General features: G+C 32.7%; 3 protein-coding genes across 4 annotated transcripts; 1 reads left to right on the plus strand and 2 right to left on the minus strand.

Moving 5' to 3' along the window:
* Nucleotides 1-12182: 12182 nt before the first annotated feature.
* Nucleotides 12183-40433, minus strand: LOC129219719 (WD repeat-containing protein 82-like). Its single transcript, XM_054854005.1, has 9 exons — nucleotides 39980-40433; nucleotides 38377-38474; nucleotides 36285-36351; nucleotides 30796-30895; nucleotides 29121-29240; nucleotides 28443-28598; nucleotides 24122-24191; nucleotides 22506-22648; nucleotides 12183-12461 (listed from the first exon to the last, which is right to left on the minus strand). The coding sequence occupies exons 1-9, from the start codon at nucleotides 40147-40149 to the stop codon at nucleotides 12426-12428; spliced, it is 960 nt and encodes a 319-aa protein (XP_054709980.1). The 5' UTR covers nucleotides 40150-40433; the 3' UTR covers nucleotides 12183-12425.
* LOC129219716 (glycerate kinase-like) lies at nucleotides 39884-76346 on the plus strand. 2 transcript variants are annotated; one of them, XM_054854003.1, is made up of 6 exons: nucleotides 39884-39918; nucleotides 51689-52053; nucleotides 55167-55315; nucleotides 55721-55896; nucleotides 62003-62698; nucleotides 76190-76346. In XM_054854003.1, exons 2-6 carry the CDS (start codon nucleotides 51704-51706, stop codon nucleotides 76268-76270), a joined length of 1452 nt encoding a protein of 483 aa, XP_054709978.1. In that variant the 5' UTR covers nucleotides 39884-39918; nucleotides 51689-51703; the 3' UTR covers nucleotides 76271-76346. The 2 variants fall into 2 exon arrangements, with proteins under 2 accessions (XP_054709978.1, XP_054709977.1); XM_054854002.1 differs by lacking the exon at nucleotides 76190-76346 and having other exon boundaries at nucleotides 62003-62991.
* LOC129219717 (serine/Arginine-related protein 53-like) lies at nucleotides 62902-92020 on the minus strand. Its single transcript, XM_054854004.1, has 7 exons — nucleotides 91819-92020; nucleotides 85285-85944; nucleotides 80908-80950; nucleotides 78291-78339; nucleotides 76441-76631; nucleotides 63726-63830; nucleotides 62902-63084 (listed from the first exon to the last, which is right to left on the minus strand). The coding sequence occupies exons 1-7, from the start codon at nucleotides 91899-91901 to the stop codon at nucleotides 63004-63006; spliced, it is 1212 nt and encodes a 403-aa protein (XP_054709979.1). The 5' UTR covers nucleotides 91902-92020; the 3' UTR covers nucleotides 62902-63003.
* Between the last annotated feature and the right edge of the window lie 10253 nt (nucleotides 92021-102273).

A 102273-nucleotide genomic window follows, 5' to 3' on the forward strand; every position in this document is an offset into this window, starting at 1 on the left:
ACGCTTGAAGGACAACTACCATCTTTTACGGCAAGACAGATTCTATACAAATATTGTTGTTCAGTACTTAAATTTTTTTATATCTTCCATATCCAAAACCAGAAGATTGCAGTCAATTTTATCAAATTTGACCACCGGATTTTTTTCACAATCTCTAAGAAGTTGTTCGATAGCTCCAGAATATGAATGTGGCCACTTAGTGCAACCGTCCAATTCCAGTATAAGATGCCTCAGTGGCAACTTATTGTGCACATTGGACAATAGAGAGGACCCCTTTAATTGCTTAATTCCCAGCTGTGGAGGTGTAGAAATACAGCATTTCTTGTCGGGGGGTTTTGTCTCTTAAGTGGGTCATAAAGTCGAGAGGAAGAAATGGCTTGAGAAAAAGAATACTAGCGTTCAATTCATTAATCAGTTTAAAGAACTTCAGAGGATTCACATTTTTTTAATACTCAAGGGCTCTATTTGTCAAATATATATAAAATAGTTATAAAATAATCTTAGGAATAATAAAAGTAGTTGAGCGCCGTTTATTATCCAGGAGAAACAATTGGAACCAAACATTAAAAAATTAGCATCTTATGTAACTATTTTTTATTTGACTGTGTGCATTTTTTTAAATTGGCGGGCAAATGTCGCATGAAATTGATTGCATTTTCACTGTTTTTTCTAAGTAACGTATTGCGTAACATTTCAGTATTTACTTATTTGGAAACTACTTTTAATTTTTTTTTTTTTTTTTTTTCATTTTTCCCATGTGTCAGTCTTAAAGGAGCGTAGCTAAATATTCTACCAAATGTATAAAAGTCTTTGAGGATTTCAACTAATTCACTGACAGATACTTCTAATGTTTGCTAAAACTAGCTTCAAACTTTTATTTTTGACCCCCCCCCCCCTTTTTTTGAAAAAAGTGCATTTTTGCCCTTTTTTTCAGTTTTTCAAGGTCAAATAGCGCCGGCTAAATATTAAACAAATTTAGCGAAATTTTTTATGGGTAATAACGGGCCCATATAGCAACTTTTCCGCACTATCCAAAAACAGATTTCGAAAAAAAGTTTTTTCGGCCCACCCTACGGCATATCCAACACATCTAATGTGGATATCATATTAGATTGTTAAATTGTTTCACACAATTGTTCTTTAAATATGTGATCAAAATACAACTTTTGAGCAAAAATTTATTGTTTTGTATATGGTTGTTCATATATATACATAGTGGAATACATACAGAAAAGTATTTTAGTTGAATATAAATTTTTGAAATAAATACCCGGGTAAATACCCATTTTGGGTATTTACCCGGGTATATACCCTGGGTATTTACCCCTAAAAATAAATACCCGGGTATTTTACATCACTACTCATGACCCAAGTACTAATTCCACTGTTCTTTGATTTTATATCTAAGCTGAACCCTTTAACACTTGTATTAAGAACAAACAGAGCTTGAGAAGGATCCTCTTGACGTTTTTCAGAGTCTTCTTCATGCTTGAATGTTTTAGCACGCTGCCTCAATTGCGAAAATCCACTATTGCTTATGGGCACTGAACAGTTGCAAAAACGGCAAAAAGCGGTAAAATCATCTTTTCCTTTAGTGCACCATGCACCAAAATTTGTAGAATTAATGTTCTCCTGGTTCAGCAACAACAAACAAGAAGTTCTGTCTAGAACTAGACGACCCTACTTTCCCGTATACCCATACTACTTTCTAGTACCTGATCAATATTCTCAAAAATAGCTAAAATCACAAATGTTTTCACACATATTTTTAAAATACTTTCAGCTGATTTCTAGGAATAAAATATTCCTCACTCATCTAAAAAAATTAGATGCGTAAAAAAAAACGAACAAACAAATAAAATAAAAGCAATTTTTAAACAAAGCAGCCAGTACACTTTTTTCCATTAAAAAAATCTTTAACAGCTTTCAAAACGAAAAAATAATAATTAAAATTAATAAGCTCATTAAAATAAATACATCATATCAAAAAAAAAAAAAAAAAAAATCATTTCTTTTTCCCCTGTTGCCAAAAACAATTTTTTAAATGAATTAATGCACTTACCAAAATAAATAAAAACAATAAAATGTCAACTTAAATAATTTTCATTGTCAAAAGAAAAAAAAAATCGTCTGCGCATATCTTTATGTAGAAACATAAATTCGCAACTCCAACGAACTATAGGGGGCACTCCAGTCACTGTCTAATGGCGGACGAAAAAACTAAAACGCATGTGGTAACGAAGAAAATGCTAAAAGTGTTGTGATTTTTGTTCGTATGTATGACTTTTTCGCTTTATTCTTTTTAAATTAATTTTCAAAGTCTTGTGGATATTCTGGCCCACATAGAAAGAAATGAGAATTCAAGAAGCATTACTAAACGTCAAAGATTAATGCAAACTACGTAGTTTGTAGTTCTAAGCAGCTATTTTCACAATGTTGAATTCGATATTTATCAATTCTTGATAAAACTAAATAATAATTGTGGCCTGACAAGAATAACAATTAATGCTAGAAAATTCAATATGACATAACAAATTATTATCGAAAGAAGATACTTTTTTGCCTTGCTTGGCTAGCGCTTATTATTTTGCATTTGTAGCTGAGTTATTTCTCTCGAATTCCTGAATCGGTTAATTTAAAATTTTTCTGTTTCGATTTTTCTAATTTCTGAGTTACGATTTAACTATGTCATGTTATGCAAATCATCAACAAAATTCTCACGGAAATATGGTAGTAGTTTTCTTTTCAGTTGAATGACCATTATTTCTTTTAACTTATCGAATTCTGTAATCTTACTACCATTTTATTCCACTCATGATAAAAATTAAAAATGGTTTAACTAAAAACGTGAAATCTCGCCAAGGCTACTTTGCTCGCACAATACTAAAACTATAACCCTAAACAAATTTGGCGAAACCTTTCAGCTGAGAATAAAAGGAATAAAATAAATTCTTTCTCGGTTAAACATTTTTCATTTTGTTCTACGATAATATATTCAAGAAAATATTTTGCATACTGTCCATTCCAACTAAATGCTGCTGTAAAATATGGTTAGTTTAACTAATTTAAGATTAAAAAAAAAAACCCATATTCTTACAAATTCATACAAAACAATAAAATTTTTTACCTTGTATAACGTTATCCAAGTTTGTTAATCCAGAGTTTTCGCTTTCACCATTTCTCAACAACTCATATTTTCGAAGGAAATAAGGAAAACTAACATTATTTTGAGAAGCTCGAGAATACTACTAAGGGACGAATTAATTTCTGTAGCTGAAAGCAAACTAAGACACATCGATTGCGTTAATAAATACTCAGAACAAACTGCCTGTGCTTACGTCAACAGACACACGTGGAACGCAACCTGGCAATGTTTTAGTTTCTTTGGCAGTTTTGTAAATCACCGCAAGGTAGCGTATTCGAGCTCTGGAGTTGCGAATGACTTGGAATTTATTCGGCGAAAACGGAATACCTAAATTAAAACTTTAGCGTAAAAATAAAAACAAGTCAGATCAACAATAATTATTTCACAGTCAAAATCATAACTGCGGAGTCAATCTCATTTTGAAGTAAAGGAGTCGAATATTTAAGAATCAGAGTCAGTCATTTGTCCTCCGTGTATAAATTTTTGTCAAAGCTACGAAGTTGAAGTCGGGGAGTCAGAGTCCAATTAATTGTCGGGCACAGGATTCGGAGTCAAGTGCCCCTAAATTCTCAGAGTCGAAGTCTGGAGTTTGGCGTCAAGAGCTATTTCCAACAAAATTTGTTTGAAGTAAATCCGCCTTCAAGTACAGAATCTACATTGACTTTCAGTTTCCCCGTAGGCGCTGTTAAGGGATTTGAACTGTTCAAAATTGAACCGAAAATTGTTCAAATCATAAAGATATTTTATATACAAGTTTTTCATCAAAAGCTTTTTCCTCAAAGTTTGTTTGCAGCAAATTCGCCTCACAGTTAGGAATTGTCTTGAATTTCCCCGTAGGTGCTAATGTAAAGTTTTTTTGAACTGTTCAAAATTCAACAAAAAATAGTTCAAATCTAAAAATGAAATATGGGAATGAGGTGTCCTCGCTGAGATCTTTCGAACAAAAACAAAGTTTTTTCGAATCGGACTATTCATTCAAAAGTTATTAGGGGGGACAGACAGTCAGACCGACAGACATTTCCCCCCATCTCAATACCCTACTTTTCCAATTTTTAATTTTTCAATATTTATTTAATTATTTTATTTATTTTTGACTTTTTGTTTTCCGCGATATTTTTAAGATGCATTAAGCCTTCTTTCATGCTTTTTTCTTCTTTTTCTGACTTTTACTGGGAAAGTAGGCTGAAAACGGGAATATAGGAAATATAAGACATTTTTCAAAAATATAGGAAATATAGGACGATTTTGATGCTTTTCTTGAAAATATAGGATATATAGGACTACTTTGACCCCTGAAAGTGTAAAAAATATTTATGGTGAATCTTAAATGGTTTAGGCTATACAGCCTGTTAAAAGTTTTGATTTTTCATGATTAAATGAGGCAGCTGCAAGTTGTTCTTTTGATTCCGAAATTGTATTAGGAAGTTTTAAAAAACAAATTTTGGGTTCCAATGCAAGGAAAAAAATAGCCAATCGTTTCTATACATATATATTTATTTATTTTTAATTCTTACTATGAAAGGTATGTTCTACCACATAAAGAAATTTTAGATTTTTATCTCAGTTGTAAATTTTTACTTTACAAACAGATCTAATTTTAAAATTTATGTTCTCACTCATTTAACACTATAAACTCAAATGTTTTTAATGAAAAAAATGTATTTTTCTCTAAAATATATGAAAAGTTGACACTATTGTGTGATGCAGCCAAGATTGACTTCTGACTCCCCCCAACCCTTTGTGCAAGGACTCAGGGGTTAGAAATTGTTGCCTCTTTTTCAAAATTTAGATTTATTTAGGTATAAATACTGTTGCAAAAAATGGTATAATGCAGCAAATTGTACAAAATTATTACTTATGCTTAATTAAATACGTATTACCTTTAAAACTGGTAAATTAGCCATCTTTTGTTGAATTTTTGAATATCATGGCTTCCAGGTTCTATTTAATGTAGTTTTGGGTATCATCCCTTTCACGAAATTTTTTTGGATATCATCCCTTTTGCTTTTTTTTTTTTTTTTTGATTTCCTCCTTTTTGCTCTCTGACCACTCAAATCCCTGAGGATGGTTAAAGTGTATTTTGTAATGATACGAAGTTAAAACAGTAAGGGCACACAAGTATCGAGGAAGTATAGAACTAAAAAAGCCATCCTTTTTATGGATATTAGCTATGAAGAACATTCTATATGATTCATCAAATTGAATTATGAGTAATATTGCAAAATTAAAAATCTGGAAGCAGTTTTAGTTGGCTAGTTGCGGTTTATTTAAAAGAAAATCATGTTTATGATGGTTGCTTAAAGGAGGACACGTTAGCCTTGAACTTACTGAAGAGATTCTATTCTACAAAATTATGGCCAGTTGGGGAGAGGTGATTAATTTGTAGAGGGTATCATACATTTATACAACTTCAGTTATCTCAATGTACATTTAATACAGTCAAAATCATTTATAATGAGTGCAAAGGATTGCGCTATTTGCTCCTTATGACTGAATGCTTGTAAAAAGAGAGTTTGCGAAAAAAATCATATAAGTTCACTCTAGTTGCTATTTTTATTCTTTTTAATCACTGTATAACGAAATGAGTTGGTTACTTTGCTTTGAACTGTCTCTGTTTCTTATGTCATTGTTTTTGAAGAATACACACATATAACTTTGAATGTTTCTTTACTCCACTACTTAAAAAAAGTTCTGTCATTGTTGTTCTCAGGATTTATGATTGACTTTGGAATGTTAAAGAAAATTAACCAAAAAAGTACAAGTCAAGCTGAAAGTCAATATAAATTATGATCTATAAATATATAACTACTAGCCGCCTGCGGCGACCAGCTGGTCCGCCTTTTTACGCAACTCGCCTTTTTGCGCCAGGGTTGCCGCCTTCGGCAGCTGCTTAGACAATTTAGCGACGGTATTAATCAATGTTTTTCTTTATATATCAATATTATCATTCGCCTTTTTACGCCAATGTTGGCTTCTTCGGCGGCTGCTTAAAAAATTTTGTCGATGGTATTAGTCAATCTTTTTCTTTATACATCAATATTATCATTCGCCTTTTTACGCCAAGGTTGCCACCATCGGCGGCTGCTTAAATAAATTTTGTGTTGAATAAAGTATTTTCTAGATCTATCTCCAGTTATATGTCCTTTGGAATATTTTTAAAGGGGGGGGGGGAGGCACAAAGGGCATACTCTTCATGCAAATTTTGTCGGAAAATAACAAAAAGCACTTCAACTTTTATGTGAAAGCATTGTTTTTTGAAAGTCATGGTATGTGTTTGTGTGTGGGGGTGGGGCGGCTATTGATCCCCCGTTGAAGTTCCTCTATTTCTTACGGTCTATCTACTGTATCCACCTCTATATTTGTCCACCCTTCTTTCTCTCTATCTATCTATCTATACGATCCATGCATATCTATCTCTGATAGTAATTAACAATCCTTTTCTTTGTAAAAAAAAAAAACATTTTTTGCCCACTTAATATCATCTCTCTATCCACCAAACCTAACTACCAATCCCTACAAAAATCATGCAGAAAACCGCGGGCTTTAATTATTTACTTAAAACTGCACACAAAAAAAAGGCCATGTGTTCTCCGTAGTGTGCAAAAAGCAGCGCTTGCAAAAGATAAAAAAAAAAAAAAACACCGCTTTTATTGAATGAAAATGCGCACAAATATTTGATCAAAAATAAATATAGCAAAACGTCCAGAAAAAAAAGTTGGAAAAATAATGATATGAAATGTCTGAAAGTTAAGGGAAAAAAAAGTGAAGAGAAAGCAAACGATTTCAATTAGGTCACGTGATGAGGAAGTGCGGAACTCAACCGCAATGCTTACAGGTCGCGTTGCGTTCTGCATTTAAAAAATTGTAAAAAAAAAAAACTTTTGCGTATTTTTAAAAAGTTTTTTCTTCTGAAGGGGGCGGAATGTTTTTACTATTACCAACTAAAATTTTGGAATCGAGAGCTCAATACTTTTTGCAGGATGGGTTTCGAAAAAAACTAAACCCAGAAAAAAATGCAAAATAAAGGTTTTTTAAAAAATTTATAAAAAATACAAAAATTGCAATATCTTCAAAAATTTTTCAATCATCATATTTAAAACTAAATTTCCTACATTATAGTACAAAAAATATTTGTGTGGTGCGATTGGTTCGGGGTCTGTGAGGTAAAAAATACTAAAAAGTGCAAAAAAAGCATAAAACATTAAATAACTTTTTTTCTAATAATAATATCAAAAATCGAAGCCCGAGGTGCACTTTTTCAGCAAAAACTGCACCAGTATACCAAATTTCATGTTTCTAGGCCTTACCGTTTTCCTGGGATGCGCGCCACAAACACACACACACAAACATCTTATTTTATTATATGTATAGATGATAATAGCAAGGGCGCCCATATGCAAAATTTTAAGGGGGGGGGGCTCATATATTTCCCCCATGGTTTAGCAGGATATTTTCTGCATAGAAACAGATTTCAGTACAGATTAGAGTTATTAAAATTTGACATTTTTAATAACTTATTTATTAATTGCTGGAGAAGAAATGTTTTTACATTTTTGCAAAGAAAAAAGTACTAAAAGCAAGGAAGTTCTAATTTCAAAAAAGGGAGGGGGGTTGAGCCCCCCCCCCCCATATGGGCGCCTTTGGATAATAGTCAACAAATCAAAAAAATATTGCTCGCTTTAAGCGGGGTTCGCTTGTTGAAAGCAGGTTATGCTACCATACAAGGGCGCCCATATGCAAAATTGCAAGGGCTCATATATTTTCCCCATGGGTTAGGAGGGTATTTTCTCCATGGAAATCGATTTCAAGACAGATTCGAGTCATTAAAATATTTCATTTTTAATAACTTATTAATGACTGGAGAATAAATGTTTTCACATTTTTGCAAAAAAAAAAGTACCAAAAGCAAGGAAATTCTAATTTCAAAGGGGAGGGGGGGGGCTTGAACCCCCCCCCCCCCTTTGCCCCCTATATGGGTGCCCTTGCTACCAGTCTTAACATTGTAATAACCAAGTATTTCTAATTTTCTCAGCGAGTTCAACTGTACCTTCATTTCAATTTAAACAGTCGAATTTTTGTTTCAATGCAAAAAAAGTATTTGTTTTAAACTCTATGAATGTAACATTTATTTTGTAACAAGTTTTTATTCACAAATCTTATGACAGTAGACTAGCTGCATTACACACCTTTGCATAGGTTATCTGACTTGTGTACAGCAGTGGACCTCAAATTTTTTTTACCCGTAAGCCACAATTCACCATAAGAGGGAGCTTGCGGAACTGAAGGCAGGGAACATTTAAAAATATTCATTTTTTTTATAAATAACATGGGGAAAAGGAAAGAAATTTAATGAAGAATTGGTGTTGTCGTTACTTGATGCAGAAGTAGGAGTTGTCCAAAAATTTATAATATTTTGAACTTGGTCTTAAAAATCCTAAAATTTCCCCTGCGTTTTTACGCTTCTTGAAATTTGTATTTACAGTTGTTGCCAATGCCCCAGTTGGCTTTTAAACTATCTTGCTATAATTAATAGTAGCCATTTCATCCAGGACTCTTTTTAATGAAAACAGTAAATCAATCCAAGTCTAAAATCTTCGGCACTAAAACATATGGTGTGGAGAAAAGTATGGCATATGGGGACTTGTTACTACATTGTATGCATAATTAAAAAGGAAGTTTATTTCTACCATCAACACTTGTAAAAAAAAAATGAAATTTGTACAATATATTTAAAATAAGTTTGTTTCATAATAAACTACAGTATAACCCCAATTTAACGATTGTCAAGGGACTGAAAAAAGTTATCGTTAAATCAAAGATGTTAACTTGAAGAGTACATTCAATGCAGTCAAATCCGGACGTGTGAAATGTATCATTAAATTGAGGAAATCGTCAAATTGGGTATCCATAAATCGAAGTTATACTGTACTACTGTAATACTTTACAAATAGTTTCCTGCATTTCTCTTTTCATAAGATTGAGTGAGGATAAGGGTCTTGCTTTATGAAATATGAATTCTTGAGCATAAGACTAACTTCTAGCTTTGAACTCAAACTGCTGTACTTTCCCTTTAAACATTCGTGTATTTTTAGGACTCAAAATTCATTTAAAATCGGACAGTTGTTTGCTTTGATTAGCCCCTTTTCCAATTTCCATAAAACATAGGCATATTATTGGTATTATTGTGTGAAAATAAATCTAAAATAAGTAGAAATAAAATATAAATAGGACAAGTAATTACAATAAAAAAAATTTAAATTTTTTTTTGTAAGCAGATGGTTATGAAATGGGGAGATGTGTCTGCCCTACCCCCATCACCTAATTTTAAGCAAATACCCTGAATTTGACAAAAGATTTATTTTCCACTCCATATATATTTGCCGATTAGGGGAAAAGGGGGCACATGTGAACAATTTTTTTCATTTCTTTTTTTTTTCAGAAAATATCAATTTCTCAATGCAAAAGTGTCCCCATAATTGAATAAACTTTTCTTTGTGTCATGGATTTTTTTTAAAATTTTTTAAAAAAATATTTTTATTTTATGGTATTTCTAAAAAACGTCTGCAGTTCACATGTGTCCCTAGAGAGGGGCACATGTGAACACGGTTTAAAATGCAGGAGAAGCGTCAAATTTTTAAGGAAAACTCTTCAATATGAAACATATACCTAATTAACAAATACGTTGAAAGGGTTGTAACCTACACTGTGTTTCAATTGTACAGTAATTAATCCACTAAGAAAATATTTTTTCAAATATACAACTGCTCTTTGTCAAATTCTAAAGTCTCGTAGCCTGTTCTGATCACTGAATAAACGAGAGAAAAAAATATGACTACATAATGCAAAGAATTTATTATATAAGGGTTATTCTTTATATATTTTGCTTTAGAGCTTCATACAGTGCTTGATAATGTATTTTAAAATGATTTTGAAATTTAGTTTTTAATTAGATGAAAATATTTTGTATCTTATTCTTATTATTACCTGTAAGTATTAGAAAACACTAAATTATTGATTAACTATTTAGCAACAAAAAAATTAAAAAATAAAAATTATAAACATAAAAAAATAAATGTTGAATAATATTATTTAATAACAATTAACAATAAATTTAAACTGATTACAGGAAAATAATAATTATAAATATTTACACACTTTTTAACATTTATAATATCCTACTACATTAATAATAATATAGTCGGACCTCCATATATCGAAGTAGCAAATTATCGGAAAATAATTCGATATACAGAAATTTCGATTTATAGAAACGATCTTATTTTATCCTAAAATCTCCTAAAACATTAAAATTAAAGCTAATTTACAAGTATGAAACTCAATTTCAAATTTATACGAGCATCGGATTAAATAAAAGTTAATAATTTAAAAAAATAACATAAATTACACATTTTTGCTCTTTCATACATCTTCCTTCTTCTTCAATTCAACTTGATCTGCAACATTAGGGAATTTCCATTTTGACAATGTAATCGAAAAAAAAAGTAAAAAATCAATCAATTTAATTTAAATGATTTTTACTGCAGCTAAAATTACAAGGAATGATAATCAACAGACAAAAGGGAGAACTTGAAACTGATTTTACAATGTTACTGAAAACAACTAAGATTTGAAATAAAGTTGAGGGAATTTAAGAACTCCAGAACGAAACAACAACCTATCTACACACCCCTCAACTCCAGATTCCTTATGAGTTTTGTAGCAACCGTATGTGAACATAATTTTCTCCCCTAACCTTTATTTTTCACGAGACAGTCTAAAGTGGGAAAAAAATCTATGAATGTCTTGAAAAAAAATGCGATATATAGAGATTTTTTCGATACATAGAAACAATTTTTCTATGTAATGAACATAGAAATTTCCTGGGGTTTTGATATATAGAAAATTTCGATATGTGGAAGTTCGATATATGGAGGTTCGACTGTATTACGGAGAGAGGCTATGATGGAAATGTTCACTTGTGCCCCTAGATGTTGTATTCTCAAGTGCCTCATCGTCTACTTTAGAGCTAACTTGTAAAAATAAAGAATTTTTAATTTAAGAAAAAGTTAAAACTTAGTCATAAATTTACTTGAATGTTCATACAATGGTTCGTAATACTTAGATTTTCAAGTGATTCTTTGTGAAGAAGACAGTGATAACATTTTTTTAACACCAGCTAAAACTAAGATGTTTCCATCACAGAAACATAAAATGGCTCATTGCTCTAAATGTTTGTCCCAGAGGTACAACTAGCCTTATTCCTTATTTGAGAATTTTTCGAGATGTTTTGCTTGAAGTGATCTAAGCATAGTATCCATTTGACAATTTGCATGTAAATTTGTAACTTTTCCATTGATCAATTTTTTTGGGGGGAAGAGGAAGGCGGTGCGGTCTTTGCCAAAATCATGTCATCAATCCTAATTTTTAAAAAATCCCCACTCTGACTTTTGCTTGATAATTATTTCATCAGTGCTAAGTTTGCATCAGTTTTCAAGAATTCCAATTTCTGAATATTTGGCTTGATATTTGTAAGATTGTGGTCTGTATCTAAGAAATCTAAATTGCAAGAAAGAAAAATAAAGTTTGGCAAAGGTAAAGTGCAGAAAAGACTTATTTGGCTGGGATTCAGCACCATGATTTTCGGTTTGTAATTCACGGGTCAGCTTTGTGAGTGCAGATTGGGCATCACTGGTATACAACACCTGATATCCAAAAAATGTTTGGTTTTAATAACATCTATAACTTTCCACATAAGTAAAAGAGAAAAGATTTCCTCTTTTTTTCACGAAAAATTTTTGAAGTCTTGGTGTCTTGAAAAGTGTGCTAGACTGTTTCCATAATGGACAAGCTGTGAAACTTCAGCATCACAATCTGAATTTTTGAACCTGTAAATATATACATTTGTTCCTTCTCATATTTCAATGGTGTAGATACTTTTCTTTTTCCTTTCAAGTATCTCCTCCCACGAACTTGGATTAGGACAAAAGAGACAACTTCATAAAAAAATAAGAAAAACAATTACAAAAGCAAAGAACAATTTACTTGCTAAATAACAATATCTACAAGATAAATAAACATAAAGAATGGCAATAAAAGAGCTTTCAAGTAGAGCAAGCAATATTAAAAACCATGAATGATTTTGAGGATGAAGCTATGAGAAATGAAATAGTATACAAGCTAAAGATGGTAATATTACAGTTCGAAAATGAAAGTTAAAAACACATCAGATAGAACATGCTTGAGAAGACATATCGTTCCAAAATTAACTGATGCATTAAGTTCATATGTTATCTTCCACAGTTGGAAGCCAGAATGCCTGTAAGGAAAAACCAGAAGTTAAAATATCTATCTGAAATTACAAATATTTAAGCATCAAATGCAATATTTTACAATTAAAACAAACATTTAGATTAGCACAACAAAATTCATCTTTTCACAAAAGATTAGCTTCAAACAGAACTAAGAACACACAAATTTATAGACTCTAAGCAATGATTCCTACTCTTACTAAAAACATTTAAAAATGGTATTAATTTCACTGATATCCATGATATCTTATAATACAGACAGAGAAAACATTTAAGGTTTTTGAGCATAAAAAACTGTTATACATTTGCAAGTAATGTAAGTGCCATCATAAACCCCCACCACACACATATTAAGAAATATATTTCAAAATTTCACTTAGTCAATTTTTTCTGCTCCTACATTTAACTTTTTTAGACATGGTTTATACTTCTGCAATCTCCTTTTTAAGTTCCTATGAAATGTAGGCTACTTGCCTTCCAGTAGAGTTTCAAATGCATTAGGCTATATGATTGTTTTTTTTTTTTTTTTTGAACTCACCAAAAAAGATTTTCATTAAAATCTGAAGGGAAAAAAAGCTACTGTTAAACATATTTAATTGATTATAGCAAATTTTAAAAAATGAATTCAGAGGTTGTAGGCCAGTGCCAATAGCTTTGAAAATGGTAAAAAGTCAAAAAAATTTAGGACAGGATAAAACCAGTTAGAAAGGTAAGAAAATCTAAGAACATTAGTAGGAAAAATAAATTACGGGCGAGCTGAGTTTGGGAAGGGGGGTGTACGGGGGGTTTAAGGGGGAAAAACGGTTTATCACCCCCCCCCCATAAGGGACAGGCGCATTTTCGTGGGACGGGACAAATGCCACACCCCTTTTTCTCGTAACCTTGGAGAAGGGGTCCGAAGTGCCACACCCCTTTTTTTCTTGTCCTCTTGTATGAGGGTTCTGTCTAAACTTTTTCTCTGTTGGCAACACCTAGTGCTTCCCTCCTAAATTTGTAGTTCGACTTTGATTGATTTTTCGCTTATTAATCATAACTTAAATTTTTTTTAAAGGTGTCATCAATTTAATATCATGTTCACTCAAATAAGGCCCCCGGGGATCGAACCCTGGACGTTTGGACGGGGGCCCAAGGCACTGTCCTCTCGGCCATCGGTTGCTTGTAAGAGCGGGCTTCTATGTTTAATTTAAATTTAACATAAATTTCAGTGGCGCCATCTATCGAGTAAAAATAGCATTATTTCCAATTCAATATATTTTTTCCGAAAGATTAAAATATTTCTAATATAAATTTTACAATAGTTGATACGGGAATTGAACCCGCATCGACATAAAGGAACCATAAATGATTGGCAAGCGCTTTTACCAACCATGCTACGGCGACTTCGTGATTTTCACCTTATTTACAAATGAGTTAAATGTTTTTTACAAAGCTTAATGACTAATGGAGTGTACAGGGAAGGGATAATTGACAAACAAAACCATGATTGGACATGTATTTTCAGAGTATCAAGTGTAGAGGGCGCTGTGAAAAGTCTTTGTTCAGACATGTTGATTCTTGTCTGAACTTGTATTGTCAGGTGACAAATCTGGTTTGTACAGAGGGCGCTGTGATTGAATCTTGTCTACGCATGTTTTTTTGAGAATCAGGAATAGAAGGTGCTGTAAAATAGAGGGCGCTGTTGAATAGAAGATTGAAAAATCCTACTTTACAAGTGCTCAGTCGTTGTTGTCGTTGGTTCGAGTACAGAACTATAGCAAAAGGATGAAACGTGCTAGTGAGTCAGTTATGGATTTTCCAAGGAAAAAAATAGTTCCTTTAAAAAAGGTTGCCGAAGAAAGTGATATTTCTCTACCAAAGGATTGCATTCATCTGGGAGGAGATATCTATGCTACTGTGAACTATTTCGCAGGACAAAGTCGTGTTCATATCAGAAAATATGTCTTTGACGCTAACGGTTGTTTACAGCCTACTAAAGAAGGAGTTTCTTTATCGCCTCTCGTATGGGATAATTTGACGTTTCAACTAAACAAAAGCAAAGTGTTTGAGCCCGCAGGATTTGCCATGATTGTGTTGAAAGATGTCCTCATTTCCGAGCAAGTTGTAAATGATGAGGAGCAACTAAGCTTCCAGAGAATGTTTCAGCGGAAAGACCTCTCCTACCAGTTCGTACCTAACCATGTTGTCCTGAACAAAACACAAGTGCAGAATTTTTTGAAGAGTACAGATGCAATATACGAGGTAGTCAAGGAAAAGCTTATAAAGTGCACTCTCCGACACTTTTTGCGTCTGCAGTTACTTAAAAAGCCCGTTAACAACCAAATAGAAAGTACTGCAGTTTCAGAGAAACCAGAAGGAGTGTCTGACTTTGTTTCTGCTTTGTGTGTTTCTATAAAGAACTGTATTTCCGAAGGCATTTCAAACTTAATGACTTGTCTTGAATGTGATATTGGGTACGAGCCTATTCATGCTCATAGATGTTTAACCATGAGTTACCAACAGAGACTGGATAAGCATTTTGATGATGCTCTTTTCAACATAAAGTGGAACACTTTTGCTGAAAACTTTGTAAATAACAATATTTCACTGAAAAACTTTCGCTTTTTAATATTTAATTTTGATTTTTTTGAAACAGCAGACACAAACAGTATTTACGATAAGGTAAAAAGTTTGTATTGCAATGATGATCCCAATTATATGTTGTAAAAAAAAAAAAAAAAACTTGAAATATGTATACTTTACTAGCGTGTAGAAATAAATGTTTTTTTTTAAATGAATAAAATATCTTCGTTTTAACAAAAGTCTCATTTTTGTGTTAAACATTTTTCTCTATGCACATACATAATTATAATAATGATAATAACAACAAGATATTTTTTTTTCAAAAAAAAAAGGTAAAAAGATTGATTTTACTAAAAGTTCTATATAACATAGTGTTTAAATATTTTGTTCTCAGTAGATCCTTGTATGTCGAAATGTCAGCTAAGCTTTCTAAAACGTACCAAAACCCTGAAGTTCCAGGGAGCTTCGGAGGAGTAAACACATTGTATAGGGCATTAAAAGGTCGAGTGAAAATTAAAGACGTGAAAAAGTTTTTGCAGTCCAAAGATTCATATACTTTGCACAAACCCGTTAAAAGAAAATTTCCAAAGCGTAAAGTTATTGTTGGAGGCCCATTGCAGCAGTTTCAAATTGACTTGGCCGACTTACAATCATTAGCTTCTCATAATGACAATTATAAATATTTACTTACGTGTATTGATGTATTTTCGAAATATGCGTGGGCTATACCTTTAAAAGATAAAAAATCGGTAACTGTTTTATCAGCGCTCAAAAATATATTTTCCGAATGCACTCCAGAGTCTCTTCAATCAGATTCAGGAAAAGAATTTACAAATAAACTTGTACAAGATTTTCTCAAAAGCAAAAACATCAATTTTTTCTCAACACATAATGATACGAAAGCCTCAGTTGTTGAACGTTTAATCGAACATTCACAGAAAAGAATACACGGCGATATATTGATGTTATTGATAAATTGATCTACAGTTATAACCACACCTGGCATCGTTCTATTAAAATAGAACCAGTTTCAGTGACATTAGAAAATCAAAAAAAAGTATAGCATGAGTTGTACGGACAAACTTCCGCACAAAAACATGTGAATTTTAGTGTTGACGATACAGTACGTATCAGTAGAGAAAAATGAGTTTTGAAAAAGGTTAAGAGCAGAATTGGACAAGAGAAATTTTTACCATTTACAAAATTTTACCTGGATTCCCCACAGTGTTTAAACTAAAAGATTTAGCAGGTGAACCGATCCAAGGAACTTTCTATGGAGAAGAACTACAAAAAATCTCTGACTCTGGATATTATCCAGTAGAGAAAATTTTACAAAACCGCAAGCGTCGTGGAAAATTTGAGTATTTCGTAAAATTTCTGGGTTATCCCGAAAAGTTTAATGCTTGGGTTTCTGATGTGCGAATGGTATAAAACTAGCTACCCTTCTGCATTTCTGTCATTCGGATAAAAATGTCCTTTTATTTGACATTGATCAGCGACAGCTCGTTGAATTTTTTCCCAGACAACAAGATTTCACAATTTACTACTGAGCTCCCTTCAACTATTAATTTAAGTGGGAAATGGGAAATTGCTATGATTGACCTCATTTATCCTCACACCTGGTACAATGTACGAAAAGATAACCTATTCGTCTTCGATTTTGGTGAAGGAAAGCTAGAAGGAAGAAGAATTCCTCCTGGATGTTATGAAACAATTCCTGATTTACTTAGAGCTATGAATGTTGCATCTCATAAAAATAAAATTGAATTCAGTTTTCACCCAGTCACAAAAAGAGTTAAAATAAAAACTGATGAAACATCAAAAGTAATACTACATGAAGGATTGGCAGAGCTTCTAGGATTTGAACCGGGAGAATACACAGGGACTGAACTAAGTCCTTTTGTAGCTGATCCAAAGGCATCGTTTCCCGTCATGTATGTTTATTGTGACATAGTAGAGCCTCAAATCGTAGGCGATGTGCAAGCACCTCTTCTGAAAATTGTTACAGTTAAAGGACAAGATGGTGAAATTGTAAGTGCTCACTATACACGACCGCTTTATCTGCCAGTTATTCGTCAGCACATTCAAACTATACACATCGATATCAGACTTCACTCCGGTCTACCAGTTCCTTTTGAACGTGGTAAAGTCATAGTTGTTCTACACTTTCGTTTGCGACAAATCATATAAAAGAGGGAATTTATTTCAAAACTTTATCATTTCCATGTTACATTGACACAAACTGAAGTTACAAATATACTACTATAATTAAAAATTAAGCTACAGCATGCGTTTTACCCTCCTCATTCACCATTAGACGGTGACTGCAGTGCCCCCTACAGTTTTTTGGAGTTACGAATAGCAAGCTACACTGTAGGATGGGATAAATGAGCAATTTTGAACTGTGTTACCTTGAATATTATGAAAAATAATAAGTTTTCCAATTGTGTTTGCTGTTAACTTAATAAATAGCTTAAAATTTTACAGTGATGATTTTTTTTTCAAATTCGAGTTTCTTTGATTTTCTTCATTTTTTGCGAAAAGCTTCCATAGTATTGTATATTGTTTCTTATACCATCAAAAAGTACGGATTCCAACGAAAAAAACTTGCTCCGACTTTTTAAAAAAATCAGATACTTTGACGTGAGATTTTTTGATTGAAAATTCTGATGCTTTTTTACTACTGAATCAAAATAAGGAGAAAAAATAAATATTTTAAATCCAAAAAATTACAGTGTATTTGGGACATAATAAGGTAACTTTTCGAAAAATTTAGTGAATTTTTTTTTTTTGTGAGAAATAAAAAACCAAAAAGTCGGTTTTTTGAATTTTTCGCATATATTTTGAGGTTATAGAAAAAAGTGCAAATACAAAAGTGTAGATCTTTTTAATACTAACAACTTTGTAATTTAGTTCTTTTCGATAGGACTCTTAGTTTTTCCGGAAATCGTGATAAACCGTTTTCCCCCCTTTAACACCCCCTACACCCCCCTTCCCGAACTCAGCTCGCCCGTAATTTATTTTTCCTATTAATGTTATTAGATTTTCTTACCTTTCGAACTGGTTTGATCCTGTTCTAAATTTTTTTGGTCTCAAACATTATTGGCACTGGCCTATTGGTGCCAACAACACTCCCTAAGTGACACCTAATATTCATCGACTGCAAAATATGATTAAGAGATGCCTTGGAGATAATTACTTGACATGTAAAATTTATATTAATGTGACAGATAGAACGTGTAAAAATATCTTTTGAAAAAACTGATTGGAGTCAAAACAGAAGGTGCACAACTTGGCATCTGGGAAGTCGTCAACACCTTGTGCAACTCACTGTTTTTGTGTTATGCAAGTTACATACGCTCGCAAGTACATAGATACTGATGAAATGACAAAACTCATGGTCTTGGGTACCGTCAAAATACATGTTTGGTTGCCTACAAATTAACACACATGAATATGTACATGTACCAGGGTTGCCACGCATCGGGAAAACCTGGAATTGTCAGGGAAAATGAAAATGGCCGAAAATCAGGGAAATGTCAGGGAAAATGAAAAATTGCATATTTCCGATTGTTTTTAGCGCGGCCCGCGGTCTATGACGTCAAAAAAAAAAAAACTTTCAGCCTTGTTTTTTCGCCGCCATTCCCTTCCCATGCCATTCCCTTCCTATTCGTCGTTTTGTCATTCCCCTCTTTCTTCTTCCCCCTGCAGTTCTTTTTATCAACTCTCTGCCATTGCCGCGTGCGTGCGCCATAGCATAGCAGTTGGCAGCGGACATGCGCGGAAGGTACTTCTTTTCTTCCTCCTTTGAGCTGGCTCTGTTTAATCGCTGCTTGTTTACGTCAGCAGTTCTGAAGTTGTTATGATGCACAGCACATTATTTTGTCTGCGAGTGCGACTGAATTTTTTAATGAGCTGCAACAATCTTTTAATATTTTATATTATTTCTTTAAAATAATTAATGAAATTGCATTATTCTAAACAATTTTGTTCTGTAAATTTAGTTCATTAGACAATTTTAAACTTAGAAAATTTCTTTTTTACAGAAGTATCGCTAATCTTTTAGTATTTTGGTAGTGATCTTTAAAGACTTCCAATGCACTTCTTTCTTTCAAAATAAAAGTAATCCGATTAAAAAACAATTTGCACATCAGAGAAGTTTCTGATCAATGCTCAAAATTTAACTTTATGACAGGGTGCCCACAGGAGTGATTATGGTGCAAGTTGCTCCATCAAAATTTTTGAGGGGGATTTTTTAATTATTTATTTTCTTTATTTTTATTCAAATTATTAACTCATATTATTTTACTTTATTATTTTCATCTGTGTGTGTGTATTTTATTGGGGAGTGAGCACGCTTTTCTTTCAAAACAATAATAATTAAAAATAAATAAATAGGTAAAAAAAATAAATAAAAAAGAGGGTAAAAAATAAAAAATAGCACTAAGGCGTTCAGAAATATTGCGGGGGGGGGGGGGGGGGGGGTGCCTTTTTTTTTTGTGCCTGTTTTATGAGCAACAAACAGGGGAAATATGTGAAGCTAAAAGATGCATGATTTTTTTACAGGTCAAAGTCTAAAAGTGCTTTGAGTTCAATGGATTGGAGGGGTAGAAGGCAATAATTGAAAAAGTTTAGGTTTCATAAGTTTTTAGTTCAGATTATTTTAGCAATTAACTTTATTTTTGTGATACAGATGTCACAATTGTTAATTTTGCAGTTCTTTCCCTTGATGTAAGGCAGTGGCTCCTCGCTATTGAAAATTAGATATGCTACATTTACATTAATTGTTTATTACAATGATTTGCTTCACTTGTGTTAGTACATTAGGGTAGTTCAAAAATACACTTAAAAAAAAAGGTTTCTCCTAGAAAACAGGACACCACTCAATGTTTTTAGACTTGTGGATAGTAAAATACTGGAAGAATTTTAACTTCCTATTCCAACTGAAAGAGGGTGCTCGACCCCCTCCCTCAAACTTCATAAGTATGAGGAGGGGGTTAAAAAAATACATTGAACTGAAAAAACAATGTTACATCTACACGAGTTATATGCATATTCATTGCAATAAAATAATTACTTACATAAAAAAAACAGTTGGGGAAATTAAATGTTTCTAAATTTGTGACTTTTTCTATGCTAGAGCTAATGTTAAATTAAGGGGTCATTGAGCAGCCTCTTAAAATTTGAGTAAGAAGCTAAAACTTTTACAGCACAATACTATTAGTAAGTCTAAAAAAAATAAGGGGTGTCTTGTACTCGAGTTAAGAGAAAAAAAAAAATTGAACCACTCTTAGTACATATTTTTGATTATTTCAGCTTGAGTAAATAAATTTGGTAACCATTGTGTGTAAAGTTTGAAAATGAGGTAAGTTTTATCAAAAGTTGAGATGTATATATTAATGTTGCAAAATGAAGGTGGAGATCGATAACCTGGAATTTTTCTCAAAACCACCAGGAAAACTTGGAAATGTCAGGGAATTTCATTCTTGAACTTCCGTTGCAACCTTGATGTACATACGTCTTGATAAAAAAAGGTTAAATTTTGTTTAGAGGTAATTGAAAAGTGAAATTTCAGTGAAGATAATACTTATTTTTCTTTAAGCAAGGACATAAAAAGTGCTCTTACTTATGCCATCTGAAAGGACTCAAATTTTAAACTGTAAGAATTTTAAGGAGAGTCCCAATTTTCAATAATCTCAGGTGGCATGAGCCCCAATTACCTCAGATTTTCGAGACTTTACTGTAGTTCATTAAAGTATTTTACTTGATACAATGCACAATATCATTTTAATATAAATTTTAAGCGATATTTTAATTTTAGGTCTATTTGCACTATTTTGTCAAAAGTTATTAAGAGGGGAGGAGGATTGACAGACATTTTTTAAAAATTTTTTAATTATGTATTGCATTAACATTATTTTTCTTATTTTCAGAGAAATTATTATGTGTGTGATATTACACCTCCTTTCAAACTTTTATCCTTTTTTTTAATCTTTAGGCTAAAAATGGCAGCAAATTTAAGTGATGTGACTTTTTAGTTTAAAATAAAAATAAGTGAAAAAATACAAAATTTAACTTTTTATACGGATCTCAGATTCCCTAACTAATGTTTAGAGAAATAATCTCCATTGAAAACTATTACTGACACAAAAAATTTGACATTTGTGCGATCAAAACTTAGGGAGATTTTCCATTTCAAAGTTTTAAGGGACCGTATAGAAGATGACACTGGAACTTATCGTCCTTTCAGAAGAATGACATGTCGTCAAAGTAAGAAGAACAAGGTATTTATGTTCATTGCTATTCAAAAATAAATGCAAATGTTATGCTGTGATACGCAAAAACACACTACAAAACTGCTGGCAAGTTAAAAAAAAAAGTGCTTTTTAACGAATTTCAAAACTTAATCAAAATATAATTAATTATGAATGATAGATTTTAAATATATACTGTCAGCCCCGTTTAATCGAATATCGTTGATTCCAAGAAATATTATTCGATTAAGTGGAGTATTTGATAAAGCGAGGAAATTTTCTTCACCTTTCTAAATTGACAATATTTGTCTTAAAACATAACAATTATAAATCAATAGCTATTTTAAAGGAAATAACTAATGTTATTTTAAAAAGTTTCTTAAATAAGCTAATTAAATAACAAACTAGTTTTAAAAATTGTACATATATTATAGGTACCTATGAAAGGAACCTCAACTTGAGTTATGAAATATTTGTTTTGGCACCTTATTTCAGTACAATATTTTTTGAAACAATTCTGTAATAGTGGATTGCTTGCTCCAAAGTCTTTTGAGAACGCTTTTCAAGTCCTTTTCTCCCCTTTTCGTCTGCTGTGTTTTACATTTTCTACTTACCAATTTAATTTATTATCATCTGAAATGTGTGTTATTTTATTTCATTATCGACTGCACTGTTTATTTATTGATTTTTTGTAATGGCAAAGACAAAATTAGATAGAACAAAGGAAGTGTTTTGATGAAAATTAGATTTTTTTTCTTGCCCGTTGAGGGCGAAAAATATTGTTTTATATTTTACATCAGCAAATTGTTCTGACTCAACTGATTTCTAATTTTTTCAAAAAAATGTCAACAAAAATACTTGCAAAAGCCGATAAATATAATTTGATTATTCGCGGAAATTATTCAATTAAGGGGGGATCTTTAACATTGTGTCTATGGGGAAATATTCGGTTACGGGAGGTTTTATTCGTAAAGGAAAGGTATTCGTTTATCCCTTACCTGATTAAGCGGGTCTGGCAGTATATATATATAAATTTACGATGTCAAAGAGTAAGATTTCATGAAAATCTGAGATGGTCGGGTTGAATGCCTTGTTGATTTTACATGGAATGATCCTAACTAATCGAAACTAGCACATTAGAAATTGGAGAAAAAAAAGAGCCAATAGGTTTCCTCCCTAATTCAGGTAATTTGTAAACAAACTCCTGGGATGGTCAATAAAAAGCAAAAAGTTTGTTACCATATTTGTGCAAGCAGAAGCAAGCATCATATACTTTGGATTGAACTGAACACACTGCACTGGGCCAGTGTGATCACAGCAGAGCTCAGCAGTCTTATTGCCTGATTCAGCACTCCAAACATGAACTCTTCCATCAGTTGAACCTAAATTGAAATAAATAAAGACTAAATTTTATAATGTGATGGAAAACTTTTGGATACTACAATTGATATGACATATCTGATAGCTAACTATAGTTAGCAAAAATTGTTAAAATTTGAAACATATTAAAACTATCAAATTAGAGCATGCACACAGATTGCGTATTGGATTTTAGGGAAATTTTGCTTTCAGTTTTCCAAAACATCACAAAGGGTCAATATTTATAAGATTGTATTCCATGACAGTGCAATGGCAAACAACATAGATTAAGTTGAAAATATGTGAAACAATTATGAATGGTGCAATTGCATATCAACTTGGGAAGCAATTGGATTAAAAATCTGGGGTGAGCAAAGCCAAAAATCCAAGAATTAAGGTTTTCTAGAAGAAAATAAATAAATAAAAGGATTTTGAAAATTAGAAGTTTCAGCAATTCTATAGAACAAGTAATACATGTTTTGAATCAAGTATAATTACAGTAATCAGAGTGTCAATGATTTATATCAATTGATTTGCTTGAACTAAGAAAAGTGATGGCAAATGAGGAAGGACCTCAGGTGTAATTGGCTGGAAATTTTGGAATGGGTGTAGCAAAAGAATGTGTGTGCCTCAAAAGAAGCTAAAATAGATGAAGGATTGAAAATCATTGTCAACACAAAGTTATTAATGCTTAAGTGGTAGAATCGCATTGTAGATAAAAATATGTGAATATTACAGAAATGCAATTGGATTCAAAAATGCATTAAAAAATGGGGCTATCGTGTAAAACACAGAAACAGCTAAAATGAAAATTTGGTGCCTAATGTGTACAAGCTGACAGGTATCCATAGTTACATGAAATAATAAAATGTTATTACTATTTTTAAATGTTCTGTTTTGGTTAGCTTGGTTTTATTTTTAAACCATATCTTGAAGCTGCCACTTTTACCAAAAAGTAGAACTTTGCTTCCATGAAACATTTTTTTTTTTAAATTATAAACTTCCAGAAACTGGACAAATACCATAAATAAATGAAGAAAAGTGGACCTCAACAAAAGCGGGGTTCGCAACAAAAGTGGAATTCAGGTAAAATCACAAAAAAAAAAAAAAAAGTGCAATTGTATTTATATTCATCTCATCTTGTATTGTCAAAAAATTTCTTTTTTAAATTCAGTTCAAAAAAAAATTTTTTTCCTTTGAATTATAAAAAAGAGCATTACACAAGTATTCAAAATTCAAACTTTTATGAAAGATTAAAAAAAGTTGATGAAAAAATGATATGCAAGACAAATTTCAAGTATTTTAAAAGTTAGCATTCAAATGAAAAATACATTTACAAAAGTTTTTTTTTTTCCTTGTATTAATATTTAAAAAAAAAGTCATCACATGTTGACAAACTGAGGCGCTTGTTTTACAATAAAGGGAAATATATCTCTGTTCATATAAGGGAAGCACACACAAAATTTAAATTTTTTAAACTATCACAATTAACTTACCACTAAATATGAATTGTGAATCAGGACTAAATGAAGCTTCTAATGGCAGTCCTTTGTTATTGATGTGACCCTGAAAGAACAAAATACATTAATAAATAATAAATATTGAGCTTAGCTATTGAGCTTGAGATATAGCTTTAATATCCATTATAAATTATTCAACAAGTTATAGTAATGTTACTAATGTTTTACATTGGTTATTTTTCTGCAATCTATTTATTTATTTTTTATTGCCTACAGAAGATAGTTAAGGATTTTAGTTGTTCTAATGGAGACTATTACTGTTAAGTTTAATCTAAATGGGACATTTGGTAATGAAGATTGATGTTATTTCAGAACGGTTGATGCTGATGTGGATTTTGAGGGACTGACATCGATACTCTAATGAAGACTTTTGGAGAACTTATTCAAAAAGGAATATTATGAAGCTGTTGTTCTAATTCTGATGGGGTTTAAGAAAAATAATGTCGATGTTATTCTGAAATTTTTTCACATTCTGAAAGGGTTTTTTGGAACTATTTTAGTTATCCAAATAGATAGTTTTAGAGGGATTGCTGACATTATTTTTAAATTGCAATCCTTATTTTGACAGGGAACTTTTGAAACTGTTGTCCTTATCCTACTAGGGAATATTAGGGATTTTTTTTTTTTTTTCTTACTGAGAGTTTTGAAGGACTATTGTCCTCATTCGAGAGGAAGCGATTTTGGATCTAGTTTTTTGTGACATAAGAAGTTTTGTTCAGGGGTTGTGTGTAGAGGAGCATATTGGAGATAGTGATCATAACAGCATTAGGTTCCAGATTAAATTTGAAGTGTGCAAAGATGATAATTTTAGGTTTGTGCCCAATTTCAGAAACACTGATTTTGTTGCACTTAGGCAGAGCTTGAAAGAGGTTTTTTCGTCAGGATTGGAAAATAGGGACGTAGATCAGCAGTGGACGGAATTTAAGGATAAACTTGCTAAAACGGTTGCAGATTATGTTCCATTTAGGAGAAAAGGTGTTAGTACCAAAACGTGGCCCATGTGGTTCTCCAGGGAGACTAAAGAAGCTCTTAATTATAAGCAAGTTACTTTTCGTCAGTTTAAAGAAACTGGTCAGAGTGCGGAGAAGCTCCAGTATGGTAAGGCAAGGCGAAATTTTAAGTATTTGGTATGGATTCAGAAAAGGGAATTGGAGCAAAGGCTGGCAGATGACTTTGATGGGAACCCTAAGAGGTTTTTTGCTTACACTAATTCTGGGAAAGCTCGAAACAATCAAATAGGGCCTTTGGTTGATGAGTATGGAAATTTAATCCAAAACGATAGGGATATTGCAAATGTTCTAAATAACTTTTTTTCCAGTGTGTTCAACGATAACTGTATCTCAACAGTTGACACTAACAGGACACAAGCTATTATACAGCTTGAGGATTTTGTATTTTCCAGGGAGGAGGTTTTATTTCATTTGAAAAAGATTAAAGCAACTAGAGCTCCGGGACTAGACAATATTTATCGAAAAATTTTAGTTGAATGTGCAGAGGAATTAGTGGATGTTATTTTGAATATTTTCAATGCTTCTTATAACTCGGGGACGGTGCCAGAAGACTGGAAGCTGGCTAACATAACGCCACTCTTCAAGAAGGGGTCTAAAGGTAATGCTGGGAATTATAGACCTGTAAGTTTAACTTCAGTGATTTGTAAGATTTTCAAAACTTCATGTACTACTAATTTATTGCATTTCTACGACAAGGTTACCTCAGCTTTTGATAACAAAAAATGTGTGGATGTTGTTTATATTGATTTTCAAAACGCTTTAGACAAGGTACAGCATGTTGCTCTTCTCAGCAAGTTAGCTGACATAGGAATAGGAGGAAAAACTTTACTTCGGGTTAGAAATTGGCTCACTGGTAGGAAGCAAAGAGTAGTTGTGAGAGGAAATCATTCTAATTGGAGTGATGTTTTAAGTGGGGTTCCTCAGGGATCAGTTTTAGGGCCTCTTTTGTTTATTATATTTATGAATGACATCAATGAAAATATTTCTGGAAGCATGAATTGTTTTGCTGATGATGTAAAAGTTATGGGGATTGTCGAAAATGAAGAACAAGTAAAACAGCTTCAAGAGGATTTAGATCATATTACTAAGTGGGCAGATAAATGGGGTATGGCAGTTAATGTAGGGAAATGTCAAGTGCTACACTTAGGTCATGGAAATAAGCGTATGAGATATCGTTTACAGGATTCAGTCATAAATCAGGCAGAAAATGTTATGGATCTGGGTATCCTAATAAATCAGGACTTCAAGTTTAGTCAACAGTGCAGTATTGCTAGTAACAAAGCCAACAAAATGCTTGGGTTTATCAATAGATCTATTTCAAACAAATCTAAGAAGGTTCTTCTGTCTTTATATAGGCATTTAGTAAGATCCCTATGCTGTACAGTTTTGGTCGTCTTACCTGAGGAATGATATTTCTGTATTGGAACTGGTTCAAAGAAGGGTAACTAGACTAGTAAGAGAACTTTCAGATTTAGATTATAATAATAGGCTTAATATGTATAGCCTGGAGCAAAGGAGGGTTAGAGGGGACATGATTCAGTTGTTTAAATTTATCAAAATGAATGATGTTAATGAATTAAATTTTTGTGGGGAAAGCAGGACAAGGGGTCATTGTTTTAAGCTATTTAAATCTCAGGCTAACTTGGAAATCAGGAAAAACTACTACTTTAGCAGGGTCGTGGGCACTTGGAATAGCTTACCGGAAGAGGCGGTAATGAGCAAGGGGGTGGATAGCTTTAAGAGGGCCATTGATCTTTATTGGGGACTAATTAATTGACTAGGACCAGCCTAGCTGGGCCCAGAGCCTGTTGCTGGTCGTCACATTTGTATTTGTATTCTAATGAAATTTTTAGGGACTGTTGTCCTTACTCTGATGGGAATATTTTAGACAGTTGTGCTTACTCAAATAAGGGCTTTTTGAGGGACTTATGTCGAGATTCTACTGGGGATTTTGGGGAACTGTTCTTATTTGAATAGGCATTTTTAAAGATAAATGTCCAAATTTATAAAAAGGGGTTTGTAGGGACTGTTCTTGTTTTACTGACCGGAAATTTTACTTTGTTTTATTTTAATTTTTATTTAAACCAGATTATTGCACTTGGGATAACTTTTCCCGGTAGACTTTGTCTAGTTGACGCAACTAGTTCATACGTAATGCAAATATGCTAGGGTGTTGTGAGAAAATTTTAATTCTTCAAAGAGAGCTGCAAATTGAAAAAGTTTGGGAACCTATGCTTTAAAAAAATTCTTTAAATACAATAATTAAATTTTAAACAGTCAAGTATGAAAGTAAAAAGAACACTAATAAAATAGTAACATTAGTCTTTAAACATTTTAAAAAGTTGCTATGAAATCATATTTACAAAAATGCAGGTGCATCAATTTCATATTTTACAGTAGATCCATGAATCCTAAGCTTATAAAAACTTAAGCAATGCAGCTTTAGTTTAATAATTAATTAAAATTTTTTACTAGTAAGAGCAATTATAAATATTTTTTTATATTTGTTATAATTTTAATGCATGCTTTTTACTTCCTTTTACGAAAAAGGAAGTATTGTATTCGCGAAAAAATTTTCACTCAAAAGTCGGCCTTAATTTCCACTTTTCTCACCCCCAAATGAATGTCGAGTTTTTTTTGAACCCGACCACATGTGGATATATGCCTAGGAACCTACAGACACCCGAAATATCCATTTTGACGACCCCCGAGTTAATTACAACGAATTTTCTCATGAAGTTTGTATGTATGTGCGTATGTATCTCGCATAACTAATTCAAAAACGGTATGTCCTAGAAAGTTGAAATTTGGTACGTAGACTCCTAGTGGGGCCTAGTTCTGCACCTTCCCTTTTCCTTGCATTTGGATGTTCCTAAGGGGGTCTTTTGCCCCTTTTTGTGGGGAAACCATTGTTAATTTCGATGTAAACTCAAGTGGTGTTATAATTTGTCGGACAATTGGCGATATATCACCTTTTTTTTTGGTCGCCAAGGTTTGATGCCAACTTGGCGGATTTTTTTTTTTATTTGGTTTTAATTTGGCCACTGTTGGTGACATTTAGAGAGTAAACAATTGAATCACATTAAAATTGCCAATAATAGGTAAATGACATTAAACTGGAGTAAAATGAAGTCATGTGATGCACACATCAGCTTGTTTTCTCAGGTTATAATTCAAGGTTGGAACTGCAAAATATTAAGAGCAGTAGCCTGATAGCTTGGTTGCAATAGGTTCACACAATATCTGATACATTCTTACTTTGAATGATTAATCAGTTTAAAACTCACCGTAAAAACTTGCAAAGGTGTTCCGTGAAAAGCATCTATGAGACGAATAACTTGCCCATTGGTGGAAATAAGGATTGTCTTACCATCGGGACTAAATTTTAAGCCTGTCCAATCACAATCTTTATCTTGAGGCAGTTTAAATGTATTGAATGGACCCTAAAAAAGAAAATATAAATACATACAGTCACACACTGCTATAATGAACCTGGCATATAGAGTACACTTGATTGTAGCAAACTTTTTTGCTCGTCCGTCTGAACTGCCATTTCCTCAATACTATTTTGTATGCTTATAGAGAACAGTGAAAAACCTGAAGTTTGTTTATAGTGGACTTAAAGTTCATTTCTATTTCCCTTTTCTTTCCCCCCCTACAACATTTAATTTGTTGGAGTTGTAACTAAATTAATGGCAGTCTGTCCAGTGTGCCAAATTTTATTCCCATACTCATCCCCTCGGACAAACAAGTTCTCGAGCAACAGATTCCTCTTTTTTTTTTTTACTTAGTAGGGGTTTGATGAACCAAAAAGGTTGAAGTATGTGTGCTCCCACACACATGCTAACAGTACTCCAAAAAAGATCGCAGCATAACATATGCAGCTGCTACAAAATTCAAATAAACTGCATAACTAACAACTTCTATTAATGAAGTAATAAGAAGAAATAAAAGACAACTCTTACTTTATCAAAAGATTTCAGGTCATACAATCGCACCAATTCAGAATTGATTCCAACAGCAAAAATTAACCCTTCAGGATCAAAGTTTACAACAGATCTACTTCCTGGTAAGTGCATGACACCCTAAAATTAAAAGAGCTATTAAGAAAATATACAACTTAAATGCAGCACTGACTTATAAGCTTTTTTTTTCAAAACATATTTTTAGGATTCTTTTACAAGGCATACAAAATCATCATTTTTAACTGCCCTCGACATTACAGCTCTGAGGTACAGATATCTGTACCTCAGAGCCAGATTAGCGTACGGATAAAAGTTGCGATTTTCAGTTTATTAGTGCATTGTATGTAGCCCGCATAGAGAAATAGGAACACAATAATAAAAAAAAACATTATAGTTATTACCAGCATTAAAAAAGCACAAAATCCATCCTTTGTCTGCACCAGGCAAACATTTTCCTTCTGTCCTGTAAAGTCATGTGACTTACGTTAGAGTCGGGCTCTGAGGTACACATTCTTACACAAGACTCTTTCCAAGAAATATTATAAATAAGATTTCTAGTCCAACTGTCCCGAAGGTCTTGATGTTGCAATTAACAGCACAGGTGAGTGTCTTAAATGTACTGCTAAGGCCATGCTAAGTGCAAAAGTGGTATCTGCAGCTGAGCTCAAAATGAGAAACTGCTATTTAAAGTTTCACGCCTCCATATATTTGATTGAAATTCCCTTTTACAAAAATTTTTTTATAAATATTTCTCATTCACAAATGACCCAAAACATTTACATTCTCATATATATAATAGCCAATTCACCAACTGAATAACGCTCTGTGGCGTTTTCAACAAACTCGTGCCATAGTATGATAATTCGATTATATTTTTTTGTTATGTCTAACATGCAGGGAAATGCTTTATTTTGACAAGGCTGAACTGGATCCGGTCACTTAACTGTTTTACTGGTAAGACTGAAATTTTAAGAGAATGAAAAAACTAAAAAGTGGTCAACAATAAATGCTATCTATCAGAGTTTAGGGGTAATCCATTGAAGTTAGGGTTAAAATTAACAGTTTTCACCCATCATACCTTGCCGGGTTATTTTCCAGTAGGTCAAAACAGCCACGTCATGTCAATATTTCAATTTTGATAAAAAGTGCAGATACGATTTTTGTGCCTAGCACAGCAGTGTAATGATTCCTCAACTCCATATAGTACAGCACTAGAAGACTTTCCTATTCCTTCAAGTGTGAAGTCATCCCATAAGAGAACATCATGGGATCCTAAGTGCCATCAAAGAAATCTGCACATGTACCCTTAAGGATGCTCAGGAATCTGTCGACCAGAGAACTTCCGAGTTGCGCAAAAGTGTGTGGGACATATAGTATAACTTTGATTTAACAATTTTCTCATTTTAATGAGATATTTCACTAGTCTGGATTAAACTCCAATGAATGTATATGCTCCTTGATTTAACAATAACTTTTTCCAGTCCCGTGACAATCACTAAATCGGAGTTATACTGTACTTTAAAGGTTTCTGAGGCATAAAAACAATATCTAAGATAAATTTATTTTCAAAACTTTCTCAGATACTCTTTGTACAAATCCTGTATTTGTATTAATACCTGTGTGAGAATAGAAACAAAATTACACTAAAAATATTAAGGCAGTATTATGGACGTACCTGACAGTTAGGAGATCTAAGGTCCCAAATTCTAATAGTTTTATCTAAAGAGCTTGACATGAAGGTATCATCCACTGGAGACATGCAAAGGGATGTAACTCTACAGACAAAAAATGTGTAATAGAATTTAAAAATTTACAAATGAAGGAAAATAGTTTTTACACAATGGAAGAATTTCAAATGAAATCCAATTTTCTTCCATTGAAAACTAAAAACTAGCACTTACTATTTAATTAAAGATTTAGGAATGATTCTTCTTGAACCATTTTGTTCCAAGAAAAAAACCGTTTTAGAGCTTTTATTGGTTAAAAGTTATTAAAAAAAAAGATTTTCTTTTTTAATTAAAATATTTGCAAATTATTGTTAGTAATGCACTTACCGTATTTTCTTACTGAATTGAAAGCTGAAAAGTCTAATTCAATATGATTCCATATATATAGAAATATTTTTTTTAAATACCAAGCCAGAACATAACATGATTTAGTACTCAATATAAAGCAGCAATACATCAAGGTTATTTAATAAAGATTTTTGTAATAGGACTTCTAGTATTATAGCTACCTATAAGCTCAATGTTTATTGAGAACAAATAAAAAATTGTTTTTTGTTTTGTGCTGCTAGGGGTTAATATTCCTTTCTATATAGAAATACTCCTGCCTTAATAATTAAAATGAACATGGGGGCTCTATACAAGGCTGCTTTAGGGACTCCATGCAGCCAACAGGCCACTGGCAGTGGTAAGCTATGTTAGGGGCCTATCAATGGAATATACCGGGTGGTTATAAAATGAGTATCTCTATTTGGAGCAGTCAGTAGTTTGAAGGAATCATCCGATAGCAACCAAAGTTGGAACACTTACTAATCTTGATGGAGGTAGAAGGATGGTGCAAGAAATTTAGTTGCTACAATCACCAATAGGTGACGCTGCAGTCTTCAAACATGTCGTTGACAGTGCAAACGCTGTAGTAATCATAAGAAAATTAAAGAAACAGCCATTTTTGCCAGTAACATGGTACAAGACGCCCCTCAGTTTGCCAGATCACGCTTTGATTTTAAAGCTATTCACACATGTTGGGAACATTTGGTGTTCGTCAACTGCAGCAAAGACAGTGTCTTTCCAAAACGGTTTTTATGCAAGATGGAGCTGCACTCCATATTGTGAGAGCAGTACAAAATTTCTCATGGCAACTTTTCACAGATGATAGGCGTTTTCAAATGGTGTGGTCTGCTCAGTCCTTTGATCTGACGCCACGCAATTTTTGGTTTTGGGAGTTCTTAAAGTCTAATGTGTACCATGGAGGTGTCACAAACCTCAGTGAACAAAAATATAACATTACTCAGCTACTTAGCATGACTCCAGATGCCCAACATTCCACAGTTGAAAACGTTGCACACCACCTGTATTGCGTCCTCCAGCTCAATGGTCAAGTCGTGGAAGCAGAACTTGATCGGCACCGCTATGCGCAAGCGTAATATACCTGTAACAATACTAAATAAACCACCCAACTTTACATGCTAGTTATTTCCTGTTGCATTATTTATTATAAATTCAAAAGCGTCACCCGTAGACAAAATTTACAACTAAATTTTTTTATATCATCATCCTTCTTCCCCCTTCAAAATTAAAAAGTGCTTCAATTTTGGTTACAATCGGATGATTCCTTCATGCTACTGACTGATCCAAATAGAGATACCTACTTTATAACCACCCGGTATTTTCAATCAACTGATTAGTTGATTAAAGAAACAGGTCCATGCAGCGTCTTGTTCTCTGAAACAAATCAAAGTGCAAACTTCAATATTAGGACAGTGTTGAAAAACTTAGAAAGTTTAGAAACATTAGGACAACTCTGACCACTAAGCTATTTAATCAGAGTGAAATTACTCTGAACACTCATTGAGCATACCCCATTGTTCAATTTCAGTTTTTTTTCAGCAAAGAAAGAAAGAAAGAAAAAGAAGAAAAGATACAATTACTAAGGTTATCAAATTTACTTTTAAATTTATATAATAAGCTCTATATAAGATTTGATAATTTAAGTAATTTGCTTTCCTAAAAAAAAGTGGTACCTTAATTTTTCCTAAAACAATCTCTTCATTTTAAGATCACACATTACTCATTAGGTTCACAATATACATCAAAATCTCTGAACAACGGTCTCCACTGGGGCTGGGAATACCTGACATCTTTTGAGGGGTGAAAAATAATTACTCAAAAAATCAACACACGTTAGTTTAATAATTAATGAAACAACCATTTTTTACTTAAACCATAACACTTCAAAAAATGTTATTGGTAGCCTGTTTTACAACATTCGATTTCAAAACCAGATTCAAGACACAAAAGTATTGCTCTTAAAAAAAAGTCATTTGAATACCTATAAAGATACATAGGATAGGGTAGCAGTTTTTGCTCACTCATTTTTATCGTTTTCAACAACTTTGTCATTATTCTTCATTGTTAGAAATTTTTCTAGCAATATTTTATATTCATTCAATGTTCACTAATGCTGCCATTGAAGCATTTCTTTTTAGTAAATAAGGTTTGAATTTGAGAATGGTTAGAACCAGTGGCTCACACAAGAGGAGGGTCCTATCCCGTCGCATTAACAGGGTTGTGCAGAAACTCGTCTTTGGAGCAATTTTGGGAGCAGGAAAATGGTGTATTTGGACGAGCTTGGGGCAGTAAAATGGTGTATTTGGAGCAGCTTGGGGCAGTAAAATGTTGAATTTGAAGCAACCTAGAGCAGTAAAATTGCAAATTTGGAGCAGATTGCAACAGCAAAAACTTAAGTTTGCATCAATTCGGATCAACTTATGTCTCACACACAGAAACATGTGCTAGACATGATACAATAACAAAAAAAAAAAAAAAGAGCAAGGGTGAAAAAACATCACAGTTCTAGCTAATAATTAAAGATCTCCTAATCTTACTTTTTTAAAACAAAAATATATAAAAAAAAGTAAATAAATAAATAAATAATAAAAAAATACAAATAAATCAGTAAAAAATAAAAAAAAGATTCATAATAAAATATTTTTTGATTTGGTGATGATGTATTTAATAAAATGACAATCAAATAATTGACACGATTGTCAACATTTTAAAAAGGCTAAAAATAAGGAAAAAAATGCCTGCATTTGAGAAACTTGTCATGTGTGCATATAAATTACCAGAGCTTTCAAACTTTTTCATGATTGCTATTATTACAGCTGGTCGATGATTAATCTTTGAAAATAGAAAGTTTTAAAAAATGTTAATAAACTGAATTGATCTATGATAATGGTTCTTTGGAACCATTTCTAAAACATTGGTGCAAAAATCATCTGCATCAGAAAAAAAAAGGTTTTGTTTATATCTTGATACAATTATAAATAGTACAAGACAAAATGGGCAGGTAAGAATATATAGAGAGAAATGACATCTTGAGCTGAACATGTATTTTTTTTCTTTTCATTTTTTTTGTTTCTTCCCAATATAAACTTTTAATATAGTCACAGCATGTGCATAAAAGAAACTTTCATTCTTGAATGTTTAACCAAAAAAAAAACAAAAACTTTAGTGAAAATATTACTGAATAAACTCGCATAATAAGTTGATCCCCATTTTTAGGGTGGAAATCTGGAAAAAAATCGAGAATCCATGTCTAAGTTGAGCCTCTGCTTTTTTATAGCAAAAGTATAGGTATACAAAAAAAAATTTATTTGGTCCCTTCGACTTTCCCGTAAATGGGCACAACTGTATACATAATTCAGCTCATAGTCAAAAACTAACTTTTTTGAATCATGCCTTTTTCTTTAGAATTTGGAGTTATCCGTAGGGCAGTTCTCAAAAGGTGGGAGCAAACACAGACCTCAACTTTGAAGCTTCAACACCAAATAATTTTCATTTTAATTGACTCAAAAATTTTTGAGTTAAATAATAATACTGTATAGAGACAAGAACTGACATAAATTATGGAAAAAATGCTCTTCAAATACCCTTTAAAAAAATATTTTCTTTGCTAAAAGGCACAATTTTGGACTTTCAAAACATTAACTAAGCAAATGTACCATCAAAAAAAAATTTTTTTTAAATTATTTCCAAACGTTTCAAAGCAAAATTAAGAGTATGAATCTCTAACTGAATATTTTTTTGATAATATTTTCTACAAATTAAAAAATTAAAGACGGATTATTTATTGTGTAAAAAATTTTAGAAAAAAAGGAAGTTGGAAGTTTCATGTATGTCCAAAAGTTACGATCTTGACAATGCTATTATTTGAGTACTAGATATATGATTTATATGTTTTAAAGGCATTTTTCGATCCTCAAAAGCAATTGTTAATCATTTTAAAGTGTTTTCGTGTTTTTATGCAGTATCTTTGAAGCAAAATCATTTTTCTTAAACATATATGTGAGATGTCCAAATTGCGGTACAATCTATACGCCGATAATTCTGTCCATTTATTCAATATTATAATATGATCTTCTGTTTTGTAATCTTAATACAAAAGGCTATTATAATGTTAATTTCTTTAGTCCATTGGTATTTTGCACAATTAATATGTTATGCATTAAACATTACATAAATAACATTAGAAACTCAAGTAATGCTCGTAACGAATAGCGGCAAAACGCCAAGCAAATCCCGATTGGCGTACGATAAGCAAAGGGCTACCAGAGAGGAATTCAGGTTTTCGCCAACAGCACCGGTTTTGGCAACTTTATCACCTGCACTGGCAAAATGGATGTTTTTTTTTTTTTTTCGGATTTTACGAAATCATAACAAAATTTTATTATTTTAAGACCAGTATATAAGGTCATTCATGTACATCAAAAATCCACTATTTTTCATTGCAGAATGTAGAAATAGATAAAATTTTCTTTGGAAAGTTCAAAAACTGTGAAACCTTTAGTATGATGATGTCCAAAATCTGTTACCTACATACTGATCATTAAATTTGCTATTTATTAATTTTTATGAATACCTGCTGTCTTTTTATGTTAGTATATGATGTTCTAGGTGTACATACTATGCAATAAAAGCAAAATTGATTTCAAATTCCAAAATTTTAAAAATGGCTCAAAAGCAACGTTTTTGTTCCCACCTTTTGAGAACTACCCCGTAAAGGAAGTCATTTTATCATATTTAGCTATGAGGGGGAAAAAGAGGCCCTAGAAAAATTACCATGAAAAAAAAAATATGATTTGAAACAAAATATGCATTGAATGGACAATGTTATGCAAAAATGAGTTAACAACAAACATTTGAAAACCAGTTAATAACATAGGTTGGCAGCCAAACTGAAATGCTAGGGGATGCAAAGATGATTTAAGCCAAATTCTGTATTTTATGCTATTTAATGAACAAAATACCAACCCACTTCAACAAAACTGGGCATTGGAGTTCAACTTTGAACTCAATTGACTCAAAAGTACTGCTTGGGTGTGTTGACGCATTTTTGCATAACACCGTCCAAATATCAGACAGAGGAAAATATGTTTACTTTTTTTGGTGTGCTTGATAATATCTGATGTACTTGTTGTCATGAAGTGATAAATACCGTATAGTGTCTAAAAAATAATAATGATAAATGTAATGCTATGCATAAAACAACAAAGAAAATTTGTTAGGAGTTTTAATTGAATTTTTAAAAAACATTTTTTTTTAACTTATAATTTGAAATGCTAATAACAAAAACTTTACAAAAGCTAATAAATGTATTGTGGTAAAATTTTTCAGTAAAAAGACATATTGTCACCTCAGAGTAATACTGAGACATCTAATCCCAGAAACAACATTAAGATATCCTACTGTTGCTTTGAGGCGACAATATCTTCATACATGAAACTCTTATAAGATGAAAACATTATGTTACAAATAAATAGTTCTGAGAAAAACAGGAAGAGAATGTGAGTTTAGATAGCAGGGTTGTTCCATTTAAACCGTGTTGATTTAAACCAGTTTAAACTAAATGTTTTTTTAAAAAACAGAATTGTTTTCCCTAAATGTTTTAATGAATTTTATATATTATTACAAAATGTAAAATCTAATAAATGCTAAGTAATCAGCAATACTTTTTTTAAACCATCACCCCTTTTTCAATTGGAACCGTTCGCGGCTGCTAGTTGCGGAGTTCGAGAACAGACAGCAAATCACTACATTTTGTTACTTCACTAGAGCGTTCTTTTTTGTTCTTTATTGTCTATTATTTTTGGCTCAGTTTGTAAATTAAAATTTTGTAATTGTATTAAATCTTTTTTTTTTTCATTTTTCATTACATGGTTCGACAAGTTTTTAACCATACTTACTAATTTTTAGATTATTATTTTATTATTATTATGACCTTGTTGTCTCGAAAACTGAATATCTGAATTTCGTTTCCCGTCCAATTTGACTCTGTGATACCTAGAGTATACTGTATATCAGACTTGTGATTCATTCTCAGGTACTGTAAACAGGGCCGGATTTGGAAGTGTGGAGGCCCTGGGGCAATGAAGGGGTGGAAACCCTTAATCAGGGTTCGAAAACATCATATTTTCAAAAATACCCGATACTTTGATATATATCTGAATATTTTGATATATAAATATATATTATATCCAATATTTTCGATCAGCACTTTAATGGTAAATACATCCTGAAGTTACTGCTATTTATTTTTTTTATATTAATATTATTATTATAATTTATAGGAGAGAAAAAACATAAAATTTGCTGACCCATCACAGGATATTTTGAAAATAAAAATTATTGTGGGGGCCCCTTTGTTGTGGAGGCCCCGGGACAGCAGCCCCGACTGCCCTCCCCTAAATCCGGCGCTGACTATAAAATACTTTCAAGTTTAAGAATAAATGGTTTTACTTTTATTATTTATCCTAGAAAGCTATTATCATGAAGAAATTAATGATAAAATTCTAGGTTATTTTTAATTCTTCAATAATCATGTCTTAACTCTCACAGTAAATTATTTCTTTGATTATTTATTTATGCCAAGGTCCATTTATTTGTAGTTAATTCTTTTAATAGTTATAGATTTTCAAACACTATTTCCCCTATATAGAAAGCTCTACTTATGAGAAAAAGAAATGACAAGATTTTATTCTTAATTATTTAATTAAACATCAAGAAATTAGGTAAAAATGTGAATCTCAGGCTAACATGGAAATTAGGAAAAAACGACTATTTTAGTAGGGTTGTGGGCACTTGGAACAGCTTACCAGAAGAGGTGGTAATGAGCAAGGGGGTGGATAGCTTTAAGGCCATTGATCTTCATTGGGAACTAATAAATTGACTAAGGACCAGCCTAGCTGAGCCCAGAGTCGGTTGCTGGTCGTCATATTTGTATATTAAACATTTATTAACAATTAATTCATAAAATCTTTTTGACTTTTCAAAAATAAAATTGTTCCTCTTACAAGAAATGTTTAAACAAAAAAAAAACAGGTTTTTTTAATTAAAAAAAAAAAAAAAAAACTTTTTACCAACCCTTGCATCTTACTGCTAAAGGTGTTTTTAAATTTGATTCACTTTATTATTTATACATTTAAAAACATCATGCATAGTATTTGAAAATAGCAAAAAAAAAAAAAAATTACCATCAATTTTAGTTGAACTGTGAACAGCTGTGTTTGCTGCATGGGTGTATCGAATTAAATCAACTCCATACTTCTTACTATGAAGTGTTCGCTTATGGCTAAAAAGACATCAGAAAAATTTTACTTCACAAGACGAATAAGAAATAAAACAGTTCACATCACAAAATAATAGAAACTTGCTATGTTGAAATCAGGTGCTTAAAATGCTTTCCTGCGTTTTTGGCTTGTTTACCTTCTTTTTCTCCAGATTATAGTTTCTTTGGTGACATTCGTCTTTTTTTTTTAAATGAAAAGTGAATTAATACAAAACCAGAAATGTAGGCAAAATAATGATCTAATACAGTGGTGCCTAACCCATTTTTTATCCAAGGCGGGTCCAAATCTATAAATTTTGGGCTCACTTTCAGCTTCCAAAAAATTGTGCTTTACACTTCAATAAGCTGAAGTCACTGCCACCGGGAAGGGGAAAGTAATTTGAGTTCTTCCCATTATCAGGGTCTGTCATTTCAAAATACTCCAGGGGGGGGGGTGGCAAAGGGTTTGTGTTCAATATGTTTTTCTAGAAAAAACAAGTACCTACAAAATGCCCTTTTCTAAAATCCAAGGGGGGGGGGATGGGGAGGTCAACTGACCACCCCTGATCACCCAAATAATAGACCTGACCGTTAGCATTTTTGTTGAAATTTGCCGACATGGAAAAAATTAATGACTAGATTTTATCTTGCCCACCTATTATGCAATTCCAATGCTTGATCAACTGTTGATGTGAGGAATTACGAACAATAATCTAATCAAATTTTAAAAAGCAAGCAAATACTCAGATTGTGCGAATAGTGATGAAAGCTTTTATGTATCCTCTTTTACAATTCACAAACAGCTTTTCTTTTCAATATTAGAGTGATTTTATTGTCCAACGTTCTACTAAATAATGTTCTTTACTCAGTTGAAAAAAAAAATTAAAAGGCCAATTTAAAGGTTGACCACCTGTTTCTTCCCACTCTAAATATCTGAAAATGCAAAGTTGAAAGTGGGAAGGAAATTTTGTGTGGGCGAAACGGCGGTGGCGGGGGACACCAAATTAAAAGGACATTTTTGTTAAACACAAATACTAAACTGTTGCTGAACTGCTCATTTCTTGAAATCAGGAGAGAATTTCAAAGAAATTGTAAATGAATATTACAATATTTTGACATTTTATCTGCAACAAAATTTTGACAAAAATTGAAAGATTAAAAACAATGCAGCTTCATCGAAATATGAATTTCACAAAGCAGGTACTTTTTATTACGAAACGTCGCGAACCTTCTTTTAAAATATCGACGATATTAATTAAAAGTAGAACTGCGAAAAGTAGAAAGTGTTTCTGCAAGAGGTGTGTTTGTTGTGTAATTTATGTGGCATAAAAAGTGTTAAAGACTTCAATATAAATTAATGTAAATAACTAAAAATTACTATCAAGGGCAATGTTCAATTTCAAGGTTAGATCTTTCAAACTGTTTGTAGTAACGCCATCTTGATCTATCCCGTACGCCGATAAATTTTGTAAGTACGGTTTTCAGTTTTATACAGTTTAATCATTCGTGTAAAAAGGTTAAGAACTTACGTTCCTCTTTCGCAATCATAAATAACGATAGATTCATCATCACTGCTGGATATTAATGTTTCCCCATTGTGAGAAAAATCTAAACTATTTATTCGATCTGAATTCTCTCTGAAAACTTTAGCTACTTTAAAGCTTCGGACTACGTAATCTATCAGCTTCATAATGTGCATCTGGAAATTTTCATGTATATTATGTGCGTAAAATTCGATAAATAAATGCACATAGTAAGCACGTTGAAGCTTGTTTACATTTTTACTACATCGTACACTTCAGCACGCGCTACTTGTAATTTGCCGACAATGGCGCGAAATTGTTTGTTGATACGCCTATATGCCTATTTAAACTTTTTTTTGACGAAAAACTGATACGAACAGCTTCAACTAAATCCAACTTTTATTTTCGCATCTTATACGTATAAAACGAATTTTAATTAGTTATTTTCCTAATGAAAATGGTTATTAAAAATTCATAAAATTATGTTGCCAATTACGATTTACGATTGAATGAATTAAATTAATATTAAAATAGTTGAAGTTGAAGTTTTTAAAGCCCTGGGAAATTTTTTTACCATAATTTTCGAGTAGTATCTGCAAGAATGGGTTATCGATATATTTTAAACGCGATTTGGATTCTATGCAAACTTTTAGGAAATGTTGGAAATAGACGCTATTTTTGTGCATTTTTTCACTTTAAACCAATTAAGTAGGCTTTTGCTATAAGGACAAATATAATTGCTATAATACGCGGTTGGACAGCTTATGGACCGCTATTCGGAACTCCAGCGCTCGAATACGCTACCTTGCGGTGATTTATAAAACTGCGAATGCAACTAAAACATTGCCACGTTGCGCTCCACGTGTGTCTGTTGACGTAAACACGGGCAGTTTGTTCTGAGTATTTATTAACGCAATCGATGTGTCTTAGTTTGCTTTCAGCTACAGAAATTAATTCGTCCCTTAGTAGTATTCTCGAGCTTCTCAAAATAATGTTAGTTTTCCTTATTTCTTTCAAAAAAGTATTAAATGGTGGAAGCATAAACAAGAAAACTCTGGATTAACAAAATTGGATAACGTTATACCAGGTAAAATTTTTTATTGTTTTGTATGAATTTGTAAGAATATAAGTTTTTTTTTTAATCTTAAATTAATTTAACTAATCATATTTTACAGCAGCATTTAGTTGGAATGGATAGTATGCAAAATATTTTCTTGAATTTATTATCGTAGAACAAAATGAATAACCGAGAAAGAATTTACTTTATTCCTTTTATTCTCAGCTGAAAGGTTTCACCAAATTTGTTTAGGGTTATAGTGTTAGTATTGTGCGAGCAAAGTAGCCTTGGCGAGATTTCGCGTTTTTAGTTAAACCATTTTTAATTTTTATCATGAGTGGAATAAAATGATAGTAAGATTACAGAATTCGATAAGTAAAAAGAAATAATGGTCAATCAACTGAAAAGAAAACTACCACCATGTATATAAACTGTGAGTACACATTTTATTTATTTTGTTCTGAGTGAATTTGAATAAATATCAGTTTTTCAATTCGATGAAAAAAAAACGAACTTAACAACATTGACTGGACACTTTTCCTTAACCTAATTCCACATAAATGATTTAAATAACCTTTGTTACTACACTATCCTACTGAAATAGACAGTATGCAAATAAATTTTCTTGAAAATATTTATCGCAGAACAGATTGAAAAATCCAGAAGGAACGTTAAGAATTTGAACAATAAAAAATAAAAGTTCGCCAAAAATCTGTTTATAGGGTTATGGTTTTAAAATTGTGTGAAAGAATAATGTATCTTGACAAGATTTCGCATATCAGGTTCCATGACGAATGAATTAATGCATGATTTCTTTGGATGTCCAATCATATAGTCATAGAAATAAATTATCTAGTGTTAAACGTTACTCTTGACAGTCTGCCACGTATGTGCACTATGTGACAAAAATGTCAACAAATGCCGGAAATGTCACGAAACTGAACTTAATATGTACTAATGTATAGAAAAAACGGTACAAAATGAAAATGCCGTTCGAAGCGAACCAAAAATTTATGAATTCCGAATTCAACATCGTGAAAATGGCTGCTTCAGAACAACTTACTGTGTGTTCTGCATTAATTGTTTACTTTCGTAATACTTTTTGGTTTCTAATCTCTTTCTATATGGGTCAGAATAACCAAAAGACTTTGAAAAATCTTTTCAAATGAATAAAGCGAAAAAATCATACATACGAACAAAAATCACAACACTTTTAGCATTTTCTTCGCTACCACATGCGTTTGTTTTAGTTTTCAATTCCGCCATTAAACAGTGACTGCAGTGCCCCCTATAGTTCGTTGGAGTTGCGAATAAGGCAGGGCTGTCCAACTGGCGGCTCGCCAACACATATTGGGCGCGTTTATAAACTCTTGATCTTCGGTTGCTCCGTACTCGACCGGTCGGGGCTCTGACGTCACGGTCGTCAACTGAATCGAAGGAGTTTATAAACAAACGCGCGGTCGTTCCGGTCGATTTCGCTTATTTGCGCAATGGAGTTTACATTTTGAAAGTCAGTGTTAAGTACTGTGAAACTGAAAGTTCGCTTTTAAAATTCAGGAATAATAATATCCTATTGTTGTTTTCGTGCTAGTCTAAAGAAGAAACATGTAAAAAGTCAATCGGATGAATTTTAAGTATTCTGTGGCTTTCTCTGAATGTTTCTGAGAAGATGACTTGGTTTAATCGTCAATTTATTATCACGGAAGCTTTGAAAAAAAAAAAAAAAAAAAAACAAGGCTGCAAGAGCAGCTTATTCATTAGCTCTTATTTGAATTTGATTGATATTTAGCTCTCATTACTAATTTTGTTGAGTATGCATATAGCCGTTAGAATCAAAGAAGGTTTTTTCAAAAAGCGTTTTGTTTCAGTCTTTATTTTGTTTTCAATGGAGCATCGTTTTTTTTTTTAAATATAAAGTTAGTCAATACTACGCTACTGCATCAAACGAGCTTTATTATGGAAATATCGATAACAAAATGGGCAGCAAAAGAGAGTGCTAGTGTACTTTAAAATCTAACATACTCTGTTGCTGACCTTTTTTGTTCTATATGCTTCCTTTTTTGGATTGTGACAGGTAAGTAAGAATAGTTCTTGTCCAATGTTATTTCAATTATGGTGTTTTGATGTTTGTTCTGTCTCATTTGCTTGCACAATGTAATAATCATGATACATTGATAATATTGTTTCGGTAAAAAGCTCAATTAACAAACAAAATTACTTGATTTTTCCCGCATGTTTTGGTGTTTCAAGTTGATAGGATTTCATTGAAATCAAAAATAACAAATTCAAGTACACAATAACCTCAACCAGAATCTTGATAAGATTTAAAACTCTGTGATTCAAATTATCTCTTAAAAAAATTCTGTAAAAAAAAAACACTGTACTTCTCCCGAGTCTCGAGTGCCATATTATGACGACAGCAAAAATGTCCATAGTCGAGTTCCACAATGATACCAGCATATTTTTTCAGTTATTCTTGTTGCTTTTTCAACATTGGGAGTACCTCAAAATTTGTGAACAACCTTTGTTGCTCACCCAGAGCCGACCATAGGCCATGTCAGGAAATGTTATAAGTTTTATAGGACTCGGGACACCCATCGACCAAACGGACAAGGGGCCCTCCTTGGCTGTCTGTGGCCCAGAGCTCGCCAAAATATATATCTAATTATACGGAATTGTTTGAAAAAATATAAGAACAGGGGTCGACCCAGACCTGAATTGGGTCCACTTTGCGGCTACTTCACAAAATTTCACATTGTAAATGCAGCTCATTCACAAAAATTTGCATCATGAAATAAAAGTCAAGATCCAGAGTCACCCCTCACCATGGGACACTACAGATTGAAAAAGTGGTGACCTGTAATAAAGACTTTTTGTGATTCTAAAGCTTGGACATTAACAATTTCCTTCTTACACCTAATTGAAAGGTTGCACAAGCATCATTTTGCCACATTTATAGCTATCAAATTGAAATATAACCTGGCAATTCAAAATGATTTACTTTTCAAAAATAAAGAAAATTCACAAAAATATTTTAGCTTTTTCAAAATGGGGTCCCAAAAAATAAAAACTGGATGGACCCCTGAAAAACTTTCTGCAAATTTAGTTAGGTATCAAAATTATTGTTCAAGTAATCTCATTAAGCGGAAACTACCATATGGGTACAGAGTAGAAACTCGAAAATTCAAGGTAATTGGGGGCTCGTATCGATGAAAACTCGGATTATCCGGAAAATTCTTCCAGATTAAATTTGCACCATTTTTAGAGAATGTATGGAGGAGCCTCTTTTCTTAGTGCAAAGAAAAGGAAGTATTGTCTTCATGAAAAATTATCACAGATATTTCAGCATAAATTTTGCTTTTAATTACCTCTGAGCAACTTTTTTCTTCTCACGAGGTCTGTACGTATTTATTTTTAGATCTTAATAAAAATCAATTTTTCAGAACTAAACTGTATAACTGATAATATAAATTAAACACCTCAAATTAAGTGGAACTTCTTACTTTCGAGACTCCATTGTATATATGTATATATATATATATATGCAAACATGTGTCTGGTTTTATGATTAGTAAATGACAAAAGTATTATTGAAAAATTTAACTAATAAAATAGTTTTTGAAAATTCGAAGCGTTTCTTACATAGCGTTCTTAGCGTTTCATACAGCCATACATTAACGTATACAGTATGACTCTACAACAACTATCTGAATCGCTTTCAGAATTTGAGCAAAAAATAAAGGCAATTGCACTCGCTGCAATTTGCAAAATTTTTATTCTGTTGGCGCATGCTATTATCCTTCTCTCCGCAGCAGCACTTGTTAGTACACTTAGCATGAAAAGCATTAGCTTTTCTACTTGACCAACTGATAGCTCTTTCTTTTTAAAAATAGTTTTTCTGAATTTCAACATTCATACAGTAAATACCGTCACCTCTGCTTAATCGCATAACGGATAAACGAATACCCCGCTTAAAAATAAAATATCCCGGAACCGAATATTTACCATGCCGTAGATGCAAAGTTAAAAATCCCCACTTATTCAAATGTTTCGTGGAACTAACAATATTTGTGTAAATGGGACCGGCAGTAGATTAAAATGTACTTTCGGAAAAATCTAATAATACGAATAGGGTCTGGTTGATTTGGGTAACTGTAGTTTTACCGTAATTTAGAAGTTTTTTTGCTCTAAATAAAGCATATTCTTGTATTAAACATTTTATGTAATGCGTATTTCTAATTACCAGTAAAGTTTCAAAGAATCAAAATAGAGAAGATCTTTCAAAATGACTCGTTTTCAATTTAATATTGAAAAATGCAAAGGTAGTATAGTTTTACAGTAAAACTTGGTTTATTGTATCTTTCATTTTATGGACATTACACTAAAAAATATTTAAGGGTGCTTAGTGTTCAGTCTCCATCTAAGTGATTTAAATATGGCCAGGGGCAGACTGGCCCGCGGGCCAATATGCCCTCAAGCCTAAACATCTTTTTTTAAAAAATAAAAAAAAAGGTTTCTTTTAATTAATTTTAAAAAAAACATTTAAGTGCAATTTCCTTTTTTTGCGCTCACGAACCTGTGCGACTTCCCTTTTCTGTTTCTTTTAACTCGTAAACCTGTGTACCATTGTTTTTTTTTTCCCCTTTCTTTCTTTTTCTCATCTTTTTGTTGCTTTTTTTTTTTTGTTTACACCTTCTTTTTTTTTTGCGCCCTTTGGAGGCCAAGGTTGACGCCCTCTTGCGGGATCCAATCCGCCCCTGAATATGGTTTTTGAAAATGTCCGAAGATGTAGGCAGGACTACAAAACTTTTGCTAGGGTAATTAAATTATGTGGTAGGAAGACCTTGAACACCCTGAACATTCCCATTACCTGAACCTTTGTGGTTCAGGTAATGGCAAAATGAAGAAAAAAATTTGCCCATGAGAATAACTGGGCCAGCTGTCAATATCTGATTTTTTTGCTAAATAAGCACTGTAGGATGCTGGCATATATTCAAGATACTTTCAATCCAGGGCTCGTCTCCTAACTTGCATCTATGGATATACAGTGAAAAAAGTTTAACATGATATATGGTTAACACGCAATGATATAATATATAATAGTCCGGAAAAAGTATCTGTGTAATTTAATTCAATTTTTTAAACAAGAAAAAATTTAGTCCCTTCAGTTTCATGTTAATTTTTTTTTACTGTATTTAAAAATAAAATTTTTCAAGTTAAAATTTTTTATAGTCAAGCACAGCGATTCTCAACCAGTGATCCGGCAGACCAGTACTGGTCAGCAGGAAAAAATCATGACCAGTCCTCAAACACTTTTTCTTCATTCACGTTTTTAAAAAAATTCCTGTTAAGATTCCTTTCTTTATTTATTTATTCATTTATTTTTATTACTCTGCAACAATTTTTTTTAAAAACCTTTGCTGTCAACACAATCTTTTACGGAGTTTTATCGTTCCCTGAGTCGGAAGTTTTCTTTTTTTTCTAAAATAAATCCATAAATAGAGGAAAAACCACAGCCTCAAAAAAAAAAAAAGTGTCGCATGTTTTTAATATAGTCTGCAAATATAAGTTTTTTTATATATTTTTTAAAGAAATTTAAATGGTCTGCAAACTTTTTTCAACATCTTTTGTCAGTCTGCGGGTCACAAAAGGTTGAGAAGCGCTAGTCTAAAACACTCAAATGCTTTTCATGTCACGGAAAAGTGTAATGCAGTAAACCTTCATTTATCCAGACAACTGATGCCTTCACTCATTTTTCTTTGAATTTGTACATCCACTTAAAAAAAAAAAAAAAAAGACATACAGTTTAACCCCGATTTAACAATTGTCAAGGGACTGGAAAAAGATATTAAGTCAAGGATATCGTTAAATCGAGGAGCATAGACATTCAATGCAGTCAAGCCCAGACCAGTGAAATGTATCCTTAAATTCAGAAAATCATTAAGTCGGGTATCGTTAAATCGAAGTTATACTGTAGATTTTTACCCTCTGACAAAAGCTCCGGCTTGCTCCCCCTAGATCTGGCAGTTCTTCAAGTATTTCAGGTGTGTAGTCAAGAGGGCATGATGTTCTCCAACTCTTTAACTTCCCAAACCAGTGTTCATTGAACATACCACTGATTCATCTGTAAGCATTATCCCTCACCTTTTTTTTCCAAGACTACACCAATTAAATGCTGTAACAAAAATCAGAATATGATTTTTTGGAAATTTCATCAAAAGTTTTGTTTTGCACAAATATTAATTTCTTCTTTGATGTGTTAAATGTGAATATTAAGGTATATTACTCAAAAAAATCAACTTTTTCTAAAAATGCTAGTCTGGTCTATTTTAATAAAAGCTAGAACAGGTAATGATACCCCTTTCCCCAATATGGTTGAACATGCAGTGCCCGATCAACAGAAAAATGATGCTCAAGCTCTGGTAAAAAGTGGTGTCCCCATCCATGAGAAAATCCGTATATATTTTCAAAGAAGCTGTTGTGTTACTAGAAAAGCATTGGAGCATTCACACTAAATGTTAATCAAATTCAAAAATGCCACTTTCATCCTACTTGTGCAATCTGCAATATATGTTGTACACGTATCCTGGTACAAATTGAGAACTCATTGTTTTTTGCTATCTTGTATACATAAGTTAACAAAAGCTTAACATGTAAAATTAGTACTAAGTAATATTCAGCTGGCAGTCCACTTTTCTATCAGTACCTTTATAGAGATTTTTCAAGATATATCCTTTTTTGTGTTTTTTGGCAAATTTAGAGAATATTCAGAAGAGATAACCATTTAAAATTAAAAAATGGAAATTAAAAGTACTACTCTGTAATACAGCTAGAACTATCATATTTTGTCAACATGGAATAAATGCAGCTGCTTTACTTTTAAGAAAGAACTTATTCAGTTGAAGTTTTGAAACTGGAAGTATATTGTAATATTTAATGAAACACTCTTGTTCAGAAAAAAAGAAACAGAATATCCTGTTAATATGTACAAGGAATAGAATTTTAAAAGAATTAGTGTTGACATATGAAATTTCCATTTAGCTTAAAGCAAATAAAACTGAATTTTGTTTATTAAAACCAACACACTGAAAATACTATATCAAAAGAATCTTAAGTGCGGATCTAAAGTTGCAAATTTTAGGTTGACAAAAATATCAACTGTAACAGCATATTAGGGCCAACAATCATGCATTAAATATGATAACGAAGCATTCAATCATTGTTTCAAGCTAAATACAAAAATTTACCATTATTTCAACTTTAAATTCTACCCTACATATGCATCATTCTAGCGTAAAAATTTAAATTTATTTTCTATTCCCACGTTTAAGGACCGCTGTACGAATGAATTTCTAGCTTCAACATGCAATGTAAATATGTTCCTCTAAAAGAACAGACAAAATAAGAGTTGATTCCGCCAAACATTCAGTGGATCAGGTTGTCAATAGTTAAAAAAATTAAAATGATTTAGAATTTTTGACTAAAATGCACTTTTTCTATTTTGTTCTAATGCTCTCAATCTGCGCGGCAGCCAACAAAATGTAATTAAGAGTAGTTTCGCGGCCTATTTGTGCAAAAACAGTATTCGACCGGTCACGTGACGAATTCGCCCGGCGAAAAAGCGCGGTCGCTCTGGTCGCGACCGAAATGACCACGATCGGAGTTTGTAAACACGAGCGGGTTTCGTTCGGAGTCCTCGAAGAGAGTTTATAAACACTCCTGGTCTCGATCGGTCGCTCGGTCGCGACCGGTCTCGAGTTTAGAAACGCGCCCATTGTGCTGCCCGCCAACTTCTTATTCAGCATATTTCTTTTTTTGACATTTGTTGGTATCAAGAAGCATCCGAGACTACCCTTCTTGGTCCAGCCGGGATCCCGAAATTTCCTCTTGATCGCCCTTATAACTATTTTCATTGTTTTGAGAGAAAAAGGTACAGGACATCTACAGGTCAAGCAGTTCTACCTGCGCGCTGGTGTTCAAACGAATTCCTAGAAATAGTATTGCCTCCCGTTGGCGGAGGGAGACAGGCCCCTGCATTGAAGTGGGTCCCTAACTCCCCAAAAAGTTTCATGATTCGTTCCTTAAAAAATGGAAATTGCTTGAAAAAACTAATTTCATTTTTAAGTACTTGAAAACCTTGAATATTTGGAAACATGGGGCTGCAAACCTTAAATTTTAAAATTTCTAACAAATGGTAGAACGGGAGGAATGCCAAAATATGTCAAATTCAGTTCCTTGCCACATCAAAAGTGTAAAAATCATGGTTCTCACGTTTGTAACATATTATTTGAAATAAATTTTTGTGACTCACATGTTTCATTTCTTGCTATTTAGTCAATCCCGAATGCAGTATTTTGGAAATTCTTTTGTATTGATTGCTTTTATCTTACTTCTTCTGCATATTGTCTGTTTAGAACGGAAAAAAATACACACTACTTCTATTTTTATTCGTTTTCTGCCCCACTTGCAACTGAAGAAAAGTTGTTGTCATGAGAAATCTATGGTTTCTTTTTTCTTTTAAATTTAAAATAGCTATTTCTCACAAAGTTAGAACAGGACTGTAAAAATTTACAATCAGGTACTAAAATATCAGAGACTGGAAAGTACAAATGAAGTGCGTTAAATAATTTTATTTATTCTAGAGTCCTTGAAAAAAATTAGATACCTTTTTGAAAATCCTAAGCAAAGTGGGCTCCAATTATTTCTACTGCATGTTATTAATCTGTTTAGCCAGGAAAAAAAAATGATACACTACCTTTCTATTCCTTTTCGCTTTCTGCACTACTTATAATTAAAAAAAGGTTGTTGCAATGAGAAGTCTATAGTTTATTTTTTCTTTCAAACTTAAAATGGCTGTTTCTTACAAAGTTTGAACAATATTGTACAACTGTATAATCTAGTTATCAATTTCTATGTCTATCCAATAACCTTTATAAAGCTTCAAAATGCAGATTTTATCTCCATTTTACAAAATTTCCTCCGGGGGAGAAACCCCCGGCCTCCTAAAATTGGAGATATTCTATTTCCCACTTAAAAGGGAGCCCTGCATCACTCTCTTGATACCAGCTTCCTCTCTTAAGGTCAATTCAAAAAGGACAGCATGAAAACACACATTAATGAAAACGACACACAAAAAAGTAAAGCATGGACTTATGCATCACAGGAAACAGACAAAAAACATGGGAGTGGGGGCAGTAAAAATGTTGCTAAAAAAAAAGAGAAATCCTGCCCCCCCAGGAACTCAGTTCTAAATCCGCCTATGGTGCTATATTGTATTATTACAACATATTGTACGTACCATTATGGTTTTATTTTATGTTTCTCCTCCATTGACTGCTGATTTTGTGCATCGTAACAATATTTTATGTTAGTGATACAGGTTTTTAAAAGTGCACTAAAAGTTCACTTTCTCATCTAAGAAATGGTAATATATAATTAAAAAATAGTTTAAAACAATTTGAGAAGTGTTTACAAATGTCTATAACAATTATGTGTATGAAACGCGAAATTTCGACTTACGCGAGACGTCTTGGAATGCATCCCTCGCGTAAGTCGAGACTCGACTATATTCTAGGAACTAATTTCTGTAAATAAAAGGATAATAATCTTGTGTTAACTGGTAAATAAAAAGACCTAAAATATTGATGATAACGCAAATATCAGATAGCTTAGTTTTTTACATTATGGGTGGTTTTGGTTCAAATCAGCAGGGTTGACATTACCCCTCTCCCCCCCATAAAACTAATAAAATTGTTGTTACTCCAATTTCGAGCCGGGCCTCTAGTTTACCACTACTGCTATGGGAGCCCATATGCAAGATTTTAAGGTGGGGGGGGGGGTGCTCAGATATTTTCCCTAGGGCCTGATTACCGCACAGGCCAACTAGGCCTGGGCCTTGGGCCATACTTTCCTAAGGAGCCCCACATTACTTAAAGTTTTTGAATAGAATTACTACTATACAAACAATACATGTATTTTAAAAATAATAATAAAAAATAATGGCTTGTTTATAGGAAAAAAATTCCTTAAAAGGAGAACTTTTATTCATTCTGGCAGTAGCGAATTAATCGTATGACCATTATAAGGAACCCCAAAGGGGATTCGTAAATGCACATAATAAATGATTTATATAATTCTGGGATAGACATAGGGGCCCCAAGCCTGTAAATCATACACTGCATTCCACTAGGGGTCTTCAAGGGGGCTCCAAATTATTATGGGCCTATGGCCTCACTTTTAGTTAGTCGGGCCCTGATTTTCTCCATGGTTTAGCAGGATATTTTCCCATGGAATCCGATTTCAGTACAGATTGGAGTTATTAAAAATTGACATTTTTAATAACTCATTCATTAATAGCTGGAGAAGAAATGTTTTTATATTTTTGCAAAGAAAAAAGTACTAAAAGCAAGGAAGATCTAACTTCTACGGAGGGCTTGAGCCCCCACTTGCGTGCCCATGACTACAGCCTCTTGTTGGCCCTGCTACATGACATGTGCTTCTTATTGACAAACAAATTTCATTGAGTGCTTAAAAGTAATGCACAATGTAGCAAAAAATAACTATTTTCTTTATTTTTTTGTATCAATGAATTCTGCATTTGTTCAATTGAACACATTTACATATTTTAAGAATTTTCTAATATTTAGTATCATTTTTAGTTTCACAGGTGACCAATGCAATTGTCATTGCTCTTGCAAAAAAGCATTTTGAGAAGATTTCAAACTATCAGAGATTTCTCAAGAAAAATGACTCAAGAAATTTTGTGCAAAGAAGCTGAAAAAATTTTCGCAGCAGCAGTTAACTCTGTCAAACCTGAAGAGCTGATTTCTAATTCTGTGAATTTCCACTCAAACACTATAGAGATTCAAGGGAAAACATTTCATGTGAATAATAATGTACATATAGTGGGATTTGGTAAGGCTGTTTTAGGGATGGCCTTAGCATTGGAAAGCATGCTTAAAACACATGTAATTTCCTCCATGGTTTCTGTTCCACAAGGAGTAAGAAATCAACACATAACAAGGTGATTACGTTTTAAACTATTCTTTCTGAATTAAAACACTGAAATGTAATGCATTACATATTACAGAAGAATATATGAGGAAGTGAGAAGCAAAGGGATGTAAATGCCAAAATTAAAAATTTGGAGATAACCAGTACAAATTGAAGGTGAACTACTTCTCTGTTTTGGGGCAAGAGATGGTACTAGTAGCTCTAGTAGCTGCTGCTATACGGCATGATTTATGAAAAAATTTCAATGAAAGCCTAGGACTGCAGCTTTAAATGCATTTTACTTGAAACTTGAAAAAGTCCACTTGCATCCCTTTGCCCATTGCCTCATATATGAATGCTTACAAAAATCTGTACATACATATGAGTTACTTCATAACAAATTGTTCTTACAATGGTTTATATATTTTTGTATTTACACTAAAAGAACCAATAGAATCAGGACCGGGTCTAGTAAATTTTGCCGCCCCAGGCAATGTTGACAAATGCTGCCCCTGGTCTTGATAATCTGATATAAAAAAATCATCTGTTATGGTGTTTATGAATATACTCTTCCAAAACAGCTCAAATGAAATTAAAATCATTGTAAAAGCCTTGCTTAAATTAATTAAACATTTTAGTTGTTAACAAGTAAAAAACAGAAACAAATAAAAATTTCCAATAAGTTAACAGATATCTAATATATAAAAATCACCTGTCATGGTGTGTACTCCTCTGAAATGGCTTGACTAATTTTTATGAATTTTTTTATATTATTTCGTTGGTATGAGAATAGGTCAAAGTATAATTCATAGCGCTAGAAAATTAGGGTGTCGCTGTCCACAATTTTATCTCATTCAGAATTTTCTTTTCTTTTTACTTTCTTCTATATCTAATATATAGAAGAAAGTATTGGATTCCTGCAAATTTTCGAATTTCGAAGGATTTGAACGTTTTGAGGTGTGCTGAGTCCATTTCGACTATTTTCGGAAAATGTCTGTCTGTCTGTGTGTGTATGTGTGTGTCACGTCTGTGTGTGACCAGTTTTTTGTGGCCGCTCTACAGCAAAAACTACCGCATGAAATCGAACGAAATTTGGTACACATATGTGCCCCTATGTGAACTTGTGCCCATTGGTTTTTGGCGCGAATTCCTCCAAGGGGGGTGGAGCAATGGGACGTTTTTTGAGTTACGTGTGCTTGCTATTCCTCAGGAAGTATCTGGCGGAGTCAAACAAAATTTGGTCCATATATTGCCATTAACAGGAACAGGTGCTGATTCAATTTTGGTGTCAATAACTCAAACGGGGGTTGAGCTATAGAACGTTTTTTGTCGTCAATTGTGACTGCTGTATCTCAAGAAATAATAAACGGAATGAAAGAAAAATTTATCAGCAAGTAGCCCTTAGTTGGTATAAGAGCTGATTTTATTTTGGTGTCAACAGCTAAAAAGGGGGTAGCGCAATCGCCCGTTCTTTTTTTCCATTGTGAGTGCCCTATCTCAAGAAGTAATGCTATGTTCTAGTTGAAATTTAGAATACATGTGAATCCATATGTAAACGGGCTTTGGTTCAATTTTGACGCCAATCGCTCCAAGAGGTGTTGATTTTTTTTTTTTGCAAATAAAAATAGCTTTATTAATGCAACAATAAGAAAAATAAATCGTAATAGATTGTTGTCTGCGTATTTTTCATGATTTTAATTGTATGGAAATGATCGGAAATATTATCTCAATGATTTAAAATTTTTAACTGTTGCCATCGTATGTTTGTTAACAAATAAAATATTTGTAATTAATTCAAGCAAGGCTTTTAAAATAACTTTCAATTTTCACTCTTTGCTTTGCTTTTGCAATAATTCAGACATTGGGATGGTCGTGTCAAGTTTTTGCATGTGTAATTTTGTTTTTGTTGGGAATATTGCTTCCTCGTCAAGCATGGGGAGGGATCAGAAAAAAAAGAAAATATAGAAGAAAGTTTTGTAATGGCCACAACATACTAGTTTTTTTTTGCATCAAAAAATACCTACAATTTCATGCCTATAAATAGATACCTTTAATTCATTTTCATATTTTATGATAAAAATATATTACTTTTTTCACATTGGGTTCAACTTTTAAGAGATCAAACACCAAATTTCTTCGTTACTTTGATAAAATACATTTTTATTAAAAAATGAATAGTTGGTGTTTTTTTTTTTTTTCATTTTTAAATTGGCAATCCTCATCTCTAGCACTCTATTCCTCTTTTTGTCATAGATGCCATCCACACACACTTACAATACATTCCTTATTTTTTAATTAACAACCAAAATATTCTCTAGAAATAATTGATATGGCAGAACCGTTTGTTGGGTCAGCTGGTGTGTGTGTATATATATATATATATATATATATATATATATATATATATATATATATATATATATATATATATACTTTTCTTGATGCCCTACCTTTAGCTTGGTGCTTTAAGATTATCTTATAATTTTCATAAAGAATAATGGATTAAGTGGTTATTAATAAAAAAAAAAGAAAAAGCAACTGCTGGATACAGGCAACTAACTAAATATTTGAATTTTCATGTCTAGTTAACAAAATTTATTAACAATACTATGAAAATTTGCTCACACTAATTGAAAATGAAATTTGGAAATATTATTCTGACAAAAAGAAGAAAAAAAATCCTCAAAGCAGGAATTGTGGTATTAAATATCAACATGATAATCACAGAATAATGTGCAGTAGTGTACATAGACTTCAGTGAACTCCCCCCCCCCCCCAAAAATAAAAATTAGTTTTATTTTTTCAGAGCTTGCACCCTTATACCTCTTGCCTCCTCCCCCCATGCGGTGGGGGGCTATGTACACCACTGATAATGTAGTATAAATATCATCATGTTGATAAACAGCTGATTATCAGCAGCCAATTTAATAGTAATCGGCGAATTTGCTCATTTGAACATCTTTAGTATTTAACATTCGACAAATTTGAAATGCATGATCTTTTTCAAAACACAATTTTTAAAGATTATAATGCATCAAGAGACTGATTTAAGTTTAATTGTAATTTCATACATTATTAAACACATTTAATGTGTATAAACATAAATAAGTTGCATTGCATTTTCATACTGTTATTTTTCAGCAGGAGTGGCATGTTGCAATCTTCACATATTCAAATATTTGAAGGTGCATCAAATAACATTCCAGATAGTAAATCATTTTTAGCAGCAACCAAGATAGCCGAACTAGTTACTTCTTTAAGTGAAAAAGATTTATTATTCATCCTTATATCAGGTATGAAATAATTTACAAAACTATCATTATTAATGTATTTATCTACCTATAAATTCATAGAGACAAGACTACTTTTATGATGCACACACTCACAAGGATTTATTAACTCAAAACCTTTTCAGACAACAATAAATTTAATTAAATATTATTATAAAAGATCATTTCTCATAGAGGGATGAACAAAAAGAAATTGGAATGGGTTTTGAAATTTCAGTTTACTTAATTCATTTTGCACACTCCAAGTAATTTTATTAATTTTGGTATGAGGAAATTTTTGCTAACTTAAAAGAAATTTAAATTATTCCAAAAATATTTTAGTTTTTAAATAAAATAATAAGAATCAAATCAAATAATTTTGTTAGAAGTTATGATAAAAATATATACTTTAATAAATGTTTATTGCAGGTGGTGGGTCAGCACTTTTGCCATTACCAAAAAGTCCATTAACACTAGAAGAAAAACAAAAAGTGATTAAGCTTTTGGCAGGTAAAGGAGCAACAATTCAGGAATTAAATACCATTAGGAAAAGACTATCAGTGCTAAAAGGAGGAGGATTAGCGAGATTAGCAAGACCTGCACAGGTATGGTTAAATGCTAACAATTTTTCATACTAAAGTTTTTCTAAAATTTAGTTCTATTTCAAGTATTTTTTTTTATTTCAGAGTGACATGAACTTGAAAGATTTTTTGTAAATCAGGTTTAAGAGTTAGAACCAACACAATATTGGATGCAAAAAAAAACAAAAAAAAAATGGATAAGTTTATCTATTAACCCATTAACCGCCAAAACTCGAAATCATTATTTTTTTGGATAAAAATCATAAAAGTTATCATTCTGAACCTATATTATAGTAATATGCTTAAAAAAGAACAAAAATGCACTTACTTTTACAAATATAGGGTGTTGCGTTGACGCAACGTCAGCGGAAAAGGAGTATTAATGCCAAGTAGGTTTATCAGAAATTCTTCAGCAGTTTTAATGCTTTTTATACAGAGGAAATTTTTATAATCTTAGTTATGGTTCTTAACCATGCCGAGCAATTTAGAAGAAACTGAAATTTATATAAAATAAGCACATAAATGCATTTTAGAAAATTTTAATTTTGAGGAAACATCGATTTTTTTATAGTTACACATGAAAAGCTTCGCTGCAATCGTGATGAAGTGCAACCTTACACACATTGCAGCGATAAATAGTTAGGCTGCGGCAATTCTTGCAGCGTAGTTTTTTATTGTCTGTCGACCTTACGATAAAATGTCCCCCAGATACAGGCGTTAGTAAGCTGAATTTGCTCGGCCGTCCTGTAGCTGGACTTTTCTTTTTCATGTCACTATCATAAAGGGTCTGTAAAACATGAAGTGCAACCTCTCACCTAAAATCCAATAGTGACTTTCTATTTTCCACTTTCGATAGTCTTGAAAGTTTCCAAGCATTGGTTAATGCCAGGGCTGCGGAGTCGGAAGGAAAATAGCCGACTCCGACCCCGACTCCGGGGTTTCGAAACACCCGACTCCGACTCCAACTCCGACTCCGGCTTTTTTATTTATTTATTTTCCAATTCAACCCCTATCCCCCTCATGAGAAGGGAGGAAAATCTCTATACAGAGATTGAAATATTAATTTGTTTCTTATGAAATTTAAGCGGTTTTTTTTTTTGTTGTAAAATTAAGAAGCATACAACGTCAGAAATTGAATTTGAAAATCAAATTGTTCCAATAATTACGATTTTAAAATTGAAATCACATAATCATCCTATTGTTAAAAAAAATTGAAAAGGTTTAACTTGCTCCCCATTAATGTTTAACGAATAGATGTTGATCAAATCGTGTGATTTTCAAAAACGCTTTTTTTGCCAAGTCAAAAAACCTTTCTTTAGCGAGGGCGGTCCGCTCCGGCCGAGATCCATCTGGTGGGTGACACCTCAAGTATATTTCAGAGTTTATAAAAACAATACACATACTTTAATTCTGAAAAAAAAATATCCCCAATAAATTTGAAATTATATTTCATCTATAAAATTTCAACGAAAATAGGGCACTATACTTGTATTGAGGGAAAATGTGGGGTACATGTACGCTTGGAGAAAATTTTACAGAAAATGCGGCAATATACAGCTTTGTACAAATAGCTTTTCTTTTTCCTATAATTATTCCCTCAATTTTTAATTTTAATTTTACTGGCTGCTTTAGAATTAATCTTGAAATGAAGATTTTAAGATTAACTGCAATTATTTGAGTGTTGTAACCAAGATATTTGTTCTATTTCACACTTTTGTTGAGAATCAAGCTTGTAGATGTTGTCCTTAGATTGAAAAGACAGATATATTTTATCATGTCTTTTAGATTTGCGCCTTTGCAAGCCAACACTAAGTTGAATTACAGAACACCGTAAGATACCTCTCGAACTACGGGCTCCAACTTGCTCAAGGGGTACATTCCTTTTACAATTTTATAACTGAGGTCGAAGTAAAAAAAATGTTATTATTGTTGTTTTAAAGTGATTTTAAAATTTTTTATTATTGTTGTTTTAAAGTGATTAAAAAAATATAAAATGTTAGGTAAGAAAACCGTGCTCACAGTTGCTATTATTTCAAGAATGTTGAAAAACAAGCAAACTAGGGAACAGCGTAGGTGGCTATTACAGAAAATTCGATAAACAATCAAGCCAGCTGGTTATTAATGACAGTTGTTTTCTTATTAGTAGGCTTTTATACATGTAATCGAATCAACTGGTAGTCAGTTTTTCAAAAAATGCCAGGAGAGTCAGCGAAAATTAAAGAAAAAAAAGTAGACCGGAGTCGAGTCGGAGTCGGCATATTTTCTACCGACTCCGACTCCAACTCCTTTACGCCAAAATCAGTCCGACTCCGACTCTTTGACTCCGACTCCACAGCCCTGGTTAATGCAACATCAATATAATTGGAGAATATTGGCCACCACCATTTTTTCCCTCAGACTCGAATTCTGTAATTTGAAACTAAATTGTCATACAAATCAACACCCCTCATTTTAATGTTGTATTGCTCAATTATATAAGGTTGAGGAACAGAAATCTTCTTCTTCTGATTTCTGGAATAGCGAGAAACGTTTTTGACAGGTTCAATTTCCCCATAGGTTGAACCCATAGTCACAACAGTGTTGTCATTCCATCATTTTTGCTGGGCATACAAATTTGTTTGTTCTACAAGATGCGATAAAACATCGGAATCCAAAAAAAAGATTAACAATATCAACACTAGCTTTACCTTCCAGAGTGTGTCTCACAGCTTGAATGGGGACCTGTTCTTCATTTTTTGGTTGATACCTGTCAATTGGTCCCTGTTTTGTCCATCGCCAATCTTCTGTTTTTCGTTTTTTAGTTTTTTTACTACGGGATTTGGAACAATTGAACTTTTTTTTACGTGGACTTCAACTTCGCCTGCAGTATCGCCCGGTAAAATTTCATTATCATTATTTAAAATGTTGTCATTGCCTTCTTCTTCATCACTAGCTTTTGTTATTTCTGGTGTACAACAACAATATTTGTTTCTTCATTTTCATTATCATCATCATCTGAGTTTTGTTCGAAAATCTGTTCCAATGCTTCTTCCAAAGTTAGATATCTTGTTCTGGGCATTTCGAAAGGCAGAGATGAAAAAAAAGCTTCCACAGTCAAAACGCGCAGAATAAAAATGAAATATAGTTCTACCCTAAAGCAATTGCGACAGACAGTCTGTCTACTCCTTTTTCGCTAACGTTGCGTCAACGCAACGCCAGTTTTTACTTCCCCCTCCTCCCCAGCAGAAGCAGTTTCTTTGAGGAATAATCTGATAAAAAGTGACCTTGACTAATAGTATTTCATATCTAAACCAAAAAAATTTTTTTTCTGACAGAAAACTGGATCACAAACTTAATCAAAAAAAAAAAAAAACATGTGAGAGAAACAATTTTTATCATACATAAAAAAAGAAATTTAAAGCATTTTTTTTATTTAACATATTTCTACTAATATTCTTAAATTCAAATTAGCAATCAATAAAAAAATTAGATTTCTAGTTTAGTTTCTATGGATATTTATAATAACCGTTGCATCAACGCAACACCAGTGGGTAATGGGTTAATAGATTTAAAATTGAGGGAAAATAGGAATAAAATGTGCCATTAAAAAAAATAATAATAATTTAGAAATAAAACCAGGGGTTAAACTTACTATGAACAAAAAAACTAAAAAAGTACTAACATTCACATTGAACAAGGACAGAGCAGATGTATAGTCAATTCTTAAGAAAACAGTTGCTCCCCACCTCAAATTATTAATTGTGGTCATTTTGAATGTCCATCAATAAATTATGGCAAATTTTATTCAAAAGCTTGTTTAAACCTAAAACAATAATAATAAAAAAAATGTTTTATGAGACATCTATTGTGTATAAGGTAGGATAGTGTCATTTTTCGACTATAAAAAATACAAAAGAATAAATTTTTTTTACACCAGCTCTACAAATAAACAAAAAAGGAAATCACACAGCAGATTCTTAGTCATAATGCAACTTCAAAATAAACGTCATAATATGCATTACATTGTTTTTAGTATTTATTTATTATGATAAAAGAAATTGTATCTAAAAAAAAAAACACTACACGTAAAAGTTACAAAAGAGTAAGAGACAGTTTTTTTTAAAAATTATTATTCCATTTTAAGTTTAAAACTACAGTGAAGCACCGTTTATACGTTTCTCTTTTATACTTTTTGATCAATTATACATTTTTTAAACCGGACCCTGCTGAGTCTGATACACATTAACATGTGCCTATTATACGTTTTTTCATTTATGCGCTTTTTTTCATAAGTCCCTTCAAAAACGTATAAAGGGTGCTCCACTGTACTTTTTATCTTTTTGCATAATTTTGTAGAGGAATGTTAACAATGCTGTTTCAATATAAAATTTTTAAAATATACTATTACTCACAAAATATTAGATAATTTCACATTTAGAATACTTTTTGTATTCATTTTGATTTTTTTTTCAAACCTTTCAAAAATAATTTGAATTTATCTAAAATGAATCACAATTTGTTTGACTTTGTTGTTTATTAAGTAGTTGTAAGTTATGTATGGTTGAATGTCAGGAAAAGTGCTAATTTAAGTCCCAGATGAATTTTTCAAGCACTTCCAATTAAAAACCAAAAAAAAAAAAATGCATCATCATATAGTAAACTTCATCGCACATGCAATCTATGACAAAATTTTGAGGTTTTACTTTAATATATGACACTGAAACTCTTTTAGTTGCTCCAAAATCATGCTGGTAATTGTCCCACGTTCGAATCGCAAGTTTTAAAAAAATTCTTTTGCATTATAAAACATTACAGCAGGAACAGATACAAAATGAAGTAAAGTGTTTTATGTTTGTCTATGAGAACTGATTCTCATGTTTTAGAAAAAAATGAATTTAGGTGAATAAAAAAAAGCAATTTATGTTTGTCCCAAGTTTTTATACCATGTTTGGAGTGCAAACTTTCTGGATGGTTCTTTCTAGTAAAAAAAAAATTCGGCTCCAATGGATTGCGCGAGATGAAGCCTTTTATGTAATGTATGAATTCCAATCGAAAGTTTTCACTTCAGTTGTATAGAATTACAGGTAGAAGTTTCCAATCTTTACTTTTGTTTCTACCAAATGAAGCGTCATGTGGGTAGCACAAATTCAATCGGAAAATAAATTAATTTCTCAATCTATTTTTGCACAATTGAAAATAATTTTTCTGCAATGAAAATAATAATACTTTTTAATTTCAAATCTTTAATTAGCGATGTTCAGCAATCGAAAATTTGGCAATTCGTCATGTCGATAGCACATTAGTAGAAACCATTTGTTACTAAACTGATGCGTGCGTTACCGATGTTTTTCACAATGCTTTCTTCGTGTAATGAGTTTGTTGACTATCTCATGATTGTAAAGTGGTTTAATTTCTTAAAATATGCTTCTGAAACATTATTTTCTCCCAAAAATTTGAGTTCTCTTAATCAAATTTTATCTTCTTTTAACCACGGCCCCAAAAGCTATAATTTTGTTTTAAAAAAGTAACTCTGTTAACTTGTGCAAAGCTACCTACCCCCCTTCCAAACTCTGACCGTCTTGAATTAGTTTTGTTTTTTAAGTTTGTTTTAAGAATTTTTTTTCATTTTTATTTGAAAAACTATTACCTTATGTGCTATTTTTTCCTCAATCAATTATTAATAATTTCAGTTTCTAAAAATTTTTAAAATGAAATGTTCATTGTGAGATGTTATAATAGTATAATTTATTGAAAATCAATATAAATTAAAATTTCTGTAAGAATTAAATTTATTTAATACATATTTATATTATATTACGCATCTAAATTACACAAGTAATGTATTCATGCCCATTAAGTATAGAAATGCGTAATAGTTTCCAGATCTGTAACAGTAAAATACAAACCCCCCTAAAATGGGGTTAAATGTTCACTTTGACTTTGTCCCTAATTTTTTTAAAAATCTACAATAGATATGTAGTTAAACTACCCTATTAACTTTAAATTCTGAATATCTTTAAAAAGTGAAAATTTCCATGATCGAATTGGCACTTTTCCTGATATTCACCCATGTGCAATTAATAAGTTTGAAATTATAAGTCTTTGAAAGCTGTGTCTTAAAAACTTCTAACTGGTGTTTTCTTTATTTCAGGTGGTGAGTCTTATTTTATCTGATATAATTGGTAATCCTTTAGATTACATAGCAAGTGGGCCTACAGTCCGTAACACAGACAATTCATCATCACCCATGTTGATAATTAAACGGTACAACTTGCTACATGAAATGCCTCAAGCAGCCATACAGCTACTTCAAGATATTCCAGAAGAAACAAAAGAGAAGGATTTCAGTCATGTTAACAACTTTGTCATCGGAAATAATGAGATTGCACTACAAGCTGCAGCATCTCAAGCTATTGATTTTCACTATGCACCAATCATACTAACAAGTGCAATAAAAGGCTCGGCTTCTCAAGTTGGACCTAAACTGGTGCAAATGGTTAACTCTTCCCTTCAAGGAAATTGTAAATTAACAACCGAGATAGCTAAAGAAATTGAGATAGGAGCAGAATCAGTGGGCAATTTATTGGAAACTGCAAAAAAGTTTACAAATAAAGGTACTGACTTATGCATAGTGCTCGGAGGTGAAACCACAGTTGAAGTCAGAGGCAAGGGAATTGGAGGTAGAAATCAGGAATTAGCACTTGCAGCAACTCTTGAGTTTAATGAGATAAAATGTGTGCAAAACGTTGCGATTCTGTTGCTCAGTGCAGGCACTGATGGCATAGATGGTCCAACTGATGCAGCTGGTGCTTTTGCAGCACCTTTCATATTGAAAGCAGCAAAAGAAGTTAGTTTAGATGCCAAATTATATTTACAAAATAATGATTCTTATTCTTTTTATAAAGTATTGCAAAACGGCCAGTGGTTATTAAAAACTGGACATACTGGGACAAATGTAATGGACATAATTATCATCCTTGTGAAAGGAACAAATGGGGAAAATCTACTTTGAATCCAAATACTTAATGATTTTGTAAATTTAAGACAATATGTTCAGAATTGAAAAGAAAATTAAATTTTAAAATCACTGAAACACATTTAATTTTTATTTCATTACACTATGTTACAAAGAATGCACGGCAAATGATATCATCATGGTTCTACAAGTCTTTTTCTTAATTCAGCAAGTTTTTCTCGCCATTTTTCATTTTTCTTATCCAAATCTTCGGACAGCTGAAACAAACAGTTTTTTTTTCAGCATAAACATTGTTCTTACTTAACATCATGTAAAAATTTAAGATATGATCAAACTCCAAAAATTTGCTTACAAGAAATTGATAATTGCATTGTACTTCTTCAGTACTTGTTTTTGAAAAATAAATACATTGAAACATACTTGCAGAATGATTCTTAAGTGATCAGCAAAAAACTATTTCATTTCCATGCATCAATTTATTTGAACTTTATTTATAGATCATACTTAAAGCTAACTAATAAAAACTAATTGCAGTAATTCTAATATTTTCCCCCAAAATTCTATAACATTTAGTTCATTAATATAATAAGCAAATAAATCCCATAACTGCACAACATTTAATATTATTTTGCATTTTTGAAATGAAAATATTAAATTTATTTCAATACCAAGGAATGAGAAAATGAAAATTATATTTTTCAGAGCTTTTTATAATAAAGAGGCATAACTTGAGCTAGCAAGACAGTGGAAGTCAAAAGGAAAAAATACGTGACTTTGAAATTAAACAATTAGATGATGGGAAGAGAAACACGCTTGTCAGAAAAGTCAAATGGAGACAGTTGCCTCTTCATTAATGTATGACAACAAAAATATAATTAATAAATAGCATTACACAAACCTGAGGATGTACTAGTTTTTCAGGATTATTTTTCCAACTTTCATCTAAAATTAATTTCAAATCAACTTCAGAATCAACACCATTAGCAGATCCTTCTTTAGGAGCCTGAAGAAAAGAAAAATGAACATTTACAATTTATTTTGAAAGTTTTACTGAAATCAATAATGAAAATTAAGCTAATTGCCAGTAATTGCATTACTTCTTAGAATAGAAATTATATAAGAGTCATTCCATGTCAAGTGACCTAGGGGTCCCCACTCGACCATCTCCGATTTGTGAAAAGTAGCAAAGTAGCGACTACATTTCAAAAGTAGTTTGTAGTTGTAGTTAACTATATTCGTAACAAAGTAGTTGTAGTTCGCTACAAAAAAAAAGTAGTTTTTCCAACCACTGTTTCCAACCTAATCAGGGACGAACTAAAGGGGGGCAAACGGGGCTCGTGCCCCAGGCGCTGAACTGACTAAGAAAATGCCAAAAAAATTTTTTTGTAAAAGAAAGGACAAATTATTAAAAGTGAAAAAAAAAAAAAAAAACCTCTCAGTGCCAGCGCATGCGGAAAGCTTGCATGGTTTGATGTGGATAAAGAGTGGTAAAGATAGACGGAGAGAGAGTGAGGAGGTCGCAGTAAATAGCATGAAAGTATTTTTTTAGAGTGACTAGTACTTGTTATATGTTATTTAAAGAACCTCCCTCTCGAAGAGGAATATAGGAGCAATACGGGACCCGTTCAAAAAACAACAGAAATGCTCCAATGTCATTTTTCTACACTTAAACGTCATAAAGCTGCTAACATGATGCCTTCCTCTCATTTACAATGATGAGAGCTTCTTTACCCCACAGGCCTAAGGGAAAATCGTTATACTGTTCCCTTGGCCTAGTTTTGTTTACAACTTTTCTCATTCCTGGAGAAAAATCTCGCACTTGAATAATGGAGATTCATCTTAAAGTAAGAAAGGCTGCCCATTTTTCTTTAGAAAAGACTAAGGCTTTTTAGAGATAAATTGAGCTAAAATGAGAAATTATAGACTTAGTTTCGAAATATTTTTACCACCTACACAATATTTTAAATCATCTACTTCAATTAATGTGTCAGAAATCAACTGTTTTTTACACCTCTCAAACTTCAATTTTGCTTTGGTACTTACTTTTGGTTTTGATGCATATTTATATTTACAGTAGAACCTCGTTTACCTGACTCCCGTTCATCCAGATCTCCGGCTTATCCGGATCAAATTTGCAGAGTTAAAAAATATATTCACAAAAATGATAATTCTAAATTAATGATAGTAAGAAGGAAACTATAAATGTGCCAAAAATTCGCTTGTTTTGATCAAATACACAACTGTTATATATAGATCGTGCAATAAATTATAGTCATCTAATAAACGACGTAATGTATTTGGAATGTCAGGCTGACACCACTGCAGTTGAAATATAAATGATAAAAGTATTTCCGAGTAACAATCCTACGTAATTTTGTTTCAAAGCATCGTTTTTCGCTGCTAATAAAAGATAAGTCTTCTTATTTGCTATTTAATTACTGCTTATTATCCGCATTATCCGGATTTTTGTTTACTCGAATTGCCTTTGGTTCAAGTTAGTCCAGATAAATGAGGTTGTACTGTAAATAGAAATGACCTGGAAAGAAGCTCCCTAAAAACATGTAATGTTAATATGCTTAAGATTTGTGGTTTTTGAAAAAAGGTTCATAGAAATAGTTTTGATATCAAGCACATTAGGTAGCTGTTTTTCCATTAACTGTTTTTCAGATGTATACTATTGACTCAAGGTGGGGAACGTGCATCTTTTATAAAAATTAGCTCTTGTAATAATTAATATTTAACAATACAGATTGCAACAATTTAAAATGTGTTGCATATAAAATTATCAAGGTAATGTTTAAATAAGATAATCTGTCCGTTTCGAGCTATTGTAAGTTGTCGGCTTAAAGTCAATATATTAAGTGCTACATAATGTTCAATTGATTTCAAGTGAGAAACCAAAAAAATAGACCACAAAATTTTTCATTGGAGTTAAAATTATTTCAGACATTATTGCGACATGTTGTTGAATACTGTTATTTTTCTTACGAATTTCTTCAAAATAGTATAGTAAAACTACTTAAAAATACATAATGGAAAACATTTCTGATTTCTTTTCATTTGAAAGTGGTAATTTTTAATTCATATCTCAATACATTTTTTAAAAAAAAGTAACGTTAAAGAAATTGTGAAAAGATGCCTGTGGCGAGCCTGTGTTCAGGAGACCTCAGAGCACCTACAGCCTTTAAATTTTGTACAAAATTACTTCGAGCCCCGATGATTTGCACCTGGGGATGTTTATTTTAAATTTCAAATTAGGTTTTTTTGTAATTAATTTTTTAAGCTAAAATTTCACATAAATTGCCTATTAAAGAGATGAAAGATTTCTCACATCCCTTAATACATTATATGGTTCCAAAAAGATTTTTTTCTTCATCAAAAAAAAAAAAAAAAAACCCTAACAATTTTATTAATAAATTAGAACAGCAGGTATGAGGGTTTCTATTTTAGCGAAAAGTTCTTGACTCAATCCGGAGCTAAAAAGCAAAATATATTACTAGAGACCACGAACTTAAAAGCAGTTTTTCAAGCATATAAAACTTGTTTTGCAATGCTCGGAAGCCCCTTTAGCACCTATAGTTGTGCAAGTTAGTACAAAGTTAGTTTGAAACGTGGGAAAATGCTCTTCATAGCGATATTTTTCTTTCAAAACATCTCGGTTATGCATATTTCTATCAAATTATTTTTATATTTTCGGTTAGGAGTGGGATTGTGTTCAAAAAATGAGCTCCGCACTTAAATTCTATTTTTTATGGAAGGGAGAGGGGAATTTTCACTTTGTTTGAAACGGAACTCGTAACGTGTTTTACAACCTGACTCTTTCTCACAGACGATTTAAACTTTTGCGAATCAAATATGGTTGCGAAGCAATCTTCGGGGGTTAGTAAGCGTCAGCGAGCAGGGAGCAGAGCCACCTGCTGAAAAAAAAATTATTCAACAAGTTGTCTCTTGTAAAAATACAAAACATTTTTCCTTGAAAAACTTCGTATGTAAAAAAAATATATTTAATGATTTTTACCCCTTACCGAAATTTTAAAAAATGCAATACAGTATAAAAACTTAATTACATAAAAGTTGCATTTATTATAGACTTATCAACATATGGGACCTCCTTTATCACTGCCTACTTTAAATTTATATATTTAAAATAATAATTTTTAAACATTTATTTTTTGTGGGAGGGGGGGGGGTGCCGAAACGGGACTTGCCCCTGTTCGAAAATGACCTAGTTACGTCCCTGAACCTAATATCAGTATTTATACATCTAAAAACAAAGATGTCATTTTTTTCGCATCAAATGGTTTTAAGTTTCTGTTCTACGCAGCAAGATTCATGGGTGTCCCATCACAAAGGGGAGAAATGTGGATATGGCTCAAATTGTGACATTGAAATTTTTAGAAGGAGTGTTTTCAAGTAAGATTTCGCTTTGTTACTTGGTGTTTGAAAGCATTTAAGGTAGAATAGGCACCCCATCACCCCATATTAGTAATGAATTTACTAAACAAAAATATACTACCTAATTTGTTGTTTTACTTCTACTTTTTAAGCCAAAAGTTAAGCACATAGTACCGAACCGTCACAAACTAAATGAGTTTTGTAACTGGCCCCCAATAAATCAAAATGATCATTCCTTGGTCCTCGATTAAAAATGCACATTAATTTGTGAAGAAAAAAGTATATATAATTGCGTTATTTTGCTCGTAATTTTAATATAGAATGTATATTTTTTACTCCTTATTTTGAATGTATTTAAGACTTTTATTCTTAAAAAAGGATAAAATATAAACAACTGAATCACTGAAAATAATAATTCTGGGTCAGATTAAGGCAAGGGCACATGGGGCAAAAGCCCTAAAATCAAATTTAACTTTCAATATCTTTTATTTCAATATCGTTATCTTATCATTTTGTAAAATTTTCCTCCATTTGAACATTACAATGATTCTCTATTTTGGGTGTCTATGATTGTGTTTCTATGATACACAAAATTAGGGAAGCCCCCTCATTTTGTGGCGCTCTCCCCCCTCTTCGGATGGTCTTGGTCCCAAAAACTGAAGCTTCGGCCAATTAATGGCCGGAGACTCTGCTGTATATTGAGTTTTAGCAATAGATGCATACAACATTGTGTAATTTTCTAAATACTTTACTACTCTTAATTTTTTCAATATTTTCAGATGACTGTCCTGTTTTTAATTAACACGTATCACCAATTAAGCTTTTTAATTGCACTGGTAGAACCAGAAAAGCACATGTTTCTAATTTTTCATTAGAATAAGTAATATAAAGCATTATTTGGAATATTAAAGCTACAATTAAGTTAATGTTTGTAATAACGAACTGATATAACCAAATTTTAACCTATTTCAAGTACCAATCTAGAATTTTTTTTTTTTGCGTTAATCAACTAATCTGGAATAAATTTTTGGATTTTAATTGTTTAGAAAAAATACTCAGAATGTTGATCTAGGGTGTATGTGCTACTAATGAACTGGATGCCTTCCTCATATTTTGATTTATACACGAAAACAAAAAATAAAATTAAAAGTTAGTTTTAATTTATGTATTGACAATTATCTGTATGCTTAACGATCCTGGTTTATTGTTAATAACTTTGATCAATGAATACAGAATGAATTAAAATATGTTGACAGATTAATGCATTTATTTAAAAAACTGAAATATTGTACCTATTAAATAAGATATAATTTTGAAACAAATTACCTAAATATGCCCATTAGTTGCATATCCTCCCTTGTATAAATAAATAACATCACTATTGTTATAAGTTTCAATGCTAGAAATATGAGGCGTGTCCATAAAATGAGTTCCACGAATTTTTTTCTTATCAAAAAACTGGTTTAATTGCAAAGAAAAGTACATTTTTGGAAAGTTCAGTCTTTCTTTTATTTTTCTACATAATCGCCATTGCGTTCTATGCACTTCTGCATTCGAGGCACCCACTTCTTCAAACCAGAGTCATAGAACTCTGCCGCCTGTCCGTGTAGAAAACAAACAACCGCGTTTTGTACCTCTTCATCTGTCTGGAATTGGGTTCTGCCAAGTTTTTTTTCAACTCGGGGAAGAGATGGAAGTCACTTGGTGCTAAGTCTGGGCTGTAGGGTGGGTGAGACACCATTTCCCATCCAAATCTTTCGATGAGGGCTGTGCCTAAATGTTCAATCAAAATCTTAACAATTGTGGTTTTGCCGACCTCCGGAATCTTTTTGCACAGCTCCCGAACTGTAATTCATCGATCTTCAAGCATTGCCGCTTCGACTTTGGCAATTGTTTCGCCGGAAACGGATGGCTGCCCTGCCGGGCTTCGTCTTGGACGTCTGTTCGGCCATTTTTAAAGTCCCTGAACCATCTGGGACTTTAATCCCATCCCGGAGCTCATACAATCTTCTCCATACACTTGACAAAGTTCTTCGTGAATTTCCTTCACCGATTTCTTCTTAGCGGCCAGGAAATGAATAGCAGACCGCAACTCGCAGCTGGCGGAAGTGTTGGATATAATTTGAGGTTAATGGCCTACAGCTAAGCTGAAAATTAGGCAACTCATTTCCAACTAAAAATTTGAGGTAGTGGTCTGCCCGAAGAAAATAAAACATGAATCATTCTTTACACTGAAAAACATTTATTTGACACATATTGAAAAATGATTACAACACAATGATTTGTTCCCCGAAGAAAAATTAAAAAAAGAGATCTTACAATAAGTCCATGCATGGATCAAAAGTCCTATTGATGTTCCATGGTGACGCCTCACCGGTCGTTGGACGGCATGGCAATTTCCACGAATTGCAGGCAGGTCAGTTCGTACCGCGTGAGCAACAGTTCACCACATCAAGGAAAAGGCATACCAAGGATGGACACGATTTTCTTTCACCGGAGAACAATTAACCCCCATCAGGGAAAACTATAACTTTTCACTTTGGTAGACGTCATCACAACACGCGCTTTCCAAACTTAAGACATTAGCAGTGCTTTTTCAAGAAAGACCAGGCCTCACCCAAGAGGCCAGTAGCGAAAATTTATGATGACATTTGACGAACACGTTCACAAGACACAGACAGCACAAGACGAGGAGACGAGTAGAAGAAAAAAAAGTAGCGATCGAGCTACGGCCGGTCTGCGTATTTATAGCCAGATTCGGCCTTTCCCGAAACAATGTGACGTTACATGATTTGCATATTGCCAGAACAACACTACTCCGTAATCACACAGCTTGCAGGTTGCACAATTCTTATTTAATTTGGCATTCAGCACTTAACACCTGAACATGATTTCATCACGTCATCGACACGTGCTCTTTCGGAAGTTTACCGACATCTGCCGAATGACGGCAACCAATCATAGCGTGCCACATGTTTTTCCGAACACTTCCGATTCAAACTCGGACATTTGAGTGTTGGTGGCAGGTGGATGGGATTCCCCGCACAAGGTTTTCTCTCGGAATGGCAAAAGGTAAGTCACAAAATGTTTTTTTTTTTTTTTTTTTAAACAGTATTGGTGAAATCCTTCAAGAACCAAAAATAAAGGCATTTAGCCCAACAAGTTCCCCCCTCTTGAAGGAATTTCATCAAAAACCACATTATATACATTAAAAACATTTAACTACATTCATATTATATTTACAAAAGATACATTTGAAAAACAGTTCAAAAATTTGATACGCCCCCCTCATTTAATCCCAATTAAATATAATTTTACAAAGTTTATTTAAACAATTCTTAGATAGGGGTTTAGTGAAAATATCCGCGATGTTTACATTTGTCCTCACATATTTAATCAAAAAAATCTTTTGCTCAATTAAATTTCTTAAAAAATGGTACCTTACATCAATGTGTTTTGTACGGGAATTCTCAATGGGAGACTTAGAAAAATCAATTGTTGCAGTGTTATCACAATAAATAATTGTATCTCTAAGCTGGAGGTTTTCAATATTTAATTCACTTATTTCTGTGATTATCCTCTTCAGCCAGACCATTTCTTTTGCAGTTTCACCAAGTGAAATATATTCTGCTTCCATTGTGGATAACGCAACACATTTATGTTTAAATGTCCTCCAATTAATCGGGACCCGATCAATACACAAAATTGATCCTCCCATTGAGACTCTATCTTCCCGATTAGCTGCGTAATCGGAGTCGGAAAATCCCCGTAGATCTACACTATTGATTGAGCTTAAATTTAGTTTGTATGATATTGTATACTTTAAATACCCTAGCAATCTTAATAGAAAATCCCAATGCTTTCTTCCGGGATTTGCTTGAAATTGGGAAAAAATATTCACCGCATACGAAATGTCAGGTCGGGTCTTTCCCGCTATGTATGCCATACAACCCAACAAATTTCTGTATGGGAGCTTTTCTGCTTCCCTTTTTTCTTCCTCAGTTTTCGGGCAGTCGTCCTTCGACAAAACTGTACCCTTTGAGATTGGGAGGGTTGAATTTGGCACATAGTAATCAGAGAATAACTCCAAGACCTTCGAAATATAAGAGCTTTGGTGAATAAAAAGATTATTTTTATCTTCCACAAATTCAATCCCCAGGAGCTTTCTGGTTTTCCCCATTTCTTTAATATCATACATACTTTTAATTTCATTAATTACCTTTTTAATTAAATTTTCATTTTTTGCTAGAATTATTATATCATCTACATAAATAAGAAGAAAAGTATTTTTGTCTCTATGATATACACAATTACATCCTTTTAATTTTTGAAAACCAAAACCACGAAGAACACTGTCTATTTCTAAGAACCAGTTTCTTCCGGACTGGTGTAGTCCATAGAGAGACTTCTTCAATTTACAGACAAAGTTAGGGTGGCTTTTACTGACAAAACCCTCTGGTTGTCTCATGTAGATTTGTTCCTCTAAATCAGCATACAGGTAAGCATTTTTTACATCAATTTGTGAGTGACACCATTTTAAAAGACATATAAAAATAGAAAAGAAAACTCTTACAAGTGAAAACTCAATTACTGGACTGAAAACTTCAGAATATGACTCCATTGACTGACGGTCCCCCCTTACAACTAATCTGGCCTTGTATCTTACAATTTTACCCCTGTCATTTACCTTGAGGTCGTAGACCCACCTGTTTCCCAAAATTGGTTTCCCCTCTGGTGGGGGTACAAGGTCCCACACCTCTCTTTGGTTAATGACATCCAATTCAGACTCCATGGCCAGTTTCCAGTTGTCCACCTCGGGGGTAGCCATACATTGCCTATACGAATTCGGTATAAAAATTTCTACCAAACTTGCTTCTTCACTTTCTCCCGAACTTTCACTGTCGTCACAGATTTCCCCTACTGTTGGATTTTTAGATGAAAAGTCAAAAAGTTTTGGTTTATACTCTATTTTATTTTCACTACAATATTTTAGAACCTGTTTTAATGAATTTAATCTTACTTTATTTTTACCGGCAATTGTATAATAAATATCAGTCCTGTCCCCGGTCTTTCTCTTTTTGGCTTCTCTAACCCATTTAATTTTTTCACAGGGGGTTTGCTCAACGCTCTCCTGGATTTCCTGTTCAAGTTGAACTTCACTTATAGGCCTAATAAAGTTAAATTTTCTCTCATTTTTATTTTGGACTTTTAATTCCCCCCATCTTTCATTTTCATTAAACTTTACGTTAATAGTTTCTGTGACTGTTCTGGTTTCAGGATCCCAGATTCTGTACCCTTTGGTACGTAAGGCGTATCCGACCATGATCCCCTTGGTAGCCCTCATATCTAACTTTTTTAGTTTGGACCTAGGCTGACCTACATAGGCAGTACACCCAAAAATACGTAGGTGCCTCACTGAAGGTTTACGCCCAGAAAACAGCTCAAAAGGGGTCTTGTCCATATCTCCTATTACCGTCCGATTCCTTACATAGTTGAAACAAAGAGCGGCTTCAGCCCAAAACTCATCCCCCAATCCAGAATCCTTGAGCATAGACCTCACACCATTCATTATGGTTAAATTATATCTTTCTACTACCCCGTTCATTTGCGGGGTGTAGGAATTGGTCCGCTCTATCTTTATTCCCTGATTGGTGAGATAGTTTTCAAAATCTTTGTTAACAAATTCTGTTCCATTATCGGAACGGATAGCCAAAATTTTTGAGTTCAGGAATTTTTCAGTCCTTTTTTGAAAATTTACAAAAACATTAAATGCCTCATTTTTTGTTCTTAAAAAGAAAACATATGACTTTCTTGAGAAATCATCTATAATTATAAAAATATATTTCTTTCCCCCCAAGGACTCGGTCTGAAGGGGTCCCATCAGGTCCATGTAGAGCAATTGAAGTGCAGAATTAGTACGCCTTTCTGGCATAGATTTAAACGAGCACTTCCTCATTTTTCCTAATTGACAAGGGTCACAATTGGGTTTTTGCCCCTTCTTAATCTCCAGTCCTTGGACTGCACCAAGTTTACTCGTTTTGGTGATACTTTCCATATTTATATGGCAATATCTCCTATGCCATTTTTCCATATCAACACTGACCATATTGGCCCCTTCAGACGGGTCCTTGGTCTTAAAAACTTTGGTATAATTAACATTTTCACAATCAATATAAAAATTTGGTTTAACATGATAAAGTTTATTTATTAAATTTGCTGTAAATAATTTAACATTTTCTTGATTAAAAACACAGATCTTTCCGGGCAACCATTTGAGCTTATAGCCCTGTCTGTCTATACAAGAACCAGAAATTAGGTTGCGTCGCAGTGTTGGAGCATAGAAAACGTTATTCAGGGTGATGGTAACTAATTTTCCATCTGATTCAATTTTAAAAATCACTTTCCCAATGCCCTCTACTTGGCTCTTCACATTTCCTACAGCTACCTCCATTTGTGTGTTTTGTACAGGTTCTAGCTCGGCAAATAATGATCTATCTCTACAAAAATGAGATGTGCTGCCGCTATCCAATAGCCATGTATCCTCACATTTTGGGTAGGTAGTGTTTGCAGAAATTTCGTTTTCATTTACTGAACAAAACATTCCTGCCTGAGGGTCTTCTTTGGTTTTGAATTTAAAATTCTTATCCTGTTTTACTTTATTACGGCTCCAACACTTCGACGCAATATGCCCTTTCTTTTTGCAAATGTAACAAACTTTATTTTTAGCAAGAAATTTACCCCTACCATTTGCCATTCCGGAGTTTCCGGGTTTTGAAAACATTGCCGAATTTTCTATATTAGGCTCTTCGGCCAAATACCTAATCCTACCTTCCTCAGCCAGTAGTTCATCTTTTACTTTCGAGAAAGTAAATCTCTCTCCTTCCCATCTGTAGATGGCTTGAACAATACTGCTGAAATTATGAGGTAAATGCCGTATCAATTGAAAAGTTCTGAGTTTTTCTTCCATAATATATCCATTTTCGACTAATTGGTTAAAAATTCCCCCCAACCTTGCAGCGAATAATCCCACCGTTTCACCTTCTTGCATTTTGCAAGAGAAGTAGGATTCCCACAATGCGGCTACTCTGGCCAAAGATGGGGGTTCAAAATTTGCCTTAAGGGCTTTCCAGGCTTCACTACGATCTTCCAAATTATCAATTAACCTTTTTATGTCTTTTTCCAAGTTTAAATAGATGATGGCTAAAGCTTGGCCACATCTTTTTCTGTCAGCACTAGTTAACTCCCCTTCTGGTTTCTTTTGGGTAATCTCCCATAAATCCCTTTCTATGAGCACCATTTTTATATCTTTGGACCAGGTAGCCCAATTATGGGAGCCCAACTTCTCAACGTTTCTATAATCTTTCTCCATAATAAAAAATGATTCAATTTTCTCCGGGCAGGTCAACCACACGACTCTGCTACCACCTGTTGGATATAATTTGAGGTTAATGGCCTACAGCTAAGCTGAAAATTAGGCAACTCATTTCCAACTAAAAATTTGAGGTAGTGGTCTGCCCGAAGAAAATAAAACATGAATCATTCTTTACACTGAAAAACATTTATTTGACACATATTGAAAAATGATTACAACACAATGATTTGTTCCCCGAAGAAAAATTAAAAAAAGAGATCTTACAATAAGTCCATGCATGGATCAAAAGTCCTATTGATGTTCCATGGTGACGCCTCACCGGTCGTTGGACGGCATGGCAATTTCCACGAATTGCAGGCAGGTCAGTTCGTACCGCGTGAGCAACAGTTCACCACATCAAGGAAAAGGCATACCAAGGATGGACACGATTTTCTTTCACCGGAGAACAATTAACCCCCATCAGGGAAAACTATAACTTTTCACTTTGGTAGACGTCATCACAACACGCGCTTTCCAAACTTAAGACATTAGCAGTGCTTTTTCAAGAAAGACCAGGCCTCACCCAAGAGGCCAGTAGCGAAAATTTATGATGACATTTGACGAACACGTTCACAAGACACAGACAGCACAAGACGAGGAGACGAGTAGAAGAAAAAAAAGTAGCGATCGAGCTACGGCCGGTCTGCGTATTTATAGCCAGATTCGGCCTTTCCCGAAACAATGTGACGTTACATGATTTGCATATTGCCAGAACAACACTACTCCGTAATCACACAGCTTGCAGGTTGCACAATTCTTATTTAATTTGGCATTCAGCACTTAACACCTCAACATGATTTCATCACGTCATCGACACGTGCTCTTTCGGAAGTTTACCGACATCTGCCGAATGACGGCAACCAATCATAGCGTGCCACATGTTTTTCCGAACACTTCCGATTCAAACTCGGACATTTGAGTGTTGGTGGCAGGTGGATGGGATTCCCCGCACAAGGTTTTCTCTCGGAATGGCAAAAGGTAAGTCACAAAATGCTTTTTTTTTTTTTTTTTTTTTTTAAACAGTATTGGTGAAATCCTTCAAGAACCAAAAATAAAGGCATTTATCCCAACAGGAAGACACAAGAGGAAGCTCCAGTGCTGAGGGCTGCTGAGCCAAGACTAAACGTCGCAGCGATGCTGGTTTGGTGAGAAATTGGAGTGGTGGAACCAAACGACCTGCCTCTGTTGCCTGGCCGCGCATAGAAACGATCCTAGCGCTAGCAGCAGCCCGTGGAACTTATTTTACGGACAAGCCTCGTATTTGAAGAATGTTTAATGCAGCATTTATATAAAAGCATCATTTTAAAACTAAAGTTTTTTTATTAGAATTATAAACTAAATATAACGTAATGTAACTTTCAATAGAATATATTGTTAAGAAACGCTTTATTAATTATTGAATGAATTCTTGCGACAAGGGTTCAATACACATAAATTTTGAAATTAAATATATATTTCTGTTACGATTTATCATAAGGTAAAATTTTGAATTTAAAAGACAATATCTTATAAAATTATAAATTGTAAAAGAAAATTCAAAACGTAAATTGTTTCAGGTCCAAGCAGCCGAATCACAGATCATGATTCAGCCACGCCAAAGCTTCAGTGAAATGGTCGAAGCTTCGTTCTATCTCTAGTTAAATACAATGATTCTGCAAGGATGCTGTGGCCTGACTAAACAGATGTATTTTGGATATTTCAGTGATATCTCAACATTTTAAATGTACTTGGATACTGTTAAAAAAATGTAAAAATTTAGCAATAATTTAGAAAAAGGTAAAATTTTACAGTTCAACAGAGTACTCACCTCTAGTTTATTTTTTCCCCATGTTCGACTGGACTTGAAATCTTGTTGCACAAAAGATGTTGCATTAATATCTTGTATAGCTTGGGCTCTTTTAACTTGCTGGTCTATGGTAAGCTCCACCACAGATTCAGATACTGATTTCAAATCTTCAGACAAGAGACCTTTTTCTCTAAGAACAGCATCAGCATTAGCTGAAATAAGTAAAATCATACATGCCTTAGAAAACTAGTTATATAAAAATCTAATAAAAGGCAAATTACAATATTTTTCTCTCCATAAATTTAAAATAGAGCTACCACAGTTTTTTATTACTGACCATGAGAATGCAATAAAAATGCAAGATATGAGTTGGAGCCAACAAATAACATTAAGTTGAAAAGGGGGACTACAATATCAGCATGTTATTTATACGCTATTTACCAGAAAGCATCTAGCTAATTGAGATTTTATAATTCCATTATATTTGTTAAAAAATAATTGGCAGAATGATTTTACTTTGCACATGTAAAACACATACTTTAACTCACTGCTCAGTGTTAAATTTCAGTGATTTGAGCATATAGAAGAGGACTACCAACAAAATATATTACCAAAAGATATAATCAAATTATCATGACGTGGTGCGAGTTTCATTGTTGATGATGCATGAGCATTACTTGATTAATGAATTCGCTATTATATATATGAGGATATATAAAGGGTGTCTCAAAATTAACGCAAGATTTGAATTTGCCACCATTTTTGCAATAAATTGTGGGCAATCTTGAAAAAAGAACAATTTGGCAGCTGAGGGTCTAGGGTTATTACAAATGGAGCATTTTCGATTCTATAATGCGTTTCCAATATCGAACAATTATTTGAAAAGTAATGAAAGTTTGGGCGGCTCAAGTAGTTTACTGTTATTGGCGCTCGATATCGCAATTAGGTAATGCGCAGGTGGTTGTGGGATTGCTGACATAGACGTTTGACTTCAAATAACCCCATAGGGAGAAGTCTAATGATGTAAAATCACACGATCTAGGGTACAATTCATATCACCGAAACGAGAGAGTACACGAACAGGAAATTCCTCATGCAGTGATTGAATTGTTTCGCTGGCTCTATAATAACATAACACTCTATTTTTACTAACCCTAAACTCCCAGCTGTCAAATTGTTCTTTTTCCGTGGCTGCCAACAATTCACAGCAAAAATTGTGGCAAATTCAAATCGTGCATTAATTTTGAGACACCCTTTATATATCCTCATATATATAATAGCGAATTCATTAATCAAGTAATGCTCATGCATCATCAACAATGAAACTCGCACCACGGCATGATAATTTGACTATATCTTTTGGTAATATTTGCTATGCAGGGAAATACATTATTTTGACAGGGCTGAACTGGATCTGGTAACTTAACTTTTGTCGAAGACGGAAATTCGTCCTGAGACGGAAGGTCTTGCACCCATGCTTTAAACTGGAATATCTCCTTGAATTTTGGTTGCACAAATGTCAAATTTTATGAGCCAATTATAGTTTTTAATGGAGATTATTTCTCTAAATATAAATTAGGAAACTTGGGACCCGTATAAAAAGTTAATTTTTTTATTTTTTGACTCATTCTTATTTTTGCTTCAAATTTTCAATTTCTGAACTCTGCATCTGATTTTGAACATTTTTGCAATTGGAAGCACACAGCTAGGACTAATGGTTGCAAAAATAGAGGTGTTGCAGGTTAAAATGAAAACCCTGTATAACACACACAGACATATTTATACATATATTTTAAAAAATGAAAAAATGATCTTGTACATCAAAATATCTCTTACAATTGAAGAAAAAAAAAAAGAGTTCCAAAACAAACCTGCAGCTTTAAAAGCAGCCTGAAGTTTAACTTTGAGGGCATCTTCATTCTGCAATTTAAAAAGAAACATTTTTTTTTTTTTTTTGCATGAAACATTTTAAGACAGTTAAACCAAAATTGGCTTTTTATTCTTTAGTCTTTTCTTAAACATAAAACTAAAACTTTGGCTAAAACTATGGTTACATAAAAATAATGGTAAAAATGTTTACTTGGTGTTTATTTAATTTATTTATTTATTTATTTTTTTGAAGAGAGAATATATACTAATGAATCATTGCAATATTAATTCTAGAGATTATACACTAAAACTTTTTATTTACCTGCCATGTGTTGTTATAAGTTTCACACAGCCAAACACATTTTAAGTGTGCTAAATCAAGTGCATTAGTTCCTGTTTTCATTTATATTTTTGTTCACAAAATCCTGCCTTGATGAACCATAAATAGTCAGCAATTATTGTTTTCCAGAAAAATAGAAATTGCCTTTTCCCCCAGCAAAAGTTTTCCCACATGAAATCAACATACTTGTTTCAAGGCATCATAAGCTTATTTTCAACTTGACAAGTTCCAGGTGAGGGATCATGAATCTTCCCATAATCAACCAAATATAGCTTGAAACTGCATTTTAAGAACTTTAATTCACCAGTTTGATATCTAAATTATACCTTATAGTATATTAATTATACCTTATAGTATAAATTATACCTATGATACCTTATAGGCAATTTTAATTATGACCAGGAGCGAATCCAGAAAATTTTGTAAGGGGGATCAAGTTTCAATAGCCAGTGTTTTCCTCCAACGTAAAAAAGTATCAGTCAAGCAGGTGTTATCACCCTCCAAGGAAGTCGGCACATCCCCTCATATGCTACAGAGCACCATCTTTCAAATGAAATCAAAAGCCTTTCAATTTACAGCCTCTCCTACATTTTTCAATGGCACAGACTGTACCTCCCCTCATTCCCTTAAATGTTCATCAAAACTAATATTTCTTCAGGCAAACAGGCTGGTCACGTTACCGTAAGCTTTGACTATATAAGATTACAGCTATAAAATAAATGAAAAAAGCACCAACGACATGTGGTTTGAGGTGGAAGAGAACTCTGCAAAAATGTTACACTCATTAAAGATGATTGTTCTTTTGAAAATGAACAAAAAACTCAAAATAGCAATAGCCCAGCAAACCAGCCAAGTCAATCTTTTGAATTATGACGCACTGAGAAGAAATACTTTGAAAAAACCAAGATAAGTAAGGTTAACATTGGTTCTATGTACTATTTTCTGGTTCTAAAAAAAATTTAAGTTTAATAAGAATCATAGTAAAATTCTTGTCACAGGGGGTTCAGCTGACCCTTTTGACCCTCCCCTGAATCCGCCCCTGATTATGACGTCATTTTTTGCAAGCCCGTTGTACTTAGGAAAATTTAAGCCTTGCAAAATAGTTCAACTTTTTATTTTCAGTCTATTGGTTCTGGTTACATAAATTTGCAAAATTTTCCCACTCGCAAAACCACTAATATCTTTGTTTATACGAAAATTACAGCTCTCAAAAATAAGTGCTTTTACAGCATTTATTTTAAGTGAAAGATAAAATTCACCAACAACCACATAGTATCAGACAAAACCCATCTAAGCTTCACCTACTACTCACTTTCATGATCATTTTTCTGAAAAAAGAAAGTGCTCTAAAAAGCAAAAAATTTTTTTTGATACATTTAATCGAGGCTATCTTTGAAATGAGAACTTTTTTATGAATCTTTTCTTTATCCCCACAAGTAGGAGACTACTTAAATTTGTTAAAAGTTCAAGAAAAAAGCCTTATTTACCAGTGTAACTGTATAGTTTGTTTAAATAAGTTAAACATTGTAAGCATTTGAATGCAGTCATAGTAAAACCTTAAAGTGTTTGATTAACTAATAATTGGATCTTTTTTACAGCAGTTCATTATTAAATCCAAGAGCATTTTAAGGATATCACTGATAAAGGAAGAAGTCAACATCAAGGAAAAATATATGTCAGTTTATAAATGTATAAATCCAGGCCCCAATTTATAAATTTTGCACGTCCTGCAATAAAATCTGTAGGGCCCTCTCCAGAGGCCAGCAGTGTATATTTGCAATGTTGGCAAGTCTTAGAGCTAGTTTTTTTTTTTTTTCAATTTTTCGGACCAGTGGGCTGACGTCCCCCCCCCCCCCCTGCACTGCGGGTACGCAGAAAAAGCATTTTTATTTATTTTTGAATCATCATTTGTCTTTATGATGGTTTTGAATAAAATGTTTTATATATGATTTGGAAGTTCTCTAATAATAATAAAATATGAGTATTCTGTTGCATTGAAACTTAAGTGTACATTTCATTAATGAAATACTTCCAATAAAGATTTATTTATTTATTTTACCGAATGTGAGTAACGGCAGGATTTCCCTAAAATGTGATCAGGGAGGCAGGACACAAAATGGATTCCTTTTATAATACAAAGTTTTATATTTCTGTTAAAATGAAAAAAAAAAATAATATGCATTGCAAATATTTTTAAATGTTTAAGAAACGTAAAGATCAGGAGTGAAGCTGCAATCCTTACACATTAGAGCTTTTATTAAAGTACAACAAAAGCTTACATCATTTTTTCCTTTTGATCCATTACTTCTACTCTGTTTTAACCTACAGTAGGGGCAAAAAAGACACAAAAAATTAATCAAAGCATTAACTTCACATTCATCCATTTCAAAATAACTTGCACATAAACCGACTATGCTTTAATTAATACAAGTCACCTTCAAAGTTACTAATATTAAAGCAAAAATATGTTATAAAAATAATTTTATGAGAGCAAAAATATATTTTACATAGTAATCCCTCGATCATTTTCAATGGACAAATCAAATATATTAAATTAATACTTCCATGCCAACTATGGACAAGATGATAACAAGGTCAAACTAAGTTAATCCGTACCTAACAATCTGAGTTGGCTGGGGGGGGGGGGGGGTCTTAGAGAGTGCACTGTAAATTTTCTAACTAAACTGCAATCTGGATATCCGCTAGCAACCATTTATTTTCAACCAAAATTGTAATCTTCATGTAGTGACCGTCGGGTAATTGAATCAGCTGCTTTAATAAATTCATGGGTTGATTCAGATGTAAATTGGGACTGCTGCGGCACATTTACAAAATTTTATATCATAAAAGTGGCCACTTCACAAAATTTATACCTTAAAGTTAGATGTTTAACAATTTTTATTAAAATACACTTGGAAAAGAGAAGTTATTTTTGACCGCTTATATTTTTTACGGCTATGTTTGTCACAATTTGAGGTACCCATGTTTTTGGAATTTTCCAGGTATTGCGGCAAAATGTATGCAAAATCTTGTACTTGCTGATCAGTTAAAGATGGTAAAGATTGTTCTACACTTTTGTACGTAAACCTGTGGAGAGACTTATTCCCTTACAAGGTTAAAACTTCATTTAAATGCAAATGATCTGCTTCCTAGAGAGCAGTACAGATACAGAAGGGATCATAGCACGGTTGATCAGATCTTGTTTGTCTGCCAGAATATTTGAGATGCGCAGAGTAAGAGGCCTACTAATCATACTGTTGCCGCCCTCTTGGATATATCCAGAGGTTTTTGGTTTGTCGTCAACTTTTGATTACCAAACTTCAAGACTCTTTTTGTATAAAGGGAAGGGCACTTCCCTGAATTTCAGACTTTCTCTGGGATAGATCCATAGGAATAAAATACAATAGCTCTGTCCGATCCTTTCGGTCTTAGACAGGGTGTACATAGGGATCAGTGTTAAGTCCTGTCCTGTTTTCTCTCTACATCGCTGGTATCGAAAATGGGAATGCTAGGCAATGTGATTGTTGGCACCTTTGCCGATGATATCATCATCTGGACTTCTGGATCAGACTTTTATTGAAATTGAGTTTAATCTAAATCATGCTATGGAAGAAGCTCATTCGTTTGCTGAGCAACATAAACTAATATTTAATGCTTCGAAATCGACTACCTTCTTTACAACCAGTAGACATCTCTTCAATTATCAGTCTAGGATTTTCATGAATGAAACACAGTTAAGTTACGCAAAAAATTCTAAATACCTTGGTTACACTTTAGACCAAGAGATCAAAAGCAATAAACATATTGATGGCCAAGTAGCCAAGGCAAGGAAGACGCTTAATATTCTTAAATTTGTATCTGGTCTTGAGAGGGGAGCATAGGGCAGCACCCTCCGAACTACATATATTTCTCTTATCAGACCTCTGGAGTACGGTTTCCCCATCTGTACTCTTGTGCTTCAGACACCAATCTCATTAAACATGAAAGAGTGTAGCATTGTGTCCCTAGAATTATTACTAGTCTGCAACACAGTTGTGCCAAAGAAATTGTGCTCTTCGAGAGTAATTTGCTACCTCTATCGTGGAGAAGAATTTACTGCCTCACAAAATATTTTAACTTATAAAGTTACAATGCTCAGCATAGTACTCCCACCTACTTTCATGCATGGATTAATAAACAGCACTTGAAGAAACACAGCCTGTTTGCCTTTGCAAAAACACTGAACCTACTTATTTTCGTTGTGAAACCCCACTGCTTGAGTCCCCCAAGAGCTAGTTTGGAACTCGATGGAATTCATTTCCATGATGAACTCATGACTAGTGTGATAAAACACAGAGATTCCGGCACTTGTTAAACAATTGGCTTTGGAAACCCCACATCCATGAAATTCAGCATTCTTCTTTGAAGATTTATACAGATGGTAGCAGGGATGATGGGGAAATTTCGGGGAGTGGAGTGTACATTCCTACCAGAGCTTTGGAATTCAAAATTAAATCCAAGGTTTTTGCTCAGTGTTTAGACCGGAGCTTATACTATTAGGAAAGGTTTGCAGTGTGCTTTTCAGATGGAGAATAGGTACAGGTTGACTGATAGTCATGCCTCGATTCGGTATCTCTATAATTAGGACTTGGTTGATGATCAGACTAGTCTGGACATCTTGAATCTTCTTCAGAAACTTTCACCCGGACACAGCATTCATTTCCAGTGAATTCCTTCACATGTCGGTGTTGAAGGCAATGAAAGAGCAGACTCCCTGGCTAAATCTGCTGCTGAATAGGGTGTGAGTCCTCCTGATGAACTCACCTTTTGTGAGATTTCCACCAATGCAAAAATTGAGTTAAATAGAAAAGTGAAAACTCCTCCCACCCACTCATGGCACTTTGCAAAATGTCCGGGTGATTCCTCAATATCCAGACGTAAATCCCACCAGATCGCCTACATCAGATTTTTAAGTGTCCACACGAGAGCCCTCAGGTTTTGTGGGGGTCTCAAGATGTTTCCGGAATGCCACCGGTAAACTGCTAGTGAGGCTTCACCTGCTCACATCTTGACTTGCTTGGGATTTGCAAAGGATAAGATCCTTTGCAACCCACAATTTTTCCTGAACTTCTTGGAGATATTTAGATTTATGGGGATTGTCTAGCCCTGCTAGACAATTTTGAAATAAGTAAAACAACAAAGATTGCTCGTCATTATCTTCAGCAGAGAATATGCACAAGCAAACTTTCTACGGACAACTTGCGCAACTGCTTCGTAGATCAAAGATTACACTTTTCTCAATGTTCTAGAAATTTTTAATTTCTGCCCAGTTGACATCAAAAACGGTTTCTGAATGATCCCATTTGTCGGTCATTTTAGCTTCTTTCTCATTGCTATTTATGAAACCACAGCACATAAAGCAATTTTTAACAACTGTTTATCTTACAGGCACAATTTCTTTTCTTTTTACTTCAGTTCTCATTGCTCTTAAAGGTCTTTTTGTCCTAAAAGTACGATTATTTGAGTCATCCACAAAACAAGTGCTATTTTTTTTCAATATTTGGCAATATTTTAAGTTGCTCAAGATTAGCCAGCTGCTACTCAATGAAATTTTAGGTGGTTAGCCACGGCAAAAAGCAACCCAATCAGCTACTTTTCACCCTTTTTTCAACACACTGTGTGCATCAAAGAGCACCGAGTTGCACTGTATTACTCCACATTAGCCTGCATGATGCAAAATTCAGGAGTCACCAGATTTCCAATAACACTTGCCATGTCCTTTCAGTCGTGCCGGAAAAGTTGAGGTTAGGAAAAAAAATATTATATAAAAAATATATGTTCATCATAATATGTAATATAAGTTCTATACACATCTTATTAGTATTAATAAACAGTTCAATTTTGTAAAAATATTAACTATTAATGTCATTTGTTATTTTAATAAGAAGAATATTATTAAATAACGAATTATTTTATAAAAATTAAATTAAAACTAAGCAAACATTGAAGCAGTAAGTTACTGACCCAAAACAAGTGTTAAAGAATTTACCAAAGCTATTTAATAAATAGAAATAAAACTCACCTCTCTAAAAGGAAACTAAAATAATTTATTTAAAAAATATCAACCAATCGCAGTAACAATGATATTGCTTCTGAATTGATTACTTTATTGGCATATAATTAAATCTGTTAAAAATGACCTACCATAAACAGCAAGCACATATCATAGTATGCAATACACAATTGGAACTGAATGGGGAAATTTGTTTTTGTTTTGTTCCAAAATAAATCAATTATTGAGAGGTGACTGTATAAAAGAAAAATGCCGAAAAATAAGTTCTTCTCTTCAAATGTCCCCTCGAGACTGCCCCTGTCCCCCACCCTAATCCAAACTCTGCAATGCTTTTTTTAAATTAATGTAATAAAAATTAAAAAAATATATGAAAAATGATAATTAACTTCGGATAATATGCAAAATTTTCATATAAACTGGCATGAAATTCTAGGATTAAAGATACATATATTTTAATATTTTCAAGCACTTGAAAATTAAACTTTTGAATTCAAGAAGTTTAAGTTTTTTTAAAAAGCATATAAACTAAGGTATTTTATTCTTCAATTACAAATCAATTAAAAATTAGAGCTTTATTTCCATAAAATAAGTAAGGAAACTATACCTTCGAGGGGAAGATGACTTGGAGCGAGAATTCCTCCTTGAGTGCTTAGACCCAAGACTGTATGAATCACTAGGAGAACTGGAATGGGATCGATGGCTTCTTTTGGCAGGGGAGCGTGAATTAGTTCGCTTTCCCTTATGGCTGGATTGATGCCCATATTTTTTTCCAATGTTTTTACGCCGGTCACGAGATCTGCTCCGTGACCTTTTGCTTTTGGAAAGAGAACGACTCCTGGACTTTCGATCTCGAGAACGAGACCGACTAAATGATTTCCGATAATGTGATGGAGACCTGCTAAATGATTTCACATCCCTAGAGATAGATCTGTGCTTAGTTCTATGAGATGATTTATGATCTTTGTCTCGAGATCGGCTACGACCTCGGTGATTTTTGTAATGAGTCCTACTCTTATGGGAACGATCCCAAGACTTTGATCTACTCCTAGACCTTCGATCCCTGGAACGAGATCTGCTCTTAACCTTTCGATCTTTAGAATATGAACCAGCACGAGTCTTTCTATCTCTTGAGAGAGAACGCCTACCGCGTCTCTCTTTTGACCGAGATCTGCTACGGGATATTGAGCTGCTGTTCAATCTACGCTCCCGAGAATGAGACTTGCGAGAAAATCTTTTGGATCTTTCTCTGTCAGATGATGAGGAACTGCAAATTAAAAAAATATAACAATAATTAAAATCTTAATAGTGAGAAAAAATTAAAGCTTTTAGTATTCCAGCTCTATCATTTTTTTAAAAAAACTTGTGAGCAGGCCCAGATTTATACATTTTGGGCCCCCCTACAACAAAGTCTGTAGGGTTTCAGTAGGGGAAGGGGACACTGCTAGCCCCTCCCCAGGGGCTAACACTGTAAATTTGCAACATTAAGGGGTTACAGTCCCTCAAATATGACTGAACAATTAAAAAAAAATTGCTTATTTCAAAATTAAAACATATTTCAAACACTGAGGAAAAGTTTCAAAGCTTTAGCTCAAATATTAAAAAAGTTATGAACGGTTTTATGTCATGGGCCTTATGTGTTCTTAGGCAAAAAAAAAAAGCTTTTTCTTGATGATCGTTTTTTTTTTTTTTTTGTGTTTTCATCAGGGTTGGCTTTCTGCCGGCAGAAACTGGTTTTTGCCGTGCCAGTGGCAGAAACTGGTTATAACCGGTAAAAACCGGCAGAAACTGGCAAAAACTTTAAAATGTCTTTCATAACTCGAGTAATTAGTAAATGATATTTGTTTAAGTAAACTAAAAAATTAAACATCATTTAAAAAAAATAAAATCCAATGCTAGTGCCCTTGATTTAGTTCAGAAAGAGAGCTTTTCAATTGCAGAGGCTTGTAGTATTTGGATTAGTTTAACAAAGGATAAAAAATCATACAGGGATGCTTAGGAAAGAGGAGTGACATACAGAATTAAACAGGCATTACTGATTTGCTCACTTATATGCTTCCTCTAAATTGTTTGTGATAGAAATTATCATGTCATGTGCTTCAAGAAGAAAGTGCCAGAATTTTACTTGCCTAGATTTAGTACCTAATGTCACAGCTTTGCAAAACAAATTGGCCCCATTTCTCGAAACTTATATTTTTACCACAACCTAGCCTAGATTTAGTACCTAATGTCACAGCTTTGCAAAACAAATTGGCCCCATTTCTCGAAACTTATATTTTTACCACAACCCCAGTTACTACATGGTGGACCAGTTATACAATAGATGAAAGTTTCACGAACATTGCTTGCTCCTTGATGCATTGTCTGCTAGCTTTTCTGTTTCAAGAATATTCTAAAATTTCTCATCTGTGCGTATTAAATTGAGAACCTGTTTAGATTTTTGAAACCACCTTTTATAAGAGGCAATTGCAGGGTCCAAACAATGTAACATTTGATTTTGAATTGTGATAATTTTGTAATAAAATTTCAATGCATTGGTTAACAATTAATTATTTTTTCCATGCATTTTCCATTGTATATCAAGAATTTATTTTTCATTTTGTGAGTTTTTGCCAGTTTCTGCCGCAAAGTGGCAGGAAGTGGTTCTTGCCATGCCGGTTTTAACTGGTTTCTACCAGTGGTTTTAACCGCCTCGGCAGAAACTCGCCAACCCTGGTTTTCATGTTATAGGAATCCCTAAGGATATTTTTCTATTAAAGATAGGGTCTGGTGGGGGAAGTGGTCATACTTCAAATAAATGACTATAGCTTGGAAATAAATGTTCGAATGAATGTGAAAATATTATTTCAGGTTCGGCGAGTTAAAAACTACATTTTGAATACAAAATTTCAAAACTGACAAAATTTTATTTGGTAAAAAAAAAAATTTTGTGTAAACATGAAAATTTTAAAAATCTAAACACCTCTTTTAACTTCTTTGGGAAATTTTGTTTGTTAGAATTATGAACAGATTGACGGCACAGGAAGCTTCCTACATGTCTTAAGATCGCTTGCTCATTAGCAGTTAGCTGAATATATTTTGGATAATTTTTTAGAACAATTTCAGTAAGATGGGGTAAAGTGGTCATAATATTAGGCTTAACGAATATTGTTCTTCTAATGTCACTTAATAGTTAATTATAAGGCAGATATAAATTAAATATTAATTTCGCTTAATATGTATTGTTTTTACAGTAAGTAGGGTTAAATATACCAGTATATACGTATGCATACTCATATACTCGTGTAGGCGCGCGTACATAAACGTATTCACATAAATGCATCAATAAATACGTATATGGGTATCTGCGATATAGGTATTTTTTATCTATGCAGATATACATTCGACTATACAATATATACTTGCTTTTACTTGTATGTATACGAAGACTTATATACTCAGGTAGACACGTATATATACGTACGTACTCAAGTAGACACTTACATACAAGCATATGATATACAAGTATACAGGGTGAGTTTAAACTCTTGGGAAAATTTTTAAAAGGTGTAGAGGGGAGGATAAGAAGCAAGAATAATAAGGAACATATGGTCACAAACACAATGCTGACGCACTACATGCATGCAAAGCCAAAGACTGATGGATGCAAAACAGGTTACAAATTTGTTACACTAAGACAATTTTACACAACATTTTAGGTCGTAAGAAAGTTTTAAAGCGATTGAAGAAATCTGCAGCCTGCAGCTGTAATACAGGCGTCGTAAACACAAAGACCTCTCTGTTTTAATAACGAGACTTTTGAAAAACTTTCATCCATCGCTGCGCCTTTGTTGCGATGCGTGTATTAGAACTCTACGAGCCGTAACTTTTAACAAGTGCTCTAAATATTTCTTAAAAACAAAAATTTTGAGTAAAATCATCTTTGTGTAGAAAATTTGTGACCTGTTTTGCATCCATCAGTTTCTGGCTTTGTGTGAATGTAGTGCGTCAGCGACCATAAGCTCCTTATTATTCTTTGCATTTTATCCTCCCCTCTCACACTCCTTAGATTTTTGCTCCAGAGCTTGGATTCACTCTGTAGGCATACATGTATATAAGTATAAGCGTATATACTCGTGTATACATATATGTACTGGTGTATACACGTAAATGTACGTATATTGGTCTTTTCAGGTATATAACTGTGTTTACACGTATACATACATATATAATCATGCTTCCATATATACACGTATATACGTGAGTAGATACGTACAAACACGCACTGGATGCATCCACGAATTAACTCGTGTATACCCGTATATACATTTATGTACACTTGTGTATGTACCCACATGTACACTTATATATATATATGCGTATATACGTCTACTATACACGTATATATTCAGGTATGCACGTGTATACTCGAGATACAAGTGCATACATGCATATGACGTTCGTTTATACGCGTATATACACGAACATGTATATAAACATGACACATATATACTCGTGTAGATACGTCAACACTTCTTTAGGTAATCACGTATACATGCTTATATACTCGTGTATACATGTATATACTTGAGTAGGCACGTGCATGCATGTATCTGATGTATACATGTATCTACTCATATATGAACGTGTTTACTCATGTTTACACGACACGTATATACTCGTGTATACACACATATATTAGTGCATATACTTGTAACCATAAAAATAACTGAAATATACAAATATTATGGTTATTTAATATGGTTTTGCATTTATTTTTAACTATGTTCACTTTACCCCATGCTATGACCACTTTCCCCCATCCCATGGGGTAAAGTGGTCATAAAATACAAAGGGAAAAGAAAGTGTTGTAAAACTAATTAAATCAATATTTTTTTTTCTAAACTTCAATGTATTGTGTTCTTTAATAATGCAATGTAAAATATCAACAAAAAAAGTTGAAGTGTTTAAATAATTTGTTGTATTTATTATCCACCAAAGTTAAAAACCTATGATTTTATGACCACTTTACCCCACCAGACCCTACAGCTTTAAAGTAATACTTTTTGCTGTCAGAATAATATATTTAACAAAAATGTGCTTTGAATAAGCATTTTATGAATTACAAAAATAGTTAGAGCATGTTATACCTAAAAAAGCAAATTTTTAAAAGAAATTTTTGAGATTTTTTACGTAATTAATCATAGAAAATTTTCTAATAAATATATAAGCAAATGAACGCACAGATTTTTAGAGAGGATCAATGTGATTGTTTAGCAAAAAACATTTTTTAAATAAGTGCAAAAACAAAAAAGCCTTAGGGATTTAAAACAATTGAAATTTTTCTAATTTTTTTTTAAAAGTGGGCAATATTTTAAATTTCTGAAAATAAATTATTGATTGCTAGCTAATTGTGCATGTTTAGGTTTCAAAGAATAATATAATTTACTGAAATTTAAAAAGTACTTAGAAGGTAATTTGACCCCTTAATATAACTTAATGCTAGTTTTTTTTCATTTTGTTTCAATGTCTTGGACTATTTGTCTCCTTAAGGACGTCCCCCCCCCCCCATATTGCAGATATACAGATCTGGGCCTGTTTGTGAGAGAAAAATATTCATATTTCTCAGGGATGCCCACCCCTTTAAGAGCTAGGGCGCATGCCCCTTACATATCGTGATGATGCACCCCCCCCCCCTTTTGAGCTCAAGAGCCCTCCCCCAAATGAAAAAAATGCCCTTTAAAACCCCCACCTAAAAATTTCATTGCTGCAGTCTGCACTTTCTTTCATTCATTTTTTTATCATTCTTTTTTTATGAAGTCGTTCAATAAGAAAAATTTAACATCTTAATTAAATATCCATTTTTTATATGTTAGATAAAATCCATAATATACTGTGCATGTGGCCAGGCCTGTCATATCAAACTTTTCCAGAAGGACAAAGGGAATGTCTTCAAAACAATTAAAATTTGAATTCTTAAATACATTTTCTCATAGCTGGCCAACTCTCTTTATGGTTCATAAGAATGCGCTCCTGTGCCAGTAAGGTGAGTGGCCTGCACCCCTACGGTAAAATGAAACAGGGGCGTAGCTTAGGGGGGGGTTTTGGGGACAAAACCCCCCCCCCCCCACAAAAAGTTAGTCTCAAAAAAAAAGAGAAAAAGAAGAGAGAAGAGAAAGAAAAAAAAAAGAAGAAAAGGAAAAAATTCCAAGCGATTATACATATATATATATATATATATATATATATATATATATATATATATATATATATATATAAGAAGTAACCCCCCCCCCCCCCCCGAAAGTCGGGTCTAGCTACGCCACTGAAATGAAATGTTTTTAGCAGGGGTCTGACCAGAGATATTTTGCCGGGTTTTCTTCTTTGGATACTGTTACAAAAATGTGATTATAAAAATGCAATCAGTTATCCGATTTTTTCAACAAAAACTTTGTAAAGTTAGTTTTTCAAAGAAATTAATTTGTGAAACATCATTTAATTAAACCAGTTATATCACAAGGAAACATTAGTTTAGTTTAAAGGTAAGAATACTATCTAAGCAGGGGTGCAGAAACTTCCCACAGTTTAGTATTCCTCCAAAACGCAAAATTTCTGCCCAGAATTTACCCTGTCCGTATATGCATCATATTCAAACAATTATTATGTGTGGCACTTAGAAATCTCATATATCTAGCACATATGTGTTTCATATGCCTAATTAAATGTCCTTGTGGAATTCCTAGAATAAAAAGTCAATCAAAAAAAAAGGCATATCTGCGGCTACCGTGCCACCTTATTCCGCGGATAATCGGAGGTTTGCTGTAGTACTTGGAGTTGAAAGAAGAAGAAAAAAAAAACAATGGCAGTACATCTTATAGAAAATATGTGATACATCACTATTATTTTTCCGAAAAGATGCGACATACGAAACCAGAACATTAATGTCAGCCATAAGTTTAAAATATAAAATGTTATTAGTTCCTTCATGTCTTAGAGGATTTTCTCTTTATTGATCGTAATGGGCATTTTAAAGTTTCTACACGATGATAAAATCACAAAGGTTATAGTTTTAACAGTAAGATAAACAGATAAGTTTAGGAACTGACAAGAAATTATTGAAAGAAATTTAATTTAATAACGTAAAATGTCGACAAGTAACAACCTTTTCCGGTTGCTTTTTTTGGACCTCTTTTTTCTTGATCGGCTTCTTGAAGAGCTGTCAGTATCACTTCCATAACGAGGCATACCTTTAAATTACCTATTTGTACACTTGACAAAAAATTTACAAATGTTATTTATATTTTTAACAACATTTTCCGATTTTGGGGAAGATTGTTTTTATTTTTCCCCTGACTTCCGCCATGATTTTCCACACAAGTACGGTTACCATCATAGTTGTCAAGATAAGCAAGGCTTTGCTATAGTTTTACATGAAAGTATAGGTTATTTTAATTTCTAAAGGAAATGATTGAAAATGTATGAAGTAATGCTTTTCTGAAGATGAAAATTCGTATTACCTAAAAACTATCTCATGCTTATTTTCTTAAGATTACCCTTAATGGTTGCGTTCGACGAGCACGACCGAGAGCGACTGGTTAGTTAATCACGTGACAACTAATGATCACGTGCTCCAATCAGCCAATCAAGCTGCTCAGAATGGTAACCGGTGAGGTAACCGTGGATCATAGAACGTTGCAGTTTGTAACCAGTTATTTACCGGTCGACCGGTGAAGTTCGTCGAACGCAACCAATAAAAGTAACTCAAAGTTCAACTCAACTCGGTCAGGCTGTTGTTTTCCTGTCGCTTTGCTTCGGAGCGACGAATTGAAAATTGGAGGAATATAAAGTCGTTTATAAATTTTAAAATTTCAACTGTATTGTGAGAAATAATAATAGTATTTTGCCAAAAATGGTAAGAATGAAATTTCTCACCATTGGTTTATTTAATATTTACGTTATGTTGAGACAAGATGATCATAGATTGAAATGTGCTTGTGGAAAATTCATCTGTAATATATTGTAGTATAATCAGTATTTACGTTCTAGTACGTTAATGATATGAATGTGGTTGTTTTGAATTCTTTTTTATCTTACCTTATCATTCAAATTTACAGGCTGCACACAAGACTTTTAAAATCAAACAGAAGTTGGCAAAAAAGATGAAACAAAATCGACCTATTCCTCAATGGATTCGCATGAAAACTGGGAACACAATCAGGTATGTATTTTCAAGATCTATTTGACATTTACTTGTTTTAAAATTGACGTGAGTTATTGACAACACTGAAAACAAACTTGCTCTTATTGCGAGTAGATATGTACCTATTAATTTTGCCGCATTCAACGGTTTTATCAAGCCGACTTTATTACCTGATTTAGAAAAAAAGTTTTGTTCCGGTTGATAAAAATTGGTTGCATTCGTTCAAAAATTAGGAAAAAAAATTGATTTTGATCTTTTTTTTCATAAGAATTCGATCTCTCTGTGCTCCATCCCTACATCAGTAAATATGGTCTTTAATCGCGATTTTAAACATCACGATCTTCGAAGAACCGACTGGCAGCAGCAATATTCGCTATAGAAAAGAGTCCACCAATTTAATATGTTCCGAGAACGTGATAATTCCCTCCATGATTTTAATGCTAATATTAAATGGCAAGAAATATGTTGCCAAATTATGGCAAAAATTTGTCTCGCCATTACGAATTCGAAGGATTACTAATAGGTGCGTCACAATGCGTTTTTAATCTTGGTGAATATTTTTAATTGTCGTCGAGTTTGGTCTTTTAGTTTCAATTCCAGACGTACCAAGTAGCACTTTGGCTGAGTACAGAGTTCTAATTGTTTTAGATGAACCACCGACACACCCGTGACAAATTTTGAACTAATTGGAATAGTAGTATAGACCTCTGTGTCCAAGTAATAGTTTTCAAAACAAAATTCCAGCTGTAATTTAATTACACGTTATTTAAAAGATTTTGTTTGTCAATAATTTTACAAAAAAAAAATTATATTAAAAATAAACAAATGCATAAAAGGTAAGATTAATCAAGTTGGAATTAACACAAATTATATCAATCTATACTTCTAGTTCGCCAAACGTAAATAATTTTTAAAAGGCAAATCAAACAAAGCACTCATGTGCTGCAGCACTGCAGACACTTGTTTCTGCATTACAAGGAACATCTTTTTTCAATGTATAAAAGGGGTCTGGCCAGAGGATATTTAGGTCCGTTAACGGACCCTTCACAAAAATCCGATCAACTAAAATGGACCTTTCACAAAATCTCGATCAAACAAAACGGACCCTTCACAAAATTCTGATAAACAAGAACGGATCTTTCATGAGTACTAGATTGAAAGACAAATCTGAAAGCAAAATAATGCATATATCTGAATTTTTGGAACCTTTTTTGAAGTTAAACTAGAAAAATTAGCTTATACAAAATCTTCTAATTTTGCAAAAAAAAATCGTCACTCTCGCAATGCTCCTGTACTGTCGCTCCTGTCCTGCAAGTGATAAATAATTGCTACTGCCAAATAAATATAATGCTTGTTGTTTGTTTCTTGGAAAGAATTTACCAGCTGAAAATAAGTTTAGACTTAAATAATTTTGTTTGTTTTATCACAACTAATTAGCAGTGGTCCCCAAAGCAGAATACTGCTAAATTTGCGACGTACGTCGCAGAACGGATGCATGAGCTGCAGAACAATTCTGTTCAAGTGTGAGAGGAAAACTGACAAATTTTCTGCAGAAATTCTGCAAATTTCAGTGAAATTACTGCAGAAACTGCGGTGCAGAAAATCTGCAGAAACAGCGGGGCCGAAAATATGCAGAAACAGCGGTGCCGAAAATCTGCTAAAACTGCAGTGCCGAAAATCTGCAGAAACTACGGTATAGAAAATCTGTAGAAACAGCAGATTTTCTTCAAATACCTTCCAACTCAAGATAGAATTGTGCAGATTTCTTAAAACTAGGAGAAAATCTAAAATTCTCGCAAATTACCATAATTTGGCGGAAAGCTCGCCATGTTGAATTCAATAAGTACTTTGTAGGACTTTCTCAATCAATTTTCATCCACTGCAATTTCCACCATGCACGTATGTTTTGGAAACATGCCAACATTGAAACACGTCCATCGCCGGAAATTGCGTGCCTTATTTGAGATTTCAATCCCTTTGCATCCAGAAAACAATTCAATTATTTAGAAAGTTTTGAAGTGTTTTATTATATGCCATCCAAACTGGACTCATTTTATTTATTATTTCAGTAATTTCTTTATTTAGTAACATTATTTTAATTGCTTTTTCATGCCATGTAAAATTAACCAAAAAAATGTGGTTTACCACCGAGGTTCAAATTTTTATAAAATTTTGTATCTTTGCTCTTTTTGTGCATTTTAGAAAGCATATTAACTATTTTCGGAGAATCTCAATCGACACCTAGGTTTGACACCTTTATAAAGTTTTTTTTTTTTTTTGATTTTATAGTTTTTATGATCAACTAATTTTCCAAATTCAGTGGTCTGTAGTTAGTCATTTGGTTGAAAGCTGTGATGTTTCCGGAAATATCTCATTTCCACAGAAATAAATAGCAACAGTCCGTTAAAAAAAAAAAAAATCCTATGTGAAACGATTTTGATTTTTGACATCCAATTTGTGGAAAATGTCACGTTTTTTCGCGTACAATGCTTGAAGTACTTGCAGAACAATTTTGGTCAAATGATTTTACGTTGCAGAACATCGTCAAGTATTCTGCGTTGGGGGCAGTGGTGTTTTAAACTTTTCTGAAAATGCGTTGGTATTCACTTTTCTCCCCGCTCCTGATCTAATGAACTATAACAATAATATATCTGCGAAATGAACTTAGAACTGCAAAGGGATAGTAAGGGTTGGGAAAAAATATGATCGCTCCAGATAGGGTTACCAACTTCAAAATTATCGCCATTTAGTGTAAAACCTTTATAATGACTTGATTAGAAAATCTTCTCATCATTTTACCAGCTTGTCAATATTTGCGTTTTTATGTTGCTGTGCAATGTTTAACTGTTGTTTTGGAAGAAAATTATATGGGTTTGATTTTTCGATGTTAACAAAGATGATTAACTTTAAATCAACTGTTTTACTTGCTGTTTTTTTCTTTAAATGTCTGCATTTTAAAAAGTACAATCTTTTAACATCCAATATAAGAATCATATTTTGTTCTTTTTTCAAGCTAACTTCGCTTTATTAGGATGCAAATAAATGAAAAGTCTTTTTGTTAGAACACTCATTTCAAGTTAAAGCAAAATTCCATTTTCTTTGAGTCAAAAATTAAAATGCTGAATCAATAGTTTTATTTTTTATTTTTGCTTCAACTGTGTCCACAGATATTAATTATATGTTTATCATAGGATTCTAAAATGCAATTTAAAAATAATTTTATCAAAAATATTTCTTTTGCAAGCCGTTTTTATACCTTTGATGCCTTCACTTTGAGAATTGCGATCTCTTGGCATCGGCTATGGGAATCGATTTTTTTTAAATTTTTGATGTTTAATATGCTTTGTTAAGAAGTTAACAAATAAAATCCCTTTTTATTGTTAAAACGACGGAACTTATAAGTTTTAAACAAAATTCTGTGCTTTTTAAGAGTGTCTTGGGTCAAAAAGTTAAATGCTGAACCCTCGTCTAAATTTTATTTATTTATTTTGATACAATTATTTTAAATGCTGTACAGAAATATTAGTATAATTTAGCATAATGTAGAATGGTAGATAGATATTACTACTTGAGGGAGCAATGCCCCCCCCCCCCCTCCCCCGGCAAAATACTAGAAAAACACCCCAGAATTATATTCTCTACATAGAAAAGGAAAACACTCTACTTTAAGTTTAAATGATGCAGTTTGAGCCCGCTCTAAATTCTAAAATTTCGATTTAACATTTTTTTTTTGCAAGATTATTTGATTTTTCACAAAAAACGGACCCTGTGAAAAAAGCTGGACAGACCCCTGATAAAATGTGAGCCAATGAATGTAAAAAAATCCGACTTTTGTCAGATGTCTTTAAATCTAAAATGTTATTTTGTGCATTGCAAAAAGCATTTCTTGTAATGCAAAAGTTCCTTGTAATTTCTGCAGTGTTCCTGCACTTTTGTGCTTTTAACATTGTTTTATTTTTTAAGAAAAGGTATTTTTATGCTTGTTATAATTTTGTTTGTGGCAAAAATCCATTTAATAATAAAAAAATTTCAAATTTTCTGTACTTAACCTTTTTTGCCTTATTTTATAAATAAGTTTCATTCACTTTGTGGCATTATAAGTTTTGACACTTATAATGAAACATTGAAGCATAACACTTCATTGTTCTCAAAATTTGAATTTGACTTGTAAATTTGGATTGTAAATGATTTAGATACAGTGAAGCACCATTTATATGTTTTGGAAGGGACTGAATGAAAAAAGCATACAAACGAAAAAACGTATATTAGGTATAGGTTAATGTGTATTAGACTTTGTTGGGACCAATTATAAAAACGTATAAAAGAGAACAGGGTTCGTAGGGGTCATGGGAAATCCTGGAAAGTCATGGGGGAAAAATAACCAAATTTCAGACCTGGAAAAGTCATGGGAAATTGAAATTTTCATTAAAAGTCATGAAAATTTATTTCAAGTCATGGAAAAATGTCCTGGACTGAGAGAAAGGAACAGTAGCTAAAGGAGCATTAGAAATCTTGAGTGATTTAACAGTATAGCACATAAAAAGCTATTAAAAGTGAAAAATTGAATGATTTAAAAATCAAATCTGAATTTTGAAATCTCATTTCATCCCCTTCTGTTGCTGCAGCTTGCCATTTTTAGCGATGTGATTTTACTGCCTGGACATCACTTATTTTGAATTTTCTGTTATTTTCAACACTTCTTATGTTTCATATTCTGTAGTAGCAAAATTTCACCTTCTTAGGTTTGCCACACCCACTCAAAAAAAAAGCAATTCAATTGCATGCAAGTTCGATTCCATCACTTGTAAGGATTTTATAATTGAATTTATCAGAGGTTTAATTTGTTGAATATTTTAGAAAATAAAGATCTTAAGTCAGGCGGTAGAATACAGAAAAAGAGGAATTCTAACGCTCTAAAACAGTAGTGCCCAACATATGGCACGCTAAACTAATCCATGCGACCCACTGCTACGTTCAATGTCGGGAATTAAATGTTTTCTGAACCTATTAATTTATATGCATTTGAAAATATGCAAATTTATAAACAAAACAAATATACTTTTGAATCAGAAGATTGATTCATTACTAAATGGTTTTTTTTTAAAAGATCTGGTTTTGAAACATAAAAAACTAAGCTATGTGGCTAATTTTTTTAAAACCAAAATGCTGTCAAGTTATGTGGGTGATTAAAGGCAATGTTGACACTAAAAGGTAACTTCTGAAGCAAATTTATTGAAACTTAGTGATGACTCATTATTCAACCTTTGTCCCATTCAATATCATTCTGCCTGTTTATAAAAAAGAAATGTTAGACATTTAAGCATTATCATATTATTCACTTCACTGCATTTTTATTTTACTTAAATTTATATGATGAAGACAAATCAGAATAGTTTAGTTTTTTAAGTGTGCACTTATTTTTTTTCCATTACGAGTAAGTGTTTCAATGAGGCTGTGGCATTCATATAGACGTTTTGCCAATGCTCATTTCCAAATATTACCAAGTTTGAGATTAAATAGTGCTATTTTCTGCGTGTAACGAAGTCGTGAAAATTTTCATTGAAGTCATGAAAACGTCTTGGAAAAGTCATGGAATTTTTTCATCCAAATAGAGTATGAACCCTGAGAGAAACATATAAACGGTGCTTCACTGTATTATATGCTTGCACTTTTTTTATTAATTATAAAATCTGCTTTGAACATTATTCAGTTTTTTTACAACTACTCTATTGGCCAAGTACCTGATCAAAATTTAGCCCAGTACCTAGTACTCGGCAAATTGAAATGAACTTTTATTCTTGCCTAATATAGTTCTGTGTAGCAGTGAATTTTCATCTTTTTTTGCAAAGTTCATATTAAAATTTCAAATATTATTTGAATACCCCGTGAGGAATAAATCCATAGTGTTTAAATAGATAAAAGCTTTTTGTTAGTCAGGTCTGTTAAAAATTATAAATCCTGCTCACACTTGTTTGGAAAACATATTATGAAACCTTCTTTCTCTAGAAGACAGCTGGGTACATTTATCCAACCCTTACCTAGCCTTTTAGAATTACACTAACAGCAAAGTGAGGTGGCTGACTCCTGGATAAAAAATGAAATTCTCTATAAGCTTACCAGAAAGCATAAAAATTGAGAAAATGTCAGTTTGAAAGAATAATGGTGGCAAAAATTGGAACAGAATAGCAACTGGACGTCAAGTTATAAGGGCGTAGTTAGTACTATATTTATATTTCAATTTACCTGTGTTTACTAATTTTTATATTTTGTTTAATACAGGTATAATGCCAAGCGCAGACACTGGAGAAGAACCAAGCTGAAATTGTAAAGCTTGTGATGTATATTTCCTGAAACTATGTAATAAAACATCAAGAGTTTCTATGTAAAGATTTTTGTTCACCAAATTTTACATTTGTAAGCATAGGTGGTTAAGCTTAAGAATTTTCATTTCTCATTAAGTTGACGAGTCAAATAAAAGCCATTATGATTGACAATGCTTTTGAGATTTCTAAGTTAAGATAATTAATATACAAGCGTAATATTTTTACATTCATTTACGATTGTGTGTTACATTTCTAATGAAAAAAAAATATGTTTAACCCTTATCTTACAGTATTTTAAAGTAGTTCAACGACCACTGAGAGTCCCCAGTGCTAGCCTGCTAAAATGTATGGAATTCTACATTGTGATGTTAAGATACAATTTTTTTTTTTTTAAAGTTTTCCTTAAACTTGTTTGTTTACATTTTGCAAAATTACGAGGTATAAAAATGTATATTGTGCAGTTATTATTTTTTTTAAAAAAGAGGCAAAATACAGAGTTCATACGTTCTTGTAAAACCTAGAAAAGTGTATGGAGAAGTTTTCAAGATTTCGTTAGTGTTTGAATTCTTTTAAAAATCATTGGATTTTGCTTAAAATTCTTTAAAAATATTTCATGCATTCGATCTGCAGTACCGCAAAATTGTTTTTGTGTGTTGAGATTTCAATCCTTTAGTATCTTGTAAATATTTTGATGTTTTTGACAACTAGAAATTATTTTGACATAAGCTACTTTAGATAAGTTGAATTTACAATAATTAACAGATGAATTATTATTAACCATGGGAATACTGAAGTAACTCAGACTTCGCAGAAAATTACTTTTGCTTGAGATTTCAGTCCTTATTAAAAACGGATTTAGTTTTCCTAACTTAAAATTTTAATTATTAATTTATTTATGGTTATTACTGTTTTTAAAGTATTAAGCACATAACATTTTAATGTAACGTTTGTATTTGAAACAAAGTTGAATTTATGTATATTTCAGTGTTATGATGCAGCCTGCTAATGTGGGCATTTTGTTTTTTTCCCCCCATAAAAGTTCGAAGCACTTATGGATTTTCTTTTCTTTTTTTTAAAATCTAAATTTTGTTGATTTTTAAAAATATACTTTGAATATGAAAATTGCAAAACTGAGCCTCATGCGATCTGCTCCTCTTTATGCCCAAGCTCTTCAGACATAATTAACCGATGAAAAAGCGGAGGAGGTTCTCCAGACTGCCCGTATATGGATGATTCTCCAAAATCCTAACAATATTATGTCCCACGAGCCTGACACAATTATTGTTTCACCTAGATTTTTTTCTTTTTTTTAATAGTTGGAAATAACTATTCCGATGTTATTCCACTCTTTTTAAAACAATAACTTAAATTTATTTTTTTCTACTAAAATTTTTGAATAACTAGAAAATCACTCTTTTGACATGTCCCCAAAGATAATTTTTTAAAAAAATATATCAACATTCTACAAATTTATATTGAAGTAGTAAATAACTCATACTTAAGGATGTAAAATGACATCCTTTAAATAAATTTGATTATTTAAATAATCAAGGTATTTTACAGTTTGTCCCGTGATTTCATGTCATTCTCCTGTCCTAGTAATGAGTCCAATTAATGTAGATTGAAAAAAAGTAATTTTTGATTTTCTGTGTTACAACAGTACTGTTTATTATTACCATTTTGTTAGATTCCTTGAATATTAAGTTAAAGATTTGTCTGCTTTTCTTACTAAAACTTTGAAGTTCAAAAATGGGTAAGATATGCCGAGTGAATATGGAAAAATGTATATAAAGGGACCAGGGGCGGATCTAGAAAAGTTTGTAAGAGGGGTCAGGTTTTAATGGCCATAGTCATACTTACTACATGAAAAAATTATCAGTTAAGCAGGAGAGGGCGCACCCCCTCATATGCTACAGAGCACCCCCTTCTCTCCTTCAAATGAGATCAAAACCTTTTCAAATTACCACTTCCTCTAAATTTTTCAGGGTGGCGACAGATCAGGGAACTTTATTAATCAGGGAAATATCAGGGAATTTTGAAAAAATAACAAAAAATCAGGGAAAATTGATTTTATCAAGAAAAAAAATTTTTTTTTTTTGCTTTACAAAATTAAGTTCTCTAATTCCCTATGCATTTTCCACCAATTATCTGTTTAAAAAAAAAGTAAAATTAATGAGGTGCAATTATACACTGCTGCATATTTGTGCACCTTTTTTCCTCAACGTCAAAATATTGAATCTTGCTTAATCACAGGATGAACTTCCTAAGATCGCTTCTGTGTCTGTTAGGTTGTTTATTTTACCTAGCTTGAAATTTCCTTTCACGCTTTCAATGCTACGTAAAATAAACAACCCTACATGAAAAGAGGAAGCCTTCATTAATGCCTTAGCTCCTTTGCCTTTATTCCATTGTCTCGGAAGTAATTCGCATACTGTAATCGCAATTTCAAGAAGAAATCTTTGGTTTTTGAATTAATACTACAAAAGCTTAAAAGTTATTGCTTCGTGTTTTTAATTTAATTGCTAAAATTGAACTTTCAATCAAAAAACCTTTTTTTTTTTTTTTTGCCGTTATACTATTTGCAGTCACCACAGATCATAAAGGTTTTCTTTTCTTCAGTCTTAAATGATACTTTTATTTTATAACCAAGTTGTATGCTTCTTTTATATATTTTGAAATTACTCAATTGCTTTTTTTTCTTTTTTTTTCTTTCATTTCGAAGTTTGTTACAAAAGCAATCTAAGATTTTTTTCGTTACATACTGAATTCATTTGAAATAGAGTTAACTTGTGTACTTAAGTAAATATCTTGATTTTTTATTGTTCAAATGCTGTTTTCATTCATTAAAACCTATGTTCTTGATTAGAGAAAAGCTCCCTATGAATGGATGTCAAATGGTTTCATCTTTTTTGCATAAATATGTCAGTTAGTTACATCAGAATAATTACATTACTTCTATTCTTCTTAAAATTCTTATGCTAAATGGGTTCTGGAAGTAAAGTTTTTTTTAAATTTTAATTTTCTATATTCTTTCCATATAGAAAAATTTAATATACTATTTTGTAGGTTTTTCTCCCCAAAAAATTTGACTTGA

The sequence above is a fragment of the Uloborus diversus genome, chromosome 4, assembly GCF_026930045.1.
Source record: "Uloborus diversus isolate 005 chromosome 4, Udiv.v.3.1, whole genome shotgun sequence".
Classification (NCBI taxonomy): Eukaryota; Metazoa; Arthropoda; class Arachnida; order Araneae; family Uloboridae; genus Uloborus; species Uloborus diversus.

Coding starts and splice junctions, on each gene's coding strand:
- LOC129219719 (XM_054854005.1), bottom strand. CDS start 40,149: ATGCACATTATGAAGCTGATAGATTACGTAGTCCGAAGCTTTAAAGTA. Junction 30,896..36,284: donor TATCAAGCACACCAAAAAAA/GTAAACATATTT, acceptor TTTTGTCTGTAG/AGTTACATCCCTTTGCATGT. Junction 24,192..28,442: donor CACCTTTGCAAGTTTTTACG/GTGAGTTTTAAA, acceptor TTGTTCTTTCAG/GGTCACATCAATAACAAAGG.
- LOC129219716 (XM_054854002.1), top strand. CDS start 51,704: ATGCAATTGTCATTGCTCTTGCAAAAAAGCATTTTGAGAAGATTTCAA. Junction 52,054..55,166: donor AGAAATCAACACATAACAAG/GTGATTACGTTT, acceptor ATTTTTCAGCAG/GAGTGGCATGTTGCAATCTT. Junction 55,897..62,002: donor GATTAGCAAGACCTGCACAG/GTATGGTTAAAT, acceptor TCTTTATTTCAG/GTGGTGAGTCTTATTTTATC.
- LOC129219717 (XM_054854004.1), bottom strand. CDS start 91,901: ATGCCTCGTTATGGAAGTGATACTGACAGCTCTTCAAGAAGCCGATCA. Junction 80,951..85,284: donor AAGTCATCTTCCCCTCGAAG/GTATAGTTTCCT, acceptor CCCCTACTGTAG/GTTAAAACAGAGTAGAAGTA. Junction 76,632..78,290: donor GGCTGCTTTTAAAGCTGCAG/GTTTGTTTTGGA, acceptor TACTTATTTCAG/CTAATGCTGATGCTGTTCTT.